The sequence below is a fragment of the Mus musculus genome, chromosome 15 (assembly GCF_000001635.26).
Source record: "Mus musculus strain C57BL/6J chromosome 15, GRCm38.p6 C57BL/6J".
In the NCBI taxonomy this organism is placed as follows: Eukaryota; Metazoa; Chordata; class Mammalia; order Rodentia; family Muridae; genus Mus; species Mus musculus.
Genome location: NC_000081.6, coordinates 39,866,474 through 40,010,652, shown reverse-complemented (window position 1 = coordinate 40,010,652; position 144,179 = coordinate 39,866,474). Strand labels below are relative to the sequence as shown.

General features: G+C 41.0%; 1 protein-coding gene and 1 long non-coding RNA gene across 5 annotated transcripts; one reads left to right on the top strand and one right to left on the bottom strand.

The window, feature by feature from the left end:
* Positions 1-43,137: 43,137 nt before the first annotated feature.
* On the bottom strand, positions 43,138-48,004 carry AU022793 (expressed sequence AU022793). The gene is made up of 3 exons (NR_045719.1): positions 47,847-48,004; positions 46,379-46,578; positions 43,138-44,647 (listed from the first exon to the last, which is right to left on the bottom strand). It is a non-coding gene; the product is annotated as an expressed sequence AU022793 (long non-coding RNA).
* An 18,633-nt stretch (positions 48,005-66,637) lies between these two features.
* Lrp12 (low density lipoprotein-related protein 12) lies at positions 66,638-140,064 on the top strand. 4 transcript variants are annotated; one of them, XM_006520902.3, is made up of 7 exons: positions 66,638-67,049; positions 106,058-106,114; positions 125,512-125,647; positions 130,331-130,533; positions 131,751-132,858; positions 134,434-134,566; positions 137,775-140,055. In XM_006520902.3, the coding sequence occupies exons 1-7, from the start codon at positions 66,971-66,973 to the stop codon at positions 138,636-138,638; spliced, it is 2,580 nt and encodes an 859-aa protein (XP_006520965.1). In that variant the 5' UTR covers positions 66,638-66,970; the 3' UTR covers positions 138,639-140,055. The 4 variants fall into 4 exon arrangements, with proteins under 4 accessions (XP_006520965.1, XP_006520966.1, NP_766402.1 ...); NM_172814.4 differs by having other exon boundaries at positions 66,659-67,049; positions 131,754-132,858; positions 137,775-140,064; XM_006520903.4 differs by lacking the exon at positions 106,058-106,114.
* The last annotated feature ends 4,115 nt before the right edge of the window (positions 140,065-144,179 follow it).

Here is a 144,179-nt window from a genome sequence, read left to right as displayed (position 1 = left end):
TGATGTTCTATTCAGGAATTTTTCCCCTGTACCCATATCTTCGAGGCTTTTCCCTACTTTCTCCTCTATAAGTTTCAGTGTCTCTGGTTTTATGTGGAGTTCCTTAATCCACTTAGATTTGACCTTAGTACAAGGAGAGAGAAATGGATCAATTCACAATCTTCTACATAATAACAGCCAGTTGTGACAGCACCATTTGTTGAAAATGCTGTCTTTTCCCCACTGGATGGTTTTAGCTCCCTTGTCAAAGATCAAGTGACCATAGGTGTGTAGGTTCATCTCTGGGTCTTCAATTCTGTTCCATTGGTCTACTTGTCTGTCACTATACAAGTACCATGCAGTTTTTATCACAATTGCTCTGTATTACAGCTTTAGGTCAGGCATGGTGATTCCACCAAAGGTTCTTTTATCCTTGAGAAGAGTTTTTGCTATCCTAGGATTTTTGTTATTCCAGATGAATTTGCAGATTGCCCTTTCTAATTCGTTGAAGAATTGAGTTGGAATTTTGATGGGGATTGCATTAAATCTGTAGATTGCTTTTGGCAAGATAGCCATTTTTATTATATTGATCCTGCCAATCTATGAGCATGGGAGATCTTTCCATCTTCTGAGATCTTCTTTAATTTCTTTCTTCAGAGACTTGAAGTTTTTATCATACAGATCTTTCACTTCCTTAGTTAGAGTCACGCCAAGGTATTTTATATTATTTGTGACTATTGAGAAGGGTGTTGTTTTCCTAATTTCTCTCTCAGCCTGTTTATCCTTTGTGTACAGAAAGGTCATTGACTTGTTTGAGTTAATTTTATATCCAGCTACTTCATTGAAGCTGTTTATCAGGCTTAGGAGTTCTCTGGTGGAATTTTTAGGGTCACTTATATATACTATCATATCATCTGCAAAAAGTGATATTTTTGACTTCTTCCTTTCCAATTTGTATCCTCTTGATCTCCTTTTGTTGTCTAATTGCTCTGGCTAGGACTTCAAGTACAATGTTGAATAGGTAGGGAGAAAGTGGGCAGCCTTGTCTAGTCCCTGATTTTAGTGGGATTGCTTCCAGCTTCTCACCATTTACTTTGATGTTGGCTACCGGTTTGCTGTAGATTGCTTTTATCATGTTTGGGTATAGGCCTTGAATTCCTGATATTTCCAAGACTTCTATCATGAATGGGTGTTGGATTTTGTCAAATGTTTTCTCCGCATCTAACGAGATGATCTTGTCCTTTTTGTCTTTGAGTTTGTTTATATACTGGATTATGTTGATGGATTTCCATATGTTGAACCATCCCTGCATCCCTGGGATGAAACCTACTTGGTCAGGATGGTTGGTTGTTTTGATGTGTTCTTGGATTCAGTTAGCTAGAACTTTATTGAGGATTTTTGCATCGATATTCATAAGGGAAATTGGTCTGAAGTTCTCTATCTTTGTTGGCAGGACAGTTCTCCTAAGTAGCTCCCATTCTAATCAGGTCTACAAATTAAAAATGGAGTCAGGATGAAGAGACAGCCATTGAAAGATCAAATCCGAGGCTGGTAAGATGGCTTAGCAGATAAAGGTGCTTGCTGTCAAGCCTGAGTACCCAATTTCATCCTCAGGAGCATGACAGAAAAAGAGAACCAGCTATTCCCCCACATACATGTACACATACACAGAATAAATACTTGTATGATACTAAAACAAATGCACTGTATCATATTCATAATATAACACCTTAAATGATTAAAAGGAAAGCTGACCATGAAAGTGGGTCCCGCCCAGGACTAAATATTTTGCCTGGGTAGATTATTCTGCCTCCTCTGTATTGATAGTTTCCTTTGTCCTTAAATGGATGGACTACATATCTATGCTAATGGAAGCAACACCAAGTCACACAAACAACCTAATACAAAGTAAGCCCGTCAACGATAGCAGCCATCCACAGAGCACACGCTTCCAACCCATCTGAAAATGAATGCCAAGTCCGCACAACTGCACAGATGTGAAGGAGGTTCGGCATCATGTTTTTTAATGCATCCTTATGGGACTTCCCATGAAAATTTAAATACCTGAGTTTTCGAGCTAAGAAAAATGTGAGAACCACTGGATTCGGGGAAGGCAGAAAAACAGAAAAACAGCAACAGAAGCTAGCCAAAAAACCGGAAATAACATGGAGTATAGTGAAGTTTAGTCGGGGATTGGGGGGGGGGGGGCACTCACTGCCATCTCACTTTCCAGGGTAATGTCCCTGCTGCTGAGTTTAGAGTCCCAGAGAACCTGCTCCTTAAAATTCCTTCAAGACTTCAGAACAACGAGCAGACTTGGATCATGTTTTCTCATACCTAGCATTGTTTTCAATCTCCCTCAGGTTACATTGATTTATCAGACACTTTGTGAACAGAAACACTGAGGCAGACAATTATCTTCTCTTTCATTTTACTCACGAGCCTGCACTGAGCCTCTGGATGTTGCCTTGAAGTGCAGGGCCCTGGGGTTGCAGAGACATGGCCACTCCCTCTTACCCCAGCTCTCAGCATGTCTAGGCATTGCTTCTTAGTGTGAATTCCTGATGAACTGAGCCCAGCTTTCACGGGGCTTGTACTCAAGTCCTTGAGTGAGATTGCGGATTAGAAGAAATGGAATGTTAAGCCATTGCTATGATGCTAATGGAGAATCCGTGCACTCCTTTTGGAATGTGGAGAGGAAAGTGGGAAGTCTGCAGCTTCCTGAAGAACTCCGACAAGTAATCAGCCATCCATCACTCTGTCCAGGGCTGTGTAACATTACACATCTGTGCAAAGAAGCCAGCCCTGGCTGCTGCTTATTAAAACTAGCAGCACTCCTGAGAAAATTTGATGACTTTAAAGTCAAAACAAACTTTTTCTTTTAAACAAAACTTAAAGTCAAATTGAAAGAAACAAATGTTAGTAGTGACCTAGCAAATTCTTGCTATCATCTGTAATTCACATTACAAAACATTTAAAAACACAAAACACCCACTAGTAGTAAAATCAGTATAGCGTACACCATAATACAATGCTTTACAAGAAACTCAGCCTTCCTCCTGGTGGCTGTGTCTACATTTCAAATGCTCATGATGACTGTACTCTCAACTTGAGCCAGAAGGATGCAGTTTTCCCCCTGAAACAACACTGCAGTAAAATCCCAAAGACGCTTGATTTTCTACAGTCTCTACATGACTGAAGAGTTGGAAGGGATTCCAGAAATGATATGACTAACATTCTCATCTCCAATGAACCTATGTCATTTACCTAGAAGGCTCATAAGTGATAGTCAAATCACTGTACAGCTTGGGGGGTTGGTGTTTTGTTCGTTTGCTTTGTTTTTGTTTTCTTTTCTTTTTTTGTTTTTATTTGCTGCACAGTGTACCAATGTTTGACCATGATGATATTTTTAGAATTCTTCTCATCTCCATTTTGAACAAGAACTACATGTGGTCATCAGATCTGCTATTTAGAGTCTCCATAATTCATGAAAGACCTCATTTCGATGGCAGTAGATTCAGCATTAGATTTAAAATCTCCAGGAGCCCAGCAAAATTAGAGATTTTTTTTCTTATAATTAGCAACTGAAACCAAATTAAGCAAAACAATAAATGCAATCATTCATGTGAGTCCATAGTCAGAGGCTATGTGACTTTAGGGACAACATGGCTCTAAATGAGTTTTCCAATATATTGTCAAGAAGCCCACACGCCCTCCCAAGTTTATTTTGTAACAACCTAGAGACTGTCACAGGACAAAGTCATTCTCTGGGTTCCATCAGAATGCTTGCGATTGAACTTGACTACTTCGAGTCTGTTGACCTGTGTGCCCTGCCTAGCCACTGAGCATGCTGGCTAACTGCACTTGCAATACCCACTGAGCATGCTGGCTAACTGCACTTGCAGTACCCACTGAGCATGCTGGCTAACTGCACTTGCAGTACCCACTGAGCATGCTGGCTAACTGCACTTGCAGTACCCACTGAGCATGCTGGCTAACTGCACTTGCAGTACCCACTGAGCATGCTGGCTAACTGCACTTGCAGTACCCACTGAGCATGCTGGCTAACTGCACTTGCAGTAGGCTAGATTCACAATTAGGGGTAAGCAAAAGTCTGAACAAAAAAAAAAAAAGTCTTGAGATATAATTAGCAGGCAGGCATCCTACAAAGTTCTTACTTTTAATGTCTGTTAAGATACTGTTTTTGTGCATGTACGCTTGCTATTAACATAACAAGTCAGAGAAACTTAAAATACTTCCCTGAAAGGTGTCTTCTCACTCTTCAAGACAGTGACATCAACCCAGTTAAAGAAACATTTGATGCATAACATACCTTCAGGCAATAAACTCCCTGTTTTTAACACTGCTGTTGCCAAGCTCTGAGTGGCTCCTAATAGAGTGGGAAGAACTAAGAGGAGGAAAGACTGCTCCTAAGGGGTTCAGGTTTTTATAATAGATGCAAAGAGAACACAGCAGAAGCCTCTGGAAGAGTCCAGGCTGAACATGCCTGGCAAACTGAACAGTGCCAAGTGAAGAGAGGAGAAGGAGAGAGAGGAGAGCCAGAAGCCAAAAGTCCAAGAGACTATACCAAAAGGCTAAGAACTGGTGTAGCCAATATGGCTGGGTTATATAGGAGTCAGTGAAGCTGGGGGAGGGGCAGCCCAGCCCAGACCTTGTGTTGGAGAGTTTAGGGTAGGGGGTGGGGTGTGCCAGGCACTGGCAATGCTGAGAGAGACTGGTAGACAGTATCTGATATGTTAAATAGGCATCTCAACCGTTGTCTGGGGTTTGAGACATAGCACTGCTAACCATTAAGTGAAAGTTCCAACCAATAAGACCATAAGAGCCAAGCAAGACCATCAAAAGAAAAGCCTGGAATTTGAGATCAATACTCTGATGTTAAGCAACAGAGTCTAATTTTGGCCTTGACTTCTTTCTGTTCTACATCTTTAACAAGTATTCTAAATTTTGTGACAGCACATTAATAGTCAAGGAATAAATCAATACTAATGCCCAGAAGATAAGGAGACTCATATAGTCACCCAAAATTAGACAATCCAAAAAGTAAGGCCACCACTAGGGCATTCTGTCTCCTGATGGTCCATGATGTCCAGCCAGTGGCCATCTCAATGTATTCTACTGTTTTCCTAACGACACATAGAAGGTTCTAGAAAAGAAAGCTACGAAATAACTCTAATTCCCTGGGGCACTTAAAGTGCTATTCAAGAAGACGCGGCAAGCTTGGAAAGCGAAGAGTGGATTTACAGTTGTCAGCTTTTCCCACGCTTGACCTGCTGAGCTTGCTTTGCGGTAGGACAGCTTCTGCAGCTGTAGAAACCGTCGAAGTCATTTGTACAACAGCAAGCACTGTGCTATACACTGAGATACATCCTTGGCATGAACACAGCAAAAACAACGAGGCCCTGGAAGTCTAAATAGTTGGCTGAAGGCCAACGATGTGTAGGCATTATGGCCAGACTTTGAAAACAGGTCTGTGTCATTCCAAAAGCCGGGGTTGCTCCCCGGCAGGCGCGATTCCTTCCTGCGCAGTCTGGGGTCGTCTCTTTGCTGCTTTCCAGCAAATTTGACTGACGCCAACCTCTGTTCACAACCTTCCGAAGCCTTGAGTACTTTATGTTTCCTTTGAAAATATAATCACATTTGTTTGTTTATGGGAAGGGGCTGGTGCCATAGAGTGTATGAGGAAGTCAGGATAACTTGTAGGAATCTATTCTCTCCTTAAACCACGTGGGTCTGGGGGTCTTAACTCAGGCTCGCCAGGCTTGGGGGCAAGCGTATCCATCTGCTAAGCCATCTCACCAGCTTGCGTCCTGTTCTTTGTGGACTTCAGCCAGAGATACCTTTGGTGCAGTCTGCCCTACCTTCAACTGTTCTATTGAATGAGCCTCCTCGCTCCTATGACCCATCACCTGGACCAGTTGGTACAAGTTCTTCCTCACTTTTCTCAGGTTCTAACATCTCTTGACTCTGTTTGGCTGAAATTAATAAAACTAAACTTTGCCAAGTTCCAATGACCATCTCTGTTACTTATGAGATTTGTAAAACGGGGGGGGGGGGAGTATTTAGGATATTTTCCAGTAAAATCTTCCACTTGAATCTTCATTTGACCCACAAACTCCAAAAATTCGTGTAATGTAAAAGATGAGTTTGTGACCTGTATAAATTTAATTTAAAAAAAAAATCTGCAATTGAGAAAATCTCCAAGGCATAAGGATTCCTGCAGCTACTCTGGGAATTAAACAGAATTATATCTATATATATGAACTCAAACCTCACAGATTTGGTTTTGGGAATCTTAAGACACAAAAGTTGCAGAGCTTAAGAGTGCACATATGTTTGCTATAGCACTGGAGAATTTGGCAAAAGCTACCTCTGACAGAGAGGTTGAACAAATCTCTGTGCAGTCAAGCAAAGAATGCTGCCTTTAGAAGAGTAAGCTGGATCAATAATAACCGATGAGAATGCCTGCTTCTTTGGGCCCATCTGACACTCCCCTCACCATGCACATACTCACTGACCAGTAAACAAAGAAGCCAGGATGGGCAGTGTACATCCCCACTGAGCCTGTTCTAGCTCACCATCCTCTAAATCCCTAAGTTATAGCCTTCCTTTAAGTTTGAGATTGGTTCTTGTGACCTTTGATTTTGAATGACCTAGTCATTCTAAAACTCCAGTAGTGCCCAGTGAAGCCCTTCAAAAGAATGAGCTCCATCTCAGTGGATACGAGTACAGCAAGGTCCAGAGTTTTGTAGAGAAATTATATAATCGGATGTTCCCTTTTTAAAGTAAATGATGTCCAACAATCAGGTAGCTAAAGCTATAAGGAGTCATATTTATATAATTTACATAAGATTGTTGATTTTTTTCTTTCACCGAACAGTTTTTATTGACAACATAAGATAATTAGAATGGGAACAGAGACAGCTGATGGTACTTTGCTATATTTAAATAAACAGATACTAAAGAGCTATGAAGCCTTTGGATTATTTCTATATTGAAGTCACCACGTACACTAAGATAATTTTATTTATTTTTAAGTTTTCATGTTTATTTATTTTGTGTGTTTATGCATGTGGGTGTCCCTGTGTGGAGCTCTGAGGACAACATGTGGGGGACCTATTCCTTCTTTCCACTGTGTGGGTTCCAGGGATCAAACTCAGGTCATCAGCTTCGGCAGTGAAGCCCTTTATTGATTGAAACAGCTCTCCAGGCCAATGGTGTAATTTTAGGGGAGGATTTTACTTTAAAAAAAAAAAAAACTTTTACAGGAAAAACTTTCCATACATATGCCCCTGGAGGCAAGCACAATGGTGAAAACATTGTTTCACTGAATGACTAGTATCAATGGTCACACAAACCAATGGTAGAATTAAAGGAAGGCCATAACTTAGGAAGTTAGAGCATGGTAGAGCTAGAGCAGGGTCAGCGGGGAATGTCCACTAGCCATCCTGGCTTGTTTGTTTACTAGTCAGTCAGAGACATCAGTGCAGTATGACTGTCATCTTCCTCCTATCTCCTTCCAGAGCAACTCAAGACTGCACTGTGAATGCTGCTGTCTGGGGTTAAAGAGCCCAGCAGCCTCATATACACCTCTTCTTGCAAAAAGAAAAAGATTATCAAAGATAAAGCATGGGAGGTGACTCTGTGGCAGTCTGAAGAGTCTGCCACACCTGGAAGGGGGATGCATAGATGGGGTGATAAGGAACAGCTCATATATGTTGCCACGGATTTCACCTGCAGATCTCAACATATTTCCCTGCAGCAGAGACATGACAGATAGTGCTGTTCACAATACCGTTCAGTGGGCACAGCACCACAGGTTGGTAAAGCCCACCGGCGTTATAACCCATTATCACCTTTTCATAGTAGCTATCAGCACATCAGGAATGGTGGGAGTTCTCAAAGGATTTCGGTATTTCTAAAATAAGCCTCAAGTTATAAGCCACTCCCCAAGAAGTATTTGCAATGCTGCACCTTTCATTTTTAATGAAGAGAGCATCTCAAGCATAAAGACTGACAAGATATGAATAGGAGAATCAATCTACTCTAATTTATACAGAAAATAAATCTTCATAAGCTTCAATATTTTATCATAAGCAATAAAGTACATGAGTCAGACCAAAACGTGCTTGCACAACCTCATTAATCACAACACAAGAGGACCTTCTAACTCAATACTAGAGAGCATTACAATAAGCAATGGGAGTTGTATGTAAATTCTAAATGTGTTCATTTGAAAGGAGGAAGCCCATGTTAACAATAGCAAATGGAAGCACAATGCAGCTGCCAGCCAACTGACAGGCAAGTGCCATTCTGTATACTGTAGCTTCCTTTCTCAAATTCCTGGTGCATCCCCAAACTGTGTGTGTGTGTGTGTGTGTGTGTGTGTGTGTGTGTGTTTGACCTTGGACAAGAAAGTCGATGCTGGTCCTTTCTTCTAATACTTCATACCCACCCTCCACTACCAACTTCAAGTCCCTTCCCAAGAAAACAATTAGAAAAGATGTTAGAAATAGTAAAAGCCATGGAGGTGGGGGGTGGTAGACATAGAGTGAGAGCAAAGTTACAAGGGATCAGGTCAGAGACAAATGAAGAAACTACATTTAAAAAAATAGTTGAATTGACAATGGCTAATTCTATTTTTAAAACTGGGTTGAATGAAGTTGCTACCTTAAGCAAATTTATACCTCAAAACACATAAAACAAAAATCCACATAAATTTAAGTTTTAGTGTTTATTTTAATCCCTCCACATTTCGGGAGTTAGTGTTAGGGACCCTTAGTCACACGTACTTTTAAGGTATAATTCTGAGGTATATGTCTTGTATCTTGCTTGTCTCCATTAGAAAGAGGCATTTCAGGGCTTTTCCAGCCATAGTGGGAAATTCTCTCCCTGCATGTGACAGAACAAAGTTCAAACTTTAAGCACGGTACCTTATGCGGCACAAATCAACTGCAGTGTGTTTTATAGGATCATTTTTTTCTTTTAGCTCCAATTGTCTCTTAAGATATGTCATAACTCAATGAGTCTTGGGCTTGGTGGCAATAAAGACACCGGTCTCTTAGTTGTCGATCATCCCACTTTTATGGGACTTTCTTGGTCCCTGTTTACATTTACGTGACTTGCTCATCTCTTGTGTGTACTTTCATTCACTATCTCCATATTACTTTCATAGCCTTACCTTTTTATCCATCTGCAGCCACTCAGACCTCAGTAGTACATGCTTTAAAACCACTTCATCCTCCTTTAACATCCACTTTGCAAAGTTGCCTGCTGCTGCTGTTGCAAGTTCTCCCACCCTGTCTTCTAGCCTCGCTGTCCTTCTGTCTATTTCTAGCCCCACTTCAATCCTTCAGACACATTACCCAGGGAACATCAGGAATTCAGACTGAGTAATTCCTGATAGCTGCCCCCTGTAGTACCAACCAAGGTGGGCTGAGGCAACTGAGTCATTTCATGGCCTCTCGTCCACAGAGCCTGAATAAAACCGCTTCTTAAGAAAAATTAATCCATAGCTGGGGAAAGTGGCACATGTCTCTACTTCCATCTCTTAGAAAATGGGCTATGGAAAGTCATGGCATCAAGGCCAGTTTAAGCTACACAGCTCCATTTATAAATATAAATATAAATACATAAATATAAATACATTCATAAATAAATACATAGCTAATTCACTATGCCACTTGAAAAACCTACCACTCACCTCCATTTGTAAATCATGTGACTGCACAGGAATAGACATGTTTCTAATCAAGCAGCTAATGAAACTTTATCACATGCAAACCACCAGCATCACAAATTACTTACATTGCTATCTTGATAGACAAGTCCAGTTTAAAATCCCTATTTAATATTCCACATCTTTTGCTTGGGGAACAGAAAATGTAGCAGCATCCACAACATTTTTAATTTGGATGAAGCTGAGATGGACTGTGTTCGCCAGGGCAATTGCTCTACTCTACAGCATTATGAGAGCTCATGTTTATCTTGGCCACCCCTCCCCCACTCCCCACCCCCTACAAATTCATGGATTGAAACATTCATTGCCAATGCTATGCATTTGGATATGAGGCCTTTAGGAAGTCATTGGATTTAGATTTGATCATGAAGGTCGGCCCTTCACATAAAGGTTAATGTCTTCAGAAGATGAAGTAGAATCCACCATCTCCTTCTGCCCAACCCCATGCGCAACCAAGAAAAAGCCGAGGAAGAACACACCAAGAAGACGGCGGTCAATAGGCAGAACTGTGGGGAATGAAGGCTTGTTGTTTAAACTGCCCACTCCATGACATTTTGTTATAGCAGCCCCAGCTGACTAAGCCACCCAGGAGCAAATGCAATAATCGTAAAATTCAAAATTAATAAACTGTAGTTGCACATCTAACGACTAGTCATCAGCACATTAATTTCCCTCTGTGTAGAGTCAGTGACGCTGTTTACTCATTGGTGGCTCTGGATGAAATAGGCTGCATTAAGACAACCATCTGTTCTCTTTCATTTGATGATGGAGCTAAGACAGGAAACGGCAAGTTTATAGTCAGTGCAACTTAAACTTAGACAGCAGAAGGTGAACGATCCTTCACTGGAGAAAATGAACAGAATCACCTCCAGGAATATTCCTTAAATTAAGTCTCATTCTATAACACTTCAAGTTGAAATCTCGTTTGGATGCTTTTGCCTTCGATGGACTTAATAGGTGCTAAATGTTTACACAACTCCACGGCTCCAACATCAAATTGTTTCATTTTATCATTACTCTTCCATGCTTCATCTGTGAGAAGAAGCTACAAACATTATGCAAAGATTTCAAGGCCAATTAGGTTATTCAATGATTACTTTTGCATTCTGGGTGCACAGACTATTGATGGCATCTCGTTTATAGAGCTTCCAGCTGCGGAAGCTTTAAAGGAGTCCTTGATTCTTTCATAGCGGACTAAAGCTTCCACGGGTGTTTAGCAAGAGTGGTCATCCTGCAAGCTCCCAAAATGAACAGTTTAGTAGCATTCCAGCAGAAATGGAACCTAAAAGCATTAGGTGCTAACTGCAAACAGCTGCCGTGCTGAACCAAACATTACACAGCATTCAGGATGGAAGCAACAGTGGACAAGATGCACTTCTGCTGCTAACATGTTCTCCCACACAAGAACGAGACCCAAGAGACACACACAGAATTTTCAGGATTATTGTGGTCTTATTTCTTCATGACAAAATACCTCCAGACCTTTTAAAATTATGTCTTTTTCTACTTTCATGAATAATTCCCTATGGCTGCATGCAAGGGTAATCAAATTATTTTTATCACTTCTTCCAGGTCATTAAAAAGAATATCCAATGTAAGTAGTCTCATAATAATAACCCAACTGACATTCTGCTACAAAACCTCTTCCTTGCTCAGTTTAAAACAGGACCATCTTTCATTATAGTTTATGTGCCTTTGTTCTCTTCCCAATCTGTTCCCCACACAGCAGTGCAGACTCTTTCCAATGCATCATTCCTCAGTGTCTAACTATCCTCCCATCAGACTGAGAGGAAGGTCCATAATTGCTAATTCATACCAGAGACCTTTCGGTGAGCTTGTCCTAACCTGACCCCGTGGTCTTGGTTGCCCTGACTTCTATTAAATTTTCTACCCTAGAAGTCATAGCTACTTCTAAGCATCTCAAAATGGAAAATTCATTTTGCTTGGTGGTTTTTGCTCGACAAATAAGAGCTGTATAGGAACGGTATCCAGAAACTTGGGCTTCAGCAGCTTTATATTAACCTCCTCCTCTTCCTCCTGAACCTCTTCACAGAATGTACTAAGATTAAGTCATCATTTCTCATCACCCAATTTGGGAGCTTCTTGGGGGCAGGCCTGGGTTTGTCAAGCTCATGCCTGTGGCCTCTGGTATAATTCATAGACTTTTAGGAAATGCTTCCAGAATGGGAAAATAATTGAGTAAATAAGATTTTTTACAATAAGCTTATTTCTGAATCATTCAGTACTTTCTGCAGATTTGATATAACAAAAGAAGAAAATACTGCTTTGATTGTTGTGGTAACAGGAGTTTCACTTCAGGAAATCATAGCTTTTTTTTTCAAACAGCTGAGATGAAATGAGATTTGGAGGAAAAAAAAAAGCCAATTGACAATATATACAGAGCAAGTTTATGCCACAAAGCCAGGATGATGCTTCTGCTATGTTTGAAAGCTTCCAGTTTTAGACATTTCCCAAGGAGGCTGTCTGGTTCTCGCAATTATCAAATCCCATGCCCGGCAGAGTCCCCTGAAGATCACCTTCCATTTCTCATCACGTTATGAAAGACATTACAGTTTGACGAGTCTTTGGCACAAAAATTCTTCTGAGCTAAAAGACTGTGATCTGGCAGTAAATATTTGCAGTCCACTGAGCACTGGGGTAAAGTATACAGCCTAGGCATCTGCCACTTCCGGTGGTGTAAGAACTCCACTCCAGACAGTGCTAAGCCAAGTTTAATACTCAGCTTATAAAATTCCTCAAAATGTAATCATCTGCTTTTATAAAACCATGTGAGCATCTCTAGTAACTCATGGCTTCATAATTTCACAAAACACTTTTATATATCTGCATGTTTATAATTACATGGAGTATAAAAAATTAATTAAAATCACTTTTAAACTATGTGTGCAGTTATAATAATATATGGCACAGAAAGAATGAGAAGTGATAAGTGAAAAAGAATGAATTCATACTATTTTACTGTGAGAAAGTTGATTTTACAATCAGTTCATTCCTTGTTCCTATTGCCATCTGGAGTCTGCCCCAAAGCTGTTTCTCTCTCAGACCTCACCCACATCACTTCACTGCAGACTCTGACATCATCAGACAGAAGGAAGATATTAAGTACAATAAGAGCACTATCCTCCTGCTCACTGAAAAGCTTACCAAGTCACTAACTACCATTATTTATTCATCAGAGGTCACACATAATTGTCACCATGAGCCACTAACTGGGTTGTCATCCTGTAGGTATTCAGGCACACATACCTGTGTTACAGTGGGATTGAGAAAGAGGTAGAAAATTCTGTGGCAATGACTTTAGCTTAAGAAGCCCAAGTCTCCACCCATAAAGACTCACTCCAGAGGTCTTGGCACATCTTAATTATTCTTATAGTTGCCAAATGACTTCTCTCTCTAAAAAAATAAAAAAATAAATAAAAAATAAAATGGCGACATTCTGCTGTCTCTTGACCCATAAATCTCTTTTAGGTCTCCTTCTCCTTCTTCTCCTTCTCCTTCTCCTTCTCCTTCTCCTTCTCCTTCTCCTCCTCCTCCTCCTCCTCCTCCTCCTCCTCCTCCTCCTCCTCCTCCTCCTCTCTCCTTCTCTCTCCTTCTCTCTCCTTCTCTCTCCTTCTCTCTCCTTCTCTCTCCTTCTCTCTCCTTCTCTCTCCTCCTTCTCCTTCTCCTCCTCTTCCTCCTCTTCCTCCTCCTCCTTTTTCTTCTTTAATGAGTAAACATGAGTTATCATTTTGTAAAATAAACTTAAGGCAAAAAATGAAAATAAAATGTAGCAAATCAAGATCTGATAGCCAGTGAGAATGTAAGGCAATGCATTGCTGTGGAGCTTACACACTGTATACCTTATAAACCACCATTAACATGTATCAAACTGCAGCAACTGTTGAAGTGTTGAATAGATTCAACTATGTGGTTCTGGTCTCTCATGCTGTGGCTGGATGTGGAACATCCCAAAAGCCTCTCTGATGGCACACAAGGTGGCAATTGCTGTCTGCTGGTTGGGACCTCAGTATGGGTTCTCAAATAAACCCCTGTGTTGTCTGGGTTTTCTCAGGGTACAGTGTGGGATTCTATAGTGGGTGAGCTGCGAGAGACCCATATCTGGCTGGTTTGTTAAAGAAAAAAGACAAGAGAGTTAGAGTCCATATTTGGTGATGAAAAATGTCAAAAAAGGAGAAGAAGAAGAAGAAGAAGAAGAAGAAGAAGAAGAAGAAGAAGAAGAAGAAGAAGAAGAAGAAGAAGAAGAAGAAGAAGATGGAGGAGGAGGGGGAGGGGAAGGGGAGGGGGAGGGGAGGGGAGGGGGAGGGGAGGGGGAGGGGAGGGGAGGGGAGGGGGAGGGGAGGGGGAGAAGGAGAAGAAGAAAAAAAGGAAAAAGAAAGAAAAGCAGACTTCTTTAGGAACTGGCAGAATCTTTCATGTTTATGACCATTCTGGTACAGGAAGCAAGAAGCAGCAAATAAACCACTATAGCTAACAACTTGTAGAATATATCAAACGGTTGTAAAACTTCCCATCTATATTCTCTGATGAAAATTCAGTTCTTAAAGCGACTGAAGAATAAATTTCTATGCAAATACTGGCCATAAGATTCCTTCCAACGAAGCAAATCTCTTGGAGGTCAGACAGGGGCACAGGACTACTCTGCCCTCAGCTCGATGGGACAGTCAATTTACAAAATGAGAAGAGTCTGAGGACTGGTTGTGAAATCTACATAGAGTTGTAAATAGTTGCCATCACAAACTATGAGTGGGATAATTTAAAATAGATCATTTACACCTTCAAAGGTGATAAGAAACATAATCAGCTATGATGTATATGGATACCTGGATCCAGGGATAACAAAACTAAACAAAAACCTTCATGGAAGAGCTCTTTTAACAAGTTTTATTTCTGTCTTGGTGTGATGTGCTTTTTCACATCTACCGTATAAAAGGAAGAGTATTTAAAATTCACACAGCTTACAACTAGTTTAGAATAATGTCATTTATAGTACCTATGTGGCGGAGTTCTAAACCCTGGTCAGGGCACCGGTAAACAGTGGCTCTCCATGCAGAGGGGAGGAACCTCTCTGTCTGCATGGATTGAACCTACAACTGGGAGATAAGAAGGATGAATCTGCATTCTCACTCCTTTATAGATCGCCTGATTTCTCTACCTCTTCATTAAGACAGCTTAGGGTAAAAGAATAGCATTGGAAACTGTTCCTGGAGGCAATGTTTGATAACCCTATAATTACTAACCTAAGAGTGATCATTTCAACAAATAGTTTAAAATTTTAACCCCATAAAAATCATCCATAGAGCTTATTTAAATATGCAAATTCTTGGATCTCACACCAGAACGATTCCAATGGAGCAGTAGGTTTGGGGAGAAAACTGAAGTTAATGAACTCATTTTCTATAAGCTTATCACTGTCCTAGGCACAAAAGATGCACCTTTAAATAAGATACAGCCTCTACCTACAGAGCTGACATTTCAGACAAGGGAACACATAGTAAATAAACATTGTTTCATACAAAGAAGTCCTATAATTGAAAAAGAAACATTCTAAGGTCTGAGGGTGTAAGTCTGTGGTAAAGCATTTGACTATCATATATAAGCCTTGAGTTCAATCCCCAGCACTTAAAGGAAGGAAGGAAGGAAGGAAGGAAGGAAGGAAGGAAGGAAGGAAGGAAGGAAGGAAGGAAGAAAAGACATAGACAGAAAGCAAGCAAACCAGCAAGAAAGAAATAGAAAGATTGACTCTGAGTAAGCATAGATAATACTGTGATATACAGTATTACTTATTTCAGGCAGAAGACTCATCACTGTTTATTCAAAATGTGGCATTCCTACAGGAAAAAAATTATACCATGGTGTAAAATGAAAAATAGAGTCCCTAGAGAGAAAGAATGAATAAATTATGCCAATTCTCCTACGCAACAACACCTTGTACTATACTGTACAGAGAACGTCCCTCGTATAGTCATTTAACAGATATTTATTAAGCACCTACTATATTCCAAACACTGGTCCAACATCTGGACCATCTTCTAATTTGGACGATCTGTACCACAAGCTGAAGGAGTAAATATAGTGTCAAGCTGTAATGAATCAGGAGGGACTGCTGTCTAAATCTGGGTCAAGAAATGATGATATACAAATGGAATTCATAGTGGAAATATCTATTAGAAATAAAAGCAAAGAAATTTTAGGCCAAGGAGGGAATGGGAAAAACCAGGGTCATGGGAGCAGTAGACACGGTTTGAAGGAAGTCGTTCACGGGAGTCCCTCAGCTTCCTCACTCTAATAAAGACTCCTGTCCTCAGAGCTGATAGGAAATTATGAAGAGTTCTAGGGGGAAGGAGAATGTTGATTGACAATTGTGGAGAACCTGGTGGGAAATCAACAGGACAGGAATTTAGAGTCAGTACAGAGCAGAATTGCTTGGCTAGCTGGTCCACTGGTGCACTCCTCATCCACCAGAGCTCCCTTGCTGGCTCTGCATCTGCTCTGGTCACATCTGGGCTGGAATGCTGTGCCTTTGTAGGGTCTTGGCAAGTTTCCCTCTCAACTCTCCCAATCTAGAAATTTGTGACCAGATTAAAAAATATAACACTTTTAATTAATAATGTAAGATTTCCATATACCTATACATACCATACATACCATATACCTATATTTGATAAATGTGTAATAACAAAATTGTTGTAAGAATCATTCATATCTACCTAAATATTTATCATTTATTTTATCACATAACATCTTTTTTTTAAAAAAGCTCTTTTGTTGTTGTTGTTTTCAATAACATTTGGAGATGTTAGGAAATTTTGTTGCCACTGAGATAAACCCTTAGCCACTAAAAACCTTCCTTACATTCCTTACATACATATTTACTATGGAGCATAATGAAAACCATAAAACATGTTTATAAAGCAGCAATCTCTTTAGCCTCTGCTTATGTAAAGAACTAGAACTGTGTAGGTTAAAAGATGGCCCACATTTTCTTGGGACTTGGGCCACCCAGGCAATTTTGACTGTGTGTGCCCCATGCTGGTGCACCAGGCAGGCTTTGAGCTATGAGAAGCTCTGGGACCCTACTCCAGGAGTGGGGAAGCGCAGTCTGAGGTCTCCGTGGACTGCAATCCTGCATGGAGGCTGGGGACATCAGGTTTTCAGACTCTTGGGCACTCCAGATGCTGCTGGATGCCATAGAAATGCTGAGAACAGAGTGGGGCCAGTGGGCTGGATCTAACCTGGTGCTGAAGGGAAAAGTGGGGAGGAGAGCTCTGGCTGGGTCTTGATGGGACGAGAGAGTCCTTGGCGGGTAGCTTGGCTTGGTAGAGACCGTGGCTGGAAGCACAGAGAGGCCTCCTCTAGATGGCTCTTTAAGTGAAGGCCTGTTCCATTGCTCCCCTGCCACACCCACTCCAGGGAAGTCCGAGTGACAGGCCAAAAAGCTTGGATGCAGTTCTTTTTATTTTGTTTTTTTTTTTAATTAGGTATTTATTTCATTTACATTTCCAATGCTATCCCAAAAGTCCCCCACCCGCTCCCCCACCCACTCCCACTTCTTGGCCCTGGTGTTCCCCTGTACTGAGGCAGATAAAGTTTGTACGACCAATGGGCCTCTCTTTCCACTGATGGCCGACTAGGCCATCTTCTGATACATATGCAGCTAGAGACACGAGGGGTGTCTGGGAGGTACTGGTTAGTTCATATTGTTGTTCCACCTATAGGGTTGCAGATCCCTTTAGCTCCTTGGTTACTTTCTCTATCTCCTACATTGGGGGCCCTGTGATCCATCCAATAGCTGACTGTGAGCATCCACTTCTGTGTTTGCTAGGCCCCGGCATAGTCTCACAAGAGACAGCTATATCTGGGTCTTTTCAGCAAAATCTTGCTAGTGTATGCAATGGTGTCAGCGTTTGGAGGCTGATTATGGGATGGATCCCTGGATATGGCAGTCTCTAGATGGTCTATCCTTTCGTCTCAGCTCCAAACTGTGTTGGATGCAGTTCTGAGGCAAAAAGTTTCACAGAAACTTAGTCTCCTGGAATCTTGGCATCCCATAGCACGTATGCTCCAGAGTTGTCCCTACGTCAGTCGGTGAATGGATCTGTGTGCTTTCCTTCAATATTATTTTATTATAAGTGCCTCCAAGGAATGATTTGACATATAGCTAAGTTAGGAATATCCTAGGAAATCGTCGAGCCAACCTTGGGCTTTGAATTTGTAAGAATGCTACTCATTCAGACAAAAAGCCTCCAGTGTTGACAGAGAGATATTGAAAGAAATCATGCTTTGTGGTTTACTGGACAAGAGCTAGAAGTCTCAGGACTAGTTCAACAAAGTAAACTTAGAATTCTCATTACAGTCATGTATGGCAGACTACATTACATACTAATAGAAAATTGGTGGGTTCCTCTGTCTAATGGAGGTTCTCTACAGATATTTAAAATAACAACTAAGTAACTCCCATACACAGGAGTTTACAATGGCCTAGGAGGAAGGTGGGTTGTGGTCTAAAAAAGGAGCTAGAGTAAATATGTAGAATAACAGCTGAGCCACTCCCATATACAGGAATTTACAATGGCATAGGGAGAAGGTGGATTAACTATGGCAAGGGCATGAAGCCCTTGTCCCTGGCTTCTAAGAATAAGCTGACCTTAGGTGGGGCTGCTTTTTATCCCAGTTGTAAACACTGATTTTTTTTATTCCAGTTGTAAACACTGCCTGGTTCCTGTTACCTTTTATGTATGCATTTCTCTGTTTTGTGTAAAGAGTCATTTTACATTGGGTAACCTCAATGTACCTTGGATAACCTTAATGTATACCTTAACTTCCTTGTCTTCTTCTAGAATATAGGTTTGATGCTCCCTTTGAGAAATTACACTCAGATTCAACATTCTCTCTGGTGTTCGTGTCTGCTTGTCACCCCACCGAATCCTTGCCCACCTGAGTAGAGGGACCCTGATTCTCCCGAGGGTTGAGGAACCCACTGAGTCCAGTCCGCAGCACTCCCCATGGCAGACCCTGATGAGAAGAGACAGTCCATGGCTTTAAGGCATTTATTGTCATGGAAAAGAATTGTGATGAGTAAAATTGTACCCCACTTTCTCAGGGCAGGCCTGAGGTTAAATACCTTTTGCAGGGAAGAGTCTCTGGGAAGGAGAGCTTAATTGGCTAAGCCCTTCAGGCCTTTAGGTACCTTATTAAAATGGAGATCTGTCTTGAGGCTATGTGATCTGTGGTCATGTCTTCTACCTGTGGAGTTTCTCTTTCCTCAACCAGGCCCTAGAGAGTGACATAGCCCCTGTCCTCAGCATGGCCACCAACTGAGGTCTCACCCAGATGCAACTCACCAGCTACCACAGTCCCCTGAAGAATCCAAATTGACCACTTGCTCATTGTGTCAACATTCCCATAGGTTCTGTGCATCCACTGTGAGGAGGAAGAAATAGAGATGAGCAAGGATGTCTATACAGTGCTGACCCACACTGGGATGGAGATCTCCCTGTGCTACGCCATACAGCTCATCACAGCGACCAGCCTGAATTACAGGGAAGCAAAGGGGCACGGTGGTTCTGATAGATGACATTAAGTGATGTCATCCTCCTGGATGAATCCCATTCAGTTCAGTGCATGAAGGGATACCAGGACGCCTTCTTCTTCAAGGGGCTTAAAAGTGAAACAATGGATATCTAATCTGACACTCCACCAGATCCTTCCCATCCCGTTTTCTACAAGTTCTGACACTGTGCTTTTGTATACAATGTTTGAAAACTGGGGGGGTGGGGGGGGGGAATCCCATAGCATTCTAGACAGGAAAGGTGATCATGTAGAATCTCTAAAATGGGAAGTCTTACCTGTTACAAGACCCAGAGGGATAGAGACAAGTTGCACTGTGGATGAAGAGGAGGCCACACAGACACAGGCACAGAGCAGGTCATCATCATGATAGAATAACTGAAAAACCAACTTACAGGAGGTGAGGAAGGTAAGGCCATGTTGAGACCAGTTCCTATCGATAGCCTCTCCAAGAGTCTAAATTTGTTCTCTTAGATTCTGACTGGTCCACCAGGAAGCAGAGAGCTAGGACCTGGATTCTGCTGTGACCCAGCACTTCCCCCAGCAACCCATTTTCTCCAGTGAGGCCTCAATTCCACAGCCTTTCTAAGCAGTGCCATCAATTAGGGACCAACTGTTAAAGCACAGACTGTAAGGACATTTTATACCAAACCATAGCATATGGAGTTTGAATTTTGAGTTTGATGGAAAGTATTGAAAGATTTTGAGTCATATATTATAGCCACTGACAGGCTTCGGAAATGCCTGCTCTAGCTACTATATGGAAGCTGAAAGAGAGGGCAAACGGCAAGCAGCAAGAACAGTCAGGAGGATTTCAGTGGTCTAGGCAGGAATAGGCCATGGGAGTGGAGACTGCAGATGAGCAATGGTCTGAAAGGAGAGGCCAGGAGCTTTGCTGATGGAGTAGGTATGGGAAATAAAACAAGAGGGACAAGTTAAAGAAGACTACGGTTCTGAACCTGAGAAATATCACACACACACACACACACACACACACACACACTTTAGTTACTGGAGCTCACTGATGAGTACACTTCAAGGATGCTTCAGACATGAGTTAAGTTTGAAGTGCATACTCCATAGTCCAGTGACTAAGTTGTGAGGTTATTGAAAGAATGTAGATGTTGTGGGGGGAAAACAGCAAGGGGATGAACTAGCAAATATGTGTTCTCCTGGCAAAGGAGAATTGATTATTAAAAGTGAGAAAATTAGCCCTCTGCTTCTCTAAAGTCTGCAGGTAGGAATGAAGGTTGGGGTCATGAGAAACAATAACTTCTCCAACAGGAAAAAAATGCTATGCTTTCTCTAAAGACAAGTAGGCTTTTTTTTTTTTTTTGACATTTGAAAGTTTATTGAGAACATTTTCTCTTTTTCCCTTTAATTAATGCATTACATCCCGATCGCTGGCCCCCTTCCTGTGCTCCTTCACACATTCCCTCCCCCCATCTCCCCATCCTCCTGTCTTCTGAGAGAGTGGAGCCTCCCCACAAGGTATACCCCTACTCTGGCATGGGTAGGTGTATCCTCTCCCACTGAGGCCAGACACGGCAGCCCAGTTAGGGGAATAGGATCCACAGGCAGGCAACAGCTTTGGGGAACAGTTTTCAGAGAATAAAAAATGACCATCTTACTAAAGGACTGCTGGGATCAGAGGAGTTGGTCATTGACCTTGACAAAAACTGAGGCTGTCTGTCATCTCTGTCACAATCAAGTAAGTTTCTCTGATTGTGGAAACAACAGAATTAGAGGCTGACCAGGGGAAGAATGTAGAGAGGAGAGCACAAACGGTTTGCATTTTGCTGAAAATGGAACTGAAATGTGAAGACAACCGCTACCTGGGATTAAGGGTTCTAAAGACATTTTAAGGAGGACAGGTGCCCGCCCGGCTGGGGAGGCGGCCTAAGCCACAGCAGCAGCGGTCGCCATCTTGGTCCGAGACCCGCCGAACTTAGGAAATTAGTCTGAACAGGTGAGAGGGTGCGCCAGAGAACCTGACAGCTTCTGGAACAGGCAGAAGCACAGAGGCGCTGAGGCAGCACCCTGTGTGGGCCGGGGACAGCCGGCCACCTTCCGGACCGGAGGACAGGTGCCCGCCCGGCTGGGGAGGCGGCCTAAGCCACAGCAGCAGCGGTCGCCATCTTGGTCCGAGACCCGCCGAACTTAGGAAATTAGTCTGAGCAGGTGAGAGGGTGCGCCAGAGAACCTGACAGCTTCTGGAACAGGCAGAAGCACAGAGGCGCTGAGGCAGCACCCTGTGTGGGCCGGGGACAGCCGGCCACCTTCCGGACCGGAGGACAGGTGCCCGCCCGGCTGGGGAGGCGGCCTAAGCCACAGCAGCAGCGGTCGCCATCTTGGTCCCGGGACTCCAAGGAACTTAGGAATTTAGTCTGCTTAGGTGAGAGTCTGTACCACCTGGGAACTGCCAAAGCAACACAGTGTCTGAGAAAGGTCCTGTTTTGGGCCTTCTTCTTCGGCCAGGAGGAGGTCCAAATACAAGATATCTGCGCACCTTCCCTGTAAGAGAGCTTGCCAGCAGAGAGTGCTCTGAGCACTGAAACTCAGAGGAGAGAATCTGTCTCCCAGGTCTGCTGATAGACGGTAACAGAATCACCAGAAGAACAATCTCTAAACAGAGTCAACTATAACTACTAACTCCAGAGATTACCAGATGGCGAAAGGTAAACGGAGGAATCTTACTAACAGGAACCAAGACCACTCACCATCATCAGAACCCAGCACACCCACTTCGCCCAGTCCAGGGAACCCCAACACACCTGAGAACCTAGACCTAGATTTAAAAGCATATCTCATGATGATGGTAGAGGACATCAAGAAGGACTTTAATAAATCACTTAAAGAAATACAGGAGAACACTGCTAAAGAGTTACAAGTCCTTAAAGAAAAACAGGAAAACACAATCAAACAGGTAGAAGTCCTTACAGAAAAAGAGGAAAAAACATACAAACAGGTGATAGAAATGAACAAAACCATACTAGACCTAAAAAGGGAAGTAGACACAATAAAGAAAACTCAAAGCGAGGCAACACTAGAGATAGAAACCCTAGGAAAGAAATCTGGAACCATAGATTTGAGCATTAGCAACAGAATACAAGAGATGGAAGAGAGAATCTCAGGTGCAGAAGATTCCATAGAGAACATCGGCACAACAATCAAAGAAAATGGAAAATGCAAAAAGATCCTAACTCAAAATATCCAGGAAATCCAGGACACAATAAGAAGACCAAACGTACGGATAATAGGAGTGGATGAGAATGAAGATTTTCAACTCAAAGGTCCAGCAAACATCTTCAACAAAATTATTGAAGAAAACTTCCCAAATCTAAAGAATGAGATGCATATGAACATACAAGAAGCCTACAGAACTCCAAATAGACTGGACCAGAAAAGAAATTCCTCCCGACACATAATAATCAGAACATTAAATGCACTAAATAAAGATAGAATACTAAAAGCAGTAAGGGAAAAAGGTCAAGTAACATATAAAGGCAAGCCTATCAGAATTACACCAGATTTTTCACCAGAGACTATGAAAGCCAGAAGAGCCTGGACAGATGTTATACAGACACTAAGAGAACACAAACTGCAGCCCAGGCTACTATACCCAGCCAAACTCTCAATTATCATAGAGGGAGAAACCAAAGTATTCCACGACAAAACCAAATTCACGCATTATCTCTCCACGAATCCAGCCCTTCAAAGGATAATAACAGAAAAAAACCAATACAAGAACGGGAACAACGCCCTAGAAAAAACAAGAAGGTAATCCCTCAACAAACCTAAAAGAAGACAGCCACAAGAACAGAATGCCACCTTTAACAACTAAAATAACAGGAAGCAACAATTACTTTTCCTTAATATCTCTTAACATCAATGGTCTCAACTCGCCAATAAAAAGACATAGACTAACAAACTGGCTACACAAACAAGACCCAACATTTTGCTGCTTACAGGAAACTCATCTCAGAGAAAAAGATAGACACTACCTCAGAATGAAAGGCTGGAAAACAATTTTCCAAGCAAATGGTATGAAGAAACAAGCAGGAGTAGCCATCCTAATATCTGATAAGATTGACTTCCAACCCAAAGTCATCAAAAAAGACAAGGAGGGACACTTCATTCTCATCAAAGGTAAAATCCTCCAAGAGGAACTCTCAATTCTGAATATCTATGCTCCAAATACAAGAGCAGCCACATTCACTAAAGAAACTTTAGTAAAGCTCAAAGCACACATTGCGCCTCACACAATAATAGTGGGAGACTTCAACACACCACTTTCACCAATGGACAGATCATGGAAACAGAAACTAAACAGGGACACACTGAAACTAACAGAAGTGATGAAACAAATGGATCTGACAGATATCTACAGAACATTTTATCCTAAAACAAAAGGATATACCTTCTTCTCAGCACCTCATGGTACCTTCTCCAAAATTGACCACATAATAGGTCACAAATCAGGCCTCAACAGATTCAAAAATATTGAAATTGTCCCATGTATCCTATCAGATCACCATGCACTAAGGCTGATCTTCAATAACAAAATAAATAACAGAAAGCCAACATTCACATGGAAACTGAACAACACTCTTCTCAATGATACCTTGGTCAAGGAAGGAATAAAGAAAGAAATTAAAGACTTTTTAGAGTTTAATGAAAATGAAGCCACAACGTACCCAAACCTTTGGGACACAATGAAAGCATTTCTAAGAGGGAAACTCATAGCTATGAGTGCCTTCAAGAAAAAACGGGAGAGAGCACATACTAGCAGCTTGACAACACATCTAAAAGCTCTAGAAAAAAAGGAAGCAAATTCACCCAAGAGGAGTAGACGGCAGGAAATAATCAAACTCAGGGGTGAAATCAACCAAGTGGAAACAAGAAGAACTATTCAAAGAATTAACCAAACGAGGAGTTGGTTCTTTGAGAAAATCAACAAGATAGATAAACCCTTAGCTAGACTCACTAAAGGGCACAGGGACAAAATCCTAATTAACAGGATCAGAACTGAAAAGGGAGACATAACAACAGATCCTGAAGAAATCCAAAACACCATCAGATCCTTCTACAAAAGGCTATACTCAACAAAGCTGGAAAACCTGGACGGAATGGACAAATTTCTGGACAGATACCAGGTACCAAAGTTGAATCAGGATCAAGTTGACCTTCTAAACAGTCCCATATCCCCTAAAGAAATAGAAGCAGTTATTAATAGTCTCCCAGCCAAAAAAAGCCCAGGACCAGACGGGTTTAGTGCAGAGTTCTATCAGACCTTCAAAGAAGATCTAACTCCAGTTCTGCACAAACTTTTTCACAAGATAGAAGTAGAAGGTATTCTACCCAACTCATTTTATGAAGCCACTATTACTCTGATACCTAAACCACAGAAAGATCCAACAAAGATAGAGAACTTCAGACCAATTTCTCTTATGAACATCGATGCAAAAATTCTTAATAAAATTCTCGCTAACCGAATCCAAGAACACATTAAAGCAATCATCCATCCTGACCAAGTAGGTTTTATTCCAGGGATGCAGGGATGGTTTAATATACGAAAATCCATCAATGTAATCCATTATATAAACAAACTCAAAGACAAAAACCACATGATCATCTCGTTAGATGCAGAAAAAGCATTTGACAAGATTCAACACCCATTCATGATAAAAGTTCTGGAAAGATCAGGAATTCAAGGCCAATACCTAAACATGATAAAAGCAATCTACAGCAAACCAGTAGCCAACATCAAAGTAAATGGAGAGAAGCTGGAAGCAATCCCACTAAAATCAGGGACTAGACAAGGCTGCCCACTTTCTCCCTACCTTTTCAACATAGTACTTGAAGTATTAGCCAGAGCAATTCGACAACAAAAGGAGATCAAGGGGATACAAATTGGAAAAGAGGAAGTCAAAATATCACTTTTTGCAGATGATATGATAGTATATATAAGTGACCCTAAAAATTCCAACAGAGAACTCCTAAACCTGATAAACAGCTTCGGTGAAGTAGCTGGATATAAAATTAACTCAAACAAGTCAATGGCCTTTCTCTACACAAAGAATAAACAGGCTGAGAAAGAAATTAGGGAAACAACACCCTTCTCAATAGCCACAAATAATATAAAATATCTCGGCGTGACTCTAACGAAGGAAGTGAAAGATCTGTATGATAAAAACTTCAAGTCCCTGAAGAAAGAAATTAAAGAAGATCTCAGAAGATGGAAAGATCTCCCATGCTCATGGATTGGCAGGACCAACATTGTAAAAATGGCTATCTTGCCAAAAGCAATCTACAGATTCAATGCAATCCCCATTAAAATTCCAACTCAATTCTTCAACGAATTAGAAGGAGCAATTTGCAAATTCATCTGGAATAACAAAAAACCGAGGATAGCAAAAACTCTTCTCAAGGATAAAAGAACCTCTGGTGGAATCACCATGCCTGACCTAAAGCTTTACTACAGAGCAATTGTGATAAAAACTGCATGGTACTGGTATAGAGACAGACAAGTGGACCAATGGAATAGAATTGAAGACCCAGAAATGAACCCACACACCTATGGTCACTTGATCTTCGACAAGGGAGCCAAAACCATCCAGTGGAAGAAAGACAGCATTTTCAACAATTGGTGCTGGCACAACTGGTTGTTATCATGTAGAAGAATGCGAATCGATCCATACTTATCTCCTTGTACTAAGGTCAAATCTAAGTGGATCAAGGAACTTCACATAAAACCAGAGACACTGAAACTTATAGAGGAGAAAGTGGGGAAAAGCCTTGAAGATATGGGCACAGGGGAAAAATTCCTGAACAGAACAGCAATGGCTTGTGCTGTAAGATCGAGAATTGACAAATGGGACCTAATGAAACTCCAAAGTTTCTGCAAGGCAAAAGACACTGTCTATAAGACAAAAAGACCACCAACAGACTGGGAAAGGATCTTTACCTATCCTAAATCAGATAGGGGACTAATATCCAACATATATAAAGAACTCAAGAAGGTGGACCTCAGAAAATCAAATAACCCCCTTAAAAAATGGGGCTCAGAACTGAACAAAGAATTCTCACCTGAGGAATACCGAATGGCAGAGAAGCACCTGAAAAAATGTTCAACATCCTTAATCATCAGGGAAATGCAAATCAAAACAACCCTGAGATTCCACCTCACACCAGTGAGAATGGCTAAGATCAAAAATTCAGGTGACAGCAGATGCTGGCGAGGATGTGGAGAAAGAGGAACACTCCTCCATTGTTGGTGGGATTGCAGGCTTGTACAACCACTCTGGAAATCAGTCTGGCGGTTCCTCAGAAAATTGGACATAGTACTACCGGAGGATCCAGCAATACCTCTCCTGGGCATATATCCAGAAGAAGCCCCAACTGGTAAGAAGGACACATGCTCCACTATGTTCATAGCAGCCTTATTTATAATAGCCAGAAACTGGAAAGAACCCAGATGCCCCTCAACAGAGGAATGGATACAGAAAATGTGGTACATCTACACAATGGAGTACTACTCAGCTATTAAAAAGAATGAATTTATGAAATTCCTAGCCAAATGGATGGACCTGGAGAGCATCATCCTGAGTGAGGTAACACAATCACAAAGGAACTCACACAATATGTACTCACTGATAAGTGGATACTAGCCCAAAACCTAGGATACCCACGATATAAGATACAATTTCCTAAACACATGAAACTCAAGAAAAATGAAGACTGAAGTGTGGACACTATGCCCCTCCTTAGAAGTGGGAACAAAACACCCATGGAAGGAGTTACAGAAACAAAGTATGGAGCTGAGATGAAAGGATGGACCATGTAGAGACTGCCATATCCAGGGATCCACCCCATAATCAGCTTCCAAATGCTGACACCATTGCATACACTAGCAAGATTTTACTGAAAGGACCCAGATGTAGCTGTCTCTTGTGAGACTATGCCGGGGCCTAGCAAACACAGAAGTGGATGCTCACAGTCAGCTAATGGATGGATCACAGGGCTCCCAATGGAGGAGCTAGAGAAAGTACCCAAGGAGCTAAAGGGATCTTCAACCCTATAGGTGGAACAACATTATGAACTAACCAGTACCCCTGAGCTCTTGACTCTAGCTGCATATGTATCAAAAGATGGCCTAGTCGGCCATCACTGGAAAGAGAGGCCCATTGGACACGCAGACTTTGTTTGCCCCGGTACAGGGGAAAGCCAGGGCCAAAGGGGGGGAGTGGGTGGGTAGGGGAGTGGGGGTGGGTGGGTAAGGGGGACTTTTGGTATAGCATTGGAAATGTAAATGAGCTAAATACCTAATAAAAAATGGAAAAAAAAAAGACATTTTAAGGGTAGAAATATGACAACATTTTGTATGCTGAAGTGAATGAACCAACAGAGGTCGTTTGACGGTGCCAAGGAGGAGGGTGGGAAAACAGTGGTGTGAACTTTTTCATCAAGTGAAAGGATATGGAACGTGGTGCTGGAGTTATCTTATTGTAGCACCATCCAGTGTTGCACTCGTGAGGCCAACTTACTTCTGCCCTTTAAGAACTGAGAGTGAGTTGCCCTCAGTAGAAATGAGGCTAGTTCACCCAGGGTAACAGATAGGAAAGGATAGACAGACGGGTTTTTCATGCACAGTTTAAGTGATCTGTTGATGATAAACCCTTAGCCACGTGTTTTAAGAGGTTAGTTTAAATGAAAAAATGTCTTATATGAGAAATATAAAAGATTCATTCATGAGCAAACATGACATAAGGGATGGGAAGGAATGGGGATCACCTTACAGTGGATACATAGGGTAGAAAAAAGGAGAGACAGTGAGGAGCCATTCTAAGCACTTCTGACTATGCTTCCGCTCTCTGCTCACCAGCGCCTCCCTAGACTGCCAGACCTCACCCCAGTTTCTTGATGCCAGTGAAGACTCAGTGTCTTAGTCAGGGTTTCTATTCCTGCACAAACATCATGACCAAGAAGCAGTTGGGGAGGAAAGGGTTTATTCAGCTTACACTTCCATCCTGCTGTTCATCACCAAGGAAGTCAAGACTGGAACTCAAGCAGGTCAGGAAGCAGGAGCTGATGCAGAGGCCATGGAGGGATGTTCTTTACTGGCTTGCCTCACCTGGCTTGCTCAGCCTGCTCTCTTATAGAACCAAGACTACCAGCCTAGGGATGGTCCCACCCACAAAGGTCCTTTCCCCCTTGATCACTAATTGAGAAAATGTCTTACAGTTGGATCTCATGGAGGCATTTCCTCAACTGAAGCTCCTTTCTCTGTGATAACTCCAGCTGTGTCAAGTTGACACAAAACTAGCCAGTACACTCAGGATCACTGACTTGAGTATTTGAATCTTTTCCCCAAATGTATTGCCACACTCTCTGGAGCTCTTCCATTGCAAGCTACAGTATCATTTTTAGTTTAGACCAATGAAAAATAATTAAGAAAGCAGGTCGAGAACACGATGCTTTTTTTTCTGGCATCTTCCCTGGGTCAGGATTTGTAGGCATTATTCTAGATGTCTTATGCACTATATGCAGGCACTGTTCTAGATGCCTTGTGGGTGTGTTTTTTGTTCTTGCTTTGTCTTGTTGGGTGGGGCTGGCATTTGAATCATATTTGAATCAGTTTGTCTGGCCTCAGTGGGAGAGCAACCACCTAGTCTCCCAGAGACTTGAAATGCCAGGGTAGGGAGGATTCCCAGAGGAGAAGGGGAGGGAGAGGGAGGAAAGGATTGTGGGAGGGGTGGCCAGGAGGGGAGACAGTGAATGGGATGTAAAGTGAATAAGTAAAAAAAAAAAAAAAAAAAAAAAAAGTTAAATTAAATTAAATTAAATTAAAAGACATTGTGCTTGGTAATTTGAGTAAGCTTATCCTGCCTCAGAAAAAAAATCAGGATCTTGTTGTGGTTTATATATTTCTGCCAGAAACCAATGTAGGAAAGCTAATCACTGGTGCAAATGTTAGAATGAAGAGCTTCACAGGCTCTCTGAATCCCACACATGTACCTTCTTGGGCTCCTACTCACCACCAGGCCCAGAACACCCAGTCTAGACATAGCCACGGTATGCGCGTGGCTATCATTTCACCAAATGTCAGGTTACTAGGTTATTATCGAAAAGGGAAGGACGAAGGAAAGGGAGGGAAGAAAGAAGGAAGGAGAGAATGGGAAAGGGAGTTTGCTTCTCCCACTCTCACTGGCCTCAGACTAAAGAGATTGGTTGTTCCACTCTGAGGAAGAAGAAAGACCCCGCTGGACAGCTGACAAACTTTGCCGTGCTCCAGCTTAAAGGGTACAGATCTAAAATGAGAAGATTCAAGTTGGCTCCTGTTCCTACCAACTGCAACCCCAAACACCCTCAGCTTTTGACTTTTTTTTTTCACTTAAGTAATTTGTCCTTAAAATAATCCTGCTTTCCTTGATAAATATTGTAGAGCGCATATATTTACCTCAGAATATACATATTATCTAATTTCTACATATAACTATATACACACATGAACCAACCAATGAGTCAATAGAACAAGGAAAAGACATCAGTGGTTGTCAAGCCTGGTTAACAATAGAAACATCTGGGGATGTTGTTAAAATTTATATTTTTAGATTTCTTCATAGACGTACCAAATCAAAATTTCTAGGGGTGGCAATATATACAGAAACTTATGCAAAATTTTCCCATATTATTTTTTAAATTGGCTTGACTTGGGATCCCAATCATATTTAAAATCAAAATTATTCAGTGATATGCTGTGTGGCCTAGTACTTCTGTGGCTCTGATTAAGACTAATATTAGCATCTATAAGGTAATTTAGATTTTCAATAAAGAAGCAAGTGGTTAACTGATCCCACACTCCAGCATGCAGGCACTTGTAGATGGCCAGGATGTTCAACAGCCCCACTGAGGAAGTGCCAGTGGAGCAATAACTGGCTTCAAACAAATTCTGCTCTCATTTGCATGCTCAGAAACATTAAAGGGAGATTTTACAGCTCACGACCATTTTAAGCACCATGGATTTATGAGTATAGCTGCTTCCACTGTTTCAAAAACTTTATTGAGAATTCTATATCTTCCCCCAGTCCTTTAACTTGGAGATGATGTAATGTATTCTTCAACGGAGCTGGGGGAGGGTGAGAAATTAAGGAGAATGCAAAACACAATATAACTGTGCCAGCCTTCACAAAAACATTTTCTTTAACATCTGTTAAGACTTTATAATTGAAGTATGAGAATTAATTTTTGCTCTTCAGTTTTCCCCTAGAAAAGAAAGAAATTTTAAAAGGTATTTAAAAAATAAAAAAATTTTAAAAAAACCAAAGGTAATTGAAACTTTCTATAAACACATCTCATTTCTTCAATCTTTCCTGGCCTAAACTTTCACTGTTTTATATCAGATCTTAAAAATGTCCTTAAGATGCACCACTTTTTCCAGAATGTTAGGTCCTAGTATATGCCATGCCTAAGCATGACTGGGCTCCTTTCTAAAGATGACATTGACTTTAGGTTTGTTTTTATAAGACAATAAAAGCAGTGTGCTTCAACTGAGGCTGCAGTTGGCTGCCTCCAACTAGTAGAAGGACCAGTTCCTTCCTTGACAGATCTACTGGACAGAAAAATCATCCTAGGGACACCAACGTGACTTCAGGGTCACTGCTGGTCAAGATGATGCTCCTTGAATAGACTATAAAAATATTTAAGGTTTTTATATCCAAATCCAAGCTCAACAAATATAGAAATTACAAACCTGTTTTATACTTCTTACATTCTTCTAGAGATATGACAACTTGCCATGCTTTTCTAGGCAACCTAATGGCCCCATCATCACTAACAAGAAAGGCTAAAGAGTCTCTTCTGAGGTCTATGTCTTTTGAATGTTTACAAAGCTCCCATGGCTTTCTGGATTCCAAAATCCTACTTGGTCTTTCAAATCATACTGAAATTAGTCCTTACAACTGCTCCTTTAAAGCTGATGGAATCCTAGCAGTAATGAATGTTGAGTTTCTCCAGATGTTACACCTACATTTACTACTGCCTCATGAAACCACCCACTGATCCCTGATTTATGACTAATTTCTACTTGTGTTGGTCTGAATGAAAATGGCTCTAATGGGCTTGAATATCTAAAATGCTTGGCCCTCAGTTGTAGAAACTCTTTGGGAAGCATTAGGAGGTGTGTCCTTGGAGTCACTGGGTGGGCTTTGAGGTTTGAAAAGCCCAAGGCATTCTTAACTCATTCTGTCTCTCTCTCTCTCTCTCTCTCTCTCTCTCTCTCTCTCTCTCTCTCTCTCTCTCTCTCTCTCCCTCCCTCTCTCCCTCCCTCCCTCCCTCCCTCCCTCCCTCCCTCTTTCCCTCCTCCCATTCCTGTGCCTGTGTCTCAGGATGCAAGCTCTCAGCTCCTGCTCCAGCACCATGCCTGACTTCTTGCTGCCATCTGAGACTGTAAGCTCTCAATAGACTCTTTTTCTCTAAAAGTTGTCTCGATCATAGTGTCTCACCATAGCATTAGAAAGGTAAGACACTGCTTCAGCCATTAGTACTAGAGTTTAAGTATTAATGGTTCTCACTTTGTTGATAGACAGTTAAAATAGAACCATCTATCATTATCTCTATGGTGGATCTAGAACAGTAGTCTGCAGACCTATTGAAATAGAGTGTACTGCAGACCTATTGAAATACAAATGCTTGCCCTCCCTAGCAGAGATGTAATGCTGTGTCTATAAGAACATGTCTCCACAGTTTCCAGGGCTGAGCCTCACCAGAGCAGCAGCCTAAGAAAAGGCACTTTCTATTTCTTCGTGTGTGAAGAAATGTCCCATTTGTTTCTTTGTGCTGCTATTCTAAGGCACAAATAGAGCCCACACACCCAATCCCAAATAAGAGAGCTGATCAGAATCACTGCTGTGGAAGTACAGGTTCATGATCAGCCGAGGAAAGCGTTATCTGGCTTGCAGTTCTTGCCTTTGCTTTGTGTGCTCAGTACTCATGTCTGCTACCAAAGAAAACCCCCTGTCCTTTAACCACCCAAATTCTGTTCAAGCAAGTCCTCTCTGGTTTTAGGTCTGTTTGCCCTTTATAGTAATTTATACTGTGATTTTTATCATTGAATTTTTTTATGCCTATCCTAGATTTGGCCTTACTCAAGACCATGGGTACATGCCCCAGTAAATGTGTCTAAAATTTGATTTGAGAGTATCATAGTCTCTTCTGCTCTACAGAGTCCCCAGATTCCAAATGCAAAATTTCCCCTTTGTCTTAGCAACCTTCAAGTCCTACAGTTGTGATGCCATAAGGAGACCAAGTGTGACTAAGGGCTATGAGGAGATTGTGTCACTTTGGGTGATGAGCTCTGATTAACAGGTGCAGAGCATATGAACAAATGTGTACTTGTGAGCACAGAGACACACACATAGGAAAAACAAAATTACAAGTTCTCCATCAGAAAAAAAAAAAGGGGTACAATGAGAGCTTTTCCTTCACAGTGAGATTGCTGTGCAGCTTCCTGCCTAACAGTAGACTGGGTATTAAGTCACTCAGTAAATCAATGGCTGTCAGTCACAGCATGCAACAAATCTCCAACCCCCCAACCTTAGAAATGAGCACTCCAATATTAGCATAAATGTGATTATAATCACAAGTAGGTGAGTAGACAGGTAAATCTTTTTTATGGCTGGTGACCTTTATTATTTCAGCATGGTATTCTATTATATATGCATACGTAGTTCACTTAGAAATTACATATTAATAATAATGACAGAAAACTTGCATTCTGGTCAGTGTTCCCTTATTTGATATGTATAGAGTTTTAAATGAATAACAATACAAAATTTGCTCAGAGTTATTCACTATCAGTATTTATTCTGTAAAGTGCCTTAAGTCATGTTCAGTATAAAGGCTATTGTAGAAGAATATATTTTGTTCCTATTACTATTATAGATAGATCACCCCTGAATATACTTTAAGATAAATAAAATTATTCACCAATATCTTTCACAAGTAAACAAAATAGAAACTAAATAAAAATAGAATAAAAAGAAAGATAATGAAACACCTTTTCCTAACTATATAAGAATAACATGTGTTTAATAGACATATAATGATATCATTAATTTTAAAATATCTTCTTTATAGCTGTTTTTATTCATATTTTCAATTCCCCAGTGTAAGCTTTGATGTTTTCGTTATATTGCAAAGTCCCACAGTTTAGAAATGGATTGAGCTCTTGAGAACTTTTCTTCTTACGAAAGTTTTATTACATAATCAAGGCTACTTTGAGAATTCATGATCCTTCTACTTCAACTTTTCCAACCCTAGGTGTATGGGTGGGTGTATGTCTCCATGGTGGTATAAGTTTTTCTCCTGGAAACTATAACAGACACTTAAATGCAAGGAATAACAATGTGGTCTCAATGAAGAATCGCAGGTGTAATTCGGAGGCTAAAGGGATGTGAACTTCTCTGTAGGTGAAGAGACACTGCCCACACTCCCAAGCCCTTTCTTCTGTTTGTGTCAAACACTGAAGAGTTGTCCCTAGATTTAGCAAAGAATCCCAGAGGCTCTAAAGCCAGACTCCAGCTTCTTCCACAAAACTTTGCTCATGAACAACTCCCATCTCCCTATGTGCTTCTCTCTAGGTTACAATGCATGGAGTACAAATGTGGCATAGTTGCTATACTGCATTGTTTAGGGACTAATGACAAGGGCCAAAGTCTATAGATTTTGTGCAATTTTTTCTGAGTACTTTCAATCAACATTCGGTTGAATCTCCCGATGTGGAACATGGAGACACGGGGAGCCAGCTCTTAACTGTCACCACCTCGCTTGTCTTCAGTGTACCATGTTGTTTGCATCCCCTCAACTAGGTGCCTCCTCCTTGGACTTTACATAAATACCGGTATCCTGCTGCATCTGACTTTTTTTTACTTTGCATTTTATCTTAAATATGCATCCATGATTAGCATACGGATATATGTTGTTCTTTGTAATTGGTGAATTCTATAATGTGACCTAACAAAAGCTATACATGTATTCTATTTTTTTTGTTTTGTTTTTGGACGTTCGGACAGTTTACAGTTTGAGATTTACAATACTGGAACAGTGTAGGTTTTCAGAGCAATAAACCAGTGTCAGTCGGAGATATTGTGCAAGTCAAAATTCCATTCTGCTGGTATTGAGCACCCTGATGACATTGCAAATATTAGCATCATCATTATGAATATGCATGTGATATTTTTATGCATAATACAAGGTGTCTGGTGGCATGCCCTCTGCACACATCTGTTGAGTATATACCTGGATGAGGAATTTCAGTCACAAGATACAGGTAGCCTCAACTGTCCATAAATCATACCAGGGCATAATATTATCATATACCATGACATATAACAATAGAGAAATAAGTTCTTCATTGTTGTTCATCCAGCACCAGGTCACAACGCAGATGATATGACTTTGGACATCCCATTTAATGTACACACAGGCAGCACTTCTTCCTGCGCTGTCTTGTCTGCTGCTCTTAATAAGTTTCTTTATTGCTATTTGATATCATGTTGTTTCTTCATGTGCTCCTCCTGCAACTGAAGGCAAGACCCAAGCAAGCAGGAACACCCTTTTGACCGAGACAAGGAGCTCATCTGAAACACAATAGGCTCCTGACAAATATTTGTTGAATGACTGCTGTAGATGTTACAATAATGCCAGTAGAAGAGATGTCACAGAATATAAATTTGAAATATCCTGTTGAAAGGAACAATACTTTTTGAAGAGAAATTTCATGACCCATGACATATGTTTAACAGTTAGTATTCAAAAATAATTATCATTTAAATTATCCTGTATTGTGATACACAGGTAGAATAAATTTTCCTGCCTCGTGAACATGGGGAGCACTAACACTGCCTATCCTGTGTGAGAAAACAGGTCCCTGTAAATAAAGACTTCTTGTCGTTTCAAGCAGAGTCCATAACAATCGATTGACATGCCTGCTGTAAATAATAATGCGCAGTTTCTCTAGGAACCCAGTACGTAATTGATGCTCTAGTCTGAAGAAACTCGGGCCTGTGATTCTTTGATAGCTATGGATTCCTCCAGCCAACTTTATTGTCTTGCACTTGGAATAAATATTTCAAGCTAGCACTTGGAATAAATATACATGAAATTTTATTTTGCACCCAGCCTCTGTAGAATAAAAAACAGTTGTGCATGACTCTAGGAATATGCTGAGTCCTGTCATTGCACCTCAACAGGAAGGTCACAGTGACAAACACCCAGTCACAGAGTGGGAAGTCACTTCCTTGCAGGAACAAGAACAATCCCCACAGTGAATCTAAATATTTGATGCAGGCAATGATATATTAAACTATAGTTCATGATAGACCACTTCCCAAAGCCCTAAACCATTGAGCACTAACAGATTGGACGCAGATGGTCAATGTTTCAACCTATTGACTGGACCATGGTTTCCTGTTTTTAGGGTGTTCTGGGCAGGTGACTCTACCAGCTTGACCACAGTTAACTGGACCTGGGATGAGAGTCTGACTCAAATCTGGCAACGGCTTGTGTGGCCACACAGCTGCCAAGGTTGTTCCAATCAGAAAGTTACTGAGTGAGTTATCTCCCATAGGGAGTCTAAATGCAGGACACAAACCGCATTAAAGGGAGAAAGTGGGCGAGCGTAAAGGATACATGATAGAACATGTGGTTTTAACTATAAAACTCAGGATATACAAATCACAGTTTTATTTCATCTGTAATCCTACAAATATTAAAATTATTCATGAGGCTGGGAAATAAAAACAAATAAAAGCTATGAGAATTATCGTATGCAGCAATCTACTAATCTTTGATTTAAAACCTCATGCACCAGCTGCTATGCAGACAATAAAATCACAGAGAAGGCAGAAATCTGGAGAAAGGGAAGTCAGTAGAAGCCACATGGCGACAGAATCTGTGTAGCCAGAGAAAAGCAAATGTCAGGTGGCAGAAAACAGAAGGGGAGAGAGTGACAGTTGTGACCTAAAGAGGTTGTAACCTAGAATTTTAGAAAGTCATTATATAATCATGGGGTGTTAAAATCATGTTAATAATAATGCTAACAAAACCAAAACTATTATTATAACCAAGTGAATCACAAGAGTCCTTATGATTTTGGGAGATGACTAAACGACTAAATCCAAAGTCTTCCTCTCTTTAAAATGTTGGTGTGAGGATGAAACCTGAGATTGGAATTCAAAGTAAATGACCTGCAGAGGCAGGGTTTCCAGTTGGGCAAATCTGAGGTAGGAACCTTCAGTTCATCATCTGAGCTTCAGAGCCGTCCCCAATCCCAAATCATCTCTTATAAAACACTGTTCTAAAATATCCCGCGCTTGTTATGTAACCTTTAAAACTAGAACGAAAAGTCTACCCAATACAGATACCATGCATGCATGGCCCAGGCTTGGACCATCCAAGACACGTGGCTGACATGGTTTTTAAATTGTGTGTCTATTAAACATGATTTTTAGAAATGGCATACTTCAGACATTTCATGATACCAAATACTTTAGATATTTCCTTCTGTATCCTGATCCCAGTGAAATAGAGCAAGCTTATCTTCTTGCTACTGCTCCAGCCGAACTCATTGATTACCAAATGGGCTAATTATGTTTGTTTCTGAGCCCACCCATCCATCCTGTGGTATTTTGAGTGAGAAATGTTCCTCACAGGCTCATGTATTGAACATTTGGTCCTCACTTGATGATGCTGTTTGGGGAGCCTCTGGACCCTTCAGGGGTTGGAGCCTTGCTGGAGGAAGTGTATCACTGGGGCTAGACAAATACATATCCACCTACACAACCTTACCTGGGGACTAGGGAGGAAAGAGCTCAAAAGCAGGTTTGTGTACAGGACTATTGGGTGACGGCACTGTTGGGTCCTACAAGCCTGGGTTAGGAGTGGGCATGTAAACTGGAACTCATTAGAGATAGACCAAACAAGATCCAAAACAAGGTCTACCGGTGAATATCAAGCTTTAAGACAGGAGAAAACCAATCCAACAATCAGTGCAGAGGCTGGGGCCAGGAATCAGGATCAAGATCTCAGAGCTAGAAGGATGGAGCAGGCAAAAACAGAGTCCAAGTGAAAAGGTATCCTACTATATCCATCAAGTGGTACAAATGCCATTTAGTGGTTTCAGCTTAAGGTCACGAGCTGGTGAGTTCATGGTGGATGAGAGGTGCATGTCAGCTTAAAAGTTCCTCTTCTACCAACTCCTGTCTAATTCTTAGAATCTTAGAGGATAGGAAGTTGGCAAAAGGCCTCTGCCTGGATGCTGTGGTAATTGTGGTTAGAACCCCCTGTGCCATTGAACTAGGAGATACTGATGACTTGTGAACTGATGTCTGGATATCCTTTTCTGCAAAATGAGAATTATAATATCTAATCCACAGATTAACAAGATTAGAAATACAGATATGTAAAAATAAGATACTCTGTTAAGTGCCTGGCAGTTAATAAGCACTCAAAAGTTCTTGGTTGCTGCCAGTACCAAGGCGGCCACTGTACATCATTGTTGCTACGATTTATCATTACTTCTGGTCAAGCGATTATGCTGACATTTTTCTCCTTTATGCTGGATCTCTCTCTCTCTCTCTCTCTCTCTCTCTCTCTCTCTCTCTCTCTCTCTCTCTCTCGTGTACATGCTGCCAAAGCGAGCACTATGCTGGATCTCTTGATGCTGACTGCCCACCTAGACCATGTCCCATGCTATTGGCTGTAGCTTCCTTCCCAGTAATGAGACTCCCTCAGTTCCGATGTGTATTGCCCCATCATCTGCACTCTCGTTTAGTGCTTCCCGACTCACTTGGTAACAAGTAAGCAGCACTCATGTCCCCAGCTAAAGGCAATTTCTTCTCCCTCACCAGCTGTTTTTGAAGGCCCAATTCAAATACTTCCTCCTTCATAATTCTCTCTGTTCTCCCTACTATATGAAGTCTAAATAATTAATATGTCAATTAATCACTTAGTAAAATCTTTTTCAGCGGTCTCTTGAATTGTTATTTAAATCATGTATTATTATTTAATTTATCACGCATCTGCCTTGTGTGCTTAGTAAAGCAGACCCTTTTGAAGATAGCAACTATGTCTTACTCCTCTTTGTTTGCCCCGCAGCTAAGTACCATGCTTTGCACAGAGCTCAATAAATAAATGTGATTTGATTTGAAATGCTTAGACTACCATGAAAGCCTAGACCATTCCACATTCTGGGGAAGTCATTAAGATTTAAGGAGGCCATTAAGGACTAATCCAATAAGGGAGAGGAGAGGAAATTGCTTACCTTTGGGAAGATGTGCTCACTTTCTGGGCCACTATGGTTCTATTTAAGCTATTTACTAAGAGTGAATTACCAAATGGTCCAGGTAGCTCAAAAAGGTTAACACCTGTGACTTCCCACTAAGAGGTGAGCTATACCCCCCCCCCCCACTTCCAGACAAATCCATCTGTAGCTAACAGAGACTTGTGTTTGGGTGGTTATTGGGATTTAACTTATATAGCTGAAGAGAGTTGCAGTTTATAGTCGTGTAAACTCTAAAAGTGTGATGATATGCTCATACTAGTAATAACTGATTTACTGTCATGTTGACAACACTCTTCTTATCCATATTCCAAAATGCTTACATGCAATAGAGATGTGGGGATAATTAATTCAATTGTATTCACTGTTAATTGATAGAATTGTACTTTAATACTAACAATGTAAAGTATGAAAACAAGAGAGAGAGAACAGGTGAGATGGGAGGCAGAGTAGGAAACACACTGACAGTCATGACACACTGAGGTGGATGTTACAGTAGTGCTATTTTCATGTGTTGTGGAAAGATAGAAGAGCAATGAGGAGTCCTGCAGCTTTGGAGTAGACATGGGAGCTATAGATATCTGAGCTGTGGCTTAAGGGGTTCCTAGGCAGTCTCCAAACAATGCAAGGAAAGGAAGGACAGTGCCAACAGATAGAGATACAGAAACAATAAAACAGTTTGACTTGGGACTAGCAAGCATTATGGAAAAACAGATAGATGGGGAGTCCAGAAATACTTTCATTCAAACCATGGGTTTTACAAAACCAAAGCAAGCAAACGAACACAGGCAAGACCAAAGCATGTTCAGAAACACAGAGTCACACAACTAGGATGGATAAACAAGCCATTAATCTGTGTCTGCCTGGCCTATGTGAAAATCTGTGTGTGCATTCGTGTGTGTGTGTGTGTGTGTTCTACCTTCAAAAGTTTCATATTTAATAAAAGTTCAGTAGGAAATGAATTTCACTCCATTGGAGATTTCAGCTTCTCCATTTTGTTGCTTACTCACATGTCCTCATTGGTATCAACCCTGTGCCAGATGTTCCACTCAAATGCAGGAAACCAAGACTGCAATGATGAATAGTCCAGGTGCTAACCAGGACTTGAGAGTAAACAGGACAGCAGCAAACAAGCAGTTAGGGCAGATGTGAAGTGTTGTAACAACAAAGTAGAAGGGGCTGTGGCAACACAAAGGACTTAGAAGTTCTAAAACAAAGAAGAATATCTCTCTTCTCCAAAGGGGTCAACCTGAAGGATGAAAAGGGTTGGCAAGTTAGTCCAAAGGGCGAGATAGTACAAGAGGAGCAAAAGATCCAAAACTTAGAGTGGAATGTGCATAAGGAAAACTCAAGTCTGAGTATGGTAGCTACTTTGTCCTATTAATGAATCCTCAGCCAATTCCCGCTTGTCACTGCAGTTAGAATGTCATATTACTGTCCCCTCCCCTGGCATTCATAAAAGGCAGATTCCCTTTGCACTGTTGGATTTCTCCTCATTATGAACTTCAATTGTAGAGTTGTCATCTAGCTTTCCCATAAGACTCTAAGCTCTGGAAGTTCAAGTTCAATGGGCTGGATTTCTGTCGCCTCTCTAACAACTTACTCGTGGCCGTGTACAAGTCATGTGACAGGATTCATGTGAATGCTTTGATGTAGATTAAACCAATGTTCCCCAAATATATCCAAGTCAACATCTATGGACATTTGTGTCTTCTTGTGGATTAGAAGAGGAGCTGTAAATATGATTTAATTAAATTACTTGAGAAGGAAAGAGTACCCTGAATTATCAAGGCAGGACTTAAATGCCATCTCAAGTGTCTTTATAGGAATGTTGCAGTCACAAGCTGATAAAGACCAGTGGCCAGCACAAGCTGGGAAAGGCTAGGAGTAGCAACACTCTTTGCAGAGAATATGGATTTGTTGAGAGGACTGATGGTGGGACTTGAGGTCTCTAGCCCAGCCCCATTTCTTACTCTGTCACTGCTTCCTGGCTTACCCAGATGTGAGTAACTACTTCATGCTCCTTCTGCTGTAGCCACAAGCTGCCTCTACTGCTATGTTGTCTCCTCCATGATAGGCTGTATAATGAGGCTGTATATACCTTCAAACCAAAATCTAAAACAAATCTCTTGCTTCTTGCAGGAATTTCCACACAGAGATGAAAAAAGCAATCAGTATAGAATATTGAAAACACTCGCCGAGCATGGTGGTGCACGCCGCCTTTAATCCCAGCACTTGGGAGGCAGAGGCAGGCGGATCTCTGAGTTCGAGGCCAGCCTGGTCTACAGAGTTCCAGGACAGCCAGAGCTACACAGAGAAACCCTATCTCGAAAAAAAAAATATTGAAAACAACATGTAAGGTCATTGATATAATAAACCTGTTGGCATGGTTCTTAAGTTTTTGAAAATGTCTATGGTATGAATGTCAAGAGTTTGGAGCTATGGGCTAACAAAACCCTGGAATTAGGTAAATCGTCCTTTAATGCGGTATTCTGGTGGGAAGGTGGAAGACTGGACTGGCAAAAGTGATAATGGGAATGAAGACTAGGCTCATGAAGCTTCAAAAAAGAACAGGAAATCTGCTCAAAAGCAGGAAGGGTCATTCACATCACATTCTGGCAAATCATCTCTCCTCCGTTGTCCATATCCTGAACACTTGAACGCAGCTGAATTGAAAGGTAATGGACTAATTTGTGTGATGACGGAGATTTCAAGAGAGTGTAATATTCAGACTGTGGTGTAGCTTTCGTGCACCGTGTTTACCTGACTTACAGTGGCAGAGAGCAGAGAGGTGAGAACTGTGCAGGTTGGTGAGGAGAGGAGCTTGAAGCAGTAAATGTGAAGACAGCCCAGTGGGATGAGAAGTGTTGCAGTGGGTGTTAGGGGTATCTGTAGAGGAGAGGATATTCAAACTCTGCTCTTAAACATAAGTAGCTCATCTTTTAATACAGGAAGAAAATAAAAACCTACAGAACTACTTCAGCAAAGTGGATTGTGTTGGGAGAACACAGCATGCCCTGGAAAAAGGAAGTGCTTTGGTAAAAGTCGAATTTCAATTATAAACAAACATGGGAAAAGTTAAGTCAGAGCTGGAGTGCAGAATCCCCGTGGTCTCTGTACTGTCCACAAGGGTCATATTGAGTTCTACGGTGACTGTGTGAGACAGCCCGGTCCATTCTGTGTCTCACTTGCACCATGTCATTACACTATTCTTGTCAAGACCCCAAACAATCTCCATGTTGAAGGTAAGTGCTTTTAAAAGCTAATGCTAGGATGGATATAAAAAGTTGATGGGAAAAGTCCAAGACTGTGACAACAGTGTCACAAGAACTGACGGGAACGGAGAGAAGCCACTGGCAACCGTACATTGCTTAATAGAATGATTTGCAGACAGAAAAGGGAGAGGTCTACGGGCCTCAGTGAGGATCATTTTACAGTTCCTAATTTGGCTCATCACAGGATGATTTCCAGGGTCATTTTGAGTTGATTCTGGGTCACCTGGGAAGCCAGTTCAAAGCAGAAACATGCCTGGTGTTTAAAAGTAAGAAACATGTTTGAGCTACAGACCTAACGATTTTCTGAACTTGCCCCTCATTCGTCTTCCATTCTTCTTCTAACCTGTGTGCTCAGAGATGCAATCACATGATAGCCATACTGTGTGCAGACGTCATAGTCATAAGACTAGAACTCAGCTGAAGAACTGCTGTCATCTGCTGATCTTACAGCATCGTAGTGAGCATGACCAGTCACATGAATTATGTACCCTATGTAACAGTTGAGAATCACTATTACTGACTACTTCACTGCTTTATGCATTAGTTATACTCAACTGTTTAATCACTAATTTAGAATATACTCCTAACCCACTTACAAAAAAATTGACTATTTTTTTTACATTTACCACAAAGGTTTGTATAAGTTGTGTTCACACAATGAAACTACCTAATGATTCATTTCTCAGAATGCAACCCGTTCTTAAGAATTGTATGTCCCTATCTAACTTTTTTTCATCTGTCTATTATTATCGCCTAATTTACTTGAGTCATTTATAGAGTTTGCTCCTGAGCCAGGGCACAGTGGTTAATGGCCTCATCAGGACTACTCACTGTGGTCAGGTCAGAGTAGAGATGGTGAATACTACCATGTCATAGTCTCTTGTGATTATGATCAATAGTAAAAACACATGTTTTCATACTCTTGGTATATGGCTGCCCATGATCTTTGAAAAGACAAATGAACTTTAAATGGGGGAGTATAGAGTATCAATCAGCCAACTAGTATGGCTTCTACTGCCACTGTCCCTTGGAAACCATTTTGTCAGGGTCTCCAACTGCTTATGTTGCACTGTCAGAGATCACCTTCCACCCTCATCTTAGGCAAACACTTCCAGATTCCCATAGAGAGTGCTTCTCTTGCTTGTCACACTCTTCTTGCCTAGCCTGGCTTGCCTTCTCTCTCACTGGCTACTCCCTGTTAATCTCCACGATCATTTCCTTCTCCAGTGCTTGACCTCCATTCAATGACTGACTTCAGACCTAGATTTTAGAGCATGTATTTTCTCCAAGCCACCCACGTGATTTCAGGTTCCCAATTCTTTATGACATTCAGATTTACATCTGAAGGACCCAAGAACCTGCCATACATATCCCTCTATTACCTGACATCTCCGTTTGTCAGCATCTTAGGCACCTCAGATCTAATCTGCCCAATGCAAATCTTTTGCCCCTTCCCTGTCCCCAGCTCCCTACATCAACCTTTCCATGGAGCACTGACACGTAAGAAAAATTCAACCATATGATCTAGAAATATCCAAGTCAAACTCAGTCTTTTCCTCACCCACTGTCTTAGTTACGTTTTTATGACTATGAAAAGATGCTATGTACAAAGAAACTTCTGGAAGAAATAATTTATTGGGGGCTCACAGTTTCAGAGAATGAATCCATGAGCGTCTTTTTTATTTTTAACTTTTTATTGATTCTTTAAGAATTTCAAATCATACAACCCAATCCCACTCATCTCTCAGTTCCTCAATGTCTGCCCTTGCAACCTCTTCATATAAGAAAACAAAAAAAAATTTTTTTTAATTAAAACTCTCACTGTGGAAGCTGTGGTGTGTCACAGTGTGTCACACTGTGTACCCGTTTGCCCACACAGCTTTGCTTGCAAATGTCCATCGCAGTGAGTCACTAGTCTGCTTTGAAGCCTCTGGCTTCTGCTACACTGTAAATACTGGATCCTCAACAGGACTCCTCTTGGATATCCTGTTGTTCCCTGTGTTGTGGAGATCCTGCAGCTTTGGTTCATATACTCCAGTAGCTCACAAATGAGGTAGATGCTGGGATGGGCCAAGTCAGTGCCCTGGAGCTGGGCCTGCATGTTAGCTGTGTTGGTCAACTACCAGCTCTCCCATGCCCAAGCCACCAGGGCCAGCTCTCCTGCAATGTCCAGGCAAGGTGTGAGGCCAGCTCTCCTGAGTACCACAGCTGGAGGAGGACAGCTCTCCATGCTCACACCTTCAAGGCCAGCTCTTCCACCCTTGGACTACAGCAGCAGGTGAGGGGCAGAGCAGGCTCAGCTAAGCCTTCAGACATCAACAGGGTTCCAGGCGACATCCCGGACAATGGACATCCTAATGGTCATTGGTGGCAACTTGGGCCACAGACATTTTGACACAGACTCCTGCTGCAGTAGGGTCACAGACAAACACATGGCCTTCAGTGGCAGCACAGGTCACTCACATTGTGCGATATCTCACCGTCCTTTATCTTGCATCTCCAGCTCTGTCTCTCTTCACAGTGCACAAAGTGCTCTTCTTCTCTTTCTCTCCCATCTCTCCCTTCACATAATCACTCAAAGTGGCACCTGGCCACCTGTGTGGGCCTCTGGTTGACTTCTGCCCACCTGCCCCATGATCATCTTGATGGAAGCATGGCAGCAGGTAGGCATGGTGCTGGAGCAATGACTGAGAGCTTGCATTAAGTCTATAAGCAAGAGACAGAGAGAGGTGGGGAGGGAGAGAGAGAGTAGTAGGGGTGGGGGGAAAGAGAAGGAGGCTGAATTCTTTCAGCATCTGTTTTGTTGCTGTTTTGTTTTGTAACTCAGTCTGCAGACCAGGCTGGCCTTGAACTCAGATCTGCCTGCTTCTGCTTCCCAAATGCTGGCATTAAAGGCATGTACCACCATACCAGCAATTCTGTTTTTTTGATACATCTCTTTCCAATCTATTCTTCCTTCTAGCAGTCAAGCATTCTTTAAGTACATACATGTATGTATGGGGTCTCCCCGTTATGTGAGGATATGTTCAATGTAAAGAATGCTCTCTATAAAACAGGAAGAGGGTCTTCTCAAGAAGCCAACTGTTTAGAGGACACACAGAGAGACACACAGAGAGACACACGGAGAGACACACAGAGAGACACAACACAATGGAACTCCCTATACTAAAAAAGAAAATAAAAACAAACACAACTTTTATTTTACAGGGCCTTTTGGCATTAATCCAAACTCTCCAAATCCAAACATGACCTGCTCACAACATTTTCCCTTAGTCCACTCAACCCTGACTCCCTGGTCTACAGCCACATTAGCCTTCCTGTTACCTCTTGGCCCAGTCACAGTCTCCTGTTCCTTATTATAAAAATACTTTTATTCTGTTAGATTGTAAACCCAGCTTCTTTAGAGAGGCATTTACCCAGACATCTTATCTAAAAGAACTCTCCCCTTTACACACATGCTTCACTTTATCACACACCATCTTTATTTTATAGCACGTTATAACATTATAATCCTTGTACATGTGCCTGTGTGTGTTTACAGGTTGGCTCTTCATCTCTTCCATTAGATTCTATGCTCCTCTGGATAGTAGCCATGTCTGATTGTCCTTTGCTGGTTTTAGTACGAAGCATAGAGCCTGGCACGTGGTAACAACAAATGAAATATCAGTGGAAAGGCAGACAGGAAGAAAGGAAAGGAGGGAGGGAAGAAGGGAGGGAGGGAGAAAGGGAGGGAGGGAAGAGAGGGAGGGAAGCAGGCAGGCAGGCAGGCAGGCAGGCAGGCAGGCAAGAAGGAAGGAAGGAAGGAAGGAAGGAAGGAAGGAAGGAAGGAAGGAAGGAAGGAAGGAAGGAAAAGAAAGGAAGGAAGAAAAAGAAAGGAGAGAAGGAAAAAGAAAGGAGAGAAGGAAAAGAAAGGAGGGAAGGAAAGGAGGGAAGGAGGAAGGGAGGCAGGCAGGAAGGAAGAAAATATAGAGGAGAAGGAAAAGAGAAAGAGGAATAGGGAGAAGCAAGGGAAAGAGTGGAGATGAAGGGAGTTTAGTTGTTACAAACTTTAGAGTCGTCTCTTACTAGGGACAGTAACTTTAGCTTTTGTTGTTTAAACACAGTACCCATAGAGCTTCTGTAAGCAGACATTTGGGATTTGCCTTGTGACACCAACACTCAGACAACTGAGAGAATTAAAGCTGGTAATTAAGGCTGGCAATCAGGGTTTTTCAGCTCTTCTGGATTTAATAACCCTTAATTTGCAAATGCTTGTGCCAGAAAGACTGCATCTTCAAAAAAGGAGAAAACATGAAAACATAACTAATAAACAAGCACCCGATGTTTGATTAAATATCAGAGGAAGAAGAAAGCCCTGAAGAAAACATTCCAATGTTCAGCACATTGTAGTATAACAGGAAGGAAACCGTGGGCCAGAATGCATTCAAGAAGGCTTACATGTCCGGAGGTCTGTGATCCCCTTAGTGACTCAAAGGCGGGAGAATCCTTCTTACCCCAGGCCAACCTCTCCACCACAGTCTGTTTCTTTCTCTCTCTTCCAGCACCCTGCTGCAAAGGCAATGTTGAACACTCCCTGCATGTCAACATCAGGATCTCTCCACCGGTTCCTTCTCTGTCGCCTGAACAATTTCAGCTTCCTATTTCCGAATAGAACTCAATTGGTCCTCCATTCCAGTGGTTTCAATATCCTCAATTCAACAGTGTCAGAAAGATAATACATGGGGACACATACTTCCTTCCTCTCCATTATGTGCTCTGTGTTGGCTGTTATTAGTGACCTATGGCAGAGTGAGTCCATAGGAGGAGGTGTGCAGGTCACATATGCACACTCTGTCTGGAGCCTGCAAAGGTTAATAAGTGTTCCTGGAGCCAATCTTGCTGTGGATACTAAGGGACAACTGTACACTATAATAATATATATAATATACAACATATAATATGTAATGTGCAATATGTAATATATCATATATAATATGCAATGTGCAATATGTAATATGTAACATGTAATATATAATATATGTGTATGATGCATGATGTATAATATATAATATAATGTAATATAACATATAATATAATATATAATGTGCAATATATAATATAATAATATACAGTTTTAAATTCTCCGCGAGCAGTCTCTGTTCCTTTCTAGCATGTTCTTCTGCAGAACAGTCTTTACTTCCTCAGTGAATTGCCATGAGGGTTCCACTCTTTCTATTTCCTTGACACTACAGCCAAATGTCAGGTTTTACAACCTAACTCTCTGGTCCTTCTTCAGTGGACATCTTGACCCCTTTGCATCATCTGACCATCCTGTCACCTCTCATCTTGGAACAATTCTCTGAGTCTCATGCTGATATTGCCAGTTCTTCTAGACCTTTTGGCTAGATCCTTTTCCTCTCTCTGGTTATTTGTTAGGGACAGACAGGAATCATGTCTGTATTTCTTTCAATTTGTAATGTCTTCCTAACTGATCTTACCCATTCCTGCAGCTTCAGTTGACAGCCATTAGCACCCAGAACTATGTCACTAGGTCAAACAACTCTTCTGCAAGTATCAGTTCTACAACCTGCATCATTTGCAGGGATCTAAAGCCATATCTGATCTCTGTATCGAGCTTCTCCTAAACATCCCATATCTTCACTGATGGGCTAGCACTTTGCCCATCATCTGAGACAAGATTTTTCGGATCCACCAGACTCACCCTCTTAATTCCAATGCACAACCAAGTCCTGTTTTCAAATCATTTTTCCAACCTGTCTCTTTCTTGTCAGTCTTGTGATGACCACCTTCCAAAACTTCCCCTGCCTCCTAATTTAACATCCTCCTACCCCGTAGTGGCCAGGCGCTCCTCCTTACATTGCAGTTCTTTCTCCATGCCCTTTCTCACGCTCCTTTGTGTACTCACCCGCATCCTCGGCCTGGAGTTTTAAGTCTTCTTTTACTCTCAGAGTGTTGGCTGGATTTCCAGTCACTTTTCAAGGTTAAACTCTGTGGAGACTTAGTAAACCTCCCAGCCCCCATGAAATGGATGTGTCATCCCTCTTCTCTCCCTACATCACACACAGACATCCGTCATGCCACTGCAAACACTTTGTGGTGCCTAAAAATAGTCCCACTATATTCTAGGCTTCCTTTGCTCCATTTTCGCTTCCTTGATTTTGAGAACTGGGACTTACTAGTCTTTCTGCTCTCTGCGCAAGTGCAGTGTGAAGCTCGCTGTTGACAGTCTCAGAAGCTTGCAGGACAAGCAAAGGGAGCCTTTATGCTGTCAAAGGGACAAAAGACACCATCACGAAAGGCACTCCCTTTTGTCTGGGAGCAGTCATACAGCACATTAAACATTTACTGCCTCAACATTCCACTTTACCTCAAAATCTGGTTTTGCCTTTAAATGACAATCTTACCTGTAACTGTGATGGAATATTAAATATTTATTGAATAATACTTTCTATACAGGCAGAAGCATAGACTTTCAGGATTGCCTAGAGATTTGATGCATAACCTAGACCTTCCACTCACCAGTCACTGCAGGGCCTCTGTAAAATTGCATGTGCTGCTGACTTTGTTTCCCATACTACATTTACAAACCTGAGCCCTGAACCATCTGTGTGCTCCTGCTGCCTAACAATGCTGTGAGAAAATCCCGGGAGTCATGCTACCTTACAGTGATCTGTGTTTTGCATAGGATTCCAGTCTGAGCCACATCCACACGGGTATCCTACCGAAGCTGTTACCCAGCACTTCTGACTTTGCCTTACTTAATATCTTGCTTCCCAAATTCACTTAGCATCTGAATCTGACCTTGACTTACAATCACCTTTAGATCTTTATCAGAGTTAGTTCCTGGAGTAAATTGTCTAGCTATACATCTCCAGTGTCTGAAACAGGCTTCTCTTTCTTCACTTGATTGTCAACTCTTAGAATTCCAACACTCATCTTCTCTACACTCTGACTTGGGGTATAATATCTCATGAACGGCTTAATCAACTCCCTAAATATTATTTCTCCTCCAATTGCTAAGTACTCAGAATAGATACATTTTAACAGTTTTCCCACTAACGTACTGATGCAATTATAGGTATGCTGTATCCCCCATATATGTACACAAACAGAACACATTAAATATATTGTATAGGCTGAAGAGATGTCTCAGCACCTAAGAGAACTGGCTGCTATCACAGTGGACTTGGTTTTAACTCTTAGCATCTACATGGTCACTCATAACTGTTCTAGTTATGGGGATCCAGGGAGTCCAACACCTACTTCTGGCCTCTACAAAACACAAAATTCACACATAGTGCACATATATTCATGCAGGCAAATATATAAGATGAAAACAAATAAATTTTTAAATGTATTTATTAGTGCATTCACTAAAACAAATAAGTATATTTACAGAATGTTCTAATTATGGTTTATTGCTATGAAGAGACACCATGATCATGGCAACATTTATAAAGGAAAATATTTAATTGGGGCTTGCTTACAGTTCAGAGGTTTAGTCCATTATCATCATGGTAGGAAGCATGGTGGTGTATAGGCAGTGTAATGGCTAAAGAGATAGCTGAGAGTTCTACATCTTGATCCAAAGACAGCAAGAAGTATCAGTTACACATTGTCCAGGCTTGAGCTTCTGAGAGAGACCTCAAAGCCCACCTCCTAATGCACACCTCCTCCTTCAAGGCCATACTTACTCTATCAAGGCCACACCTACTCCACCAAGGCCACACCTCCTAATAGTGCCACTGCCTATGGACTTATAGGGACCATTTACATCCAAACCACCACAGTATCAATTATCTTTTACAAAATTAAATGTCTTATAAAAGGTAACAAGAAAACAAAGCATACTTTAAAATGTGATTCCATTAACACCAAAGAAAAATATGTGCATCTCAAAGAACTTTCGAGGAGACCCACACAGAGAGCTGCCTTCATTTTTGGCATGCCTATACATTTTTATTTTAACCAATTAATTCCATACAGAACCAGAAATATCAGAAATTTTAAAATACACTCCATAGCATACAGAACTGATCAGTAATACCCAATATAAATTTAGCAATACAGATTTCTTTGGATAGGTAACTATATTAGAGCACCATCAAACCAATAGTGCCCCCTTTTACAAAATAATGAAATTTGACCTTCCATAAGAATGTAAACTTAATTTCTTTATTATTGTTCCTTTGTCTCAAAGTGGACTGCTCCACATGATGTGAACATGAGGAAGTGGAATTTCTGCCAGACAAGACAATGGCTATAAGAGTCTAGCACTTTGCGTGGGCAGCCAGGATGGGTGCCACATTCTACTTGAACAATAAAAAACACATATTGTTGGTAGTAAATGCTTATACTCACTGCTAAAGAAAAATAAGGAAAGATCCAGGAATAATTTGAAATTTAGAAATGGACTTTCTTAAGTCCTTAATCTTTAGATTAGAAAGCCGTGATATTCTATTAATAAGGTCATGATTGCTTGCCTTTAAAATGATAGGAAAAGTGACCGAAGAGAATTAGCTATCACACACGGAGGAAAAGGAATAGGAAGCAAGTTGACTTAAAAGGGTACACTTATTGCACAGATTAAATCATACCTTGGCATTTGTTTCCACAGAGCGATCCAATTTCTGATTTCTACATGCTTGGTTGGATTGTCTTTTAGTGCAGTTTCTCAGGGGTCCACAGTTATTCTTCATGGTGTGAAATGGTTACTTAGTGTTCTTAATATGTTTCTTCTGCATCTCTTGCATTCACTTTTAAGTTTCACACAGAGTAAATGCTTAGAGTTCTTATTACACAGCTCTTGCATCTTTCAAGAGCCGTTAATAACTCCATATTTAAAAATAATGTTATGCTACTCTTGTTAAGGCCATGAAGATTGCCATCAGAAGACTGGTGAGACCCAGTTGGACACTTAGCCACTGAGCAAACATCAGCACATCAGTGGATCTCTGTGAATCTGGCTCTCCATCAGATAGGAATCACTATAACATCCTCTTATGGATTCAATCTCATTGGTTGTTTAACTTTGCTGTATCACTGAACACTTTTCCTCTTTTATAGAGTAAAGTGCCAGTTGTGTCTGCTTTGTAAGGGTATTGAAGCTGAATGTTATAGTCTGTGTTAAATGTATATAACAAGTACATTTCTAAAACGTCTTCTGCTGTTATTGCTAAAAGGACAAGATGAGCTGGTATGATTAACATGACAGAGTATAAATAGCCCAGCATCTAATGATTTGAGTTCAAATTATGCTCTGCTATCTATGGGTTAGATTTCTTATGTAAGTGACAGAACAAGTTCTCTGAGACTTAGTCACTTAAACTGCATTTAACTCAAATTTACCAATATTAAAAATAGCATGCATGAAGAGCAGAGTAGGAATTCAATATAGCATGGTAATTTTTAGTATCATTCAAAGATCACTCAAAAAAAAATCTTACCTTTCAGAAGCTTCTATCTCAGACTTCATTAGGAAAAACAAGACGAAAGCATATGCTAGATAAACAAGAAAAATAACAACAATGAAGCAGACTAGCTACACTGCTATAACAAAATATCCTAACGGATGCATCCATCACGATGGATCCATCACGATGGATGCAGGCATCTCACGAAGTAAAGGGAAAGTTCACGTTCACTGGACTCACAGTTGTATCCTTTGTTCCATAGATAGTCAAAGAGCAACTGTTGGTTAAAAAAGAAATACACAGAATTCCTTCTAAGAAAACCAGGCCTTGCCCATAATTGGCCTTGATAATTATTATGACAAACATATTCGCTATGTAGAGTTAAAAGGGGAAAAGAAATTTGTATGTAAGTAAATATAATGGCTGTGATACATAGAAGGCAATGCATATGTCCAATACAATTCTGAATCCAGAAGGAAGGAGGGTAACTTCTTGCTGATCTCCTCTGACATGCCAGGCTGTTACAGAGATACAAGGTGAGATGGACTCTTCCAAATGTTACAGCTGGCCTGAGGGACCTTGGATCTCACTTTAGAAACCACATGTGGTCAGTCTGGATGGTATTCCTGACTCCACGAAAAGACAGCTCTTCATCTGGACACTGTTACCAAGCTGGACAACCTGAATTTGATCCTCAGAACCCATATAATTGGCATTAATTACCTCATGCAAATTTCTCATTGATCTCCATACACATGGCATGGCATACACCAGTCCTTTTTATCTTTACACACACCTACACACACACACACACACACACACACACACACACACACACACACACTAAACAGTATCAACTATCTCATGACATTTTTCTAAAGTTGTTTATAATATCAAAAAGTCAGGAAAAGACAAATAATGTTAAATAAACATAAGCACATAGAACACATATTCACTGGTCTGAGAAGATACGGTTGTTTTAACCATTAAGTAAGCCCAGCCACCCTTCGGTATCCGAGGAAAGAGAATCACAGACTTCTTCCAGAGTGCAAAATCCACAAGTACAGGAGTAGCTTCTATAAAACGGATTGATATTTCCACATGACTTCACACATCCTCCTCTATACTTCCAATCATTTTTAGATTGCATTTTAGATTACCTAATACAATGAGACCTAATACAATTAGAGGCCATAGAAGTAGCTGCTACACAATATTACTTAGGGACTAACAACAATGAAAAGGTCTATCTATCTGGCTTGGATGTAATTTTTTAAAAACTTCTCATCCCACTGTGGGTGGAATCCACAGACCCCGAATAGCTGATAAGGGGCTGATTATATATTCCACATACATAACTAGCTCAGCGGCCATTTCTTGGTTGTTTTAACTACTCAATGCTGTGCTCTGCCAACTCATCTCCTTGCTTCCGGATTCCAGGAAACTACCCACTTCTGTTTTCAGAGAATAAAGTTCCTATCAGCATTAGGTCAGACTAACCATGAGGAGAGGCCTTCCTTCCTCTTTGTTGCTATTGCTACACTATCCTTTTCTCCTTTATCCCATTATCTCTTTAGACAGATGCTTATTTCTTCAAACTATACCAACTTGATTGTTAACTTTATATGTTAACTTTACTAGGCCATGGTATCTAGTTAGGTGGTCAATTACCTGTCTAGGTGCCACTTTTAAGGTATTTCTTGGATGTGGTTAACATTTAAATACATAGATTTGGTTGAAAGCAGGTTATCCAATATAGTATGAAGAGGCCTTATTCAATCAATTGAAAGCTTTAAAAGCAAAGACAGAAGCTCTCTTGGGAAGGAAGAGTTCTGTCTCACTCAAACTAAAAAGCTACCTCTTCTCTGGTCTCTAGCCTGGCAGCCTGCCCTGCAGAATCCACATGGATTCATTTTGTACAGAGTTAGAAACTAAAGTAACAATGTGGGCATAACACTGTCTCCCAACTGTTAGGCAGAAATACGAATTCTTCCCTGGCCTCTAGCCTTGCAGCTTGCCCTGCAATCACAGACTTGCTAGCCACAACTGCACAGACCAATTCTTCAATTCCCCTCCCCTCCCCTCCCCTCCCCTCTCCTCCCCTCCCCTCCCCTCCCCTTCCCTCCCCTCCTCTCCCTTCTTTCTCTCTGTCTCTGTCTCTGTCTCTGTCTCTGTCTCTCTCTGTCTCTCTGTCTCTCTGTCTCTCTGTCTGTCTGTGTGTGTGTGTCTCTCTCTCTCTCACACACACACACACAAGCAGGGTGGGAAACATGCTAAGAGAATACTATCTGAGGATAGGCTTAAGTGCTAAGCAGGCGAAATAGGTGCAAGTGCTGATCAAGTGACTTGAGAGAGCTCTCAGAGCAAGTTCAGAATCCTTTAGACACTTTTGAATAGGTGTAGCACAACTTGACATGTTTTTTTTTTTTCCTTTCAATACTTCAGTCTGCTAGATAACTGGAATCAGTACTCAAAATTATTTAATTTCTCTCCCTTATTTGTAAAACTTCTAAGTTATATTAGAGATCATTTTGTGTGCTGCATGCAGCTCTTAAGAAATCATAAAAATAAGAGTGGAGAAGATTTTTTAAAAGCCTCTAGTTTAATTAAATATCTTATAGTTTATGACAAATCCGTTGTTTGGCTGTTTTTGAAACACTGAATGTGCTTGGTGAAACTTTGTGATGGTCTAGAATACCATTCATCAGCAGTCTTTCAAACGTTCAAATTCTGCGAGTTGCCATGGCCCCCTACTTTCCACACATTCACACTACAATGTGGCTTGAAGAGATTCTGAAAGGAAGGAATTCAACAGAGGCAAAATTCATTGTGAATCAAATTTGAGCAAAATTAATCAAGCACTGGTATTAGAAGTTGAGTACAATGTACTGAGGCATGTTTCCCTAACAGCACTCACACCAGAAATCCAAGTGGTATTTATTATTGGCCCACCTAAGCAAAACTGCTTAAAACACTAAAGATATTTCTGCACTGGACTGGTATGGTGTGAAAATTCTCAAGAATCTCCAGAACTGAAAAGATAAATAAATGATGGTGGATAGATGATAGATATATGATGATAGATAGATAGATGATAGAAATAGATGATAGATATGATGGATGATAATGAGATAAATGATTGATAGAAAGATAGATGATAGATAAATAATAGATACATGATAGACAGACAAATAGATAGGATAGACATAATAGATAAGAGCAATTTCTTTTAAGGAGTTATCTCTTGGGGCAAGTGTGGGTCTGGCTAGTCTACAATTTGTAGGACAGATCAGCAACCTGGAAATGTAGACTTTTGCCATCTCAATTACAGATTCCACAAAGCAGGATGGAAACTCAAGCAGGGTTTCGTAGCTACACTATTTGGCTACCTTCTTTGGGACAAGGCTCATCACATTATGAAGGTCTACTTCTTCAGCTTCACTTTAAGTGTTAGTTTCACATATGTGTATATTCATATATGCACATGCATGCACACACACACACACACACACAGAGAGAGAGAGAGAGAACATTTATACTGGTCTGGCCTTCAGTCAAGCACACAGGCAGAGCAATCTGGTCAAGCTCACCTGCTCACATCACATTAGCCATCATGGCAAAGGTGCTTTGGATGGCTTCACTACATGCCAAATGGATTATTATTAATTTCCAAATCATCCCATGTATTTAAAAAATTGTGGTATGTTCCAATAATATTTTCATTGTTCTTCACTTTTCTCTCTTTTCTAGAAATGATGCTAAGAATCAGAGTTCAAAGGTCTCTTATTACAGTCGTGCATCGCAATGTGTAAGAACTCATGAGAACAAGAGTCCCACTAATGTGGAAAGAAAGGGAAAATTCTCGTCTATTTTTTGCTCTATCCTTTTATGTAGATTATGTAGTGCTATTGAAGGATTACTAGGAAATCCCTAGACTCGATTGGCTCAGCTACTGCTACAGATAAAATACATCTGTTTTCTCAAAATCATACTGATGCTTATGTGATTCTATTTGAAGGTGGGGCCTTTAGGAAGATGAATGGTTAATATTGATTATCAACTTGACAGGATCTGGAACTAGCCATGGGACCAATCTCTGGACATGCCTATGAGGAAGTTTCTGATTACATTAATTGAAGTAGGAAGATGTACCTAGCACCATTCATATGTTGGGGGTTCCCAGCCTGAATTAAAAGGCTAAAGCAAGCTGAGCTTCAGTTCTCACCTCCCAGCTTCCTGACTGTGGATGCCAGACAGACTGACCTGTCTTCAGGATTCCCCACAGCAATGGACTGTATGCTTAAACTGTGAACCAAAAAGCCTTTCATTCCTTTACACTGTTTTTCTTACAGGAATGAGAAAAGTAATTAATAAGGGAGGCAATGTCATCATAAAGAATTAATGCCCATATAAATAGAGGCCCCAGAGATCACTCTTACCCTATAGAGGTTACAGAAGAAAAACATGGCTGTCTTCAAATTCAGCAAGCATTGAATCTGCAAGCCTATTGGTCTTGAGCTTCCAAGGCTCTGTAACTTTGAGAAATAAGTTGATTTTAAGTTTTTTTTTCTGTACAGTTTTTGTGATTGCACCTCAAGTAGACCAAGACAACTGTCCTATGAGAAGGTACCTGATAGTGCACAGAGCTGTTTTATAGCAAGTTGAGTCCAGGATGCTAGAAGTGACTTAGTGTGTTTTCATGAGACGGGAAGCCCTTTTGTCCTCACAGATAAAATTGTAACTTTTCACAGACTGGAGTTTCTCAGAAAAATCTTTCCCTTCAGAGGAATACAGGTAAGCCGGGCATGGTGGCACACGCCTTTAATCCCAGCACTCAGGAGGCAGAGGCAGGTGGATTTCTGAGTTCGAGGCCAGCTTGGTCTACAAAGTGAGTTCCAGGACAGCCAGGGCTATACAGAGAAACCCTGCCTCGAAAAAAAAAAAAAAAAAAAGAAAAAAAAAAAAAACACAAAAAAACCAAACCAAAAACAGCATAGGAATACAGGTGTTCTAGCTGAGCAGACTGTATGCGTTGTTCTTTTGCCTCCAGCAGCTCTGACTCTGTGCTGGGCTACAATATTGTCCATTCCTTTAAAGCTGCAATGTCTACCTCAAACATTCATTCTCACTTAGCATTGAGTATCTAGTTTTTACCTAATGAGCATCTGAGATTGAAGCCCTGTGAGGCTTTTGTTAGAGTTCCATTCTTTCTACAGACAGAATATCTATAACGGAGAGAAGATAAGTAACTATTTCTCTCTCAGGACTCACTGTTTACCTAGATTGTCCTAGCTAACTGGTTGACAACTGTCAGCTTTGTATCACCTCTTTTAGATTACTACTCAGGCCGCATCAGCCCACTATGCACCATGTTTTTCCTATGAGGCCATGCAAAGTCCACCATCTCCACTGACACCTATAGGTCTAGTTCTAGGTGTCCATTTCTCTCAGAATACCTGTCCTTGTACCAGAATCTACCCAGTGATGTTAGATTATATACATGGGCCTGGATTCTGTCCCTTGTAAAATTAGGAGGTTGGACTATAGATGACCCTTTCTGCTCTGACAGTCTTATGATTCTATAAATGCCTCTTCTACTTAATGAGCCTTGAGGGTACCTCAGTGAAAATGAAATCATACCAAGCCTGGAGCAGAGAATTCGATGCTACCATTTCTGTGCTTAGGTTTTTTTTTCTGATAACTTTGTCATCATGACTTTGGAGTAATGCTTTGACTTCTTGGAGGAGGACTTTCCTTCAAATATCATAGTTATTATCAGTTCACCTTATTTTTCTAGTCAAACCACTTAAGAGGCTCGTCTTCTGCATTTATTATGCCACACAAATTGAACTTAAAGGAAGAGCTTTGCTAACTGATGGCTTACTGTCTCTCAGGAACCTCTTGTCACTGAGGTCTTTGGCCAGGACCCAAGCGGGCCTCTGTTCCTGGGTCTCTGCTGTTAGGAAACCTTTGGACTGATGCACCTCCTCCTCCTTCTTTTGATGAAAATATCTTTTTTTCACAATGCATTTATTAGGAACCTTGCTCCCTGAGGCTTATATGTAAATAGAGGATTATGAGCATAACTAATTTACATGAGATACAAAACATATTCATAAAGCATGACATATTATAAATGATACAGTGAACAAAAATTAATGTTTTTCAATTGTATGTTAGAACAGACAAATCCTCTTGTCATTTACTTTTGCTTTTAAAACTATAGTTTGCAACATTTTTTTTCTTGCCAATGAGCCTGTCTTTCTGTTTAAATCAGAGAACTTCAGCAGAGAGTGTTTTAGGAAATAACATATCTATACCGCATACATAAACTGGGTCTTCAAAAATGATTAATGAGATTGTTTTCCTTTTCCTAAGCTGAATTAAATCAAAAGCATAATCAAACCACTTGGCTGCAGAGAAGTCAGTCATTAATATTGCTTAAAAATTTAATAGGGAACAGCTGATTCAGTAGGCATAGAGATATACAGCCTTGCTAGAGTTGAACTTGTCTGTCCTGAGCCACACATTGAAGGTATTCCAATAGCTCCAAGCAAAATTGTGACAGAATAATTGGCATTAAACAAGATAGAGGATATGTGTTCTTTGGCTATTGTGTTAGCAACTAAGTACATTAAAATTTGCCAAAAATATACTTTCCAAAAAGAACATTATCAATATAATAAATGTTTGTGACCTTTAAGTCTTATGAAGCCTTAGTATGGCAATGGGGACTTAGGGGGAGCAGACATCTTTACATGGATTTGCTTTCTCCCTCAGGCAAGGACTGCGCTATAGTAAGAGGACCATCTTAGAGGAGCAGCGGGGAAGCCTTCTGTGATTCCCCCCACCTTCCACACACAGGCTAAAGTTCCACCCGGAACCGTTATGCACTTGCTCATTGATGAATGCTTGAGGAGAGAGTCAGTTGGTTCCAATATGGATCCGCTCTGAAGATTCTTTTCCCATGAAAGTCATTGCTGAGGAAGGAAAGTTGAAGATGAGAAAAAAATGCAAACATATCAGAGGCTACACTGGGAGCGGGAGGATGTAAACAAGGCTGGGGGCAGGGCTGAAAGGAACGACTGGGATGGGAGAGAAAGTTTATAGACTTCAACTTTATATCGAGGGTTCATCCCAAAACTTAAAAATAGAGATGCAAAATGGACAATGCTGTAACATAAGAGGGAAGAGAGGGGCAGGGAAAGAGAATGGGACAAAGAGAAATGACACGCAGATCACCCTGAATTTCATTCTGCTATGAATTAAAGGCCAAGCAGATCTCTGCAGTAGTTTTTGGAGAGACACATGCATCCGATTTTCTTGAAAAGAGTTGTTGGTTGCCATGTCTTTTCATTTGAGCTCTCTGAGGGTGGCTTGATTTATTTCCCTCTTCTCAAAATTCTCTTTGCTTGGTTTCTACGGTCCCACGCTTTCCCACTCCACGTTCTTCCTACAAACTGGTCACTCGCTCTTTGTTTAGCTTCCTCTTTCCATACTACCTCTCGTCCCTGAAATGCCCTGATTTTCATATTTCCTGAGGAAAACTCCATGCCCTTCAGAAGCCACAATACTGTCAGCCATTTTCAACTGGGAGCCAACTTTGTTTCTCAGTGCTACGGTGCCCGAGCTGCTCTGTGGCCAGCCTCTTCACCCACCTTGATTGTGCTGGCATACAGTGATGTTTGCCATTTCTGCCTCTCCTCCACCTTCAGTCCTCTTCTGTAGTCCCTGTCAGGAGTGAGGAGAAAGGACAGACAGCTCAGCCTAGACATCAAGAGACCTGAATTCTCTCTTTAATACAACTATTTTTAAATTTTTATTATTGTTCATAGTAGTTGAAAGTCATAATGGGTTTCTCTTTGTCACTTCCACACATGTGTACACTGTGCCTTCATGACCCCACCCTCTTGTTCTCTCTCACCTTCCTCTGCTTTTCCTTTCTTTTCCCTCTTGTGATTTCCATCCATCCTTCTTCCTACTCTTTGTCTTTTATTCTTGATTTTCTGTTCTTTAGACCATCATGTTCACACACACACACTCCCCCACACACTGCTGTACACATAAACACACATACACACAGAACAAATACACACACACACATACACACATACACACACATTTGAATCTTTAACATCAAAATGCTGTAAGATCTCAGAACAGCTCTGTTCCCTTTTCTGCCCTCCAGTTGATATTTCTGGGGCTGAAATGATTTTATATCTCCTGTGCTTATAGTGGCAATCTCCCATTCAGTTCTCAAATAGAGCTTTTACTCTATGAGGCCTCCTCTAATTCTTTCTAAAGGTTCCAGTGCATCATCTGTGTGTATATCCACTGTGGCATTTACATTTGTTCACTGAATAATTACAGCACCCAAAAACTCCCTTCCACAGTAAATACTTTCTGCATGAATGAAAGTTGTGTGTATGTGCTGGTATCTCTCTCCATTGGACTGCAAGCTTCTTTGTACTCACAATAGCTTGCCTGATCAACTAGAGCTTGCACCGCTGAGTGATCATGGCAGGGAATGCCTTCAGCTGCTCCAGTCTTCACCGTCTTTAACATATTTCCACATTAAAAAATAAAAACTCAAAATTCTAGCCGGCTTTTCAAGGGCTGATCCAATTTTGCTTAACAATCAACTTTAGCAATTGTGGAGAAAGAAAAGCAATATTAATAATAGAAAATGGTGGGTTATAAAGATAATTCACTTAGAGTTTTCGAATTGGAAATTGCTCTATTTAGCATTTGTGATGGAGACTGAAGGTTCAGAGTCATGATATGTTGAACATAACTTGAATATACACTCCAGGGGTCTACCCATCTGGGGTGCCTTCTCTGCTCCTTCACGCCCGGCTTTATTCTGGACACTAATTTCACCACCTCAGAAACTGACACAAGGAAGAGCTGAATGCCATCGACAGAAGGATTGGAATTGTTCTCCCCGAGTGAAGCAAGGTATAGATGCATCGTTTGCTGAAGGAGGATGCTTTGAAGGTGTTCTGCTAAAGAGCTAGAGAAAGTACCCAAGGAGCTAAAGGGATCTGCAACCCTATAGGTGGAACAACAATATGAACAAACCAGTAACCCGGAGCTCTTGTCTCTAGCTGCATATGTATCAAAAGATGGCCTAGTCGGCCATCACTGGAAAGAGAGGCCCATTGGACACGCAAACTTTATATGCCCCAATACAGGGGAACGCCGGGGCCAAAAAGGGGGAGTGGGTGGGTAGGGGAGTGGGGGGGGTGGGTATGGGGGACTTTTGGTATAGCATTGGAAATGTAAATGAGCTAAATACCTAATAAAAAATGGAAAAAAAAGATTCAGTAGTAAATAAAACAGATAAAAGTCCTTAAGCACCTGGAACTTTACCATTCTTCCTGAATGGAAAATGGAGAACCCAAAAATTTGATTCCATTCCCCAGGTCAGGGAAAGGCACCAGTTATAGCTGACGGAGGCCTGTTTCTGCTCGGAGAGTGAGGAGCTGGGCCTCAATTTTTAGTGCTATGGGGCTAGCCTGAACGGGTCGGTAGTTGTCCATAGGAGGTTCCTGGTGAAATTATTAACCATCCTGAGAAGGATGGATAACAGTTGAGAAGGGATTTCTTCAAAGCCACCATACACAGGAAAGGAGAGCTGTGCAGGAGTGGAGTAGCATGGATATGCACGGTGGGCAGCCTGGCTCTCTGCCTGTGTGGGGCTACGAAAAAAGGCCATTGTGTCCTGAAGTCATGCCCAAGAGAACAAAGGGGCAGAGCTGTGGGAACTCAAATCCCAGAAGACTCAGAACAGCCGTCCTTTCCCCCAGCTGATGAAGCCTCTGGGTTTCTTCCTACTAATTACCACTGATTGCCTTAAACCTCGAATTTCAAGGAAAGGGTGTCTTCTATCTATGAGTTTATAGGTTGGAGTTGCCATGTCAGGAGTGTTTGGACCTCAGTAGGGCTGGCAATAATATGGTGGTGGTGGGGGAGGGGTAATGGTGACTAGACTCATCCAACCTAACGCTCCAAAGTGCTTAACATTCTTTTTTGGTTGCTTAATCTATTTCACTGAATACAAGAATAAAATTTTTATGCTGAAATACTTGTGATACAATTTCTTTCCCATTCCCTGCTGTGTGAGCGAGGCCTGCGGACTACGGGAACCCAAAGGCTTAGACTGTTCTTTTCCATCACAGTTGGTGTATATTCGAAATGCAAACCCGCCTGGGTATTTCCAAGGAGAATATTCTTTTTCATGAGGAAGCTGGAGTAATCCATTCTTCAGTAGAAATGACCTCTGTTTCCATGGACTCATAACTGAAGAGTTTCATATGAGTTGATGTATCCTTTTGAGATCAGAAATATCTGTCAATAGATCTTTTCTGAAGATTAGGGCAATAAGCAACCTAGGTTTCTCTGATCTTCAAAGAGAGATATAAATAAGGATTCCAAGGTCACCAGGAAGAAATTAGCACAAGCAGAAAAAAAAAAAAGCCAGATCCTTCATCTTATTGATTTTTACTACTTTCCAAAATTGAAGAGGGGAAAAAAAGCTTTAAAAAGTGACTTTTCTTTTTCAAAATAAATCTAAAAAGGCAGGTGTCTGTCTATCTAACTTAAACTGAGCACAAGGTAATGTTAATTGTTTTGCTGGGAAAAAAAGATTAAAAATAATGGCATAGATTTTATTTTAAATTGTAAATAAGAGAATATGGACTGCCTAGATTAAATCATTTACATTTTAAATAACAGCAGCTGCCTAACTGCTTTACATACAACATAGTGGACCGATGACGTGCAGGCACTAGTGACTGTGTTTAAATGTCCATCATTTACCATCTGTGTGGTCTCAACAAACTACAGAACCTCTGCCTGTCTGTTCATTTGAACACTGAGGATAATAACAGCATTGAAGTCAGAGGATCGTTTAAAGATTAAATGAAAACCATGCCATCGGCTGGCACACGCGCACGCACACACACACATACTCACACTAGAAATACTATTATTTCACTGATGACATGTAATCAAAGAGGCCACACTTCACTCCCATTTTAATGGAGAGAATATAAGATATAAGAATTTAGGGTTTAATCAAAGCTAACCACCTAGATCAAAATCAACCTTTCAAAACTCTTCAGATCTCCACTTTTATCTGCTACAGTATGCTGCATTGGTACAAATTCTATTTGCTTTGAGCAGGATTCAAATAAATACGTTGTATGTGCCTGCAATTAGCAATAGATCCCTATAAAGAATCATTCATTTGACATCATAGTTTCCAGATTCACTGCTAACGGGCTGAGAGGGACTTGGAATGAGCTCCTATCTAACAGGAATTCCATTTATATCCTTAATTAATCATGAGAAATATTTAAATGTGAAGACAAAGATATGCATTTAGAAACTTGCAGATCAACAACAAAATCCTAAGAGTATTTATTTCTAACAAACAAAATGTGTAGCTGCTTATTTTCCTTCATTTTTCTTGATGGAGGCAATGATTTAAAATGTCTACAAAAAATGTTATTACTACTTACAAGTTCATGCAGCAGATACAATGGTACAAGGACAAACATACGAGGATTTGCTATGTGGTGTGGAACCAGTATTATGCTTCTACTGTAGTTACAGTGCTAGGATGTTAGAGCACAGAACAGAATAAATAACCACAACAAATGTGCTGAGGAACGAGTATTCAAGTTGCCAGGATTGCAACCTTGTATTACTCCATTCCAATAAAACAATTTTCTTAGGAAGAGTTCTCATTTGTTTAATTACCATCTTTAATATTTTCCTGTTATTTATTTGTATTATTTGTTTGTTTTTCTTTTGAAAAAATAATAATTCAGTGGTGGGGAGATGGTTTGTCTTTTGTTTGGAAGTGTGCCAAGAAGAAAACCCACACATCATCAATTTTTGTTCAAATAGAAGATGATGCTCAAAGTGCGACATTTAAATTCCCAGACTAACCTCAGTGTTGAGACCCTCAAATGCTACCAAAGAGAGCACGATTTATAATCCTTGAGACAGAATTTTTTATTCATGACATAAGTAAAGATTAAACCATATGTGATAGTAAACAAGGAGAAAGAGATATTTGGGATTACTTTTAAAAAGTAGTTTGAGTATTTAAGGGCATATTGCCATAAAGTGAATAGTGTAGCCCTTTTCAGAATACGCTAACGAAAAGGAAGTCCACACACCTCTCCACTCCTCATTGTATATTCTCGAGAAGCATGAGACTCACTTGGAAAGGCATTAAGCAGCAACTCAGAGTGCCTTTAATGAAATTTTCTTAAACTTTAATGGTTGACAGAGTTCTTTCAGAGTCTGTGGAAATAATCTCCCTATGAGAAGTACATGAACACAAAACTTCAAACTGTCTCAGCAGGCATAAAAGATCACTTAAAGACCTTTTATGGATATAAGGACCCAGAAGAAGAAGCAGCTGCTTCTTAAAGGCATGATTTATGCTTTATAGGCTACAAATCTGAACTGTCCAAGCATAATAAATACTCCACTCAATGGAATGGTTACCAATACAAACCTCTTTATAGCCAGAGTTTTAATGGATTTCAAAGGGCTTCTTCATACGATCCAGTTGATGTACAGCCTAGAGAGCCAGGAAGGTAGGGTGGACAACAGGAGTGATTATCCTGCCCAGTGCCTGATAACATGCCTACTCTATAACATGTTTTGTAACATTTGATAGTCTATTAGAATTATTTTAAGGAAAAATGTTCCCTTGTAAGACATATCCTTAGAACTACTTACAGGGCCACTTTCTTTGAGCCGTCTAAGATAGACAGCTAAAAATGATGGGTTTGGTTTTTGGGGGGTTTTTTGTTTGTTTGGTTGGTTGGTTTGTTTTGTTTTGTTTTTTCGAGACAGGGTTTCTCTGTGTTGCCCTGGCTGTCCTGGAACTCACTTTGTACACCAGGCTGGCCTTGAACTCAGAAATCTGCCTGCCTCTGCCTCCCGAGTGCTGGGATTAAAGGCGTGCGCCCCCATGCCCCAGCTAGAATGATGGTTTTTAAAGTTTCAGAAGTTGTGTTCTTTCATCCAAAATGCTTGAAACTTCAAAATCTTATGTGTGGGGCAGTTGTGGTTATATATATATATATTTTTTTTTTTGTTGCTTGTTTCATTGCTCAGTGCTTTGGAGCAGTTTATGGATTGGCGTTGCATAGCCTGTATTGGTAGAGGTGTTCTTGAGACTATTTCAAGGAAGTTTGTTTTGTTTTGTTTTTTGTTTTGTTTTTTGTTTGTTTTGTTTTTGTTTTGTTTTTTGCAATTTGCAGATCTCTATGATTCTAAATTTCTTTCTTTTTTTCGGGGGTGGGGGTGGGGTTCGAGGCAGAGTTTCTCTGTATAGCCCTGGCTGTCCTGGAACTCACTCTGTAGATCAGGCTGGCCTCAAACTCAGAAGTCTGCTTGCCTCTGCCTACCAAGTGTTGGGATTAAAGGTGTGCGCCACCACTGCCTGTTTTTTGTTTGTTTGTTTTTTGGTCTAAATTTCTTAATATACTTCAACCAAAACAACATACTGTAACAGATTGGCTTCGGAAACAGATATGGGAATCCAGATGTTTTCAGCCAGACAGACACAAGGAAGGTCTGCAAAGAGAGAAACTACACCACTTTCCTATTTGCTTTAGAGATGGTAACATGGATTCTTATGTTTTATTTGAAAAGAACTAAAAATAGTTAAAGCTTCCATTTTAATTTCTAAGTAGAAGTTCTCCAGAGTCCTCATTAAAATTTAAGAAGGCTAAAGGGGCTTAGAAAACAAAAGATTGATTATTTGACAGTCGAAGAGGCCACTCAGTAGATGAACAAGTGTTTGTGGAGGAGTGCAGGCGAAAGGGTCCTGGGGGTGGGGGGCACCATGTGTCTCCTCTTGGGACAGAGTTCCTTGAATGGTACTGAAAGTGATGGGGTGGGAGACGAATGCAGTACAGTCTACTTTTTCATTGTGTTTGTGGCCTGACACAAATTCAATGAACAGAAAAAGCTCTGGGAAAAAACAAAAAACAAAACAAACAAACAAACAAAAACAGCGATCAGAGTGTAGTGTCATAAAACAAGGAATCATATCTGCTGATTGCAGAATCAGGAACAACAAAATTGCTGTGTTCTCAAAAAAGAATAGAAAAAAAAAATCCCGGTTCAGGACTTTTGTTTATTGCCATCTTGTAAAAGATTTCTTAAGCATTAACTTTTCTCTTCTGACATATAATTTCAGGGGGTCACTAAAGGGTCAAATAAGCAAGAGATACAGGAAAACTCTAATGTACCTCCCCAGGCATATACTAAAATTTAATGTAACTGATGGGTACTAAGCATTTTGCTTGAGTTTCCTGCTAGTGTGAAAGTGCTTGACTTTGGGATGGGGGAAACAAAGTCCGTAGATTTACTTGATAACTCCTTTGGGATAATTTAACCTCTTTGAGTCTCATTAGCTTATCTAAAACGTGGATAATATTCATCTCACAAGATTGTCGGGAAACAAAGATAGCCTGTGTCAACAGTACAGCATAGGGCACTGCTGATCTTCAGCGAATAGTGGACAGTGCCTGTAAATGGCAAGGACAGCAGGCAAAACAGTGCAGACGACACTTTAAAAAGGTGGAAGTGCCAGTGTGTCACTACAGACAGAAGCTCTATGGGTACTTAAGGGAAAGAAGTGTCATACTTGTTAGGAGCTGAGAAGAGGCTTAGGGCGGGGGGGGGCGGGGGGGGGTCAGGGATATCCCTCTTTCCACGTCCCAGGTCCACTCCACCCCACCCGAGTGTCAAAAGGGTCTCCTGCGTCTTCCCTGCCAGATTAGAAGCACAGACCCTGTAGCCCGGCCGGATGTATCCCCAGATCCTTTGGCTGAGATTCTACATCAGGTTATCCACAGGGACCTACGACCCATTCACTCTTTCAGAGCCAAATTCAAGCGGAGCCGGCAAGGTCGGGGGTCTTAGCAACGGACTTCTAAGTTCCCACCCCTCTTCCCTCCACGCGTAGCTCATCAGCCTAGAGGATCTCCGGGGAGGGCACAACACCAAGGCCGGGGACTGCGGCGGAGCTCGGTCAGAGCACATCCCCGCCGTCCCGCTCCCCCCTCCTTACTCCCCACTCCAGCCCTCGAGCCCCTGGAACCCAGCGGCCGGCGTTCGCGTGCTCGCACATCGATTGGCACTGCCTCGCTACTCCGGCTCCAGGCGCGGCGAAATCCGCCCGAGCTCGGCCGAGTCCAGGGAAGCGCGGGGCGGGAACCAAGACAGGCGGGCCAGGGGATTGCCGAGTGCACGGATGAGCGCCGGTGCCGGCTCGCGCTCAGTCTGGCGGGTGGCGGCGCCGGCTGGTTGTGCGGCGCGAGGCCGGAGCCCCGCAGTTGCCGGCCCTGTCGCCTGCGGCTGGCGCGCGCGCTGCGCGTCCCTGCCCCCGGGAAGGCCGGCCCGCTAGGGGCTCGCGCGACCGACGCAGGGCCGGCGGGAGGGAGCGCGCGCGGGCGGCCCCGCCCCTCCCCCTCCGCCGCCGCGGAGCGCGCAGGGAGCAGCCAGGGGCTCGGCGGCGGCGGCGTCTGGCCCCAGCTCCTCCTCCTCCATCTCCTCGCTCCCTCCATCTGCCGTGGGTATGGCCCGTCGCTGGAGCACAAAAGAGTCTCAGCGGCGGGGGTCGGCGTGGCTCTTGCTTTTCCTCGCTGGGGTGTACGGTAAGTGTCCACCTCCCTGCGCCCCTCTGACCGAACAAAGCTGGGGCGACCCCGGGGGCCCCCCGGGCCTCCAGGACGGGCTGTGCTTGGGCGACCCGGGGAGACCTGGGTTGCCGACGGGACAAAGACCCACGCGGGATGGTGCGGGGAGGGTTGTCTGCCCGCGGGGATGCTGGGGTCCTCTGGCCGCCGCCGATCCTTCGGAGCGATGGAGGCGGGCCGGTCCGAGCCAGGGGTCCCTGCGGAGCGACGGCGTGCGGGAAAACTCCCCAGCCCGGCGCGAGGCCCCCGGCGGCTCGCTCCTCTAGCGCTCGCTGCCGGCTGTACAGTCCTCGCGCACAAAGATGTGACCGTGAGACTACGAAGGGGAGGTCGCCTCCGGGACGGTCCTGTCCCAGATCCTTCCCGAGGCAGGAAGTTCTCTTCTCAGTGAAATTGCTGTCGTGCCCATCTCTCTTAGTCCCCATTCCCTCCAAAAGCACCCCGATTGCTTCCTTCCCACCCCTCCACCTCTGCGCCTGGGGCTCTGTGGGTCTCGGGCGTGTAGGATCTCGTTCCCCAGTAGCTGCACTGGAGAGAAGGCCAGAAAATAGTTTCCAGCCCCACCTCAGTCTTTCTCTATTGGGACGTACAAGTCTGCCTTGACTCCCAGTTCACTTATCATTTCATCTGTGCCCTCTGATGCTGTTGTGACTCTTGCCTCATTCCGGTCTGCGATCTGGTTAGGGACACTACTTTACGGATTGCAGTCTGATTGTGTGTCACGACCGTGCTTTGTATGAACTAGAACTAAAGGAAATTAAGAGGACTGCTCACCACTGAGACCTCAGCTTGGGCTCTGACTTCACCATTCTTAGTTCTCATGAGTTAACTCCTTGAATGGATATTGCAGAGAACACAATTAACATTTCCATTTTGGAGTAATGGTTTGATTTCTCCAGAAAAACAAACAGAAGCTACGGGGGGGGGGGCGGGTATTTTTACTTATAAAAAGTCCACTTCATTTGCCACAAATACTAATTCAGTAGTATAGTGGCGGTGGTTTCTGTAGCATATAATTCCCCAGCATATGGTAGCACCTCTTTTGAAAGTATTTGTCTTTAATCCCAGCACTTGGGAGGCAGAGGCAGAGGCAGGCGGATTTCTGAGTTCGAGGCCAGCCTGGTCTACAGAGTGAGTTCTGGGACAGCCAGCCAGGGCTATACAGAGAAACCCTATCTCGAAAGTATTTATCTGTGGAATTAAATATGATGGTAACTTTCAAACCTTGAGAATTCTCATTATATGAAAAATATAATGAATGTAAATTGGCATTTCATGATGGCTAAGAAATAGTAATATTTTCAGTGTAGTTCACACGTGGTGTGTTATTTTGTTCTGATCAGGTGATGGGCTTATCCACATTTGATGTAGTAACTGTCAGTGATGTGTTTGTGTGGGACCTGACTGTTCACCGTTAGTGCCATCCCTGCTTGGCTGATGACCTGTGGGTTTGGGTCTACACCAGAGATCAATAAGCTATTATGTTGTTTGTTTTCTAGCCTGGAGGTGAGTAAGTCCTGCTCTAGGTTTGGTATAATGGCCCAGGAGAAAGGAGAGTGAGAGGACTCTTTAATCTAGGGTGATTAGGAATGTCCAGTTGTGTATGCTCTGCACTGTTATCAGAATTGAGTTTATGTGATGTCTGATCAGACTAAATAAATAAGTTGAGTCTTCAGGAAAACTCATGCCATTGGTGTTTGAAATAAAGATCCTTTGCCTTCAGAGATAAAGAGGCTGTAAAGCAGTATTGGTCCTGATGTATTCATTTATAATACACAGTGGACTTCTGGTAGGTACTTTACAAAGGTGTTTGTGTTCAGTGAGGAATTGAAGTCAAAGGCCAAAACTCCTTTTTCCACCATTGTGGGATCACGGTTATAAAGCTGTCAGGTGATAATTCCAAAGGTTGATGTCTCCAACCACTTGAGTTTCAAATGATAAGGAAATAAGAGGCAGTGAGATGGGCAAAATATTGAACTGTACTGACAGAGCTAAAAGAAACTCTTCGTCCTGAAGCCAGGGACATTCTCTGTACAGCTGTGCACGAGTGTGCACGAGTGTGTGTTGGGTGGGAGTGGGAGGGGGTGTGCTCGAGTGCGTGCACACCCGGGTGTTTCTGTTTCCTCACCCAGATTTGGGTTTATATTATTAGGAAAAGAAAAACAAATAACTGTAGCAATAGCTAAACTGTACTGGAATAGGAATAGTAGAGTTTGTGTGGTCTGTGTTAAAGTTGTCATGTATAGTGGATATACCCTGACAGAACCATTTGAGTGAACATGGAACATACATACATACATACGTACATTATGGAGATATCTCAGTACAATTCTTGAAGTCCTGAATTCCATCCCTAGCTCATGTAAAAATGGGCAGTGTAACATGCTCTCTGGAAGGCAGAGACAGCCAGATTCCCTGGGACTCATTAGTTAGTATAATCTTCTTGGCAAGCTCCAGACCTTTGTCTGGGAAAGATGGACAGCACCTGAGGACGAACATGTATGGTTGCCCTCTGATCTCCGTATATACATGTTCTTGCACACACACGAGTATGGCTTAAAAAATAAAGGACTGTTGAGACAGCTCAGTAGTAAAGATATTTTCTATAGCGCATGGTGACTTGAGTTCAATTTCTGGAACCCACATAAGGTAGACGAGATAATAAACTTCACAAAGCTGTCCTCTGACCCCGACAGACAAACCCTGTTTCACACACAGGTCCTACACATGCACAAATTAATGTAAATAATCGAATCAATAAATAAAATTAGAAAGTTCCATTAAAACAAGTGAATATTCTGAATAATTTGACATAGACCTGATAAGGAAAGGTTCTGAGCCAGTATTTCGGGAATTCCAACAGTTTTGTTTATTTCTTTGCTTGGTAGGTTGTTTTTGTTGTTGTTTGTTTGTTTGTTTGTTTTGTTTTTTTCCAGTTACTCTTGGCTATTAACCAAAATATGAACCTTTAAAACATTTCGTATAGATTTAAAACTCCTTATTTGGTGTTTACATTCTTTGCATAACCTTTTATTTGTTGGTGAACTGTGATATGTGACTATTATAGCTGCAGGTTATCTTTCCAGATGCCAAAGTCTTGCTTGAACTTTAAATTGTGTAAAAGTATACAATTAATTTAGCTTATACATCAGCCTACAGTTAATGCTTTCTGAGGTTGTCCTAGGGCCAGTGTTATCTTTCAGTCTTTCTTCTGTCAGAATAGCTTTGAATGTGCAGGAGGACAGGAGAAAGTGAAGGTTCAATTGGCACTGGCTTTCTTTGGAAGCTTGAAGGAGTGTGGTCCCCAGAGCTTAGCTGGCTGTTGCCTTGCTTTCTGAATATATCTGGAGAAAGAAACAAAGTTCATGAGGTGGTGTCCTTATGTTTGGGACACACTCTGGCGTGCTGCCTGTCATGCACTCTCCCTTCCCTGCCTTCCCGTCCCTCATTTGCTCATCTTGACTCTAGCTTTTGGGCCACTGTTTCATTTGTTGAACACCGTCCTAGAGGAAGCCTTAGAGTATGGTTTAGAGCATTTGTTTTGCTTGTTTATGATCTTATAATTGCCTTGGAGAGTTTCAGGTTACTTCCTGCTAAAGCATTCAGTGTCAGTAAAAACTCACCCTGATGTATGTATGCTCTCTGACCTGTGATAGATAACATTCCTGTTTGAACTATCATCTGATTATGGCAAGAGGCTTTATTGTGCGCCTGCTGTTATGGATGCTGTGGCTGGGTATAATATTCTCCTTACTCTTTACTTTATATCTAATGGATAAATCTTTTCCCCATGAATTATATGGAACACTCAGCAGTACTAAAAATTTTTTTTCAGTGTAAGGATAAACTGGAAGTTCCAATTTTAGAAAAGTGGTAGAAATAACTGGAACAGAGGGAAAAATATTTTAAGCAGATACCAATTACTTCTGAGAAAGTCAAGCTTGATTACATAAAATATATTGAATAAAACTGAATTAATTGCTTAATATAAACCCTTCTTTGAGTTCAGAATCTAAATTATATCTATATCCTAGGGAGATTGAAGACAGGCAGCAGATTCCTCCCAATCCCAGGGGCTTGGGTGCAGTGACAACTTTTTGAAGGGTAGCTGTCTACATTCCAGAAGCTTGGAAGAGGTTTGAATGATGTGTCATAAACGATTTAGATGCTTCCTAGAAAGTCTGGTCTCCACTGAAGAGAACCAAAGAGAAACGTGAGCCGCAGGTAGAAGGAACTGTTAAAATGTAGATGTTAAAGCCAGGGGCTGTGGCCCAAGCTGGCCTCCAACTCACAGCAATCCTCCTGCTCCAGACTCCTCAGTCCCAAGAGTACATGTTTAAGTGCCAGGCCTGGATCAAGACGTTTTTCTGCAGAATAGAAAGTTTAAAGCTTATGAAAAGGTAAAGGGAATTTCTCTTTCTGATCTTAGATATTTTGTTTTACATAATTGGTGGTTTTTCTTAAAAAAAAATATTATTAGCAATATTCACTAAAGAATGAATTTTAAACAGGAGATGGATACAGAAAAATTTCTGTACATTTAAGCAAATAGAAAATGCTTGGACTTTGAAATTGCAAAATGAGCATTAATCTGTTCTTGCTGCAAGTCTTTATAAGCACACAGAGGTTGCATTGACCTATCTAACTGCTAAGGTTCTATCTAGATTCTCCTCCTCACTGCAGTCCTACGTTTTCCCTCCTTCTTTTGAGATAAGGTGATAGGTGTATACACTTATTAGCATTCCATACATGCATGCATGCATATATACATACATGCACACACACACACATACATACATATATAAATTCAATAATGAATTAGCTTAGTGGGGTCTCACCATCTAATCATTAAAGGAGAGAGAAAGAAAGGACATTTACTATATTAAGTGTCCAGCACTTACTGTTATGGGTGCTATTCTTGAACACTATTCATTGACAGTTTCAGTCAGTCCCACCTAGCAATCATATTCAACATTGTTTTCTAATCAGAGAGAAAATTGAAGTTCTGAGAACTGCCTTGAGTTCGTATCACTAGAAAGTCGGCAGAGTGATTGCCTAATCCTCTTCCCTCTTCCCTGCATCTGTAGGATACTTTCCCTGTCACTGTTAGGTTCTGCCTCGCGGGCAGTCTCTGCCCTCATGGATTTCAGACTCTAGTCAACAAATTGTTACAAGCTCTCCAGCAGAAACTAACAAGCATGAAGATAATAAATGATGAAGTGATTAGGGATAGATGTCTTTCACAGGGCACATTTATAAGCCCCAAATGATAGGTGACCATGAGAGTTATAGTCAGAGAGCTTTGTATGTGGGAACAATATATTGAAAGGCCTAGGATCAGGGTGAGCTGGACCCTGCAGCTGTGTGGACTCACTTGCTGCAGAGCATTAGGGTAGGAGTACCACAGTGAGTACACGTTTGAAGACCGTGGTAAATTTGAGTTTTATTTTAAAAGTTAACTATTGGAGAGGTTTAAATGGCATGATAGAGTTTTTATTTTGACTCAGTCGCTTTTTCTCTACGGTGTGGGACATCTGAAGTAGTCAGGGTAGTCAGGAAACTAGCTGTCAGCCAGCTTGAGAGGCACGAGTGGTTGGAACAAGCTGGTGGTGGGGGAGGTGGATGGGTACTGTCCTGTTGATAAACAAGGGGTTTCCTTTCTGTCTGGGAGAGGACAGAGGAGAGGGAGCATCACTGTGTTTGCACGTGGGCACAGAGGTTTGGGGTGGGATGATGTAATCACATCTGGTTGTTCCTGTGTGTTTTCTTGAAGTCATGAAACCTGAATCATGAGATAAGACTGAAGAGGAGAAGGATACAAGGGTGATTTCTGTTCCTTCCATTCAGCCTAGCAGTTTGGACTCTTGGGAGATTTCTGTCACTCCTTAGAAAAGACAATAGTAAGGACATTCAGTGTGTGAAAGTCGCTGTCCGTGCTATATACCAGGCAGGACTCTGTGATGAAAAGCTTGTACAACAGATGACAAGAACGGCAAAGGAGATGGACTGCAGGAGAAGCTTAAGGCTCTCATGGAGCACTCTGCTCCCAGGCTCATCTTTTACCCACTAAGTATGGAGCATGACTTATGCAGTCTTGGGAGTAGAACAGGCGAGAATCCAAGAGTTAGTATGGAAGTGAGATGTCATGTACCCTTTTACCCAAATTCAATGCTTTGAAGTAAGTGATCAATAAAATGGCTTTATGTCATTGGAAAAGACAATGTATTAGTAGAAATGTGAATTTCAGAAGAAATTTGGAAGAATAAACGACCTTTTTACTGGATCTTATATAACTTATTTATAGATGATATAGTTTTGGCAGGTTCCAGAACATCGACATGGATGACGCTGACAGAATAATTCTCTACTTTCTTCCCAAATGCTTTATAACTCAGTGCCCTGCCTGGAAGTAGTATTATGAAGTAAAGTTGTTTTAAACTGTTGCTCTCACTAGTGAAGGAGTCCGACCTGACACTTCCTTCAAGTCACCTAAACATTTCAGCTTTTAGGGAATAAAAATGGTGTCCCCACTTCCGTCGTAGGCTTAAGTGAGCACATGGATGTTCAGCAGTTAGGACTTACCCCTTTCAGATAGGGAGAAAATGCAAAGTGAATGCATGTACCTGATGCATTCTGAAGGATGACTCAGATATTCAAGATTTTTGTTGCTTTTTTTTCTCATGACACTAAAACCTTTCTCACTGATAGAGTACTAAACAGCTTTATTTTAAAAATGCCATGAATAATTGTAAGGTCAGTGTAAAGTGGCCTCCTCAGGGAAGACAGACTAAGACTAGTAATTTTGCTCTAGTTCTTTTCACTCTATGCTTTCTATGTGTAGAGGCTTGTTGCTTTATTATTAATATTAATAATATTTTCACATTGTTGTAACAGCTGCTAACTAGTCCAGAAGTGATTCAATCATGCCACACATACAAATATGGGTGACCTTTCTTAAATAAGTGCAGGTTTGTGGGTTTTTGTTTAAATTTAACATTCTTACATAAAATCTAGCAGTAGAGCTTGAGAGTACTAACACCTGAGTTTGCTAAGACCCACATGATAGAAGAATAGAATCAATTCCCACAAGTTGTCCTCTGACTTGTACACATATGCTGGGGTGGTACACACATGCACACATGGACATGTCCATGCCTACACATATAAATACATCAAGCAGAGAAACCCTGGCCACGCTCTCATCCCTGCCCTTCTTCTGCAGTGTTCCTGCCATCCCTTGTGCTTCCTTTGTTCCTGGCCTGTGCACACACTGGTTCTTCTGCATCTTTCCTCATCCACCGTCTGCACTAGGCTGCTACTTACCTGTCCTTCAACTTTCACTTAGGGGCTGTTACCTAGAGAGAGTGTTTGTGTCTCAAATATATAAGCCTAATAGAAAACTTAAAAATGTACACACAAACATACACTCATGCACACACATGTGCACACGCACACACACACTCCAGTGATCATGCTAAAAAAGAAGACAAGAAAATTAATGTTAATATATTTAATCCCATATGCCTAAAATGGTTGTATGTAAAATCAATAGCAAATAATTATTGATATACTCTGGATTCTGGATTATGTTTTCATGAAAAAAATCTTCAAGGACAGTGTAAATTTCATATTGAGGGCTGATTTCAGTTCAACTAACCATGCTTGAACTGCTCACTAGACTTAGAAAAAGTCAGTGTCTATTAGCATTGAATAAAATGTCTCGTAGTCCAGCAGCTTTAGTTTAGGTATATACTCAGCACAATGTGCAATATGTGCCCAAAGGCAGGCACAAGGGTGGGTAGCATCCTTCCTGGTTTCAGTTCCAGCCTGCACACTCCCCATACAGACAGCGCCAGTGATGTCGGCTAGAATAGAGTGTGGCGCACAGTACAGCAGCGGCTTTCAGCTTCAGGAATTGTCAGTTTGGAAAGCCAAAGAATACTTTTAAATTGGGGCTACATAATTGCATAGGCCTGTAACAGAAATTAAAGGGTTAATGTTAATCTACTTAAAATGGTAGTAAGAAACGTGTCACCTGTTATTACCATTCGTTGATAATTAAGGTATGTTAAATGACATATTTAACATACAACAAATCCAACAAGAAGACTGAAGTTATTTTACATTTGTGTACATTATTGTAGAGTTCTGGTTCTGTGTGGAACATACTTGATATAATAACAGACAAGGCTTGTTGAATAAATGAATTCATTTGTCTGTAACTGAGGCAAATTACATTCATGGTATTTCTAATGTTGAAGTATTTTCACATTCGTAGAGTGCTATAGCAGGTTGGTAATGATAGCATTTTATGCTGGAATAACCTACTGCTAACTTGGCATTTGTGAGACCAGTCTGCAGCCACCAAGGTTTTGCTTTCTTTCTCCCTTCATCCCTTCTCACTCTTGTAACCTGCCCTGCCCCTACCCCTGCCTGATTTCCATATCTGCTCATCCATTCTTTCCATTGCTGATTTGAGTAGATGGAGCAGGATGCAAATTTTCATTGTTCGAGTTGTGGTCTCTTAAGACTGGAAATGGAGGTGTGTTTCTGAGCAGTCTTGGTCCTGTGATAAGAGTGGAAATGAATGGTTTTGTCTTTATAAGAACGACTGAAGAGAATGCTGCTGTCCCTGCTGTGCTTAAACTTTATTTCACTGAACAAGAAAATAGAGCTGAGCCTGTAAGAAGTGGTAGATTTGTTTGGACTAGAAGAAATGGAAAGGCCTGAGGAAAACTGAAGCTCCCATCTGAAAGGCGGGAGCCACGGGGGCTGCCAGCACAGGACATGTGAATTGGACTCAAGCAGGGGTTGAGAGTCCCGTGAATCACCGTAAGGCACAGTGTGCCTGTTTATATACCACCGAATAACAGTCGGAAGCACAAAACAGCCGGTTGTCTTAGTGCTACTATTGGACTTTGAGTACTAGCTAAAAGAGTTGGGGACCACATGAAAAACATAATTAAGTTAACTTTAACCCCACATTACTTTCCTACCACTTTATTGACATATACTGTACATATTTATGGGGTGTAGCATCATAATATATATACATATATATGTATGGATTCTGTGTAATGATCAAATTAGACTACCACTTTGTCTCTCCTTTTTGTGCTAGGAAACTAAACCCTTTTGATTTGTTGTAAAATATGTAATAAATTGTTAACTGTAGTTGGCATGTGTGCTTATATGTGGATATGGAAAAGATTTGAAATTAGAACATAGAATGTGCCCCTGGTTTTGCTTCATTATTTTATTTTTATTTTTAATCTCTAATCTTGACAACTGTGGCGGCACAGACCTGTAATCCTAGCACATAAGGGGTGGAGGCAGGAAGATCCAAGAGTTCAGGGCCAGCCTGACACCTGCCAAAAACCAAACACACAAAGAAATCTCTGCTCTCAGGAGGGAGTTAGCTCCCACAAACAGACATTACATTTCTAAATATTTATTAGTGTTCTTAGGAGTGTGTGCACATGACACCTTTGGAGGGATAACTCCTTGGCTTTTTTGTTTGTTTTTTTCTCAATTTCTTCCTATGTCACAGTTGGCTGATTTATAGTTTCCGAGAATATAGTATTTCATCTATATTTTACTTTAAGCTAAAAATGATTTTCTCTTAAATCATTTCTATATTTGTGGTTGTCACTCCTGTCATTCTTGAATTCCCATCTGGCTCTGCTTGGCCCCTGTTTTCCTGAACAGCCTCACCACACGTGAGTCTGCACTGTGGTTGCTCTTTCCAGCCCTTGCTTGCTTTTATGGTATACTGACTTCCATGTGGTCTAACTTTTGAGATGACTACCTTTTAATCTTACCCTTAAAACTATGGGGCAAATTGGCCTTGTTTTCTCTGCTGTAAGGTTTTGTGGATGTTAGCATAAGTGCAGATTCTGGACACAGAACTGGTGCATCATTTTGGACTTCCCCCTTCCACGATGGCTGCGCCTCCTGCCTACAGTGCTGACCTTGATGACCACTGATGTGGTCATCACCAGCTACGGACATGGAGACTGTCAAGTTCCTTTAGTTAGCGTAGCAGAGAGTCCTCCCATCATCACCTTTGTCAGTAGTCAGTGTTCTCTTCCTTTTTATTGGTAGGCAGTATGCCATTGTGTGGATGAACCTCACTCCATCTGTTGTAATGGTAAACATCCATGGATAGGTTTTGTTTGGATGTGAACTTTAATTTCTCTAGAGTGAATATTTAAGGGTCGGGTTCCTGGTTCCTGTGTTTTAAGTTTCATACATGTATTCAAATATAGGAAGAAACACCAGGCTGTCTTCCAGTGTTTAACAATTTGCATGCTGACCAGTGTATGTGACAGTTGTATAGCTTGGTGAAGTTTTGGTCGTCTCCATAGCTGTTTTTAATCTAAAGTTTATGTAGCTGTAGCTCCTGATTTTATTTTACATTTTTAAGTGGCTAATAGTCTTGAACATCTTTTCTCTTTTTTTCTTATTTTTTATTAGATTTCTTCATTTACATTTCAAATGCTATCTCCAAAGCTCCCTATACCCTCCCCCCGAAAATGCACTCCAACCCACCCACTCCCGCTTCCTGGCCCTGGCATTCCCCTGTACTGGGGCATATAATCTTTGCAAGACCAAGGGCCTCTCTTCCCATTGATGGTTGACTAGGCCATCCTCTGCTATATAAGCAACTAGAGACACAGTTCTGGGGGGTACTGGTTAGTTCATATTTTTGTTCCTCCTATAGGATTGCGACCCCATTAGCTCCTTGGGTACTTTCTCTAGCTCCTTCATTGGGGCCCTGTGTTCCATCCAATAGGTGACTGTGAGCATCCACTTCTATATTTGCCAGGCACTGGCATAGCCTCACAGGAAACAGCTATATCAGCGTCCTGTCAGTAAAAGCTTGCTGGCATATGCAATAGTGTCTAGGTTTGGTGGCTGATTATAGGATGGATTCCCCGGGTGGGGCAGTCTCTGGATGGTCCTTCCTTCCATCTCAGCTCCAAACTTTGTCTCTGTAACTCTTTCCATAGGTGTTTTGTTCCCCATTCTAAGAAGGAGCAAAGTATCTACACTTTGGTCTTCCTTCTTGAGTTTTATGTGTTTTGCAAGTTGTATCTTGGGTGTTCTATGTTTCTGGGCTAATATCCACTTATCAGTGAGTGCATATCTAATGACTTCTTTTGTGATTGGGTTACCTCACTAAGGATGATATCCTCCAGATACATCCATTTGTCCAAGAATTTCATAAATTCATTGTTTTTAATAGCTGAGTAGTACTCCATTGTGTAAATGTACCACATTTTCTGTATTCCTCTGTTGAGGGACATCTGGGTTCTTTCCAGCTTCTGGCTATTATAAATAAGGCTGCTATGAACATAGTGGAACATGTGTCTTTATTACAAGTTAGAACATCTTCTGGGTATATGCCCAGGAGAGGTATTGCTGGATCTTTCTGTAGTACTATGTCCAATTTTCTGAGGAACCACCAGACTGATTTCCAGAGTGGTTGTACAAGCTTGCAATCTCACCAGCAATAGAGGAGTGTTGCTCTTTCTCCACATCCTCGCCAGCATCTGCTGTCACCTGAGTTTTTGATCTTAGCCATTCTGACTGGTGTGAGGTGGAATCTCAGGGTTGTTTTGATTTGTATTTCCCTGATGATTAAGGATGTTGAACATTTTTTCAGGTGCTTCTCAGCCATTTGGTATTCCTTAGTTGAGAATTCTTTGTTTAGCTCTGTACCCCATTTTTTGATAGGGTTATTTGATTTTCTGGTATCCAGCTTCTTGAGTTCTTTGTATGTATTGGATATTAGTCCCCTATCAAATTTAGGATTGGTAAAGATTCTTTCCCAATCTGTTGGTGGCCTTTTTGTCTTATTGACAGTATCTTTTGCCTTACAGAAACTTTGCAATTTTATGAGGTCCCATTTGTTGATTCTTGATCTTACAGCACAAGCCATTGCTGTTCTGTTCAGGAATTTTTTTCCCCTGTGCCCATATCTTCAAGGCTTTTCCCCACTTTCTCCTCTATAAGTTTCAGTGTCTCTGGTTTTATGTGGAGTTCCTTAATCCACTTAGACTTGAGCTTTGTACAAGGAGATAGGAATGGATCAATTTGCATTCTTCTACATGATAACAGTCAGTTGTGCCAGTATCATTTGTTGAGAATGTTGTCTTTTTTCCATTGGATGGTTTTAGCTCCTTTGTCAAAGATCAAGTGGCCATAGGTGAGTGGGTTGAACATCTTTTCACATTTTTTTTAAAGTGTTTTGGGTTTTTGTTTTTCTATCTTGGATGAAGTGGTGACGTTCATTATTCATTTCCATCATTTTTCATTTACTGTTGTTGTTTTAGGTCTTATATGCATTTCCCTCTTGTGTGTGCAGTTTATCTTCGAGAAAGTGTCATTGGCAGAGCAGACCCTTTACATCTGATGAAGTTGATCCTATCAGTATTTTACAGCTTAGGCTACAATGCTTTTACCCAACTACAGATCAGGAAGGGTTTTTCTCTTTTTCTAAAACCTAACTGTTGTACATGTAACCTAAGATCCATTTTGATTTATCATTTTATAAGAATTAAGTTTGTAAAGAGTTCGGTTTTCACACATGGTTTCAACACTATTTGTTGGAAATACCCCTACCCCTTTTGCATTGCTTCTCTGTGGAGGGTTAAGTGAGCACATCCCTGGGCCAGTTCCAGAGTCCTCATGCTCTCATGCTGCACACTTCATCTTTCACACCAACCTGATTGCCGTGGCTTTGTCATGAGTGGGATGGCGTAGTCCCTTACTTTTATTCTCCATCAAAATTTCCTGATTTTTTGATTCTCATTCCTTTCCACAGTATGTTGTCAAGTTAGCTCATTTTGTCTAGAAAATATCCTGATGAGATTTTTTTTTTCATATAGTTTTAAACTTCTAGACCACTTTGGAAAAAAAAAATTGACATCTTCATTCTTAATTTCTACTCCACAAATATGGAATCTTTCCATTTATTTAAGTCATTAATTTCTTTCATTGGTACTAGATTTTTGTTTTGATAGATTTTTTTTACTATTTCATTTGAGGAGACCTATTGAAAATGATGTTAGTCAGGAAGGTGGCTCAGGACGTGTGAAACTCAACTCAAGCATGAGGACCTGAGTTCAAATCTCCAGCACTCATGTCAAAAGTTAGGAACGATTGAGCATGAGCCTATAACCACAGCACTGTTGGGAAGCAGATAGGAGGATTGCTGGGTGTTGCTGGACACCAGCCTAACTCTAGGTTCAATGAAAAATTCTGTCTCAAGGGAGTAATACAAACTAGGTTCAATGAAATATTCTGTCTCAAGGGAGTAAGACACTGATAGGTCAGGACACCTGCTGTCTTCCTCTGACCTCTGCACTTGTATACAGGTTTGCATCTGCATACACACACATGCAAACAGATGTGCACAGAAGTAACTTAATTAAAAGTGAAAATGATAATATTTCTAAGTTTGACTTCTATGTGTAATTTTTCATATATAAAGTGGTTATAGTGAGTAAGCTCAGTTACTAGTTTTAGGGATATTTCTGTATATTTTTCTGGACTTTCACATTTTAATTTTGTTAATAAAGACTGTTACATTTTTTTCCAACTGTATGAAGTTGGAACAGGGTCTCACTGTCCTTGAACTTATGACCCACCTATTTCTGCTTCTGAAATGCTAGGGTTACATGCATGCACCATACCTGGCAAACAGTTTTTAAATATTTCACTAGCCTTTCATTCCTAGAATAATCCAGCTAGTCATTGTATGTTACAGTTCATGTTTGCTGGTTGTTTGAGCTCGGCCTGTTCAGGAACTCACTGTGTCTTTAGACTCATGGCAGTCTGCCTGCCTCAGCTTCCAGCGTGGTAGCACTAGAGGTGTAAGCCACTGTGCCCGCCTCTTAGTTATTAATTTCCAGATATGTACTGTGGGCATCATCCTTTTTACACTTCACCCTTTAGAGTGCAATTCCATTGCTTTTAGTATATTCACAGACTGGCACCCATCATTCTTGCCCAGCTTGAGAATATTTGCTACCCTCCAGGAAAAACCCGTCAGTGACCATTGCCTGTTGAGCACTCTTTCCAACCTGGCAACCATGAGTCAACTCTGTCACCGCAGATTTATCTGTTTTGGATGCTTCATTAAATATAATCATACGCTATGTGATCCTTTGTGCCTGGCTTTTACCTAGCAAATGTTGTTTCCATGACTTATCCACGCAGTGCATGACTCAGCACTTTATTCCTGGTGTTGTCCGGAACACTCCCTGCTCTATGGCTCTGTCACATTTCATTTATTCCTATTGTGTGGCATTTCAGTAGTTGTCACTTTTTGTATTTTCCTGTATATTTAGAGAGGAGTGATATTCATGACTCATATTAGAACTCTGTCTTTGTAAAGAACTCCAAGCTGCTCTCCAGACGGCAGTGCTGTTCTGTGTTCCTTCCAGCAGTGAAGACCCCACTCCTTACCCATGCTGCCTGTCTTTCTAACTGAAGCTATCCTAATGGGGATGAAGTGGACGTTGTTTCAGTTAAAATAGTGATGTTGGGGGTTTTGGTTTTGTTCTTGTTTTTCCCTGTATTTGATGACTGTGTGTGTGTTATATTCTGTGTGTCCTTCAAATCCTATGACCATTTCTAGTGCGTCGGCTTACTGCCTTTGGTTGTGCTGTGTGAGACTTGGACCCTTTGCTGCATGGCTCGCCAGCATTTCTCCTGGTCTGTAGGTTATCGGTAAGTCTGCTTCCACATACAAGTGTTTTCAGTTTTAAAAAATTATTTCTGTTTCCTTTTGTTTTGTAGGCTCCTGTTGTAGTTAACAGTTCATCCTCTAGTCTAAGGTCAAGGTTCACTCTTGGGCTTTCCATGTGGTTTTTGTAGCATTGTGTCATTGGCCCTTATCTTAAGGTCTCTGGTCCATTTTGGCTCATCTTTTAATCTAATGTGAGGTAGGTCAACTCATTCTCTGTGCATTTGAGTTTCTGTTTAGGGTTGTTTGTTGAAAAGACTTTTTCCACATTTAATTTTCTTGACACCTCTGTCACAGGTCAGCTGTTCTTAATCGTGTTGCATTTATCTGTTCATCCCTATCTTCATTTCTTTTCCTATTGCTGTGAGAAAATCCTCTGAGGAATGTAACTTGAGAGAGAAGGGTTTGTTTGATCTCACAGTCCAAGGGGCACAGTGTGTCCATCCTGCTGAAGAAGCCAAGGCAGATAGATAGCAGAAGCAGCTGGGCACGTTGCATCCACTGTCAGAGTGCAGAGAACCTGATAGTGCATCCTGCTGCCCAGCAGACTGTCTCCACTTAGGGCCTGGCACAGGCCAGGCAAAGGCATACCTGCGGTGGGCGTTCCCACAGGGCATAGAGCCATCTCCCTGATGAGTCCAGAGTCTGTCAAATGACAATTAACTCCTATGCCAGTGCCCTGTAATGGCTCACCTATGTCTGCCAGTGAACCTGTAATGGCTCACCTATGTCTGCCAGTGCCCTGTAATGGCTCACCTATGTCTGCCAGTGAACCTGTAATGGCTCACCTATGTCTGCCAGTGCCCTGTAATGGCTCACCTATGTCTGCCAGTGAACCTGTAATGGCTCACCTATGTCTGCCAGTGCCCTGTAATGGCTCACCTATGCCAGTGCACTGTAATGGCTCATCTATGTCTGCCAGTGCTCTGTAATGGCTCACCTTCTTATTAAATTTTCAAATTAAGAAGGTTGAATTCTGCAGTTGTTCATCCTTTTCAAGGTGGGTTTGGCAATAACCACAAATAGGAGGCTAGGGTTTGAACCTAGACAGTTTAGTTGCACAATCTGGGCCGCCCTCCCCATTTTCACAGTTTTTTTGTTTGTTTGTTTGTTTTGTTCTGTTTTTCGTTTTTTGTTTTTGTTTTTGTTTTTTACTTAATAGTTTGGAAAGGCAAATGAAGCTTCTTAAAAGTCTATGCATACACATTTATAAGAGGGATTTAAATGGGGTTAGGCTATAAGAGAAGCAGTGCCTCCCTCAGCCATATACCATAGGCTATGAGTTATTTCTTTTCAAGTTGTTGGTCACTGGGTCCCATAAACACTCCCCCCAAACATTACAGGCCATTATTGCTTTTGGTGATCTTCCAGAATTCGGTGGCAAGACCCTAATGCTGAAGATAGCGTGTAGTTGGGTTATAGAACATGGAGAAATCAAGCTGGTACCAACCTGGGAGCTTCATCCCTATGCTGGAAGGCTCTTTTTACACTGCTGCAGAAGAGAAGTCTCCATCAGCCTCCCCAGCTGTGCACGCTGAAAGCTGTAGTAACAGCTGCTCTGGCAAGATCTAGCCTCTGGTGCAGCGGGAGGACCTGGGCTCTAAGACTATGCTGTGGCTTTTGCTGGGCTGCTTGGAGGCCTTCCTTAACTCAGTGCCTCTTTGTAAACAAGCTGATTTAATTCTTCTTGCATTTATCGTTTTTAATTTATTACTTGAACTTTCTGGTTGTGAGTCTACTGATAGATGAGCCAGGGATGCTGGATTATTAATGTTTTCTGAATGTATTCCAGTTTGCTCTTAATTGAAATTTCTAAGTGGCAAGATGGTTGGTTATTGGATTTTTATACTACCTCCCCTCAGGGTTTGTTGCAAGGCTATTAAATGACTTACACATATACTGTCTACATCAAATGCTAATTTTCTTTTTTCTTTAGTAGATATACAAATGACAGCATATAGGAACCGTAATTGGATAGTTAATAAAGTTAGAAAGATTAACTTCAGAAGCATTTTAAAACAGCACCAACCAATTTAGCAAATAAGTAAAAAAAAAAGCAAAACAACAACAACAACAAAAAAACCTATTCTATCAATTGTTCAGAATCATTAATAAGGATAAAACAAGACTGGTTAGGGCTCAATGAAATGTCCATTCATGCTTTGCTAACAAATGCTAATCTTTGACTCATGTGTTTTGGGTATTATTTGACATAACTTGGACATATCTTCATAAACTTTCTTGATGTTGATCATTAGGTTATTTATATTTTGCTCACATTCATAACTAATTCTATAATTGATAAGCTTTTGTTAATTTTTCTTTGCTTTTTTGTATTTCTATGAGTCATAAAAGTACAGTTACTACATCAAAAGCTGGAACACTTTTAAAGTTCTCAATAAAAATAATGCCCAATTTGTATTGAGTAATTCTCTTTTACTAATTATTACTTTGAATGCTTTATATATAATTTATTTAATCTTTTTCCCAAACTCAAAATGGATCATATTTTAACTCCATAAGTAAGCTGCGGGGAAATTTTTTATGCATTTGCAGCCAAGATTTTTTTCTAGAAGAATTTGAGTACAGTAAGCCTTTGCTCATAGATGTTAAGATTATGTGTCTTTTAATGCCTTCCCAGTGAACTATTACAATAATAACACCAAAGCAGCGAGCACAGCCAGAGCCATAATTATGGTCACTAAATGCCATTTGTCACAGAAAGGACTCAGGGGTCATGGGGTGGATGATTAGTTCCACTGTGGTGCAGAAAACACAACAGATGACTGCGTTATTCTGCCTCATAAAGCAGGGAAACTACCAGAGACTAGCAGTTCATGTCAAAAGGCATCTGCTGATCTAATAGGTCCGTTAGCTGACGGTGAAAAAACATAAGCATCAAACCATTAATGAAGACAGGTGATTGCAATACACGGATGTATAAAAAACTGTTCCTCCTGTTCACTTACAATAGGGCACACACTGTTGTAACAAACACACGAGTTGATACCAGTGAAGACAAATGGCTGGCACACTGTAGCCTCTGAAAATAAGCACCTGTGAGAAAAGAATTAAACATTTATGTGTTTCTCTTTATGAAACAATGTATCCGGGTAAGCAAATGCCTTAAAGGGAAAGTTTTTATTGAAACACAGCCACCGGTTTGTGTGCGTATACTCTGTTGCTTTTGTGCTGTAGGACAGAGCTTGCAGCAGACTTTGACCAGCAAAGCCTAAACTGTTTGAAGATCTCTTTTTACAGAAAGTGGTTGCTGATCCTTGAACTAGGTGGACAAAATTAAATGAGCTAAAAAGGAAATGATGCCACAGAATGTGGACATGAAGCAGGTAGTCTCCTTTTTTAACAAGTTAGTCTATGGCTAAGCAATGGTCTCTAAAGCATCTATTCAAAGTGGCAGGTAATCTGAATTTTTTTCCTCTTTGTGAATTTCCTTTTTTTTTTCTTTTTTTTTTAATTAGATATATTTTTTTAAAGTTTTGTGTAAGGTTTTATTGCTATACCCATACAAAATTCCATTTATGATGCAACATGATCAGTCCAATTTCAGAATTACTAAAACAGTTACCAAATGTAACACTGAGACTATTTCGAAGTAGCGGAAGGCTTTGTATGAACACACTGAAAAGATACATATGCGATAATCAGGCAAGTCAGATTATGGTCTGGTTATATTAGATGATATTGAGAACTCTTTAGGATATTTCTTAATAGCATTATGGATAAATAGAGCTGTACTTTGAGACACATGGTGGACTGATAATTAGCATTCACATTTAGTATAACTCCTAAAAGCCAGTGGAGAAGGTCACAGAATCAGTAATCAAATGCCAAACTCTTAGGCCACCAAGGCCTACACTTTTCCCTAAGTGTGACAGGCTTTGAGGTAGCTTGCTTTTTTTTTTTTTTGAAAATTCCTTCATCCCTTGGAGTCCACGTCAGTGTAAGCAAAGTAGTTGTCTCGCTTCACTGAATCCAGCTGTCAGTTGCAGAGCAGCAGTCCAGCATGAGTCCACGTCATCCTGGTTTCATACCTGATCCTATTCAGTAAGGAGATGCGCGTTGTCAGTTTAATCGCTGCCCTGAGCCTCCTGTTCCTCAGATGGGGTCTCAGTTGTTCCTGAGGTGCTTGTGAAAGGACAGTGTTAGGCAAATGATGACGTTTGTAGCTGCAGTGAGTCACATATCTTGGGAGGTATCATGAGAGAATTAAGTGCAGGATTTTTGTAGTAAGATACACCTCAGCTTGGATATTATGATTTCTAGTTGTGTTACCATGAACAAGTAAGTTATTATTATCCTTAACATTTAACTTCTTTGTTTGTATATACTGGACACAATACCTATTTCAGATACTTCCATGATAGTTAAGTAAATTGAAATCAGTGAAGATATTTGTGGGGCTGAGATGGTAGCTCAGTTGGAAAAGTATCTATCTTGGACCTGAATTGGATCCCAAAAATCCATGTAACAAAAAGTCAGGTGTAGCAGTACACATGTGTAATTCAGACTCAAGGGAGGTAAAGACAGACAGACAAACTGACAAAGGAGCATGTGCGCGCGCGCACACACACACACACACACCTGTATGTACTCATAAGTTATTTTCTCTTTCACTCAAGGAAGCACACATGCATAACAGGTAGGTATGTTTACCTGAATCATTTTTAAAAGTTACACAAAGGACAAGTCCCCGTGGGTATCTCTGTAGGATTTTATTGTGTGTGTGTGGGGGGGGGGGAGGCTCATACACATATACGGCAGTACAGGCAGACTCAGTGCCACAGCACTCAAGTTGCAATCAGAAAGTGACACTCAGGGGTTGATGCTCTTATGCCACCTTGAGGAATCCTGGGACTGAATGTAGGTTGTCAGGCCTCCCTCATGCCCCACTATCCACTGGGCCATCTTGCCGATCATAGATGATAAATGTTTTAGTCTTATGGAGCAAGTAAGTTGTGAGATAAGCTTTAGAGGAAACTGGGAAGCTAGCTGTTCACAGAAAAAGAGAGAGAATTCGTCATATTTATTAAGCATATAGTCTGCATGCTAAGAGCCCCGGCAGGAGTCAGGAAATTGAAAATGGTGGCAACTTGCATTTTCCTCAGTGTCTCCTCTTCTTCCCTGCTCCATCCCAGCAGGCCATTAGCACTAACAGAGACAGAGCTTTTCCTTCAAGTGTGAGGCTTCCCAGCAACTTTAAAAGTCCTTTCTCAAGTAGTTTATATTCCAAAAGAAGGCCACTGCTAAGCAATGGTCTCTAAAGCATCTATTCAGAGTGGCAGGTAATCTGAATTTTTTTCCTCTTTGTGAATTTCCTTTTTTTTTTAAATTAGATATTTTCTTCATTTACATTTCAAATGCTATCCCCAAAGTCCCCTATACCCGCTCCCCACCCCACCCTGCTTCCCAACCCACCCACTCCCGCTTCCTGGCCCTGGCGTTCCCCTGTTCCCCTGCATATAATCTTCGCAAGACCAAGGGCCTCTCCTCCCAATGATGGCCGACTAGGCCATCCTCTGCTACATATGCAGCTAGAGACACAAGCTCTGGGGGGTACTGGTTAGTTCATATTGTTGTTATACATTCATCCATGAGGATACCTGTCTTCCTTTCTGTGTAGGCTTTTCTATCCCTTTCCTTACCTTTGTTTACTTTCTTAACAACTGGAACATAAAACCAATTTTTTCATTTCACTGAGGGTATTTTATGCCTTATTTCAAAAGCTGATAATTTGAACAGTTAAATCAGTATACATTTAGAAATCTTAGCACTGGAAACTGGGTGCTCTGGATGATGACAGGGCTAGCAGAAAAGTGCCCGAGATACTCAGACTTCAGTTGAATTTAATTAGCTGGTTTAATTACAAAAAAATTATAGCAGTTGAATTGTTTACTCCTGGAGATGATAAGGACTGTAGTATGTCTTCAGAAGTCAGTACTAATCTGATGTATCTTCTTTGTCCTAAACATAGACACGTACATCCTGAGGTAGGTGAGAGGGCTTAACAGACTAACTGATGGTAGTTCAGTGGACTGTTAGAGGCAGATGGAGCATCATGCTGGGAACATCAGAGTTCCAGAAACTGAATGGAGAATATGTATGTGTATAGTACAAACAACTACGGGTAAGCTAATGCTAAAGGTTAAAAGATGGAGATGAGCCAAGCCATGGGGCTTTTGAATTCTCATACATAAAGAAGTTGAAACTTTTTTTAAAGATTAATATGAGATGGGTCTTAAAAAATGTCTGTAGCAGTCCAGAGAAGGAGGAGGTAAGAACAGTGCCAGGGGTCAGAGAGCAGCAAGATGAGAAGCAGGAAGCCAGCTTAGGGGCTGACTAAGTTACCCCCACACTTAGCAAGTGTCCCCCTTCTGTCTAATGAGAACAGGTACTGTTCTGTGTTTTATCCACGTGGAACTAATATTCAATGCAGAAAGATGCGTAAATGTAATAGGGATGCGAAATAGATGAAGAATGGACGAATCAAGAGAACTTAATGTATACCTGAGGAGAAGGGGGAGATGATAGAAGAAGATTGACTTTTGGGTTTCTGTTTGGACAAGTAGGAGATGTTAGTGTCGTTCTCCAAGAGGTGTGAGAGGAAGGTTGGAGGGCATGTGGAGAGTTTCAGTCTCGAGCTTGATCTGTGTAGGTGATATTAAGGCACATTGGTGCAATAGCAAAATAAGGAGTCTTTAGGGTAAAACTAAAAATAACGGTATGGTGCTGGCAACAACCCAGGCATGGAGACATTGAAATAGAATAGAAAACCCAAATCAGACCCATGCAGCACATGTATGGGTCTTGACAGAAACATACATGGGGGACAATAGTCTCTATGATAAGTGGTGCTGGGGAAGCTAATTATCCATATGTTGACTGAAACTGCATTCTTAGCCTTCACCATGCACAAAAGTCAACTCAAGCTGTACCCAAGACATCAATACAAAACCTGATTAGAAACAACTAAAGGAAACTTAGAAGAAATACTCCAGGCTGTAGTCCTATAAGCAAGGACTTTCTGAGAAGGACCCGAGTACCTCGGGAAATAACTAGAATTGGCACAAGGTTGCATGAATTGATAAGCATCTCCAAGCCAAGGAGGAAGAGCTTAGTGAAAAGACCTGGGGAGAGAATGGAGGAGCTCACCAGCTGGTCAGTGAGAGGAGCAATATCCACAATGTAAGAAGAAAACACACCCTTTGGCGGGAGTTAGCCCAGGCACAAATTAACCACAGATGACTTGAAAATGAAAAAGTACAAGTAGCCAATAAATGCAGAAAACGGTCTAACCTCTTAAGCCACCAGGGAAATGCAAACCACAGTGCAAGGAGATTCCATCCCACCAGTCAGGATGGCTGCCGTCAGCGGCCCTAGAGAGGACTTATGGTAGGGATGCTAGGGAAAGGAACATTAGGCACTTGGTGGAGATGTAAGTCCATCCAGTCACCAGGGACATGAGTGTGGGATTCATTACTCATACAATTTAAAAGCAAGCTAACTGCATAGTGCAGTTACACTCTCCTAGCACATATCTTGAATTAATACTTCTAAATCTGTATCTCTGCTATCCCAGACCCAATCAGGGGGGTGGCCCCTGGGGCCACTTTCTTAGATTCTTGCATGTCAGTGGACCTTTCTGATCTTTCTGCTTCCCTGTCCTGGTCCTTCCTATGCCCCTCTCATGGCGGCCTCTCCTCTCCTCCCCTCATCCTTTGTCAGGGAAATCTAAAAGTCCCGCCTCTTTCACCCTGCCCAGCCATTGGCCACTGACTTTTTACTGATCAATCAAAAGCCAGGTGGGGACATGGACCCTTAGCATCTGAACACATGTGATTCCCATGTGATTTGGGGAGCCAAATTAAAACAAAGCATTAGAACCAATCCCTTCCAGCCATGTCCTGTAGATCTCTGCTTATCCTTGCATTATCAGCCTAGAAGTCCATGAGCAGATGAATAGATGAACAACAGGCGGCATTTTTATTCATCTATAAAGAACAAAATTATGTTCTTCACAGGGAGATGGAACTAGAAATGATCACGTTAATTGAAAGTCAGTTCCAGACACATAATGCTATTTTCTCTGATGGAATGAATTTAAGAGCATGAAAATCCAAGGGAACAAGTCTAGGGCTGTAGCAGGCGGGAAGAGGAAGGAGAGGAAGAGGATAACGCAGGGTAACAGAAGAGGCGGGCACAGCTAGTATATGTGTGTGTCATTATGTATGTGTGGGATTATTATTGTGGTTTGCTCTGTCACTATGCATTGTAATGCTAAATTCTGTGCAGAATGTTTGTGTGTGTGTGTGTGTGTGTGTGTGTGTGTGCATACCTTGTTTAAATGTAAAACTACTGGTTAAATAAAATTGGGATTAGAGGTAGGTGGGTTTTGAGTTACCTGGTTGGTGGTGGAGAGAAGAGACCAGGAGAAGGAGGAGGAAGCCGCCATGCAGGGAGATGGACGATGAGCATGTGGCCAGGAGAAACAGCAAGTATTTGGTGTATACTACTGGGGAGGTAGCCAGGCCAGCAATTAGAAAAGTAGATTATATGCCACAGTACAGGGGAATGCTAGGGCCAGGAAGTGGGAGTGGGTGGGTTGGGGAGCAGGACTCGGGGAGGGTATAGGGGACTTTGGGGATAGCATTTGAAATGTAAGTGAAGAAAATATCTAATAAAAAACAATCTATTTTCAATAAAATATAAAAGAAGGAAAAAAAAGAAAAAAAAGTAGATTAGGGGTTACCCCCAGTAATTGTCAAAGCTAAATAAAATAACCATAGTCTGGGTCTCATTTATTTGTAAGCTAGTCTGGAATAAGTTTAAATTGGATTACTACAATTATCATAATAAAGCCCATTACTATGGTCAATAAGTGTTAAAAACAAACAAAAACCTCATAAATAGTCGTTGTAGCCCATCCCAGGGCAGCTGTGAGGAGCTCTAAACGTTTCTGAGTGTCAGTTTCTCAGCAGTTATAGAACCAAGCGCAGTACCTGCTTCCCGAGGGTGCTGTAAACATTAGCACAGTGAACACAGAGCACCGACTACGCTGATTTGTACGATACAAGCACCCGGTGAGTGCTGGGAGTCAATGAAAATGTTCAGCTCATGAAAGGGTCCTGTGGTGGTGAGACTTAGGAACTCTTATCACGGAGAGCTTGAACCTTTAAACATAGGCGTCGTTCTTCTTACTGTGACAAACTAGGAGCAGCTTCAGACAGAAACAGTTTGCTTTGAGCTCTGAGTCAGATGGCAGTGGCTCTGGCTCTGGCAGTGGAAATGAGATTGTGCAGCTGGTCACGGTGGGCCAGGAAGGAGAAACAGCTACACTGGAGGCAGAGTGGCTCTACCCTTGGGGATCTCACTCTTAGCCACCAGCCAGGCCCCATCTTCAGATGATTCCACAACCTTTAAGTACTGTCAGAAGCTGGGGACCAAGTGTTTAAACAAGAACCTTAAGGAGGAGTCAGACCTAACATCCTTCTGGAGGGCCCAAAGACTTATGGCTATCTCATAATGCAAAATGTATCTAGACCTGCATCAAATGTCCCATAGTCTCAAGAGTTTCAACATTGTTTAAAAATCTGAAATATCTTTGAGAGTGGAAGCAAACTTTTATCTGTGAACCCCAATAAAATCAAAAGAAAGTTATATATAAAATATATGCAATATAATATACAATGGCACAGACGAAAACTGCCCATTCTGAAGGGAGAAAATGGGGGCATAACAAGAAAAGATGAGAGAAAGGCAAGACCGAAACCTAGTAGGGTAAGGGCAAACATTAAATCCTACAACCCATGTCCGTTATCTCAGGTGCATGGGGCATCGCTGAGTCCTGCCCAGGCCCTGCTACCTGGAGCTGACATGGCTTTTCTCTTGGTTTGCCTTCAACAACATGCTGAGGTCTTCACTACAACTTAATGTTCACCCGCTAAGCTTCCCACATAGCTTCCTAGGGGATCTTTTAGGAGAATCCGACCCTATTACACACTTGTCTGGTCTTTCTGGAACCTTGGTGTAAACATAATAACTCCATAACTCCTACAGTCTACATTTCTTCAAAGCTAGCATATTGTGAGCAAGGCAAAGCACTGCTGCCAACCTGAGAATAGCCATAAGAATGGTGGTGTCTGAGTGTCTGGGCAGTTGACCTTGGATAAGAGGTTGACTTCCTGTGTGGCTCTCCACCAGCAAGATGCCTTCAGTGCTCTCTTTTCAGATTCTCTCAAGTGAGTTTGCGTTTTACACCTTGAGCTTTTGATGGGAAGAGTTTTGATTAAGGAGCCTTTCCAGTTGTCTCAGTTGAGACTCAGTTATGAGTCCGTGGTATGGTTTTAGGGTTTTTTCCCAACTGCTACTTTCTCCAAACTTGCTTTGTTAACAACGTTAAACGTTATTTACACTCCTTTTCTGCCCAAACAGCATGTTTCCCGCTCTGTTTTTTGTTATGTGATTCCCACTGTAAAAGTGGCCAAAAGCAGCAAGCAGTAACTACTCCACAGCTTCAGTGTACGGTGCCTTGATGTCTCCACTGCCGTAGAGATTAGTCCATCCATTACTTTACGTTGAAGGTCGGCTGTCACACAGGGAGAAAATGTAGCCAGACTCTTTGCCAGAGTGTAGCACAGATCAGTTCTCATTCCTTTCAGTCATTTCTTTTCATTTCAATTCATGAAACCTCATGAGCACAGTATTTCCTGGTTCTCTGCTCTTCCACTTAGGAAGTTATAGTTTTGTAAAGCTTCTTTAATCTACATCTCCAGACTCTTTCATATTCATCCTGCAGTCCTGGTCAACGGTCTAAGAATCATACCATTCCGTTCATTACTGTAGCACTCACAGTTTTTGGTACCTGTGTGTGTGTGTGTGTGTGTGTGTGTGTGTGTGTGTGCTGGTTGCTTCTCATCACTGACAGAACAACCTAACAGGAATGACTTAGTGGGGAAAATACTTATTTTCCCTTGGGGTTTCAGAGGTTGAGTCCATCATAGCAAGAAGACTTGACAGAGCGTCTCCATTTGTGGCAGCAGGAATGTGAACAGTGGCTGTTCACTACACCAGAAAGCAGAGAGCTAGGCGACATGACATCCTTTAAAAACACGGTAACCCAGGGACCAAATGCTCAGAACATGGGGATGTTTCACATTCAGACCATAACAACAAATCTATCAAAAAGAGTTTCTGGAAAAGGAAAGAACAGTGTAGTCTGCCTAAGGATCCCTGACTAGTTGACAAGAGTATTAATAATTTACTAAGAGTTTGGTTAAGACAGTTGGTTGAAACCTTGAAGAAAATAATAAAAGACTAATGTGGTTTTCAAGGAACGGGAGATAGAATTGAGTTTGGCATCATTAGAAGATTAGGCAACAGCACTGAGTATCCAGAAAGAAGCGAGGAGCTACTGTGGGTAAGCTTCCCGGGCCTCCAGAAACTGACCAGAAGCGGCTGTGATGAATATGAGGTGTTGGATATGTGTGTTACTGGCAATCCTGTCTGTTTCACTCTGTGTGGACCTCCTCGCTAGGGGTAGATAGGTACCAGAAACAAAATGCGGCTTTTGAGCATGCCAGAAAAAAATAAATATGCAAATGTTATTGATTATTTTTAATAATTTGGTAGTTTCTTTTGTGTTAAAAAGTATACTTCAAAGTAGTGATTTTTAAGGATCATTCTATCTTTTAAAGTTATGTTTTCTACATCCTAATATATTATAAATCACATCTTTATTACAAAGATGGCACTTTTTCTAGTTTTTCATTAATTATATATAAATGTCAAATGTTATTAGTGATATCAGCAAACGTAGGAAGGTTATAGTCACCTGCTAGTCTAACTGTTGAAGTTGTAAAAATCACTGGATGTCTTAAAGAAAAACTTATAACTGCATAACAGAATTTTATCTTTGGAAAAATAGCATTCAAGTTCATGTATTCAACAGACTAGTTAGGAAAGTAATATATATTTGCTTGGTTTTTTGTTTTTGTTTTGTTTTGTTTTTGTTTTTTTGGTTTTTCGAGACAGGGTTTCTTTGTGTAGCCCTGGTTGTCCTGGAACTCACTCTGTAGATCAGGCTGGCCTCGAATTTAGAAATCCACCTGCCTCTGCCTCCCAAGAGCTGGGATTAAAGGCGTGTGCCACCACGCCCAGCTGTAATATATGTTTTAACAAGCCAAACATAGAAATATATTGTGAATAAAAGCCAATGTGTCTGTCCCTACCTTGACTTTAGGTGTGAAGGGAGGGTTAAAAAGAAGTATTGTTAATGTCGAGATTAAGTAGCTGAGAATTGCCCTACCACTTAGCAGCTGAGGATCTTGGGTGAGTTACTCACCTTGGATTCTTTTCTTCATCTATAATATGAGGGTAATATTATCCTCATAACTTCAGGGGATAGATTTAATACTATGTCACAGTTCAGTACAGTGCATAGTGCTGCTTAAATGTTGGTGGTCAGTAGTTTTTAAGTTCAGGCTATGGGCTGGGAACTGGCTGCAGAGGGCAAGCAGGGTCCTGGAAATGTTCTGTCTTGGTTGTAGTGCTGGCTGCAGCTCATACTTACAGACCAGGAGGCCTCGTGAAATCCATGGAAAGTTTTCTTCAAATAATTACACATTAACCCAGCTGATTTCTAAAACATGTCTTACCTTTTCTCTGCACTTCAGTTTCATAAGTAAATAGTTTGTAAAAGTTCCTTCCCAGAACTATCACTAGGCTTTTCTTAGGTTAGAAGGATAGCCAGTGGGGTGAGGGGTGGTTGATTGGTTGGTTGGTTGACTGACTGACTGACTGACTGACTGACTGACTGGTTGATTATTCACTAGAGAAATGCAAAGCCAAGTGAGAGGACACCACTTTACACCCAGGAGGATACTTTAAAAGGCAGATAAGGGGATGGGGAGAAGGCTCCGGGGTGAGAGCACTTGTTTTGCAAGCAGAGGATCTAAGTTTAAGTTCCTGGCACCCACATAAAAAGCAAGGCATGGCTGTGCATGTCAGTCACTAGCATTGAGGGACAGACAGGCAAGACTGAGAGCTCTGAGAGCTACCATCTAAAATGGCAACCCCTGACTCCGTGCAGCAAAGAAGAAAAGGAGCGACGGCCCCATCTTCCAGTTGGTGAACAGGTATATGTCCAAGAACAGACTATTGCTGAGACATAAGAGGGAAGGAAGTAGAGAAGGAATGTGTAGTTTTCCTGAGTTTGACTAGAGTACGTAGTCCATAGAGTTAGAGGACAGATGGGATCAAGTTGTTAGGGACTCAGCACAGGGCAGAGGAGGGAAGGCCAGCTTTCTTTAGGGAATGATGAAAATATTCAGACCTTAGAAAATGGTTTTGCTTACATACCTTACTAAATATACTTAAGAAAATCATTGACTATATACTTCTAAATCATTTTATGATAAATGAAAAGTGTTCCAATAGAGCTGTTAATGGAAGTAATGTGAATGCAAATTTTTTCTTTTTTTTTCTCTTATTTTTTTATTACATATTTTCCTCAATTACATTTCCAATGCTATCCCAAAAGCCTCCTACACCCTCCCCACCCCCACTCCCCTACCCACCCATTACCATTTTTTGGCCCTGGCGTTCCCCTGTACTGGGGCATATAAAGTTTGCCTGTCCAGTGGGCCTCTCTTTCCAGTGATGGCCGACTAGGCCATCTTTTGATACATATGCAGCTAGAGTCAAGAGCTCCGGGGTTCTGGTTAGTTCATAATGTTGCACCTACAGGGTTGCAGATCCCTTTAGCTCCTTGGATACTTTCTCTAGCTCCTCCATTGGGGGCCCTGTGATCCATCCAATAGTTGACTGTGAGCATCCACTTCTGTGTTTGTTAGGCCCCGGCCTAGTCTCACAAGAGACAGCTATATCACGGTCCTTGCACCAAACGCTTGCTAGTGTATGAAATGGTGTCATCGTTTGGAGGCTAATTATGGGATGGATCCCTGGATATGGCAGTCTCTTAGACCTTCTTGGAATTCTGACTCCCCCTAATACCTTACTGTTTGTAAATCATAGGAGTCATTGAACTTGGATCATCTTAAATTCCTTTTCTTATTTATTACGAGTTCTTATACCAGTGGTGGAAGCTAATTTTAGAATGACAATTATTTCTATCTGCATGAACACTCACCGAGATGCTTAGCAGGAGAGGTCACAAAGCCTTTTTGTGTTCTCTCTGGGGTGTGATTCATTCTATGGAAACTGGGGGCTTGTGGTGCTCAGCCTTTTCACTTCACAGAATCTACTGTCCTCAGAAAGATCTCCTTTGTTTTTAGTTTTGTGTGTGTGTGTGTGTGTGTGTGTGTGTGTGTGTGTGCCTGTGTGTACATGCTCATGTGTGCTAGTTAATGTGGGTGCCTGTACATGCCTGTGGTAGCCAGAGGATCTGATCCTCCTAGAGCTAGACTTACAGGCAGCTGTGAGCCACCAGCATGGCTGCTGGGACTTGAACTTAAGTCCCCTGCAAGAATGGCACCTGACACTAACTGCTGAGCTCTCTCTCCAGCCCCAGATCCTTCTTTTTGAGGTATTTCAAACAAAATCTTACAAACTCTTACTAAGATAGTATAGTAGAATACCTAAAGTATCTTTTCCATAAAAGTAATACTATAAATAAGCATTGCTGTTATTTTAAGTGGCAGATATATTCTGGCCAGTTCATAAAGATCTGTCATTGATGACTTAAATTAGAAGATTCTAGAGATTAAATAGTTGTAGACTACTAGTAAGTACATGAAATAAAAAATCTAATCTTAACTTTTTGGAGGGGGTAGGCATTTTAAAAATACAATTATTGGTATTTTGCCTGTATGTGTCTCTGTGTGGAAAGGTTGGATGTCCAGGAACTGGAATTACAGACAGCTGTGAGCTGCCATGTCGGTACTAGGGGTTGAACCTGGATTCTCAGGAAGAGCAGCCTTTACTCTTAACCACTGAGCCATCTCTTCAATCCCAACATTTTTTTTTTTAATATACTTGAAAGCCTTTCCCCAGAATATTACACTGAATTCTTTACACATTTTTAGAGAAGCCATAAACAGGTCAAATTATATCTGGGGAAAGTGTATGTATTAGTTTGTTTAAACCACCACGTCAAATTGTCACCAACTGTACTTAACAGATGTTTGTTTTCCTGCAGTTGTGGATGGTGGAAGTTTGAGGTTTAGACGATGCCAGATGAAAGAGTCTGCTGAAGCACCTCTTCCTGTGTCCTCTCACGTATCTTCTCTGTGTGCACCTTAAGAGAAAACTCTCTGATACTTTTTTTCTCTTAAGAGGATGCCCAGATTAGGACTGAGACTATAGAACTTCATTTAGCAGAAAGCCAGGGTTCGGGTGCTTCTGAGAAATGATATGACCACTCTGCACACATCCTAGTACTGTTCTGTATGACACAGGCAAAAAGACCGTTTCCCCATCAAACTGGCAGACCACATAAAGGTTCAGCATGAAAGACTCATTGGTAGTGCAACGATAAGTACGCATTCGCCTTTTCTTTCCCAAATGTTCTGTTTAACAAGTCACGGCTGGGTCAGTCTGCAGCACATCGGAGTCGAGCACTCCAGGGCCAGGGTTTGAATGCTTCTCCCTGAGGCTGCCTGTCTTCTCACAAAGGTCGACATAACTCTTTACAGGGCTTATACATAAACGTCACAAGGATCATACTGTTAACTATCTACCTAAAAGTACCTATAATAAGTATATGCTGGTGGATGAGCATACAAATAGTTTAAATGAAAGTTTCACATCTAGGCTGACAATGTACCCTCCAAGTACAACATATTATCTAACATTAAAACAACAACAATAACAACAACAAAACCCCACCAACCCTGTTGGGTTGTTTGTCAGGGCTGTTCAAGAGACTTTTAATCCCATGCACTTCTGACTCACAGCCTAGGCATTCCTGAGCTACAGCTGACCTGAAAGTCTCCTCCCTGAGAACTAGCTTCTATGGGACCAGCAGGTGCCATGTATACTTCCAAAGCAGGGAAGCAGCCACCAGTCCTTCCCAGTTGTAGTGTCTGTGAACCACAGTGCTGACTAGCACGGCATGACTGTTCTGAGGGTGCAGCAATGGGGAAACGTAGCCAACTACCCAGGGCTGGGGAAGTCACGGATCCTGGAAGAGAACAAGCAATCACTACTTTACTAAACCAGTATAATCCCAATCTAGATTCTAATTATTTGTCTTTGTATCCACCATTAACTTGTTTGTGGATTCCCGTGAGACTCTTTTGACCAACAATTCTATTAGATGTAAACAATTCCTGCTACTGGAAGCCTCATTTGGTGACAAGAGATTACCAGTTGGGACTCTCTCTTCCCTATTATTTGGTGATCTCATGTAGATCACCTTCATATATGTATGTATTTTAGGAAACATCTACTGTATTAGATTTCCATATTACCCCTCAAATGCCCCTTAATTTTAGCCTCCCTCATCGCCTTCTTCCCTTCCACTTCCCACCTGATCCTTCCTGTCCAGTTCCTCCTCCCCATCCATCCATAACCATTCCATTTTCCTTTTCTAGGGAGAGCTATCTCTTCCTCGGTTCCCTTAATCTATATATAATCTCCACGGTCCTTTGGATTGTAGCTTGGCAGTATCATTGACTTATCAGCTAATAAAAACAAATACAAATATATAACGTATTTGTCTTTCTGAGTCTGGGATACCTTACTCAGGACGAACTTTTTTCTAGTTCCATCCATTTACCTGCAAATTTCTTGATTTCATTTTTTTTTTGAACAGTTAAGTATAATTACACCACATTTTCTTTATCCATCCTTCTGTTGAGGGACATCTACATTGTTTATATTTCAGGCTATTATGTGTAGAAAAGCAATGAACATGATTGAGCAAGTGCCTCTATAGTAGGATGAAGCATCCTGTATGCCCAAGACTGGTATCTTAGCTAGGATTTCCATTGCTCTAAAGAAACACTTTGACCACAGCAATTCTTATAAAATAAAACATTTAATTGGGGCTAGCTCACAGTTTCAGAGGTTTAGACTTTATCATCATGGTGGGGAGCATGGCATCCTGCAGGCAGACATGGTACTGAAGAAGCAGAGAGTTCTATATCCAGATCCAAAGATAGCAGGAGGATAGAGTTTTATTTCATACTGGGCATGGCTTGAGCATTTAAGACCTCAGAGCCCTGCCTCTACAGTGACATACTTCCTCTAACGGTGTCACACATCCTCCAATAAGGCCATACCTCCTAATAGTGCCACTACCTGTGGACCAAGCATTCAAACATATGAGTCTATGGGGCACAAACCTATTCAAACCAACACAAGTGGTATAGCTGCATCTTGAGGTAGACGAGTTCCCACCTTTCTAAGGAACCGCCACACTGGTTTCAGTAGTGGCTGCACAAGTTTGCAGTCCCACCAGCAGTGCATGGGTGTTCCCTTTGCTCCACATCCTCACCACCATAAGCTGCCACTTTTTATAATTGCTCTTAGCCATTCCTATTGGTGTAAGATAAAATCTCAAGGTAGTTTTGATTGGCATTTCCCAGATGGCTAAGTATGTTAAACGTTGAGGTGTTTTTCAGCCATTTAGGTTTCCTCTTGAGAATTCTGTGTCCATCAGCACTCCACTCTTTAGTTGTGTTATTTGTTTTCTTAATATCTAATTTTTGAAGTTCTTTATATATTTTGGATATAAGCCCTTTATCAGATGTGTAGCTGGTAAAAATTTTCCAATTTAGCCTGCCACTTTGAATGATGGTGTCTTTTATCATGTAGAAGTCTTTTAGTTTCATGAAAAGTTGATCTTAATGCCTCTGCTATTGGTGTTCTGTTCAAAAAGTCTTTTCCTGTGCCAAATGAGTTCAAGGCTACTCCCAGCTTTCTCTTCAGTCTATCTGTTTTATGCTAAGGTCTTTGATCCCTATGGACTTGAGGTTTTTGCAGGGTGATAAGTATGGATCTATTTGGATTCTTCTACATGCAGACAGTCAGTTTGAATAGTACCATTTGCTAAAGGTGTCTTTTTTTCCAGTGTATATTTATGGGGTTTTTTTTTTTCACGATTATTCTAACTATCATGGTGTTCTTGTCTGTTTGTTTGGTGTGTGTGTGTGTGTTTCCATATGAAGTGGAAATTGTTTCAAAATTGGTAAAGAATTCTGTTGGAATTTTGATGGGGATTGCACTGAGTCTATAGATAACTTTTGGTCAGATGACATTTTTTTAATCCTACTAATCCATGAGCATGGGAGATCTTTCCATCTTCTCAAATGTTCTTCAGTTTCTTTTTCAAAGACTTAAAATTCTTGTCATACAAGTCTTTCACTTGCTTGGTTAGAGTTACCCCAAGACATTGTATAATATTTGTGGCTATCGTAAAGGGTGTTTCCTCAGTCTGTCATTTGTATATAGGAACACTCTAATTTCTGTGAGTTCATTTTATATCCAGCTGCTGAAAGTGCTACCAGTTATGGGATTTTTCCAGTGGAAATTTTAGGGTCACTTATGTATAGAGTCATATCACCTGCAAGCAAATAAAGGTATTTGACTTCATTCCAGTTTGTATTCCCTTGATCTTCAGTTGTAGTTCTGTTCTGGTTAAGACTTGTTGCTATATTGAATAGGTATGGAGAATGGACAGCCTTGTCTTTTTGTGGTTTTAGTGGAATTGCTTTAAGGTTTTCCCCATTTAAGTTGATGCTGGCTATATATATATATATATATATATATATATATATAGGCTTGCTGGAAATTACCTTTATGTTTAAGAATGCCTGTTGTGTTGGTAATCTCTCTAGGACTTTTATCATGAAGGGGTGTTGGATTTTGTCAAAGGCTTTTTCTTTATTTAATGAGATCATGTGGTTTTTGTCTTTCAGTTTGCTTATATGGTAGATTACATTTATCAATTTATGTTAATCCATCCATGCATCTCTGGGAAGAAGCCTACTTGATTATGGTAGATGACCTTTTGAAAGTGTTCTTGGATTCAGTTTGAAGGTTTCTATTGAGAATTTTATATTATTCCATGTCTGCCACGTGGCTGGTTAGTTCACCTCTCCTCAGTTTCATATGTCAGACTTATTCCATGTCTGGGGTGAGTCTTTCTGTACCTGACTATCTCCTAGAGTTCCAGTCTCTCTATTGGAACTTCCACTTTGTACTTCCTGCCTTTTGCTAATAGGCCATCAGCTTTTTACTAACAGATGACTCTTTTACATAGTGCACAAAAGAGTATCCATGCATTCTATAGTTTCTGTTGATATCCAGCTTTAATACATGGTGGTCAGATAGGATTCAGGGGTTTATTTCAATTTTTTTTTATATCTGTTAAGACTTACTTTGTGTCTGAGTATATGATCAACTTTGGAGAAAGCTCCATAAGTTGCTAAGAAGATGGTGTATTCTTGTGGTTGGGTTAAAGGCTCTGTAAATGTCTCGCAGGTCTGTTTGGTTTATGGTATAAGTTAGCTTCAGCCTCTCTCTGTTTAGCTGGTCTCTGGATGATTGGTCCATGGTGGGAGTCAGTACTGAGGCCTCTCACTATCCCTGCGTGAGGTTTAGTATGTGGTACTAGCTGTAGTTGTGTTTCTTTTACAAACTTGAGTGCTCTTGTTTTTAGTACCAGATGTTAAGAATTCCATTGTCCTCTTGGTGGGTTTTCCCTTTGCTGAGTGTGTAGCATCCTTCCCTGTCTCTTCTGGTTAGTTTGGATTGAAGTCTATTTTGTCGGATATTAAAGTGGCTGCACCAGCTTCTTAGGGCCATTTCCTTGGAATATCCTTTTCCATCCTTTTTCCCTGAGGCAATGTCTATTCTGATTTTAATATTTTAAAATTCACCTCTAAAGGACAAAGTGCTTTCATTCTTAATAACTATTAATCATCTTAGTTTATTGTTAGTTTTAAATAAAACTCCCTCAGTTTTATTAAAAGATCCAGCTAGGTTCAAATTTAAATTCATTAAAGCTTTTTCCAGTTTGTAAGTTCAAATCACAGCCTTTTGAATGGTGTTTTTGTAAATCACCAAATATTCTTTAAAGAAACTGTTTTTACAATTTTCATCCTGGAGTTTGCCAAGTGTATCTCAGTAATGTAATTAAAGATGTTCCCTGTCCTCTGCCTTCTCTATAAATTGATAATCGGATTTAGAACCAAGGTTACATAGCTACTAGCCACAGGGGCTATTTTAAATTTAAAGTTGAATTAACTACAATTAAATCAAATTAACTTACTTGTTATGGTACAGTGCCCACATTTCAAATGACCAATAGCCACATGTGCCAAATGGCTGCCAGAGTTAGATAATGTCTCTGGTGTGTGTTCATCTTTGTAGAAAGTTCTGTGTCATAGTTCTGTTAAGTAAAGGCTTGCTCAAATTCACTTTCCTTGTTGGAGTTCAACTTTTGGGAGCCAGTGTTTGCCTCTTTTTTACTGACTTTTGTGGCTAATGCCCAAGTCTGTTATGTCACTAAACGATGCAGAATACTGACCACAGTTTTAAAGTCACCTCTCACTAGCATGATCCCCCCAAGCTTCACTGCTGCATTAATTTAATTAGGCTGTGCCATTTTGCAAAACTTCGGCAAATGAATGAAGGACTAGAGGAACTTAAATTGAAAATGAGCCTCAGCTATGTGAATTCTAAGGAAGGGATGGGATTCCAGCTGAAAGAAAAATGCTGCAGTTTGTAGCCTGACCTGTCAGCCATCTGGCGATCCCTTTTCTCTACTTAACCATGCCCCAGTGTGCTTTAGAGAAATTAACACCTCACCCCTCAGTTCAGGACTGCCCTGCCATTCCATTTTGCTGTGAAAAGCTGGTCATGTGACTTTGACAACTGTAAACAGAATGGTGGGGCTGGCTTTCTGCCGTCCTGTGGGCGAGATGGAACTGCTGCAGCTGCTTCGTTAGGCTGATTAAGGCAGCAGTGTGTGGCCAGCAGGATTAGAGCGGTTTGGGCTCACACACAACTCAAGTGTAGAGTTCAGAAGACAACTTGCAGGCGTCAGTTCTTTCTCCCTGATTGGTTGCCAGGGATAGAACTTACTTGCTTACCTAACAGCAGGCCATTGGGGAGAATGTGCTGGCTTGCTGTCAACTCCAGTTAAAGCACTCGGCCCTGCCATACGCTGTGGGTGTGCTGGCTGCCTGGACCTTTATCTGGAGCTCCACCTGAGACCTCGTCCACACTCAGAGAAGAACTTCTTCAGTGGGTGACCTAGAAGTGTTTTAACTTTTGCCTTGTAGCAGCTCTTGATCTGTCACATATGCAGATTAGTCTAAGAGAGGGACCCTGATGCACATTTGGGGGTAATCTTTTTACAAGGTTTCAATCTATGATGCTCGGAATAGTGCTGTTGCCTCTCTAGTCCAGTTTCTGTTCCCCTGGCCTAGCAAGGTGTCCCTGCTCTGCTGGGTGTTCATGGACCAGGAAGTCTCCAGGCAGAAATCCTGTGCAGTAGCAGTGCTCACCTGATTTGTTCCTCTTGTCTAGGCAATCTCCAACTTACATCACAGACTGACATCTCGTCCCTGAGTTAGTTAACCTTTACCCCCAGCTTCTTAAACTGTTCAACAACTTACTGGCATGTTGCAGTTCCTGTCCTGACCTATAGGAGGAGCTCCGTGTGAGCATCTTAGTTTTGTTTATTTTCTTCTGGGTACATCATGGTCCCTTCACATCCCACCTTTCACCAATTCTCTGTTTTCTCTCTTGCATTTTTTTTTCAAATAGATCTGTAATTACATCATGTATAGGTTCACATTTCTTATGCAATTCTCAATGTCTGTGGTTTCCAATTGAATTGGCTGATATGGGAAACTAGTGAACACACCATTCTGTGTTTTGATAGAAAGTCTCTCATTCCGTCCTGAGTAGGACACTTGCATTATTTTCTCAAGAGAGTGTCAGCCCTTTGGGAGCCAGGACTTTGCATACTTCTTACTTAATGTCAAGTACTCTTTATTTGAGCAGCTAGAGACTGAATATCTCTATTTATGTCATGTTCTGTGCTAGTCCCCAGGGTTCAAAATAGCTGAACCCAGCTTTATCCCACTGCTGCCCCCAGCTTCTTCCTCCAGCTCCCCACTCCCAAGAATAGGACCTAGTGGGGTGTGTGTGTGTGTGTGTGTGTGTGCGTGTGCGTGTGCGTGCGCGCGTGTGCATGTAAGTCTAATAACTAACTGCTGTACATACACACATTTTTATTCCCCAAGAATGATAAGGAATAAGCAATATTTGTTCTCTCATTTTCTATTTTTTATATAATATGAATAATATTTTTCAAGAACTCTGTGCCTATGTATAACAAATTCAGTCCTTGTTTAAGTGTACAGAATTTATCTGTCTGACCTGTTCCTGGAGTTTACAGTTTTACTTACCCCTAGACTTACCAGGGTTTGCATACACATGTATGTATGTAACATGGCTATATAAATATGAATGTTGAAGGCTATATGTACATGATTTTAAAGTTAAAATTAGATCATAGTCTAATATTTTGAGACTTTTTTCAAAACTTTACTACATCTGGCTACTTATTTCAGTTTCTTAAACACTTTATTATAAAGCTCTATCAATTTACACGTTTGTACATTGATAGATTTAGACAGTTTTTTCTTTTTAGGATTCCATTAAGCCCTGTGATGGGTTTCCTTGTCTTAGGGATAATCGAGGCACCTGTGCTCACCTGCGCAGCAGGCGACAGTGCTGGTGTTGAGGGCATGGCCATCTAGTCCAGAGCCCGTGGCACCCACTTCTCTTCCTCAGCCTGTGCTTGTTTACTGTCCTGGGAAAAGGTTTAACAGAATGTATGTCTAACACTAAAATCCAGTTTTATATTTGCCCATAAGGATGTCAGAAGCACAGCTGTAATTTGTAGCTGTGCATCATAGAAGGCCTAAGCCAGACCTTGCCTTGCTGCTCCAGCTTTCTGCTCATTCGGGTTCTCGGGGCGTGGAGTGCAAAGGTTTGGGCAGTGGGCGCTGCCTTTGACAAACTATGGTAGTTGCTTTATTGAATGTGTTTCTCATTTTGTTTCTTCTTCTTTAAAATAAGTAAGTTGTATGTGGTAAAACAGTGGATGCACACTTGCTAGTGGCCCTACGATTTACTTGGCTGGGCAAAAGAAATGGAGCATGTATGGTGTTGCCCCACAGTGTAAAATAAGTGAGCCAGATTTGCATTCACTCCTGCTGTATTGTTTCTGAGGCAACATAGCAGTTCTTTTCATGTGATTAATAGAGCTATAGTTGACTAAGTGTGCTTTTCTTAGTATTATCTTATTCAGTAGTAATTCTTCACTTTATACAGTTGGAAAAAACTGAATGGCTGTTTAGTGCTACATGCCTTGACACATCTCATTTATTCAACTATCATGGTATGAGCAGCTATTGCTCTAGGGTCTGAGAAAAAGTGTTGTGTAGCTCGAGAAAGAAAAATTGTTAGTTATAATGTTGCAGTTTTCTCCTTATTCAACCAGAAAGAACTCTGCTTTCACTTTCTGATTGTCGCTCAGGTAGCTCACCCTTCCTCTGCCCTTCCTGACTGTTGTGGTTCAGATCTAGACAGTAAGAGAAGAAAGACAAAAGTTGAAAACCAACGGGCCGTCTATACCAGAAAGAAGGGGGGATGTACCTTAGTGGTAGAGCATTGGCTCTGCATCTTCAAGATCCTACACTGGTCTCCCACACAAGCAACAGGGTGCTGAGGGGGGTAATATTTGATGGGAAATAATTCATATTAAAATATATTCTACAAAATAAATACCTGATGGGGTTCCTTTGGCATTAATTTGAGGGAGCAGGAAAGGTTGGAAGATACATGGCAATGAAAGACCAATTAAAGTGGAGCTTTAGCTAGTAGAACTCCTACAATAACCAGTGGCTGATGGGACAGGCTCTGACCAGGATGCCTTGAAGTAAGTGGTCTTTCTGCGCCACAGTTCACTCTGTTCCTGCTGATCAATAGTTGGCTGTACTTGTTGGTGTTAATCAGCTCTCTATATTTGTGAGATCGCTATTTGCAGTGTATTGTAATTTCCAAAATGTTTTGTCTTACTCTTCTAACATTATTATAAAAATTTAGTTTCTGATAATTGAAAGTCATTATGTGTAGTCTTCCTTTAAGAAGAATGTGAAAACATTATGACTTGTACCTTGGAAATTAGTTTATTCATTATGTTTAATTTTAGGAAATGGTGCTCTTGCAGAACTTTCTGAAAATGTGCATATTTCAGGAGTGTCAACTGGTAAGTCATCTTTTGTAATGTTTAAATTTCATGCATGACTTATATGGTAAATATTGAAAACCTTATGGGGTGATATTTGGCTATAAAAATTACTGCTGCTTTTGCAGCATGTAATAAGGAAGGAAGGAACTGGAACATGGGGAATTCTCATAAGATACAGTGATATTGCATGCCTAAGGGTTGATTATACTTTCCCAAACAGACTACGTAATTATCTTCATGTGTAAGTTAAGCCGAAAGCTCAAGTAAAATTAGTGTTTTCTCTCTATGCAAACTTGGGTAAAGATGAAATTAATTTTGAATGTTGTCCCTAAAATTTATGGACTTAGAAATGAAGTATCTTGTTAGACACTTTAGATTAGAGCGATATTCCACGCAAAGCTGTTTACTTGAGTGCACAGTTTGTTACCAGTAGCAAGCCATTAGCATACTTGTGTCTGTGCAGCTCACAAGTCAGGGAGAGAACCGGGGTTTTCATCCATCTGAGCCACAGCTTGGTTACCAAAGGCCATGAGTGCACAGCTCTGAATGACTTCCAGTTTGTTGCTGTATTGCTCTGCTAACTGTAGTTATGAGCATATCAAAAACTATTTATTTTTCATGTACTGAAATAGTTTCTGACTACTAATAATTCCTAATAATTGCTAATAATTATCCATTTGCCTGTATTATTGACAAGATTTAGGTGGTTAAAAGTTACACAGCAATATTTATCAGCCTACTGATTTTTTATTATAAATTTTGCAACTCTTTTATCTGTTTCTTTTCTCCCATAAAGCAAACTTAGAAGCTTGCTGCTTGTTTTGTGTCTCTGACTCCGTATTCAGGAAGTTAATCACCATTTCTGGGTTTGTCTGTGTGCTCAGCAACCTCGCAAACATGCCTGGTCTCCCAGAAATCTACATAGCCTTGGTTGGCCATTTATTTCACTTCTTCATAGGCTTTTAGTTGTGTATTGACTCTACCTCAACTAAAACCAAAGATCTCTATTTCATCTTATTTATTATTGTATGACACAGCCCCTGTGAAGAGGTGAAAAGACACTGTGGAGTCGGTTCTCTTCCACAGCGGGCACTAGCTCGGAACCCAGGGCTTCACTTGAGTAGCAAATGGCTCAGTAAAGCTAAGTTCTAAAAGTGATCTTGTGTGTTCCTGTGTCCCATTTTTTAACAGATAATGAGAATTGTGATTACATTCACAATTCACAAAAGGAAATAGTATTGTTTACAAATACTTTAATCTCCATAAACAAAGACTTTTTGTTTCAGAAGTTTTTAAAAACCATTATCTTAGGATTCTTTTCAAATCCTGGTTCTTTCAGCCTGCCATAGCAGTTTAAGTTAAGCAGATGGTTTAAGTAACAGCAATTTCCTCAGAGTTCTACGGTAAGCTGGAAGTCCAAAGTTGGGTGCTAGCAAGTTTGATTCCTGGTGCGTCTGACTGTTCTTCTGAGAATGCCTAGAGGGAAAGGCAAAGTCTCTTCCTTTTATGTGCACTCAATCTAATAGCATGGTGAGCTCCATGCCACTCTGTTCTGATGGAAGTCATGAACATGCAAACTCAAACTCCTTTAGTGTCAGCAACTGCGAGCCTTGGTTGTGGGGACCCTCAACTCTCTGTATTAGGAGCCCTTGTTAGTGTTGTGTGACAGACTTCAGGGGAGAAGAACACACACACAGTGTACTCACCCCAGACAGGGAGCCCATGACAGACCAAAGCACAGATGCCACCAAAGTCCACCTTGGGGAGCCATTGAGTCTTATTGGTTATGATTGAAGGGTCACTTACAGGAGCAGAAATGACTCAAAGACAGCTGCATCACCAAAAAGCCCACCCCAGCCTGGGTGACAGCTCACAAAACTGGGAACCTGGAGCACACTGCACACAGCCTGCAGGCAGCTGCTCGGGTTGCAGAGTGTCCTTTCCAGATGCTTCAGTTTTTCTAAACCTCTTCCAAACACCTGGGCTGGTTTGTGTCTCTTTGAGGCAACTGAGCAGTTCTCAGAGTCTTTGCAGATTCATTCATTTTGGAGTTGTTTGTTTGTTTGTTTTTCTTTTTAGTTGTCTTAAGAGTCGTCTGAGAGTGACCCTCAGCCATCTTTATTACTTACTCTTTGTAAATCTGGTCAGTTTCACCAACTTCCTGAAGGAATTTTGAGTTGTCCACTTTCTGTCTAAGAACTCACCTACAGGGTAGAATTGGGGGAAACCTGATAGACAACAAATAGAGGTAATAACTCCTAGTGGCTTCCTGGAACTCCTCCTGTGACTGGGTCTGACCACTCTCCTGTAGTCTTTTTCTCTCTGCATTCTGCTCCTGGTAGATCCCTAAACTCTTTGGCTAGTGCTTCTGCTTGTGCCAGAGGCTAGCAGTCATTGGAGTTGTTTCTCTGTAAAACCAGTTCACCCTGCCCTCCCTTGATAAAGATCACAGATTATAAAGCCTGTGTTGAGGTGTAGGCTGCACACAAGGTGTCCAGTGTGCAGGACAGCGGCTCCCTGGGATAGTGAGAGGATGCTGCTTATATTACATGACTGTTATGGGTCAGAGAAGTCCTCTGGGAAGACCTGGAGGTCAGAGGTTATGTGTAAGGTCATCGTCATCGGAAGTAGATATAGGTGGGGTCATCTCAGGGTCTGTCATTGGAGCTGGCACAGCCAAGTCTCCTTAAGCAAAGCCATGGCCATGCCAACTGCAGGGATTCTCGAGGCCATAATCAGTCTCTTCAGGCATTAGTGCTTGCTCTGAAGTCACCACCTGTCATCATCTGTTGGGACTGACTTTCTTTGAACTGTGGGGAGGTCATCAAAAGAGCATAAAGAACCATGGAGGAATAGCTGCCATGGCTCTGGTGAAAATGGCAGGACAGATAATGAAATGTTGCCATCCTGATAAACCTTCAGGAACAAAAGCAGTATTACCAATAACCCCACTGGAATCAGGAGCTATAGAGGCAGTGACACTGTTCTCAGGAGGTCTTTGCCAAGCCTAGCCTGAGACTGTCACCTTGTTTGAACCGTTTCGAAGCTTAGCACCTAGCCTACCCTTAGTGAGAGCTGGCTCCTTCTGGCTGACTCATTATTGGCTTGAAGCCATCCTCATTTTATCTCAGTTACCTCTTCTAAGACTGTTCCTGGGACACTGGCATGGTTGTTGGGTAAATGCACTTACCACCGACTTCTGTCCCAAGATCCCCTAAGGTGGAAGGAGGGAGCCAGCCCTGCATGTGCCCATCCCCTGCACTGCACATGATCTCTTAGCTCCGGTGCTCCTTCCCACCCACAAAATGAGTCAGTGTGAGGAAAAAAAACGTTTTAAATGATTCGGTCTTCAAATATTGGGAGCAGGGTTTGGCATATGAGTTTTAAGGGAAGAATGAATTACAGTTCACAAAAAAAAAAAAAAAATTGAAAAGGTGGAGTCTTGTTTTGTTAGCAGTTCTGGGTATTAAACCCAGGGAGGGCCTTGAGCATGTCAAGTGCATGTGTCTCTAATCGAGCTGAACTACAGCTCTTGCTCTATTGCTGTTGCTGTTGCTGTTGCTGTTGCTGGTAGATGAGTCAGTTAAGACACGGTTTCTGCTGCCCACACTTTCTTTAAGGAGCTGTGGCTAGGGGACTCATCGTCCAGCCCGCCTCTTACAAGCTGCTGTTACAGGACTGTTGATGTGTGGTACCCACTATTCTGTTGTGGTAGTGGTTTTTGAGACAGGATCTTACTGTGTAGCCCAAGCTGTCCTACAACCAATCTTCCTGCCTTAGTGAGACTGTTACTGGAATTATTACCGCACAGCATCATGTCCAATAGAAGTTTATATATAATGTGTTTGATCACTACCCGTATTCACAATACTAGGAATTAAAGATGAGAAATTGCCCTAAAACTTGGAAATTCAATTTAAAATAACAAAAAATGAGTTTATTGCAAGCTGTGTCTCTACCATAGTTTTATTAAAATATCTTTTTAAAACAAACATGTCAACAGTATCATATTTTATTATAAAGCTTTTATGGATGGATTTAAAGTAACTGGTTTCTCAACATTTACTTCTGCATTCATTCTTTTGCAACATAATATTTTATTTGACACATGAAGATATGTTAATTGATATATAACTAAAAATGTATAGGAGTGTTTTAACAATCTTTTTCAGACAATTGTAAATATTCTTTATTACAAAAATCCAGCGAGTGGTAATTTCTAAAAGAGTAGCTGCAGTTGGAATCTGAGTTTATGTGTGAGCTTTTTGTGAGCTGTGACACTGCAGGATGGTCGGCTTTGGCCTTTGAGTGTATTTTCATTAACGGGAAGATTTTATAGTATGTCAGTCACTTAATACTGGTTGCTGACTTGAGCAGATTAATATGCAGTAAGGAAAGCTACAGAAATTTGGACATATCCAGTATCAAATTGTAGATTTTACATCAACTGATCAGGATTAGATGTCTCCCTTTTTTCTGTTCGTCTGAGATAGGCTACTAGGCGGTTTTGTAGTACTGCCTTTGCTCTTAAGTAAATTCTATATGAGAAGCATCAGCAGAAAGTCACACTGTAAAAGGAGCAAAACGTGTTCTCTCTATTAGCCTTTCTCTACTTAGGAGTTTCAGATAGGTTTAGATGTACTTACTGTTTACTGTGTCTGCCTATCAAAGCACCACACACTAAACAACATATGTGTTTTCTTGTGAGCCTAGAGACAGAAGCCCAAAACCAAGACGGGGGAGGGATAGTTTCTCCAGTGTTCTCTCTGGGGCTCTGAGATGCCTTCTTACTGTGTCCTGCCCTAGATCTGTTCTAATGGCTCCTGAAGCTACACCATAATATCCCACCCGTGTGATATCATTTAAACTTAGTGCCTCATCAAAGAGTCTCCCTGAAGTCACAGTGACACTCTGAAGTACTGGTGTTAGGACTTTAATAAATGAGTTTTGAGGACAATACAATTCATCCATAACAATGTGTATTTTAATTAAGTGGATTTATAAATCAATAAAATACCCCATTTCAGAAGACAGTAAAATATTATTAATGTGAAATATTTTTTTCTGAAGGTTAGCCTTATAAAAATCGTCCTTCTGTGAAGAACAGCATGTAAGACCTATTCTTGTTACATACTAAAAGAATAAATGGATTTTTTCTCAAAGACTTTTGCCAGTAAGGAACTATTCATACATCGTTTTCCTTGTGTGAAATATTTCAGATTGGCATGTTGGGACTGGAATATTTATGTAGTCTTTATTCATTAGACATCGTTGATTCAAAAATCTGAAATCCAGAATGCTCCAATTCTAATATTATAACAAAAACCTTTCAGAATTTAGAGCATTTTGGATTTTAGATTTGGAGGTTAGCAAAGTACATGCTGCGTAAGGTTTCTGAAATCCTTGCATCCAGGAGAATTCGGTCCCTTTGGTGCTGATCACAAGGGCGCCTGCTCCCTGAGCTGATGACCTGTGCAGACTCTACCGTAAGATAGCCTCCCTGGAAGAAGAAGGACCATCAGCTGTGCTGCCGCCCAGTCTGCGCTAAGACTTCACCTTAAGCCTCTGCCCCTTTGGTACTGCAGTCTCCTGCTCCAGCTGTCTGCACTGCAGAACGTCTACTCAAAATGTTTAATTAGGTCCTAATTTATCCTGTAAGTACAGTCACTTTGAAAATGAAAAATATACATTTCTACAACAGGAAAAACTAGGACCCTTCAGATGCATGTCCACCCGATCTGTAATGAGTTTGTTTTATTCTGCGTACATTAAAGCACAGATACAGACCTGGTGCCCAGATAGTGGGAGTGTCTTACTTTTCTATTGCTTTATAAAATACCCTGATAAAAGAAAAATACGAGAGAAAGTGGTTACTTTTAGCTCACAGTTAAAGGTGCAGCCCATCGTGGTAGGGAAGTCTAGGCAGCAGGAGCTTGAGACAGTCTGGCCAAGGAGGGATGTGAACTCAGCCTGCTTTCTCTGTCGCGTGCAGTCAAAGGTCCTCTGCCCAGGGAATGGTCCCTCCCACAATTAAGATGACTCTTGTCACATCAGTTAGTGTAATGTTTATCGTCCCCGCAGACATGTCCAGAGGCCCATCTCCAGGTAGATCATAGGTTTTGTCAAGTCGCAGTTAACGCAGACCCTCACAGTAGGTAACAGTCTCAAGGAACCTACTCAGTGGGAGCCATGAGCACGTGCAGATCTCCTTATCACCGTAGATCTGTGATGTGCAGGCTGCACGTGTGCAGGGCCTTATCACAGTAGGTCCTGAGGTAAGCCATTAGCATTGTAGGCCAGAAGATACGTTTACAAAAGACCTAGAAATGATGTTTAGTGAATAGTAAATGACTTGACTTTCGTGACTTTACTGAGTGAGAATAGTAGGACTTGCTTAGTCCTTTTCACTCACGCCATAATGGAGGGAGTCGTTACTTTATGACTCGTGTGGCTCTGGTACCCAGGCTTGCAACACTTTGTTTCTGAGTCTTCATTTCTGTTCTGTTTTTCCTCAAAAACTTCCAAGAGATATGTACTTGTCCTTTTGCTCATTTCATAACTACAGATTGGCATGTCAAATATTGAATTATAAAGTCATAATCGTGAATATAAAAATTACTAAATATCTTTACTTTTTTAATTAAGAGCTTTTCATGAACTAGATTTTAAAATTTCTCCTTATATATAAGCAGGAGAAAAGACAAGAGTTTTGTGAATCTAATAATGTGTTGTAATCATTATAAAATTATATAGAACAGTACCAAGTAATTTTATTATTATAGATGAACAGAAAGGCTATCTCAGTTTAGTTTTAAATATTAAATCTAAATTTTTATTTAAGTTAAATTGTTCATTTAAATTTTTTTACTAAAAAAAATAGCTAAATTGTAGCTTCTTAACTCCACTGGAATGGAACATGTTTTAGGTCAGGTTAATAACAAGCCATTTGTACTTGTTAAACAAACATATTTGATTTTTAAAGAGTTGTTTAATTTAAACTAAGTTTTACTCTAACTTATGAGTTTGAATTAAATCAAACAACCAATATCTGATTATTTTTTCTTACTTCTTATTGTTTCTAAATCAGGTTGGTCTTCAGAAATTTTATTTATTCATTGAATTACAGTTTCATTAGACTTCTTCAAAAAATGAAAAAGCAAAAAGATAAAGAAAATCGCCTATTACACTTAGCCTTCTAGTATATTGCAGGTACTAAACACATTAGTGATTAACTGAGTCACCAGTAGAGCAGCAGATGTGTTGCGTTAAGAAAAGAAGTAAAAGCACTTAACCCTTGGGGCCATCTAACCAAGAACAAATCCAGATCTGGATTTTCTACCTCCCCCTCTCTGCCTCTGCCTGCTGTATGAGTCTGAGTCTGTGCCTGCTTGGGAGTCTGAAGTCTGAAGGCTATCTTGGGAATCTGTTCAGGTGCCTGTCCTTGTGTGTCCATCTTGTGTGTCAGTCTGTCCCTAACCAAGGACTTCCCACAGGGAAAGAACGAGGAATCCATTACAGAAGTCTTTGGTGGAGTTTTATACAGGGGATTAAGCCACTTACTTCAGCTCACCCAGATAGCAAAGTCGTTGTTTATCAACTGTGTCCAGCACGTATGGCGGAGACGCACTCAGATCACTTTGAACCTTTGTGGCTGCTGCTCTTAGCAAATGATACAAATACATGGCCAGGGTATGGAAGACTCCATAATTTAAGACTGCATCTATTCATCAGCTCTAAAAAACGGATTACCTTGGAATCCAGGGCAAGCAAGGTTGGTTGTTACACTGTCCTCTTAAAAGCAAGTTAAACAAACTGGCTGAATACACAGTAGGCTAGCACTCTTGTCTCTCCAGTGACCTCCAGATGTAGTGATAGCTCTGGCTGTGAAGTTCAGCAGAAGTTCCAGTCTATGAGAACATAGGAGATATTTTTATCACAGTATATATAATATTTTAATTTATTTCATTTGTGCCTTTTCTGTGCATACCTTAAAATTACATTTTTCACTTGTATTATGACTAATCTTATCTCCTGCCCTTTCTGTTTAAATTTTTATATTTTATATTTTTATTTGTGTTCATGTTCATTACTTTAATGCTTGCATAAAATTCCCATCCTGTGGGATTTATATTTAATGTTTGGAGCTGTACCCAGTGATTTCCCTCTAGTGTGGATCATGCTGCAAGATATGTTAATAAGTAACTAACATTTTTATTTCTAAGACTGTATTCATAGTACAAAATCCTAATAGAAGTATTGTATCAAAAGAGGTTATACCAATTGACACAATTATTTGTAGCACATATGAGTATTTACATTAGATATGATCATCATTTCTTAATATTTTTCCTTGTGGTAATTCTGTCAGGACCCAACCTTTTACTTTTCTGACTGTTTTTTTTTAATGTAAATAAATAAGAAGTTAATTGCTTTTTTATTTGTGTTCTAGAAATGTAATATTGTAAACAAAATAAGATTGACTTCTGTCTATAATTAGACAAAAATATACTTATTATTATGATTGTTAGAAGAAATTTGGGGGCTTAATCCTTTCTCACCTGGAAAGTTTTGTTTGTTTTACATTTTATTTTAATGTTAGGACTGGCATGTCATACTCATTCAACAATGAGACAGCTCTGTGTTCCTCCCTTTTAATATCAATAGTTGAATGCGCTAAATGAGGTTAGTTTGTCTGGAATCTATTCTACATTTGATGTGGAATCTTTTATCAGGCAGAGTGAGCATAGAGAGCTAAGAAAAAAATATTGCCGTCAAAATTCTTTACTTCTTGCTAATATTAATTAACTTAGCAAAGTGTGGACCTGAGACGGTTGTCAAGCGTTATTTTCTACTTGTCAGAATTGACTCTTTCAGAATGGCCTTCCTTTGTCACCTTTCTGTGTTTGCATTTTATAGCTGCCTATTCTGATACTTAGAGACCCAGCACCCTGCTCATCCCCAGAGCCATTTACAACTGAGGGTTCAGTTGTAGCCTTAAGAAAGGCAGGTGGGGGACTTCCTTACAGGGGTGGGGGTGGGGGGGCTTACTGCTGTCTGAATTGCAGTTGCTTTACTTATGCAAGAGTTAACAATTTGTGATGTATATAGCATTGTGGTGAAATGGTTTGTTTTTAGCTATTGCTTTAATTTTAAACACTATAATGTAGTTTTTACAGTTTCACTGATGAAATATTAATTTTAGAATTCTTAAGGACTTGTAAGTAAGGAATCTGAAAGAAAAACTTAAATGGCAATTATTTAATAGTGCTATGTGGATAATTTTAACATAGAAAGTTATATGAATGAGGAGTGGTCTTTTGTACCTTTCTGGGGGATTTCAATGATATTTTAGTTTTTCAATCAAATACCTTGATCTTTTGCTGAAGGGACCAAAAAGAATTTCACTTTTTCATTGACCAGTGCTTTTATCTATGTGTCAAATGAAGAAAGACATAAGAAGGTGCTATGTTCTAGTTGATAATGAGCCCACTAGGCTTTTTAAGACTAGAGTATATAAAATAGAACTTAGAGTGAACCCAAGAAACTCCTTCAGACAAAGAAAGGGTGTGGGGATGCAAGGTACTACATTCTTAAGGAAAGTAACTCACATCAATAGAGGATACTGTGAATTGCCTACCTCTCCAGAGCCTGGCCATGGAATGTTCCAGATGCTGTATTAGAGTGCCTCTGTGAGCTTGAGGGAGGTAGTGGAGATACCATAACTTTTATATTATATGCTGTGTAACTTAATCTTGTTAATATTTTACTATACAAAAATGTGCTTATTAATCTGTTATGTAATCATGTTTTATATGGTATCAAATATCTATTAAATGGCTGTTTTAATAAGATTACAATGTATTATCACTTGGAACAGTGAATAAACTCAGCATTGGAACAGTTGGAGTGAGCACCTAGAATACAGTCAAAGCGTGCTGTATGTTATGAGAGTATCATGGTAGATGATGAGAGTACAGAGCATCCAGATGAGCAGTCCGCTGCTCTGAGTGGGCAAGACCCCCCTCCCTGAAGGTATCAAACAAATGTATACAAATGTGGAATCTTATCTCTGACACTTTGAGAATAATTCTTCAAAGTGTGATTGCATATTAATTATCTGTAATTTTGCAAAATCTTCTGTTGTACAAAGCCACTCACTTTAGTTTGGACATTTCTATAAGGTCCACATGTGAAAGCTTAGGCCCCAAGATAACACTTGGAGGCGGTGGACATTTCAGAGGTGAAGACCGTGGGTAGTCTTGTGATCAGCTTGCCCCCAGTGCTGATTGCAGGACCCTGGTCCCTTCTTTCTGGCTTTCTGACTTAGCATAAGGCATCACAGGCACCAACTCTGACGAGCCATCTCACCAAAGACCAACCTCCTGAAGCTATGAGCCCAAAGGACCTCTTTTTTAATTTGATTATCTTTGGTACTCTGTTATGCTTGCAAGAAACTAGCTGCAGGTGGGCAAACTGGACTTTTGATATCAGTTTGCTAATGTAGCTCAGTTATAAATAAGGGAGTTTTTTGATCTTCAATGTCCGTAATAAAGGAGATGATAATTTTTATTACCCCCACTTCAGCACACAAGGACATAATGACTTAGATATATAATATACATTGTCTCAATAGCTGATAGAGATGGCTTGGATATCATGGACTCTGAGACCAGCTTGTTTCCAGCTTGTTGTTATGGCTCCTGCCTAGTCTCTTCTACTTCAATGCAAGCGCTTCCTGCAAGAGTCAACTCAAGCTTCAGAAATTAATAGTTTTCCCCATCCAGGAGGTAGAAATAATCCCTTGCTCAGCATTTAATTCTCTAGTGTATAAATTAGAAAATGTAGGCACCATAACAATAATTTTTATGCCCTTGCAGGGAAAAAAGAATGCCCTCATGACTTAAAAAAAAATGTATAAAAGGTTGAATCCTCCCAATTCATCTTATCTTATGCTTTGCCAGCGATTTCGGAATTGCTCATCACGCTTAGACCCTTCCCAGGGAACGGTTAGTTTCTTACAGTGTAATTACACTCAGCGTCAGTGCCTTCCGCAGATCACAGCTTACTACAGTCCGAGTTCCTCTTCAGTATGGTGTCGCTTCTGACTTTATTGGGTGTTTTATTTTACCACCATTTAACATCATTTTCTCATTATTTGTTATGAACATTGCGGTCTTCAAGAAACCATGGAATTACCAGCTTTGATTAAAATTAATGTGCAAGCAAAATAATTTGGTTCTTAAGGAATGCTACTGAGAGTAATGGGGACAATTCTGTTACTATATCCACCCTTACGTATCTGTGCTAATGCAGGCGAATATGCATGTGAATTATACTCTTCTGAATCGGCAGTGGGCCAGCAGGTATTGGATTTTCATATAAATTATTTAACAAGCTGGTCTGTTTTTCAACATTTCCTGCCTTTGACTTCCATGGCTACAGTGTTTCCCGTATGTTTAATGATACACCCGCTTGCACATGCCTGTGCTTAGAAGCCAAAAGTTACCTTGGGTAGGCCATCCTTAGTGGGAGTCACCCACTTTGTTTTTGGGGATTTTTGGTTTGTTTTTTGAATTTTATTAATTTATTTTTTGAAAAGTGTGTGTGAATTCATCCATGTGTGCAGTGTATTTTAATCTGCCCCCTATTGTCTGCCTTCCTCTCTTCCCAGAACCCACTGTTTCCCCTTTCAACTTCAAGCCTTCTTTAAATTACCCACGGAGCGTGGCACTCTATAGGAAGCTACACCCTTAAAGAAATCTGCCCTTCCCTGCAGCGTCACCAGTGAGGCCAGAGGTCTCCTGGGCCTCTCCTGACCTATGCTGGAATGTCTGCTGGCCTGACCTTGTGCAGCTCTTCTGCTGGCAGCAGCCATAACTATTAGGATTCATGAGTGTAGCAGCTCTGTCCTGTCCAGAAGACACTGTTTCACTGCAACCCACACAGCCTCTGGCTCCTGCAGGCTCCCTGACCCTCTCCGTGATGTTCCTTGAACCTTGGTGGACTGTGATGCAGGTGTGACCCTAAGCACCAAGCTCACCACCATAATTATCTTGAGTTTTTGAGACAGGATCTCTGATTACTCTGGAGTCTGTAGGGAAGCCTAGACTGAATTGTCAGCCAGCGAACCCCAGGGGTGCACATGTCTCCGCCTCCCCCACAGTGGGATGGCAGAGACCATACACCACTTCGGTTTTCACATAGACACTGGTACTTCTGCTTCAAAGCAAGTACTTTACCAACTGGGCTGTCTTCTTAGCCCCAGCAATGGCTCTTCCCCCCGCGCCCCCCACTCCCTCAAAAAAATACATCTCTTCAATTACACTTATACTAGCACTTTCTTACATGTTTTCTTTTAAGCTGATCTCTTTGCTTCTGTAATTTTTCTTCCCACACGTGGAGGTAAGTACATGATATTATTGAGCAGGGGGGAATTTACAAACCCTCCTGAATTATGTAAGTATAGAAAAGGGTACTACAACAGACTGAGAACAAAGGCAGTCTTTCTTTAATATGTATGTAAGTATAGGTATATAAAAAGCGGGTTCTGAGCCAGCATGCTCAGAAGGCAGTGACTCGGTGTCATTGACGGTAGCCAGGAGAAACTCGCAGATGGGAAAGGACAGGGCTCAGGTTATCTTGTAGAGATTATGTTAAGTATGGCATTTTAAAAGTTATCTTAAGTATATATGTGGTGTAATTTATCCTTGTACTCATTACATAGTTCTTATAATAACTTGCGTTTCTTAGATTCAACTGATAGTTGTGCATCCTTCCACAGGTCTTATTTCTGTGGAATATCAGGGTTTTTTTTTTTTCATGCCCTTCATGTTTGTCTTGTGAAATTCAGTAGTCAGTGAGTGTAGTTACTAACTTGTATCTAACTTCTGTGATTTGTACAACCAAAAATTGCGCACAATTTATGTTCCTCTTGGTCTCAGCCACTTGTTGCTATAAAATGTCCACCCTTGTCAGTTCTCAAAAGAAACCTGGGTTTTCATCCTTTGAACAGGAAATTGTACATTTTCTTTTACAAGTAGTTTGGGTCAAATCATAAATTTCATTGCTAACTCCTTTTTCTAAGCTTTAAAACCCATGAAGTCTGAAATTGCAGGATTTATTTGACATGACTTTGACATGATCTCGTCTCTCCCGTCCTCATCTTAATAGAGGTCATCCGAAGCCTCCAGTTTTAAATGACTGCTGTAAAAATGACTGTTTAGAGAGAAAAGCCTGGTATATTAATCTACTTTTACAACCACAATTCTCTGCTTTTACTGTAAGATTATTGAAATATCAATAGAAACTTGAAGCTTTGTATTTTATTAGTTTTGCTTAATTTTTAAGTCTTACAAATGACAACTATTTTAAACTAGCAAACTAAATAAAAATTCTTACTAAGAAATCCATCAAAAGACCTCAACCCCTTCATTCTTGAGATAATTTTCTCCTGAGGAACAGGAGAACAGTATTGAGTTAAGCCCTCTGAGTGACTTAGCCTCCTTAGGGTTGGAACAATGTCATTGTTTTCTCTAAGTCCCTGCAAATGTCTGTGAGTGAGTAATGGGCTTTGAGGTGCTCTCAGCTCATTAGGGGCATGCGCCTGCACCTTAGAAGCTGCCATCGTTCACTCTTGTTGCTGATTTTCTCCTTGTTTAATTGACTAAGGTTTGCCAAGATGGGTCTTGCTCTGTAGCCTAAGTAGGCTTCAATGTCCCAGTCTTCTTGCCTTCATCTCCCAAGTGCAGATGCCATCAACCACAGCAAGTTGCTGTCTTTTGAATTAACAATTTGATTGTTGTGGTTCTATTCCTGGAGTTAATGGAGAATTTATAAAACCTTAGATGTGTGTCATAATTCATGCGTGAGTTTTTGTTTATGTCTAAAGGTATCCAACAAAGTTAATTAAGTAGATTTGGTGGGGTATTTGGGGTGGTGGTGGTGGTGATGTTTGTGTTAAAAAAAATAAACAATTTATGATGCTAATTATGAAATTTATTAAGCAAAATGAACAAAGAATCTAGCAATTTTGACATGCCATAGGTACATGCATGGGTGCATGTGTCTATGTATATATGCCATGTGTGCATGTATACACGCAAGCGTGTGTGTGTGTGTGTGTGTGTGTGTGTGTGTTTTCTTGGAAACCTTGTGCTTACACTAAAACAACAAGACTTTTCAGAAAAGTGATGCTGATATATATCTCTTATAGCTGTTGAACTTTCTAAGTGTAGAAAAAGAATACTAGTCACAATACTTATGTGGTCAGATATCCATAGACATTTTGTATTTACAGTTGGTTTGTATTGCACGGCCACATAGGCCTGGGTTCATGCTTGTTTCTTCAAGGCATTCATTTCCAACAGGGACCAACATAACCAAAACAAAAGGAAACCAATTGATTGCAGACAAATCCTTCCCTAGGAAGGTGCTTTGTTTTAACAAGGTGTGTGGTAGCTTCCCAAATCTGTCAGCACTTGCAGCTTCCCAAGAGCATCCAAGAAACAGGCAGCTCTTTAGCCCTAAGTAGCCACTCCTTGTAATGAAGGAAGGTTTTCCTGGGCTTTTTTCCCCCTTAACTCCTACCTTAAGTCATTAGCATGCTAAGAAACTTTTCATGCAATTTTATATTATACTAACAAAATTCCTCCCTTTGCCAATTGCATGTAAATTAACTCTTGTAAAGAATTAACTGGACCTTATAATTATGTGTAATCAATAGAGAAGGCCTGGATTGAATGAATGTATGTAAAAGAAGGTCAAAATTGAAGTACTGTAAATTAGGATTTCTGTTAAAGTCTAGAAAGGTAAGGTTTAAAGAGGCTGAAGATGCAAGTCTTGTGTTCTAAAACAAAACGTTCTAAATGTGAGAGCTGGAGAGATGGCTTTGCTCTTCCAGAAGACCTGGGTTCAGTTCCCATCACCCACTTGGCAGCTCACAACTGTAACTCCAGTTCTGGATCTGACTGCCTCACCTAGACATACAGGCAGGTAAAACACAAGTGCACATGAAATTAACGCAAACAAAACTGCTTCTTTTAAAAGGTTTGGGGAGCATGTGGCCTACCCCCATCCTCACCCTGGTTTCATCCAGCAACTCACTCTGTGTGACTCTTTTTCCCTCTGGAGCATAGGTTAGCTTTCTTCTGCTTCCCTTCCTGCTGACCTAAGCCTGGTCCCCTGAAGCAAGCCAGGCTTACCAGTTAGCAGTCTGATCTGGTGTATGTGATATTATTTACTGACCATACCTCAGTCAATCAACGCAGATAAGTTCTTTATCAAAGTAATTGTATTTATACCTTCGATACCCTTTGCTTGGTCTTCACCATTTGAATACCCACTTAAAAGCAAGAAAAAACGCGGCTTAGATTTAGTCACATTAAACAGTAAACTATTTCACATTACAGTTGCAGTTAAGCATCAGAGCTGAAGTGTTGGGGTGAGATGGGATGGTGCCATGTATAGAGCACTAATATCATGAAAGAAATGAGGGTTGAAAGGCACTAATTCAAAGGTTGGGCCTCGGTAACTTTCATAGTGAAAGCAAACTTGGTTTCCAGACGAAGCTTCCAGTTTTCCTCATTACCAAATCTAGTTTGTGAATTTCTGAGACACCCTGTGATATTCTTGACATAAATTTCCTTTTATTGACCAAATGATGCTGGCACCAGTGAAGATGGAATGTAGAACAGAGAGAAGGGTTTGGGAAGCACAGCGTTCTGGCCATGTTAGTCCAGTGAGCATCTGACCATGCAGACTCTCTGGCTAGAGAGTTTAATTAAACACATAACCTGTAGGCTGTAGTTGAGGTTGCACATGTGTGAAGTGTGCTGACAGTGGAGCAGAGGCTCGGGACACGCCATGGACACACCCAACCAGAGAGCCAGGGGAGGGCACTAATCCAAGGAAGCCTGCAAGGCAGATGGAGGAGAGCCACAGATAGGTGGCGGACCCCAACAAGAGGCAAAAAAGGTTAATGCCAGGTGCTCTGAAAAGATAAGTATCTCAAAAACTGGGGGCCCCTGGATTTGGCAGTGAGGGTGTGTGTGTGTGTGTGTGTGTGTGTGTGTGTGTGTGTGTGTAGTTTCTATGGCTAAGGTTAGAATTGAGTGATTTTAGTGGATCAAATGAATGCAAAGTATGGAAAGAAAGAAATATCTTGCTTATCCTAGCGAGATTTCAGAAATGTACCACAGACAAAAGTGATAAGGGACCAGAAAGCTGAAGTAGAAGTTGGAGGTAGTCAAGCAGTCACTACTTGTCTAACATGAAGAAATTACAACTAGGTAAGTTTAAGTAGTTTATACTGCAGGAAAGGCAGTAATGGCAGATGGAAGAAAGAGCCTGTGGGCCTTCCCATCCCAGTTGATCAGCATAGTACAGGCAAACTCTTACCCAAAACAGAAAAAGGACAGTTTAAGTTTGTTTGGGGAATTTAATGCATTTTTTTCCTAGGTATATGAGATTATGTTATGATTGTGCTATAAACCCAATACATTATACTTGGGTGTATTGACTAAAACGACATAGATCACCATAAACAATGATAAATAATATTTTAGGAGATTGTTATGTTAACCCTGATTTAAAATTTATACAGTGATATATGTACTTGTGTGAAATCATATTAACACACAGTTTTAATGAGTTTATAGATCAGTTAAGGCCTCTTTTAAATCCACTGGATCAAAATGCCAAATTCTGCCATTCTGTGAATGTGCAAAACAAAGTCGGAGTATGAATCTAAGGACAATCCTGAATACTGTAGTTTTGTTTTGTATTTACTAAGGGGAATGATGTATGTCACTATGAATACAAGTGAAATTTTAAGTGTATTAAGCCTTAAACCAATCTATGGCAGAATGTCTCAGCCCTGTGCACTTGTATACATGTGTTCATGTGTATTTGTGTGTACTTGCTCATGTTCATGTGTGCTCATGCATGTATATGTGCATTCATGTGTCCTGTGTATCACACAAAAGTTTTATCTTTTTTTTTTTTATGTGAGCACCACCTATTGGTTTCACTTGGATTTTTTTCTTAAAACCTAATTTAAAAAACTAGTAATACAATAATAAACTTTCTAGTTTTCCCCTAGAGTTAGTCTAGTATTCATTTAAAAGGTGGAGGTTTCCTGCTGTGTCAGACTCTCCTGCATCCAGGGTCCTAGTTGCTTTGGTAAAAAGTAACAAGAAGGTCTTTAGAATATTGTCTCCTGAGATTACCATGGCTGCATTAGTGAACGGAAGCAAAATTGTACTTCATTGTCCCTGAGCTTGTATAATGGAATTACACTTGAGAAACGGATTCGTTTTTGAACCATCATTCATCACAATCAGTCACTTTCCTCGCAAAGGAGGAGTTGACTCTGTGGTGTAGCTGAGTCAGGGATGACCTCAGATTTCTGATCTTCCTTCTCTGCCTCTGAGGGCTGGGACTGGAGAGGGTTCCACCATGCCCAGCTCAAGACGTTTACTAGCAATGAAACTTAAGGACAACAATAAATACTTAAATGCATAGCGATAGCCAGACAGACAGCCATAATCAATAAGTGATTAAGATTGGGCAGTAAAATATGGTATGTGTGTCCTGTATTCTCAGCCATGGCTCTCCATGGTCTAACAGTGGTTCACATGTGAGCCCTTTGGCAGTACATCCTGATTCCTTCTTAGGCTTGCTCTCTGAGTAGGACATATTTTAAAACATCAATAGTGGATTTTCTACAGTCACTTGTTCTGTAGATCCAAAAATTGACTGGAGACAATTTGGCTTGCTTTATTTTGAACACCATCAAAGACATTTCTTAAACTATGCAGTTTATTACCTGTTGCTCTTAGCCTAAACTGAGTAACATCAACCTCTGTTTAAAAGGAAGAGTTTGCCTGTTGTAAATTGCAATAAGGATATTTGGCTGCCTTCAAGTCTGGTCATCGAATTTTTTAAACTTAGTGTCAGAGTTCAGGCAATATGTGCGGCTGAGTACACTGCTCATTCTAACTCATTTTCTCCTTCTGCAGTGCTTTTTAAAGTACAGATACTAATTAGTTAATTAATTGGGACATTGATGAGCACATCATTTTGTTTTGTTTTTACTTTGATATACAACTTTTTTCATTTTTCTGAAAATTGTCTCAAGATTTCCAGTAATTCTTTCTGTACTCTTAGCAGCTGTTCTCTTCACTACTAATTTGCAGCTTCTTCTAGTCAGCTATTACTTTAGAAGTCAGCCAACATAGCTCATTAAGATTGTATGAAATGATAGTTTACAGGGTTTACGTTCTACTAAAACCTTTAGCTAGCTTTATTTTTTCTTGTTCCTCATCTGTTTTCTTTCCTGCTTTCTTTCTTTTGTTTCTTTCTCTTTTTCTTTCCCGTCTGGCCAAGCGTTTTTATTTGTATTGAGAGAGAACACATTGTCATGTCATCAGCAGGGTTCTAGATAAATGAAGACAGGGTCAGCATAAATGTTTTCTTTGGTGATGTTCACATATTTAATGACTGTGGTATTTTAAGTATCACTTCAGAAATTTAGTTTTTAATAGTTTAGGATCTTTCAAGAGCCCTGTCTTAGTTATTTTTTTTTTCTTACTGTGATAAAACTCCATGACCCAGGCAACTTATAGAAGAAGGGGTGCTTGTGATTTCAGGGGGACTCAGAGGCTCTTCCAGAGGCTGTGGCCAGGAACCAGTGTGTATGGTGGCTGAGCTACCTGAAAGGGCTCACAAACAGGAAATGTGAACTAGGAATTGCGAGTAGCTTTTGAAACCTCAAAGTCCCTCTCACAGTGACATACTTCTTTCAGCAAGGCCACACCTCCTAAACCTACCCAAATATTGCCACAAACCAGGGACCAGGTATTGGAACTTGTGAGCCTGTGGGGGCTTTTCATTCAGATCACAACCCTGTGTTTATGCCTGATGCTCTTCTAGAGTAATGCAGCAATGGTGTTTTAATATCTTACTGTCTTTATCCAGTCTCCTTTGTATCAAAAACTATAGCTCAGTATCATATGGTTATTTAAAGCTCACTGAAAATAACTTGATGATGCTAAAGATCTAAGCACATTTATTGAATAAATATTGAACTTTAGGTAGCTCACAACAAAATAAATTTTAAAAATCAATTTGAAAAATGTGGATTGGGGAATTGACTGATTTTTATGCTTAGACTTTAAAGCTCTGATGCCTGCATGATCTCACTGGAAAAGCTCCTTGTTTGCTAGGAATATCCAAATAAGGAGAAGGTTCCTTTAGAGAAGAAAATAAAATGCCACCGTAGACAAGAGAGGCTTTCTGAGCCTGCTGAACCAGGTCTTACTGCATGTGATTTGATGTCTGAAGTGATTTGGATTTTCAAAGAAATGTTTTAATTTAAGATGTCATGACTAGCTAAGGTTGTTGTGGCTGTCTTCCAGCTTGTGGGGAGAGTCCAGAACAAATTCGAGCACCGAGTGGAATAATCACGAGTCCAGGCTGGCCTTCAGACTATCCTGCCCAAGTCAACTGCAGCTGGCTCATAAGGGCAAACCCAGGGGAGATCATTACTATAAGGTAACCCTGATACCTTTCATATAGTTATTCTTTTATTTAGAAATATGAATACAATTTCTATAGGTACAGCAATATGCAATGTTTTACAGACCAAAAATAAGCTATGGCTATCAGTGCCATTTAAAAAGTGAGTAGTGATCTAGTCAGTGTTCTTTCAGCACATTATCAGGACGTCACTACAGGCAGACATTGCAACTACTTCTTAACAAAAGTATAATTTTCTAAGTAGCTTATGAGAATCCAGAGAAGTCTTTAGCAATGTGTAGACAAACAAAACTCACTACGCAACTCAGAGACCCATTCCATAACCTTAGTCGTATTAGTTAAGGGAGTTAAACTGGGATTGCAGAGCTGTGTGCTCATAAAGCTTTAACCACGCTATTAAGGATATCTTGCTATGTTTTGTCTTTCTTTGCTGTGTGTTTGCATGTGCAGGGTGTTCACCATGTCTGCACATGGAGGCTGGAGGCTGATGTTTGCATGTGCAGGGTGTTCACCATGTCTTCACGTGCTGACGTGCAGTCCTCTCTTCCTCTGCGCCTTTCCTTTTGAGAAGGGTCTCTTACTGAACCTGGAGGTGTCTTTTAGCTGGACTGGTGGCCAGTGAGCTCTGGCTATGAGCCTGTACCCCCTGACACCTCTAAGCACTGGGCTTACAAACATGTACCACCATGCCACATGGATTCTTGACATCCAAGTCAGGGCCTTGTGTGTGCGTAGCAAGCACCTGTCCACAGAGCCTTCTCCTCTGCCTTCTTTTTATAATTTAGAAGCAAAATAACATTGTTTAAGAATATAAAGTGAAGGCTGGGGAGACTATTCAGTCACAAAAGTGTCACATGAAAACCTGAGTTTGAACAGCCAAACCTCCCATTTGACAAATTCCAGTTCAGCTAGAAACTCTCAGAAAACATTGGTTAGTGGAATCTGAAGAACAAGAATCAGCTGACTTTACCTCTGGCCACATGAACATGTCTTTTCCCACAGGAACATGTGCATACATACACATGCACTCTTAACCCCCATGAGCCACTTCTACAGCCCCCATATATGGCATTTCTATGAAAACTCAACCATCAGCTTCGGATTCTAATATAAATGTTGTATGAAAAGGTTAAATTGCAAAGTGTATAACTTTATAGAGAAAAATACTGTGAGAGTAAGATTAAAAAGTGGTTATTTAGTAACCTGCTGATGATTTCTTACAGTCCTATGTCAAGACTGTTAGGGGAAATAATGGGCCTAATCAAAGGAGTGCAGTGGGCATCGAGACCAGAGCAGGAGGCACTCACTCCCTTTGAGTGTTAGGGATGGGATCGAAGCTTTAGACTTACAAGGTGGTCTGGGGGACATTGCCTCAAACCCCTTTTACATTTTTACAATAAAGTATGTAACTTAGTTTACTTTTTGTGTATTTCCACGTAACGAGACAACCAGTCCCTTGAGAAATAGCCATCTTCCTTCCCAGGCCTCCTCTGTGGAAGCTGTAAGCCACAGCTGTAAGGTATTTTCCCTTAGTTCCTGGAACTTAAGAAGTGACAAATGTGAGTGTCTCCCCTGATTGACAGCATGTATGTCTGCAGAAACACCACCCAAGCTGGAGTCTGACTGTTTGGCTGCTTTCTGTAATTTGTAATATGACTAAGCATGAATATACTAACAGAATAATATTTTTACCAAATGGGGCTGTTACTATAAAGCTAGAATTAATAGGAATTTGTATCTGAACCTAAAAGTTAGAATTGTAGCTCAGCAGCTCAGAGTACTCCCTGGTCTTACAGAAGAGCAGAGCTCTGTTGCCAGACCCCACGTCCCTGGAGACTCCCAGCTGTCTGTGTGGTCTGTCCTAGGGGCTCTGACACCATCCTAGCCTCTAGGGCACTGTACACATGTGGTTTATTTAAATATACCCAGACAACACAGATACACACACACATACACACTCTACATATGCCATATGCATAATGTAAAAAATAAAGCTTTTTAGAAATTGTAGCTTCCCAGCGAGCTCACGTAAAACTTGGAGATTCTTGCAGCACAGAATGCTCTGGAACACTGCCGTGAGAACCTCATTGTGTGTTGCATCGTGGAGACTTCACAAAGCGAAATACACTGAAAACATAGGGTACTGATGAAATGCAGAACAGAGCCGGAAGTGAGCCCCACACTTACGGGGGTTTTTCCATACTTGGGAAGGAGTTAATGAATTTAGATTTACACAGATAAATGATGACTTTAGTAATAAAGTCTTTATTGTGACAATAGCCATTTTTTTTAGAAAAAATAACAATGGATGTACATAGAGACAAGCATTTCATGGGCGGTTATTAAAATATGGTTTTAAGTTATTCAAAGAGTCCTATGCATGATCATATATAACCCATCCAGATGTTCAAATGAGCTCATGATAGGAAACTTTATATTGATTTACTTTTTAATAAGTAAAACAAAAAGCATATCACTTCCAGGTAGATGATTTAAAATATCTATTTAAGTAAGGATAAAATGAGCATTCACCTTTAAATTCAAGATAAAATTAAAATCCTCAATAAGATGAAATATACAGGAATATGGTATACAGTATGCTAGTTTTTGTTTGTTTAATAATTTAAGGACCAGACCTGGATGTGTAGCCAGTGACCTGGATCATCCTGCCTCTTTAAGTGGTCTAATTTGAACTAGGGCGGAAGACCCTAGAATGCACAAGTGAGAGCTCCCAGCATACCCTTTAGAGCTGGAGACATAAACCGGTTCACCCTTTTCCCTCAGCCATACACACAGAATATGGAGTCAGAGCCAAGGACCAGGGTCTGGCTGTTTGTTTAAGAAAGCATGTGAAGCTGATAAGTGGATATTAGCCCAGAAACTTAGAATACCCAAGATATAAGGTACAATTTGCAAAACACATGAAACTCAAGAAGAACGAAGACCAAAGTGTGGACACTGTGCCCCTTCTTAGAATTGGGAACAAAACACCCATGGAAGGAGTTACAGAGACAAAGTTTGGAGCTGTGACGAAAGGATGGACCATCTAGAGACTGCCATATCCAGGGATCCATCCCATAATCAGCCTCCAAACGCTGACACCATTGCATACACTAGCAAGATTTTGCTGAAAGGACCCTGGTATAGCTGTCTCTTGTGAGACTATGCTGGGGCCTAGCAAACACAGAAGTGGATGCTCACAGTCAGCTATTGGATGGATCACAGTGCCCCCAATGGAGGAGCTAGAGAAAGTACCCAAGGAGCTAAAGGAATCTGCAACCCTATAGGTGGAACAACATTATGAACTAACCAGTACCCCGGAGCTCTTGACTCTAGCTGCATATGTATCAAAAGATGGCCTAGTCGGCCATCACTGGGAAGAGAGGCCCATTGGACTTGCAAACTTTATATGCCCCAGTACAGGGGAACGCCAGGGCCAAAAAGTGGGAGTGGATGGGTAGGGGAGTGGGTGGGAAGATATGGGGGACTTTTGGGATAGCATTGGAAATGTAAATGAGGAAAATACCTAATAAAAAATATTTTAAAAAAAAGATAGAACTAATGACATCAACCTGTGTGTATGACATCAGGGGTTTCTTCATAGCCTTTTTTGTCCACTCAGTACTTGGTTGTCTAGTAAGACATATGAACTAATTACCAAAATGTTTCTTAATTAATAAAAACAAATAGCCTTACAAGATATAATTGCATTTACATGTAGCTAGTGGATATATTTGAATACTTATAGTAATATATACCTATTGGCATGTTGACTAAGACAAATCACAGTTCTAATAACTTTTCCATGTAAGTAGTATTTTTAGACTGTTAAAATCATAAATGTACTATGAAAATCTGACTCCTCACGTGTAAGAGAGAGATGCCTGTGTGTAGAGATCTCTGAAAGCACCGTCCGTAATAACGGAAGGCCAGAGACAAACAGCCTGAGTTAGAGTTGCTCAGAGCATTGAACGAGAAAACAGCTCGACGTAATCCTTCCAGTTAACTTCCTTAGAGGCAGAGAGAGAAAGTCAGATTTTCATTTGTTAGCGAGCCATATTCAGATGTTGAAAGCAAAATTGAATTTCTCATTTCTACAAGCAGTGACTGCTTTCATGTTCTTGTTTGATTTTCTGTCATTTACTTGTGTCCGTATTTTAAGAACTACATGATAATGCTCAACTATTAAGTGATTTATATGAAAGAGTATTCTCAAACTCAGGGACTTCTCAAACAAATGTTACTCTTTTTGATTGCCCCCCTTAACTTCTCACCCCCATTGTTCTGATTTGCTGCTCTAAGGAGGTAGGTGATGGAGTCTAATGGAAGAGAGAGAGGAGCCTCTCTAGCACATTCCTTCATGCTCGAGTTTCTGGCTCAAACATGAAGAAATGTAGGACGATTGATTGGGATTGGAAATATATTTTCTTAAATATGTAAACAAAAGGAATATGTGCTGCCAGCTGGTGTTCAGCTTGTTTTGGAATCTGGTCTTACCCTTATGAAGAGAAAGACCATTCTGGAAGCGTAGGGAGGTGCATGCATGAGGAATGTAGAAGCAGGTATGTGTTGCCGGGGTGCAATCGCTGCTAGGGCAGAAGCAGGGACTTGTGGAGTTTTGTCTTCAGTTACATGGCATCTTTATGGACGTTCTTGTCAATTGTTTTTAAAGTCCCTTCCTCCTCTCTCTTGTTATAGTTTTCAGGATTTTGATATCCAGGGGTCCAGAAGATGCACTTTGGACTGGCTGACAATAGAAACATACAAGAATATTGAAAGTTACCGAGCGTGTGGGTCCACAATTCCGCCACCATATATCTCTTCCCAAGACCACGTTTGGATCCGGTTCCACTCAGATGACAGCGTGTCCAGGAAAGGCTTCAGGCTGGCGTATTTTTCAGGTGTGTTTTTAAAAAGGAAACGCTGCACCATGTTTTGTGGTGTTACCTACTCAGTTACTTTGTAGTTAATTTTCTGAGCAGTATCCGATTAATCATGAGTTGACCCTCAGGCAGCTGAGATGAAGATTAGAAGCTTGAGTCAGATGCCTTCCAATTTGAGATTCCAGTTTGATGTTTTGTATAACCATAATAAAATTATTAATTTCATGAACTAAAGTCTTTTTTAAAAAAACATCTTATTATTTGCCTTGAAAGTACACTTTTCTCCAAGCCTCTTTCAAGCATTTGTCCATATCTCAAACATGACATCAGAGCATAGGTTTTGGTGTATGAATTCCTGTTTTCATTACACCTTAAACAAAAGACTGAACCCACCCCACAGCGTAGTGTATAGTCTCAGACTTTTACGTTTTTGCTTTTCTTAAACCATTTCCAAACATGACAAAGTCATGCACATGGGGGAGTCTTTGATCATGATTACATGAACTGTAAGCAATTTAAAGTTAAAATGACAATGTATCCAAAGCAGACCTAAATTGTAAACACAGCATAGTGAACACAGTAAGTTACTGCCGTGTTTGCGTACAGAGACAAGAAAGATACTTAAAAAGCAGTTATTTGAGTGCTTTTCTTCTGCAAACCTCTCTCACTATGTTCTAATTATGTTGTAAAGAGTTACGTTCTTTAGAAAGTGTGTTCTTTGGCTCATGTGTCTTAAATCATTTCACTATATGTTCTACAGTGAAATAGCTTTCTACCAAATAGAATTGACCCTTCTATATTAGGATAAAGAGCAAGGAACTCTGTGGGAAAGGAACATTTAATAGATGGGATTGTTGATATGTGGTACCAGTGCTAGTCTCCCAGTAGAACTAAACATACTCTTAACACTGACACGGTTTTGTTTTGTTTTTTTCTTTTTTTTTTTTGGCTTTTTGGCTTTTTGGCTTTTTGGCTTTTCGAGACAGGGTTTCTCTGTATAGCCCTGGCTGTCCTGGAACTCATTTTGTAGACCAGGCTGGCCTCCAACTCAGAAATCCGCCTGCTTCTGCCTCCCAAAAGCTAGGATTAAGGGCGTGTGCCACCACCGCCCGGCTACAGACACGGTTTCTAACAGCCGTACCGCAGGAGCTCAGTCATCATCATTGTAAAGGTGCTCCTGTCTGTTCAAGTCTGGGTGGGCTTTACTTGTGTTCTTCTTTCCTTGCCACACTCTGCAGGGAAATCTGAGCAGCCAGACTGTGCCTGTGATCAGTTCCGCTGTGGAAATGGAAAGTGTATTCCAGAAGCCTGGAAGTGCAACAGCATGGACGAGTGTGGAGACAGTTCTGACGAGGAGGTCTGTGCCAGCGATGCTCACCCCCCAACCACGACTGCTTTCCAACCCTGTGCCTACAACCAGTTCCAGTGTCTGTCCCGCTTCACCAAAGTTTACACGTGTCTCCCTGAGTCCTTAAAGTGTGATGGGAACATTGACTGCCTGGACCTAGGAGACGAGATAGACTGTGACATGCCGACATGCGGACAATGGTTAAAATACTTCTATGGCACCTTCAATTCTCCCAACTACCCCGACTTTTATCCTCCTGGAAGTAACTGCACCTGGCTGATAGACACTGGTGATCATCGGAAAGTCATCTTACGGTTCACTGACTTTAAACTTGATGGTACCGGGTATGGTGATTATGTCAAAATATATGACGGACTGGAGGAGAATCCTCGCAAGCTCTTGCGGGTGCTAACTGCTTTCGATTCTCACGCTCCTCTGACGGTCGTTTCTTCCTCCGGACAGATAAGAGTACATTTCTGTGCTGATAAAGTGAATGCTGCAAGAGGGTTCAACGCTACTTACCAAGTCGATGGCTTCTGTTTGCCATGGGAAATACCCTGTGGGGGCAACTGGGGGTGCTACACAGAGCAGCAGCGCTGTGACGGGTACTGGCATTGCCCAAACGGAAGGGATGAAATCAATTGTACCATGTGCCAAAAGGAAGAATTTCCATGTTCTCGAAATGGTGTCTGCTACCCTCGTTCTGATCGCTGCAACTACCAAAACCATTGTCCGAACGGCTCTGATGAAAAAAACTGCTTCTTTTGCCAGCCAGGGAATTTCCACTGTAAGAACAACCGCTGTGTGTTTGAAAGCTGGGTGTGTGATTCCCAGGATGACTGCGGTGACGGCAGTGACGAGGAGAACTGCCCAGTCATTGTGCCTACCAGAGTCATAACAGCAGCAGTCATCGGGAGCCTCATCTGTGGCCTGCTGCTCGTCATTGCATTGGGGTGCACTTGCAAGCTTTATTCTCTGAGAATGTTTGAACGGAGGTCAGTATCAAGACAGACTTTACTGCAATAAACGCGAGGCCCAGGGACTGGGTATGGGGCAGTTTAGTTGGTCAAGTGCTTGCCACACAAGCTTGAGTACCCACACACAGTTGGACGTGCTGGTGGACACATGTTAGTTCCAGCAGAGATGTTAGGGTCCCTGGGCTTTGCCAGCCAGCCAGTCTAACCTGATTAGAAATCTCCAGGTCTCAGTGAAAGGTGGATGGTTACTGAAGATTGACACCCAAGGTCAGATGCACACAGGAAAGCACACTCGTGCACATATGCACACACAAAAACAGGGAAGATTTCAAAGTGTGCCCCAAATGTCTGCCGTTATTCATTTTGATGTGGCTTAGAGATATATAAATTTAGGATACATAAAATTTGAATGAAAAACCCAATGGTCAAAGATAAACATAGTACAAAGTATGATTTAGCTTTATCAGGTGAGAAAAGTCAATGTTATATTTACTAACTTACTGTAAGCTGTTATTCTCAGTTACAGTTTTATCTTGTTTTCATAAATATTCAGTAATGCCATATATCTGAGAGTCCAATGTTTATACCATTCTACAAGTGAGAAGGAAATGAATGAGCCAGTTTCACAAGCAGGCTCATGATGAGGAGAGACTTGTTGCGTGGGTAAGCTGAGCACAGTGAGTGATCTGAAGTCTCCAAGACAAAGTAGCATAGATGTCCTCATGATAGGGGCATGTGACAGTCCTTATTCCAGGAGCTGCCATTTGAAAATGTGAGTAGGGTGTAGAGAGGAGATCCTGGAGGGGTCTTCTCTGGGGAGTATATAGAAGAATGTCCAGCATTGCTCCAAGAATACATACATAATTCATTTGGTCTGGAGCCTTGGAAACACATGAGGGACTGGTAGCACATGACAGTGGAGCTCGGCCTGGTTATGTGCAGTTCAGTGAGAGCCGTATTCTCAATTGAATAACAAGTTAGGCAGGAGAATGGACTTCAGGGAGAGCAGCTTCCAGCGTGGTTTAAGATAAATTGAGAGATGTTAATGGCAGGGGCATCTCCCTAGAGGGCATTGTGGGGACAGCTGCCTTCAGTCCTAACAGCTACAAATGATCAATTAGCAAAGACCATGCTGAACAGCTAGAGCACAGATGGTGCACAGATGCATGGGGCCACAAGAGCCATTGTGCGTCTTTTCTCTGAGCAAATAGAAATGGCTAGGAAACTTTACCAACGGAGAGTTGGGTCTCCGATTACATCACTTCAGTCCACCTGTGTTGGAATTGATGGACAAAGTGTCTGCTGAGACCTGTCACCAATTATCTCCTAGAGTGTAGGGGCTTGGGGTTTTAAAGTCTGTTATTTTATCATGTACAGATATTTCCTTTGGCAGACATTTCTGTCTATTAAAACATAGTAATTTAGGCTCTTACTAGCATAAGCACCTCTGGACAACCATCACATCAGCCTTACATTCCCAGAGTAGAAGTGGTTGGGTGGCGTTAGTTAGTTGAAACATTCAAGTGCTTCAGTTCTGATGGCAGAGCATTGCTGCTTGCCTTCCTTTGAACCTTTTCTTCTCTTTACTCCAAGATCATTTGAGACCCAGTTGTCACGCGTGGAAGCAGAACTTCTCCGAAGAGAGGCTCCTCCCTCATATGGACAGTTGATCGCTCAGGGACTAATCCCACCCGTAGAAGATTTTCCTGTCTGTTCACCTAATCAGGTATAATGAGAATTCTAATCTGTTTCATCCTCTTTTAAAGTCTATAAGTAGTAAAGCAGGGATTCTTAACTTTAGGAGTTTTCACAATCATGCAAATATTAAATATATGGACAACTGAATTTATAAATTGTATTACATTTTCACAGAATCTATACAATTCTGATTTTTATAATTATAAAACTGTCATTCTGAGACATTTTCCTTTTGGGGATAAGTGAGCAGGTGAACTGAAATTTAAAACCTTTGGCCAATTTTCTGATTGAACATTTAGAGATTTAAGAATGAATGGTAAAATTAATGTACTAACACATTACTTACGGCATAGCAACCCATTTTAAGTGAAAGTAATTGAAGAGGAGTGAACATTTGCCCCTAATTTAAGGGAGAACTTGAAGCTGGGTTTTAGTGTTTAAGAATTTGGTCCGTTTTCTTTTGGTTGTAACTCATACTCTTTGGTTCTTCAAAGTTCTCAGGAAGTTTTAAAAACATTTCAAGCTATAAAAATGTACCACAGCTTATTTTAGTCATAAGCATTTGTGTGCATTTAAATTTTAAATATATTCACAAACATTTATAAAAATGACTCAGAATTAGAACTAGGAAAAATTAGTTTTTTAGAGCCTTAACTCTTTTAAATTGAACATCCTTTCACTTCTGATACATGTCACCTTAGCTGGATATTCTTTCAAATCCTCAGTGACAATTTGTAGATGTAATTTTTAATTTTTTCAGGTGTAGTTTCTAATTCAGAATTTATACTGGTCAAATTGTTAGATATAAAAAATAGAAAAAACTCGATTATAGTTTCTGTCATTGGCACTGCCACCATCGATTTCTTTGAAGATAGGTGACAGACCGTGGTTACCTCCATTGGCTACCATCACCTCCTTGCCACTGTGCTCTGGAAAGCTAGTAGGAGCACAAATGATGTGACTGCTCACTGCTAGGACCATTTGCAAGCTGGCTTCTCCAGCTCCCTCTGGTTTGCCAGCTCACTAAAAGAATCTGAAGGGCTCACTTGGAGCTGTTTGCCCATGGCCGGACCCTGTTGCTATGAGAGGATATGAATTAAAAACCACTGAGGGAAGAGGCTCATGGGGCAGAGTTCAGACAGCCCCATGCAGAACACTGCTGTGGGACAACATTCCATAGCTGTTACCCACTAAGGATGCTCACCCAAGTCCCCATCCAGACTCACATATACAGTTGTGATCAGTTGGACATGGCTAGTGTACTTCTGTAGCCCTGCTGATATGGCTAGTGTACGTCTGTCTGTAGCCCTGCTGAAACTGTCCCCTTACCATGAATCACCAGAGCCCCACCCTAGGTCACAGGATTGTAGCTGCCTGCCAGTCTCCCAATGGAGACAGCTTTTCTGTCAGTCATGGCACTCCAAGTGTATAGAGATTCTGTCCCAAAAGCCAAGGTAACTTTGAAGTCTATTCCATACTGCTTCATTCTCTAGAGCCACAAAGTATTAAGAATTCCATTTAAACAGCATTTTAAATAACATAAGTTGTTGAACTTTGTTTAATGAGGCCAAATTCTCACATTTGAAATTTCTGGTAACAAATTATCAACTTTCCATAAGTTTTTAAAAGAAAATAATTTTGTAATTTGTTCCTAGTACAAACTAGAAATACTTTCTTGTCAGTTATTACTACTTCACAAGTGAAACAATAGACAGTTATCCACCAAACTACTGTGACATCTCCCTACAGAATCTAATGTTAAATTTGCAACTTTTCAGTTAACAGGCTTTTAACTAAGCAGAGATTGCCTGCTGCTTGTGACTGACAGTAATGGTAACGTCGGTAGAAAGTGTGCGAGGTGAGGGTCTGTCAGAAGCTCGGGCTCACGTGACAGTGGTTTGAATACTGAGCACTAGGAGTGGTCAATGGAGATGTTCATTCTAAATTTGAACTACTATTAGTTTTTAATTTTGTATTTAGATTCTTCTTAATTGGCAAAAGAAAAAGACCTTTCACATTTGTACTGAAAGTCCATGTATGCTGATAGCCAGATTTACTGGTGATGTGTATTTTACTAAAGCTGGCTAGAAACGTTCCTGCAGTGATAGCCTCTAAGTGTTTGCTGAATTGCTTCAGACTGTACAGGCATGACTGTATGCACATGGCAAACAGGGGAAGAGCACTGGCTACTGTGCTTGCCTGTTTACTTCCTTCTTGCTTCTGTGAGAGGCTGGGCCTTGAGCACTGAATCACCAACCTTTGTTGGCTTAGTTTTGCTCAGTGTGAGGTTCATTAAAGCTATGCTTGCCCTAAGTCTATAGCCACTAGGTGGAGCTTGAAGACTATTTAAAACTCACCTGACACTTTCATCTAGACAAAATGATTTATCTTTTAATTAACCTATTTACGTTGTGTTTGGAAGAGGCTGCCTGTCATGGTGCCATCCAGTGGAGGTCAGAAGACAACTTGCCAAGAGTCTGTTCTCTGTCCTCCTCCTTATGGGCTCCAGGTATCGAGCGCAGGTGGTCAGGCTTGGAGGCAAGCGCCTACCTCTGCCTGGCCAGCCGTCTCCCTGGCCCCTAGGTTTTCTTCTAGTTGCGAGACATACTTTCATTGTGTGCTAATTGAGTTGTGAAGCATTCCATATTTTTAAAGTCTGTAAATTTTTAAATTATCAATTTTAAAGACTAATATGGTTTATATTTAATCCTAAACTGAAAAAAAAAGCTTATTTCTTAAAACTTGAGAAGGCATCCAAATATATTCTAGTCTGTATTACAAGTATGTTCAGGCCTTTATTTGAAACAGTAAAACGGCGTCCTCGGGATTCATTCACTCCATCCTTGGAATCTAGCTCTGTAAAATGGGATTCCCACATTGACAGGACAGTTCAGCCTTGTGACTCAAGCCTAACTGTAAGTTTTTAGGAGAATATTGGAGCATAATCATAAACGAGTCATGTAGTGACGTCTGGTAGAAATTTTCAGTGTATCTATTTTCCAGACTTGGTACAGTTGTAGGATTGGAATATTATTGTGGTTTATAATTGCTGTAATTGACAAAACTGTCACTGTAGAGTTAGGATTTAAGTTACAGATTAGATTCTCTATGAGTAGACCTGTAGAGGTAAGTGAATTTAATTTAGCTCATCGCTGTTCCTAGTAACAGTGAGTCAAAGAATGTTTTTCATCTTAATACCTCATTATTCACTATTTTCTTTTTTCTTACTCTTGCAGGCTTCCGTTTTAGAAAACCTGAGGCTAGCTGTCCGATCTCAGCTGGGATTTACTTCAATCAGGCTTCCTATGACAGGCAGATCTAGCAACATTTGGAATCGTATTTTTAATTTTGCAAGATCCCGTCATTCAGGGTCATTGGCTTTGGTCTCGGGAGATGGAGATGAGGTTGTCCCTAGCCAGAGCAGCAGCAGAGAAACTGAGAGGAGTCGCCCTCACAGAAGCTTATTCTCCGTGGAGTCCGATGACACTGACACAGAAAATGAGAGAAGGGATACGGCGGGAGCATCGGGTGGGGTTGCAGCACCGTTGCCCCAGAAGGTCCCTCCCACGACCGCCGTGGAGGCCACAGTGGGATCAGGTGGGAATTCCTCTGCTCAGAGCACCAGAGGTGGCCATGCAGATGGAAGGGAAGTGTCAAGTGTGGAAGCCCCGAGTGTGAGCCCAGCACGTCACCAGCTCACAAGTGCTTTAAGTCGGATGACTCAGGGCCTGCGCTGGGTCCGCTTTACACTAGGTCGATCGAGCTCCACTACCCAGAACCGGAGTCCTTTGAGACAGCTGGACACCGCAGTGAGTGGACGAGAAGACGACGATGACGTCGAAATGCTAATTCCAGTTTCAGACGGAGCTTCGGACATTGATGCCAATGACTGCTCCAGACCTCTTCTTGACCTTGCCTCAGACCAAGTACAAGGGTTTAGACAGCCACACAGTGCAGGAAACCCTGGAGTGAGAACAAGTAACCGGGACGGCCCCTGCGAGCGCTGTGGCATTGTGCACACAGCCCAGATACCAGACACTTGCTTAGAAGCCACAGTGAAGACGGAAACGAGTGATGACGAGGCTTTGCTGCTGTGTTAGGACAGAATCGCCAGACTGTATGCAAGCTGGAGCAATATCCACTCACTGTTTTGTAACTTTACAATTAAACTAGTTTTAGTTTAAAATGAAAAGATGCAGGGTGATTTCTTATTATATGTTAGCCTGCATGGTTAAATTTAACAATGTGTAACTCTAGGAGCTAGAGTTTGCTGTTTTAGCAGCTAAAAATGCATTATGTATTCGTAGTCTTCAGTCATGTTCTTCCGTTTGCTTATACCTGGTTTTGTTTTGTTTTTTTAAATCCTGGTACTTAAGTTTAATAGTAGAAATATGGCTGCTTTATTCATGTAACTGCCATTTTATCTATCTTATGTTAAAAGGTTGGTTTGTACAAAACGGTACCTTCTTTCCATTGACTCTTGGATGCTCTTTGCCATCATGTAACTTATTATACTAGATGCTGAGGTTGTTAATGTACAAAAAAGGAGACAGCTCCTTAGAGTCACCTCTTTGTTTGCATAACACTGTCTGCTAGTAGATTTCATCATATGGACCTGTCGCAGGCAAAGAATCTGCTCTCTCATTCAACACACAGTGATGTAAAAGTTCCGTGGCGTTCGAGAAAATTGCTGTCGGGAAACAAAACTCTTTTATAGATTTTCTAATGCTGACTTTACTACTCTGGTGTGGTTCAGACCAAATGGTGAAATCCCAACACGTTTCTGTTTTCATCTCAATTTAGGGACAGAAGTAAGCGGATGAAGATTCTCTACTATGCATTACATTTTGAACTTTATAAAATAGGTACAGAAATTGTACCCGCTCAGCTCCACGGGGTAATGTCTTTCCCTGACACGGAGGTTTGCCTGAGTTGGACCCTAGGGATTTGCACTACAGTCCTGTCAAGGTCTCAGATGAGTTTAGCGCACAGGCACTGTCACAGCAGGTACTGTCATTGCTACCACAGTGACGTTATATTTCCATAGCTTTGGGGCTGGGGGACCATTTTTATTACAACTTGAAATTGCTTTGCTGGTTTCATATTTATTTGTTGTATTTAAAAACTGCATTATTGTGAGAGTGATTTTTTTCCAGGATATTTTATTCTTGGGGGAGGGGGTCAGTGCTATAATCTTGAAGAAAAGCAAATTAAAGTGTTCAGATTGCCCCCCCTCTTTAAGTAGAGGGAATTACAAGCCCCATTTATTTTTCTTTAATTGTTAATTCTTGTTTATTTATTCCTTAGCTGTCTGTTTTAGCAGCTTAATGATTGGGTATGAAATGTGTTTGTGTGTGATTATCGCTATTTATTACACCTTCAGTACTTTGCTGAATGTCATTTTAAAGCATGTTTGAGGTCTTGTGTATCTGTCCTGTTATGCTGTCAGGAAGACCTGACGAAAATGTTTTAATATGTATCAAAAATTAAAATAATTTTTTTTATTGCCTTGAGGTACTTTTTAAATCAAAGTTGTTCTTTATTTTTGTTGAACTTCAATTCACATACAGATGCAGGCCGTGTGTAATAACAGCGGAAGCTATGGAAGACAGTAGTCACCATGGCTACTGTAGCGAGTAGTGGCTCACACCAGTACTCCAGTCAAACTCCCCAAGGGTGCCTCTGAAGTGATAAATCTTGTCTGATGCTGGAAGAATTCAAATGCCAGATTAACCTTCTTGGTCCTAACAATGCCTCTGGTGGCTGTGATCTTGGATTTGATTTCCTGGTTTGCTTTGTGCTTCGGGCTTTGTTTGGGTGTGCTTGCTTGCTTGCTTGCTTGCTTGCTTGCTTGCTTGCTTGCTTGCTTGCTTGCTTGCTTGCTTGTTTGTTTTGTGTTGGTTCTGGGGCTCAAGCCTCATCCATGCTGCTGCCAAAGGTTTTAATTCGTTTTTAATTGACTTACCTTCCAGCTTCAGTCAGTAAACATTTTGTCTCTCGCCCTGACACCCATCATTTAGTTCTATTTAAAGAGATACATACCAGTACCGGTCTCTTGTACATCTCTCCAGAAATACTACCTACTATACATTCAGTACCTATCTGTTCTAGTTTCTTTAAAAGGAAAAAAAAAGTTTTTAAAGTTTGAGAATTTCCTGTGTTCAGTTATCTTTGCTTATTTTAACTTGTTTCTTTTTAACTTTTTTCTTAGACAACTTTAGTTTATAATTAACTTAAATTGAACACTGTTGTGTTAAATTGTTTATCTAAATCAGTGCCATCTCGGCCATTTAAGTCTTTCTGTCAAGTCATTCTGATGTATTTTGTTTTACTTTACTGGAACATTGTTAGGAAATCATAACAAAACTTATCATTTTGCTACCATTATCAACAAAGGTCTGTCCATCTCTACATTTAACTATTTAACATTTAACCTATTCATATACAAATTAGCTGATGATCTGTTAGGGCAATCTTGTACCAGTCCCTAGTCTTCATTTACTCACAGTTCACATTGGTAATTCAGTCTGTATGTGTGTGTGTGCATGCATGCGCACACTTGCGCACACCTGTATTTCAGCTGCAGAGTCATTTCAATCGTTCCATCTACAAACATTGGTTTGCAGTTTTTGCCCCAGCTTATGCAGCTCTGCTTTAACTGAATGGTCTAAAATAACATTAAATGCCAGGGCTATCCTGAGCTTGGTTAGAGAGGGCTGACCCTGTGGGGAACGTGTCCATTGAGCCTGACTTTAGACCGGTTTTGAAGAACGCATGCTGAACCTTATCGCATGCCCTTTGGACGGCCATGGGGAAGCACATCCAATTCCTCTCCCTCAGTCCAATCTGACTCTCTTGGTGTTCTGTAACTTTAAGCCATACAGAGTAAATTCCTTCATCTAGGTCGTGTGGCGTGGCTACCCTGCTACCCTGGAGTTCCGAAGCGTGAGTCGACCTGAGCAGCATAGACTCCTGCCTTTCCGGGAGGAATACGTTAGAAAGTGGGCCTGTCCCGTTTTTGTATGCTATGCTCTGTGTGTATATTCTGTGGCGTAGTTTGCTTTTTAGTTATTCATACTTCAATATGTTTGTTACACTTCCCTAATTCCCTGGGTTAGTGATTCATTTATTTAGTTGTTTAATTTTTAAAATATATTTCAATTTAAATATTTCACTCATCTCCTCTCTCTTTCCTCCCTCCGACCCTTCCCATATCCCTCGACTCCCTTTCTTTGGTTATTAGTGTGCATATATGTGTAAGAGCGAGCCTGGAGTTAGCTCTGAGCACCTCTCGGGCTGAGTGTCTTAGAAGCACCAGTGTCGCAGCTGCTGATGCAGAGCAGGCGCCCATTGGTTCTGGGGTTGCTGCTGAGTTTGTTCTAGCAAACGCTGTACCACTCGACTTTGCCCGTCCCTAACCGCTCACTTTGGTTCCTCTTCAACACGAGAGCGTTAAAGATAACGTTCCACTGTTCACTTTGCTTTTTTCAGAGGTAGTAGGGATTTTGATAGAATTTTTTCTTTTGGTTTTTTTTTTTCTTGGTCTCGTGAATATTCATTTTTTAAGACATCAAAAGCAGTCTTTAGGGAACTTACCTCTCTCTACGTCCTCTAAATATTTTGAGCACTTTTTAAAAAATTCTCTTTTTACATAACACACATTTGAATGGATAGTACATTTGTTGTTTGGATTTTTATACAACACTTGGTCTTACCAGTTTATCATCAAGCACCAGTGTTGGCAAAGAACAGAAACAAAATGGATGTATCTGAAGGAAGGAAGGGTTCTATGGGCTCCCCCTGCCCGGGCTCCAGGGTGGAGCATACCCAAGGGTCTCACGTCCCAGCAGTTCTACTGTCATTTCCCCATCACTCACCTAAGTTGGAAATGAAAAGGAATAAAAGAAAGTACATCCAGTTTGCTTGCTGCTTACTGAGTGCCCACCACAGTCACAAGTGTTCATGTCTTACCCTCCAGCCTCTCTGCTCTCTCAGTCAGTTCTAGTACAGTGCCTCCTGCTTTGTTCAGGGCCCTGTTTACAGGCCAGTGGGAGACAGCGGAGAGCAGCCTTTTCTTGGATTCCTTGAATTCGCGAGGGTAGCACATTCATGACAAGTTAAACGATCACAAGTGAGCATTGGCTTGGGTTCCCTCCGAGGTGGTAAAGGGGAAAGGACGTTTTATGGGGGTTTAGAGCTGAGTGGAGTCTGAGTAAACACAAGAAAGAGCTGTCCTGCCCTCACCTCTGATATCCTCCTGCTGTCACATACATGAAACCGTAAGCCACGTGTGCATGGTGGTTGGCCGCAGTCATGTATGTGATGTTTTCTTGTACAAATGCTAGAGAGGTTAATAGCACTATCTGTTCTTGCAGAGGTCTTGAGTTTGATTCTCAGCACTCACATGGTGGCTCACAGCCATCTATGATATGATCTGGTGCCCTCTTCTGGTGTGCAGGTGTACATGCAGATAGATCACTCATATACATAAATAAGCCTCTTTTCAAAGGTACTAGAAAAAGACATGTGCCAGCCTCTAAATGTGATTTTGTTTTATTTATTTTTGCTTTTTCCTTATGGGATGGAATTTTCTAGGCAAATTAGCCTATTTTTAAGTACCTATCATTGGTCCAGTCCTATCAACTTTACAATCCTACGATGAATATACAAGTATTGATTAGCAATAGTGGCAAGATTAAGATTCAACCTTACTCATGTCTGACTCAACAGTTGAAAGATGAATCACAAGAGACGTTAAGTTTATCAGTTGAGAGAAGCACTGGTCCCAGATCATCATGAGGACAGCTTGGGGGGGCTGGGCTCATCCTAACTGATCAGCACTACCTTGTGAGTACAGACACTTGTAAAGGCCTCAGACCATCTACTGCTGTGTGGCAGACTGTCCCAAACCTGTTTACAGCAACTACCATCTTGCAAATCAGAAAGAGCTGGCTGCTGGCTGCTGGCTGCTGGCTGCTGGCTGCTGGCTGCTGGCTGCTGGCTGCTGGCTGCTGGCTGCTGGCTGCTGGCTGCTGGCTGCTGGCTGCTGGCTGCTGGCTGCTGGCTGCTGGCTGCTGGCTGCTGGCTGCTGGCTGCTGGCTGCTGGCTGCTGGCTGGGAACTCAGAGAGCTTGCGGTCTTGCGAGTGAAGCTATCCCAGGGTCTTTGTGCTTCCTACAGCATAGAAGCTGAGATCTAGAAATAGTCAGCGACCCTCTGCAGAAGCTGCAGGTCTCGTAGATCTGAGTTGCAGACTTCCTAGCATACTTCTCCACATTTGCTTTCTTACATCGTTAAGGTCAACCCAGATCCCACAGAGAAAGATCAACTCCACAATCAGTAACAGACGCAGCAAACGGTTTGTGGCATACATTAAAAAATAATGAAATGCTATTATAACGTTATAATAATGTTATTATAAGTAGAAAAACAGTTTTATTGTCTCCAAAAGAAGCTTGTTTGCTAAAAGCATATCAAATCAGCTCCACTCTCATCTACTAAGCATATTGATTGCATCCTGTGTTTATTTATTATATGAACTTAAAAAAATCCCAGCATTGGATAGGAATGTAGCTAAGTGTCATAATTCTTGCCTGACATGTTTTAGGTCTTATAGCATTGTGTTCTCATGCTAGTTATGTT

What these genes read in the sequence shown, in the direction of transcription:
- Lrp12 (XM_006520902.3), top strand. Translation starts at nt 66,971, where the DNA reads ATGGCCCGTCGCTGGAGCACAAAAGAGTCTCAGCGGCGGGGGTCGGCG. An exon ending in TTTCCTCGCTGGGGTGTACG is followed by an intron (nt 67,050 to 106,057) that starts GTAAGTGTCCAC and finishes GTTTAATTTTAG; the next exon opens with GAAATGGTGCTCTTGCAGAA. An exon ending in TATTTCAGGAGTGTCAACTG is followed by an intron (nt 106,115 to 125,511) that starts GTAAGTCATCTT and finishes GCTGTCTTCCAG; the next exon opens with CTTGTGGGGAGAGTCCAGAA.